The 144,179-nt window shown below is 42.6% G+C and overlaps 6 protein-coding genes across 11 annotated transcripts; 2 read left to right on the forward strand and 4 right to left on the reverse strand.

The window, feature by feature from the left end:
• Positions 1 to 4,886: 4,886 nt before the first annotated feature.
• si:ch211-127m7.2 lies at positions 4,887 to 9,800 on the reverse strand. The gene is made up of 3 exons (XM_042320674.1): positions 9,477 to 9,800; positions 5,996 to 6,101; positions 4,887 to 5,678 (listed from the first exon to the last, which is right to left on the reverse strand). Exons 1-3 carry the CDS (start codon positions 9,596 to 9,598, stop codon positions 5,310 to 5,312), a joined length of 597 nt encoding a protein of 198 aa, XP_042176608.1. The 5' UTR covers positions 9,599 to 9,800; the 3' UTR covers positions 4,887 to 5,309.
• On the forward strand, positions 8,691 to 29,432 carry LOC112248614 (LETM1 domain-containing protein LETM2, mitochondrial). Of its 3 annotated transcripts, XM_024417776.2 has the most exons (11): positions 17,972 to 18,240; positions 18,384 to 18,449; positions 18,750 to 18,824; positions 19,158 to 19,665; positions 21,950 to 22,093; positions 24,000 to 24,143; positions 24,363 to 24,686; positions 24,933 to 25,052; positions 26,610 to 26,702; positions 26,861 to 26,929; positions 27,521 to 29,432. In XM_024417776.2, exons 3-11 carry the CDS (start codon positions 18,778 to 18,780, stop codon positions 27,572 to 27,574), a joined length of 1,503 nt encoding a protein of 500 aa, XP_024273544.1. In that variant the 5' UTR covers positions 17,972 to 18,240; positions 18,384 to 18,449; positions 18,750 to 18,777; the 3' UTR covers positions 27,575 to 29,432. The 3 variants fall into 3 exon arrangements, with proteins under 3 accessions (XP_024273545.1, XP_024273544.1, XP_024273543.1); XM_024417777.2 differs by lacking the exons at positions 17,972 to 18,240; positions 18,384 to 18,449 and adding an exon at positions 8,691 to 8,859; XM_024417775.2 differs by having other exon boundaries at positions 17,972 to 18,449.
• Positions 29,433 to 38,409: 8,977 nt separating this feature from the next.
• Positions 38,410 to 48,617, forward strand: LOC112248615 (prisilkin-39). The gene is made up of 2 exons (XM_024417779.2): positions 38,410 to 38,539; positions 44,964 to 48,617. The coding sequence occupies exon 2, from the start codon at positions 44,971 to 44,973 to the stop codon at positions 46,570 to 46,572; it is 1,602 nt and encodes a 533-aa protein (XP_024273547.1). The 5' UTR covers positions 38,410 to 38,539; positions 44,964 to 44,970; the 3' UTR covers positions 46,573 to 48,617.
• Positions 48,618 to 54,106: 5,489 nt separating this feature from the next.
• LOC112248616 (ras association domain-containing protein 2) lies at positions 54,107 to 77,547 on the reverse strand. Of its 4 annotated transcripts, XM_042320675.1 has the most exons (13): positions 77,181 to 77,546; positions 66,803 to 66,952; positions 64,836 to 64,909; positions 63,148 to 63,223; positions 62,856 to 63,007; positions 61,775 to 61,869; positions 61,445 to 61,587; positions 61,136 to 61,289; positions 60,757 to 60,878; positions 60,168 to 60,265; positions 59,896 to 60,016; positions 57,784 to 59,350; positions 54,107 to 55,730 (listed from the first exon to the last, which is right to left on the reverse strand). In XM_042320675.1, the coding sequence occupies exons 3-11, from the start codon at positions 64,886 to 64,888 to the stop codon at positions 59,947 to 59,949; spliced, it is 963 nt and encodes a 320-aa protein (XP_042176609.1). In that variant the 5' UTR covers positions 64,889 to 64,909; positions 66,803 to 66,952; positions 77,181 to 77,546; the 3' UTR covers positions 54,107 to 55,730; positions 57,784 to 59,350; positions 59,896 to 59,946. The 4 variants fall into 4 exon arrangements, with proteins under 4 accessions (XP_042176609.1, XP_024273549.2, XP_024273548.2 ...); XM_024417781.2 differs by having other exon boundaries at positions 57,784 to 60,016; positions 66,803 to 66,855; XM_024417780.2 differs by having other exon boundaries at positions 57,784 to 60,016.
• LOC112248617 (glycine-rich cell wall structural protein 2) lies at positions 55,104 to 55,727 on the reverse strand. The gene has a single exon (XM_042320169.1). The coding sequence runs from the start codon at positions 55,725 to 55,727 to the stop codon at positions 55,104 to 55,106; it is 624 nt and encodes a 207-aa protein (XP_042176103.1).
• A 7,464-nt stretch (positions 77,548 to 85,011) lies between the features above and the next one.
• On the reverse strand, positions 85,012 to 115,385 carry LOC112249509 (solute carrier family 23 member 2-like). The gene is given in 16 exon segments (XM_042320676.1): positions 85,012 to 86,905; positions 87,116 to 87,211; positions 87,346 to 87,613; positions 87,793 to 87,898; positions 88,046 to 88,061; positions 88,064 to 88,192; positions 88,358 to 88,514; positions 95,494 to 95,614; positions 96,306 to 96,487; positions 96,963 to 97,033; positions 97,613 to 97,701; positions 103,988 to 104,145; positions 108,076 to 108,192; positions 108,907 to 109,005; positions 113,237 to 113,439; positions 115,281 to 115,385. Coding segments are annotated over 16 exon segments (2,133 nt in total). The 5' UTR covers positions 115,330 to 115,385; the 3' UTR covers positions 85,012 to 86,633.
• Between the last annotated feature and the right edge of the window lie 28,794 nt (positions 115,386 to 144,179).

Here is a 144,179-nt window from a genome sequence, read left to right on the forward strand (position 1 = left end):
CTCCTTTATTGGGGGTGTCTTGCTAATTGCCTATAATTTCCACCTGTTGTCTATTCCATTTGCACAACAGCATGTGAAATTTATTGTCAATCAGTGTTGCTTCCTAAGTGGACAGTTTGATTTCACAGAAGTGTGATTGACTTGGAGTTACATTGTGTTGTTTAAGTGTTCCCTTCATTTTTTTGAGCAGTGTATATTTCTGCTTTTTGTGACACCTCTGTTTGGTTGGAAAATGGCTGAATGCTTTCTGTGACTAGTTGCTGACCTAACACATGTTCTGCTTTCGCCGAAAAGCCTTTTTGAAATCGGACACCGGTTGGATTAATGAGAAGTGTATCTTTAAAATGGTGTAAAATACTTGTATGGTTGAGGAATTATAATTATGAGATTTCTGTTTTGAATTTGGCGCCCTGCAATTTCACTGGCTGTTGGCGAGGTGGGACGCTAGCGTCCCGAACGATCCCAGAGAGGTTAACTTCTTGACTGATGTCTTGAGATGTTGCTTCAATATATCCACACAATTTTCCAGCCTCTTGATGCCATCTATATTGTGAAGTGCACCAGTCCCTCCTGCAGCAAAGCACCCCCACAACATGATGCTGCCATCCCCGTGCTTCACGGTTGGGATGGTGTTCTTCGGCTTGCAAGCATCCCCCTTTTTTCCTCCAAACATAACAATGGTCATTATGGGCAAACAGTTCTATTTTTGTTTCATCAGACGAGAGAACAATTCTCCAAAAAGTATGATCTTTGTTCCCATGTGCAGTTGCAAACTGTAGTCTGGCTTTTTATGGCGGTTTTGGAGCGGTTGCTTCTTCCTTGCTGAGCGGCCTTTCAGGTTATATCGATATAGGACACATTTTACTGTGGATATAGATACTTTTGTACCTGTTTCCTCCAGTATTTCCATATGGCCTTTTGCTGCTGTTCTGGGATTTATTTGCACTTTTCGCACCAAAGCGCGTTCATCTATAGGAGACCAAACGCGTCTCCTCCCTGAGCAGTATGCCGGCTGCGTGGTCCCATGGTGTTTATACTTGCGTACTATTGTTTGTACAGATGAACGTGGTACCTTCAGGCATTTGGAAATTTCACCCAAGGATGAACCAGACTTGTGGAGGTCTACAATTTTTTTCTGAGGTCTTGGCTGATTTATTTTTAATTTCCCATGATGTCAAGCAAAGAGGCACTGAGTTTGAAGGTAGGCATTGAAAGACATCCACATGTACACCTCCAATAGGCTAATTGACATCATTTGAGTTAATCAGAAGTTTCTAAAGCCATGACATCATTTTCTGGAATTTTCCAAACTGTTTAAAGGCACAGTCAACTTAGGGTATGTAAACTTCTGACCCACTGGAGTGATGCAGTGAATTATAAGTGAAATAATCTGTCTGTAAACAATTGTTGGAAAAATGACTTGTGTCATGCACATAGTAGATGTCCTAACCGACTTGCCAAAACTATAGTTTGTTAACAAGAAATTTGTAGAGTTGTTGAAAAACGAGTTTTAATGACTCCAACCTAAGTGTATGTAAACTTCCGACTTCAACTGTATATTTGTCATGGCTCCCGAGTGGCGCAGGATCTTGGTGCAAGAGGCTTTACTACAGTCCCTGGTTTGAATTCAGACTGTATCACATCCGAACGTGATTGGGAGTGCCGTAGAGCAGCTCACAATTGGCCCAGCGTCATCCGGGTTTGTCCAGGGTAGGCCGTCATTGTAAATAAGCATTTGTACTTAACTGACTTGCTTAGTTAAATAAAGGTTCAATTTATAAAAACAACTGGTGGCAACTGCAGCACAATCAATAGGAGGGTGAACAGTGGCTGGTGCCTAAAAATACAGATAACTTGCTTTATGCAGGTGTTGCACACCAACAGATGGAGAAAACCTACACCAGTTGAGCATTTCATTTCAACAATTTTAATTTTACTTTACAAACAACAAGAGGGCTTAATTGGAGTCTATTTCTTTGGAGCCTAGACCTATATAAAATAACTTAACTGGCTGAGATAGTCTGAGGCATAACAGCCTAATAGAAGTAGGATTTTTACAATTTGTCCTACTTACAATTGCAACTGGTCAAAAATGTAGCATCCTACATAAAACGATAAGTTAAAGAAAAAAAGTCTGCATGTTCGAACTGAAACAATGTAACTAATAATGAAAGCGCACATTTGTAAATCTCAAACTCTAAAAGTTTGTGTAAACACAATGTGTGTGACATTGTGTTTACAATAAAGAATGTAGCCCATCATGCAAATGTTTCCTATTAGCAGGACAATAGACTTTTTATAGCCCGGCTACTGTTGTGGAAATCTCTCAACTTGCAATGTAATGTATTCGATGCTTAAGTACTCTAAAGTGTTACATATCTAACTCAAAACAACATTTCTTCATCAACATCTTTATGCTTTCGTTAACCTTCTTGATCTTTCCCTTTATTTCTGTAGCAATTTTGAGAAAATTGCTCAAGGGCCACGGTTGATTCGTCTATGAAGATGACATTCTTGAATGTCTCGCAAGTTTTGATCTGGGCCTGCGGGACGCAAAGTTCTTTGTTTGTCAGACAAATCGTAGGGTTGAAACTACAGAACAGTACAAAACAAGCAAACACACAGGGTTAATGTTCTGATTTAAAAAATTAAAAAATATATATATATATATTATTTACAAGGACAGCCTACTCCTTCCTCCTGTTGTACAGCACCATATTTTCCATTCCCATCCTAATGGAAACCCTGATGGTTTCGGTTTTTGTTTTTCTCTGAATAGAAACACCACAATATTAATCAAATTAATTAAGCCAAATTTCTTAAAATCAATCCCATATACTATGTTATTACAAAAAAAGGTCTTAAATTCTCTGGTAATGCCAATACGGAAGACTATCAAATGCTTCTCAAAGATGCCCTCTGGTGGTCAAACTAGCAATAACTTGCGTTAACAGAAAAAATGGCTGACAAATAGATAACGTGCCACGGAATGCTGCAGCAGCCCGCAAGGTGTATAATGCAACTTTTAAAGGAGGAACCACTGTAATAGTGAAGACATCAAAACTATGAAATAACACATGGAATCATGTAGAAACCAAAAAAGTGTGAAACAAATCTAAATATATTGAGATTATTCAAAGTAGCCAGCCTTTGCCTTTGTTGGTCTTTTCAAACGGTTCGTACACTGAGGGCATTATCATCCTAATCGCAGTATTATTCTAACCTCGTAGTGTGGAAAGAGGATAATCACGTTTTTGACTGCACTGGGCCTTTAAGATCTTTGATAGGCTGATGTGTAATTTGTTACAGGAAATCACTGTCAGCTGGTGAGGTTAGCATAGGGCTAACATGTGGCAGGTTATCTGATAGAACACTACATTGTAGCTGGTCCCATCGCATGCAACTACATCGAGGATTGTAATTGGTTGATGCACATTTTGAGACAGAAAAACATTAGGTTTAACTTTTTCTAATGTCCAAGTATAGACCCCTCTATATCTTATTTATTTACTTTCTCCACAGTACCCCAACTCGAGGCAAGAAGAGGTAGTGAAAGTGCATTGACTCCTACAGGCTCCTCGTGATGGTTCTCTCAACCATGGAGCACAGTACCAGAAGACCTCCACGCTGCTGGCCTCCGGTGGCTCTCTTCCTCGTCTTCATCCTCACCCAGCAGCTCTACGCCCTCATCGTGTTACACGGCCAGTTGGTCAGCTCTAGTGAGGCCAACATCAGCCCTTTCAACTTCTGCCTCCAGGGACAAGATGTTGGAGTTACCTGTGATGATCAACACAACAACATGGCTACCACCGCTGGTGTATTAGTGGATATCCTCAGGGTTCTGGTCATTATGAGTCTGTATATTCCACTGGTGCTGGTGCCCTTTGCCCTCATGGCCTTTCTGTTTGCAGTCTGCTGTGATGACAGAGGGGTGTTGTGGTTCAGTGTCAGCTGTCTGGCTGCTTCCAGCCTACTGATGCTTGTGGGTCTCTGTGTGTTTGTGGGGCTCCACTTTAACTATGTGTCATTGGCTGGTATGACAGCAGGGTACTATGTTTGTGTGTTTGTTAATGCTGAGCTGGTTACAGCAGCTGTACTGACCTGGATGACAGGGAGGCGGCAGCTAAGAGAGAAGACGACATCCAATGATAACTAATAACCCAGTGGAGAGGCTTGCTGGTAACCAACAAGGGATTGTCCTCCCTAGTGTTCAAATAAGAGGAAATGTTCAGCAACCCCTAACTGACCTCACAAACATTTGTTTGCTGGTCAGGAAAAACAAGTCAACTTTTGATTTTGTTTATTTCAAGTTTTTCAATGTGTTCAACATGATCAACCAAAAGGGTGTTCATTTTTAAATGACTGTCTATATAATGTTTTTCAAAACATACTATTCATAACTTTATTTTGTCTGTTTTCATGTTTGTGTTCTGTACATAGATGCATATTTTAAATCAAATTAAGTTTCCAATATAAACTCTGATACAGAGATACTTTGACTACTACTACTCTCTGACTACTACTACTACTATAGTCCTACTGTACTGTGGTCGGTAATGTTGATGACAAAAATGCTAGTCATTTTAATAAATCGACCAATCGACATTGCATACCTTTTGGCTAACTGTCATGTTCCAGTAAATGAGTGTGATAACAATGATTATAAGGTAAAGTAGGTTAAGTTAAAACCACCAATTTTGCAAATGTACATGATTTATTCATCAAAATTGTGAAGTGTATGACATGCCTGTTGATCATAAGCCTATGTTGATGGTCAACAAAGATTTCTCTATTTTCTGTGAATTTGGTCAGGTCACCAAAAAAGTGACATATTGCAGCTTTAAAAATAAAATAAATTGAATCAATAAAAGTGCCTTTAGAATATCCCAGTAGTCACATTTTATTCTTCAATCAAAATTATATTTGTTTGTTTCTATTACAAAGTATGTCATGGCCCTTTTACTGCACTTAAAGGCGGAAACTATCTTGAGCAGTTGCGCCCAATATTGTACACATCATTAGTTGCACCTAGTGAGACAGTTTTTAGGCCCAATGCCTTTTCTAAGACGGTGCATAAACACTTCACAGATTGAACCTAATCCTGTATTCATAAATGCTTTCAATGGAGATGTATTTACTAACATTACCAAGAACCCACTATTAGCAGAGAAGGAAATCATTCATGTTATGGGTCCCATTTGCCCCCATTGACTATTTGTAATATACTCTAGTCTACATGACCTCACTGTGTATCCCCCCCCCATCTCAGTTTGTAAGGAAAGCATCTCAAAGTGTTCTGTGGTTTATCATCAGGTGAAGAATATCTCCCTTACAAGCCTGAGGGCATCATCGTCTGCTGTGGGAGACTGTGACCGTGAGTGGTCCTCTGCTCCAACATCCTGAGCCAAATCCCCTGGACTATCAGCATCGTCGTGACTTGGTCCTGAACTCTGACCCTCAGGTCCCTGCTCTGTGTTGTTATTGTGAGTGTTGTTGTTTTGAGCGTACAGTAGAGTGTCCTCCTCGGCTACATCGATGTCCGTTTCTGAGACATACGTCCTCTCCTGTGCATCAGAGTCTGAGGACTCCGCCACCACGTCCAACTCAGACAGCCTCCTCTTCTTCTCCCTGACACAGTTTTTTGCATTCATAGAGCAGCCCGCCACACTCCTTTTGACCTGTAGGAATGAATGCAATATACAGGGTGAATTGGATAACACAGACAGAAATACCTCAGTTATATCCACTAGGAATGATTTAAACCTCCCCACCAGATGTTTCACAATTTTGTTGTAGCCCTGAACTAGCTCACCTGAGCCACCAATTCAAAGGCATGATGATTACCTGATGAGTTGAATCAGGTGTGCTAGCTCTGGATTAGATCAAATAACAGCTGGGGGTCCCCACTAGAGGTCCTTCATACTGTGGTCTAAGCTAGTTAGCTGCAACCCCCCTTACCCCTCAGTGAATCATCGCCCAGTCTATGGAACATCACCTGTTTGTCATCATGACGAGCTCCATCTTCTCCACCTCCAAAATCATTCAAATAACTGACAGCTGCCTCCACCAGCTCCTTTTCATTCATGCAGTAGAAGGCCACTCTGGACAGCAAGAGGGAAAATTAAGTCCTATGTGCAGAAAACAAATACTTTTCATATAGCCATCAGGTTACTTTTAGTTGAAAAATAGAAAAGTTAGTGGTTGAAACCACACTCTACAGAAAACAATTGCCTGCGAGGTGTTTGCCCTGCAAGGTGTGACAGAGAGCCCGTATATACGAAAATTGCATTTACCACTTATTGCTTAGCTAATAAAAAATATATAGCATACAATCGGTGACTCAATGTCATATTTATTCTGATACCAGATTCGAATTGACGCAACCCTAACATTTTGCAAAAAGTCTACAGTAGCCTCAGCAGCACTCTGTAGAGTAGCACCATGGTGTAGCCGGAGGACAGCTAGCTTTCACCTTCCTCTGGGTACATGGACTTCAATACAAAACCTTGGGAGGCTCATGGTTCTCACCCCCTTCCATAGATTTACACCAGCCTTTCTTAAAGTATGGGTCGCAGACCTGTTAATGGTGGGTCGCGACGTGTCAGAGTAAATGTATAATTAATTACAGGAATTGATTTGGCCAAGTCTCTGCTCAGCAGCGGTCTCTGCTCTGTTTGGCAGCTGCACAAGTGTGACAGGGAGATGCCTGTGTGCTTCGTGGTTTACCAGATCTTTTTTCTGTAGTTTTCTTGAAGATCACTCCGTGACACACAATGCAGCGCTGTCGTTCAGCAGCAGATGATGCGCTGTCTGCCACTGACTTGTCATTCCCACTTGCCATCACTCACCGCTGTTATCAAATGGACTCATGCTAGCCACAAGTTCTGACTGAGCTCAATTGTCATGAAACACATATACAGCGATGAGTTTCTCTCTCTTTCATACAAACTTGTAACGAGGAGCGACCACAATGTGTTTTGTGTGGGGAAGTGCTTAGTAATGAGTCTCTCAAAACTAACAAATTAATAAAACGACACTTCCTGACCAAACATCCACAGCATGATGGCAAACCCAGGGAGTTATTTGAGAACAGAGCAGAATGCTTCAGGAAACAGTGATTCGACAATGGAAAAGTAAGTCAGCTAGCAAGGCATTGTTGTCATTTTATAACAGGTGATTGATTATAAGCAGAAAAAAGGGCGTACTAACTATCTCTCATCGTAGTAGTTGTGAGTTTCTCTCTCAAACAATCCCCTGGCCTTGTACAGAGCTAATAGCTAACATTCACCAAAGCAAGCAAGCTACTGTTAGTGCAACCCTAGTAACAGTACAGATTCAAATAAAATTATCAGGCCTACTGTACATCAAAACGGAGCCCAGAATATACATGCTTGTTGAAAACTTCAACCAGCTACACACCTCTCATTAGGACTGTGTGTGTGTGTGTTTTCTGGTCTACATCTGTGTGACGTGATCAATCAGTTTATTCCAGTTTAGAATAAAAAAATATGTATTGTATTTTAACAGCAACAGTTCCAACCTAGACTTTCTTTCAACAATAATTTATACAGTAAGATGTACAGTAGGCCTGATTATTTTTCATCTGTACTGTTACTTAGGGTTGTGTAACCGGTGTGAAATGGCTAGCTAGTTAGCGGGGTGTGCGCTAATAGCGTTTCAATCGGTGACATCACTGGCTCTGAGACCTTGAAGTAGTTGTTCCCTTGCTCTACAAGGGTCGTGGCTTTTGTGGAGCGATAGGTAACAATGCTTCGAAGGTGACTGTTGATGTGTGCAGAGGGTTCGGGGCAAGGGACGGAAGCTATACTGTTACATTGGTGCTGTGACCCAGATCACTGGTTGCTGTAGAAAAAGAGGTCGAAAAGGAGGGTGAGTGTAACCAGTGTGAAATGGCTAGCTGGTTAGCGGGGTGCGTGCTAATATCATTTCAAACCGGTGACATCACTCTCTCTGAGACCTTGAAGTAGTTGTTCCCCTTGCTCAGCAAGGGCCGTGGCTTTTGTGGAGCGATGGGTAACAATGCTTCGAGGATGACTGTTGTCGGTGTGTGCAGAGGGTCCCTGGTTCGAGCCCAGGTAGGGGTGAGGAGAGGGACAGAAGCTATACTGTTACAATTGCACTATCAAAAACTGCCTGTGTGTGTGTTCTGTTGTACATCTGTGTGATGTGATCAATAAGTTTATTCCAGTTCAGAATTAAAAGGATTTATTGTATTTTAACAGCAACCTAGAAAAGCAACCTAGAAAAGTTCTGAGACAGATATGTAAGAGTGTTTTTAATGGTGGAAAATAAACGAATAGATATTTATATGGATATTTAATTTCAATGTTATTTGTTTTTGTCTATATTGCATTTGTTTTAGGCATAAGGGCAATGAAATGTACCAATATTTATTTATAGTTGCATATTTTCCTAAGCGTGAATTTCTCATTTGGGTCCCAGGCTGAAAAAGTTTAAGAACCCCTGATTTACACAGTAATTATGACAATTTCTGGAGGACGTCCTCCAGCCTATCAGAGCTCCTGAAGCATGAACTGACATGTTGTCCACCCAATCAATGGATCAGATATTTAATCTAGTACTGAAAGCATAAACTACAGCTAGCTAGCACTGCAGTGTATAAAATGTGGTGAGTAGTTGACTCAAAGAGAGAAAGACAACAGTTAACAAATACATTTCTTCCAAAATGAAGGAGAAGCAAGAGAAAAATATATAGAGGGGGATTGTCATTTTTTCCACTTTCAGTTTCACTTACTTAGCTAGCAAATGCAGCAAGCTAGTTTAGCTTACCTAAACAACCTGCTTTCATACACAACACTGGAACTCTTCCAAATCAAGGTAAGCTTTTGGTATTATAAATTATTGCCACCAGGGCCCACCGTTGTAACTGCTTACTGACTGTGCCGTTACTCTATGATTGTAGCGGGTTTACTAACGCCTTAGTTCCATTAGCTATGCTGACTATGACGTTACTTTAGCCAATATACTCCAGCTAATATGGTGACAACGATGTAGGCTGTGTATAGGGGTTTGGCTTGTTTTTTTCGCCTGGTCACATACAGCTGATGTGTTGTGCATTGAAGTCCACAAGCGAAGTCCACAATGTGTCACACCTGTGTGCACACTACGTTGTAAACTTTAATTCATAGGCTAGGTTGCAGCAACCTCATGATGGATATAGGGGAAATTCGAGTATCATGTAGTAGCCGAAACCTATCGCTGTAACTAACATTGAACTGGGTGAATGGAATAGGAATGAGTCATCCAATATTCTGTAATAGAAATAAAGCCATGCTCATGAAAAAAAACGTCCTAATCTTAAACGGCACTGTCTGACCGCAACTGATTCTGACTGCAATGTTTTTCGTAAGGGCACTGCCTACCTATAGTATAGGTATTATTTCATATCTCAAGAATGATGTTAATTTGTCCTTTGATGAAACTACACTGCCCACCTTTCAACTCGTTTCCTCGTTCTCTTGCCTGAAGTTATCCTCTTCAGTGTCTCCTTATCTTTCACTCTGTCCTCATCCTTCCTTGCCATCCAAGACGGTAGTTCCCGCCGCTTTCCTGCCATGTCAACGATGTACTGTATGCTCAGTTTAAAGTAGTACAGAAATACGACTAAAATATCGTGTTTAAATCACAACTCCGTGAATTTTCGATGTCATTTCACAACTATTTTTTTCCGGTTTGATACGTCCGCAGCCGTAGGGAAGATATACTTGTGAGGAGATGGGAAACTCCGTTGGTATCGTATTAAGCCCCCTTGTGTGCATTGCCAACACGTCGTCAATGGGCCGCGCGTTGCATTCTGGGTGATTGCGACAATTAGAACTCTCCTTTAAGGAGTCAGTTGAGCGCCAGCTCCAAAAAACATCCATTAGCATGAATTTCGTCAACAAGAAGAACATTGAAAATCTTTTCCGAGATATGAGATAATTAACTTGTATGTAATATCGTGTAGCTTTGGAATCGTGACATTGCGTACTTTCGAGGAAAATAGCCAAGTTAAGGATGGATTGCGTTTAATTTATTTTTTATTTTTATTAAATCAATACATAAAGCACATGAGGGAACAAGCATACATAGATTAAACAATTGACAATCGCACTAGGGGGTACAATATCACATTTCAATTACACAAGGACCTTAATGGACATGCATATACTTACAATTCTAACAGCTTTTTTGTTAGTAGAGCATTTAACCGTCTTAAAATACAGTTCAATTTCTTTTTGTAGGGTACGAAAATGTGGTTCTGTTTGTAAATTTACATTTGTGTATATGAAATTTGTAAGGATGGATTGCGTTACAATTAGTTTAGCAACCGCGTGACGCACCATAGAACGTGAACACGATTGGTCGACATTCTGCTGGTGAGGCGTTATGATGGTCTTCCGGTAATTGCATTAGGATCACTATCTCCTTTCTCTGAAATCTCTGTTTACTTACGCCTCGCGTCCTGTCCTTTCCCCATTGGATACATTTAGAGGGAGTTCTGGCTTTCTCATCCAATGGGTCTTGAGAAGGAGACGAGGAGCGAGGACGCGATAAATGTTTGAGATATTTCCATTTGTATACATATCGAAAGTTCTAACCATAGCCATTCATTGCTTAGCCTAGAGTGCCATGTTGCGGACAAGAAGAGAAACACTACAATGTGCGTAATGCATCTGTAGTTTAGTTTCTATGACGTTATTGTAAAGTCACGACCAAAGAAGATGGTAAAATGTTTATTATATACTGAACACAAATAAACGCAACATGCCATGCATTCATTGATTTTACTGAGTTACAGTTCATATGAGGATATCAGTCAATTTAAATAAATAAATTCGACACTAATCTATCGATTTCACGTCACTGAGAGTACAGATGTGCATCTGTTGGTCACAGATACCTTAAATGGGTCTCAGGATCTCGTCACGGTATTTTTTTGCATTCAAATTGCCATTGATAAAATGCAATTGTGTTCGTTGTCCGTAGCTTATGCCTGCCCATACCATAACCCCACCACCATGGGCCTGGCACTGTTCACGTTGACATCAGCAAACCGCTCGCCCACATGACGCAACAGACGTGGTCTGCGATTGAGGCCGGTTGGACGTACTGCCAAATTCTCTAAAACAAACAGATGGAAGTTTATGTTAGAGAAATAAAACATTAAATTCTTTGGCAACAGCTCTGGTGGACATTCTACAAGTCAGCATGCCAATTGCATGCTCCCTCAACTTGAGACATCTGTGGCATTGTGTTGTGTGACAACTGCACATTTTACAGTGGCCTTTTATTGTCCCCAGCACAGCACAAGGTGCACCTGTGTAATTATCATGCTGTTTAATCAGAAAATTGATATGCCACTCCTGTCAAGTGGATGTATACAGATTTGTGCACAACATTTGAGAGAAATAAACTTTTTGTGCTTATGGAACATTTCTGGGATCTTTTAATTCAGGTCATGGGATAAACACTTTTTTACATACATATTTTTGTTCAGTGTAATTGAACTTTTTACAGCTCCTAGACAGTTGCTTTTATAACAACCATCTGCATGTATATGAAGTATAATTTGGGAATTCTTCAAATCTTCTACACTAGATGGAGCCTTTGAGACCTACAGTGTGGCCATCCATTTTAAAGTGATAGTTCACCCAAATTAGAAAAGTACATTGCTTACAGGGTAATTGGACAAGTCATGACAGCAATCCATACTTTGGTTGTGTTTCTCTGGCACCGTTTCCATGATTTAGCATTTGTGGCACAAATCCCTTTTAAACCATGGGACGGATATGAGCTTTTTTCCCGCATCTTATGCAAAACATCTATACGTGACTTTGCTGAGCTTCACAATCAATTTTAGATAAATGCTAGCATCCATCCCATGACTCGAATGGGATTTGTGCCACAAATGCTAAAACGTTAGCATGTGGAAACCAATTGATTGCTGTCATACCTTGTCCATAGACTGGTTTCTGTACCCTGTAAGCAATGTGTTATTTAGTAATTTGGGTGAACTATCCTTTTAAACCATCTATGGGCCTAGTATATTGAACACAATTAATACATATTACCACTTTTTAAAGCACATTCACACAATAAAAACCCACACAAACATCCCAAAATGAACACTTTACACCACGTCAAGAGTTGGACTGTATTTCAGAATATTTTTCGGTAAATAGGTTTAGCTATTTTTCTTTCACAAAATGTAATATAGCTGTACTGTCGCATTTCATAAAAATAGTTGTTCACTTCGGTTTTTGGAACTACAGTATCAACCATTGGCTGATGCATGCAACGTCTGAGCAGGGGAACGCGACCCATATGATATAGCAATCTGATGCCCAACTGCTCAGACGATGATTTGGCACACAATCAAATGTATTTATAAAGCCGTTTTTACATCAGCAGATGTCAAAGGACTTTACAGAAACCCAGCCTAAAACTCCAGACAGCAAGCAATGCAGATGTAGAAGCACGGTGGCTAGGAAAAACTCCCTAGAAAGGCAGGAACCTAGGAAGAAATCTAGAGAGGAGCCAGGCTCTGAGAGGTGGCCAGTCCTCTTCTGGCTGTGCCTGGTGGAGATTAAGAGTACATGGCCACTAAGGCCAGATTGTTCTTCAAGATGTTCAAATGTTCATAGATGACCAGCAGGGTCAAATAGTAATCAGTGGTTTTAGAGGGTGCAACAGGTCAGTACCTCAGGAGTAAATGTCAGTTGACTTTTCATATCTGAGCATTCAGAAGTCGACAGCAGGTGTGGTAGGGAGAGAGAAACGAAAACAGCATGTCCGAAGAGAGAATCAGGGGACACTGGTCCCGTCCGACGATAAACCCGGACAGGGCCAACCAGGCAGGATATAACCACACCCACTTTTCCAAAGCCCAGCTCCCACACCACAAGAGGCAGATCAAAAGACTTGAGACATGGATTGTGTATGTGTGCAATTCAGAGGGTAGATGGCCAAGACAAAAAATGTAAGTGCCTTCGAACTTGGTATGGTAGTAGGTACCAAAAGCACTGGTTTGTGTCAAGAACTGCAACGCTGCTGAGTTTGTCATGCTCTACAGTTTCCCTTGTGTATCAAGAATGGTCCACCACCCAAAGGACATCCAGCCAACTTGACACAATTGTGGGAAGATTTGGAGTCAACATGTGCCAGCATCCCTGTAGAATGCTTGCGACACCATGTAGAGTCCATGCCCTGACCAATCGAGGCTGTTCTGAGGGCCAAAGGGTTGCAACTCATTATTAGGAAGGTGTTCCTAATGTTTGGTATACTCAGTGTAGTTGCCACTGTGAGAGGGCCCATGGATTGTTTGTGATAAGTTTATTGTTAATTATTCATCGATGGTGCAATTTCATTTTCCAGGTAAGTTGATTGTCAATAAAATGCTATTTTATGCCTGCTACATTAAGTTAATCAAGTGAGTGGTTCTTTCCTTTAAGCGGATTCAATCCCGCTAGAAATGTTTTACTTCATCTATTGGTGCTCAGCCCTGTCAATCAAGCCCATCCTCATCTGATCTAATATGTCAACAATCAAGTCTGTGGGCGTGTTTCAGTGGTAAGGCAAAAGCAACCGACTGTAGATGACAGATTAGTGGAATCTGTGTGGGTAGCTGGACAGGTAGGATGACTGACAGTGAAGGTGAACAGGTGGTCACGTGTCAGGAATGGATGAGACTGAGGCAGGAATTCCTTTAACCATAAAGTGGTATATTTACGGAGTAGTCTGTGCTGCATCACAAAGGAAACAGATAACATGTATCCAATCAAATTCATAATCAAAAATCAAATCATATCATTCATTATTAACATCATTTAGGGAGTTCAACAGTCCAGTTCATTAAGAAGTCAATAGTAATCATTAGTGAGTCATTTAGGCTCGTAACCTTTTATCATAAATCATGAAAGAATACAAACAGTGAATGGTTATTCAACCTATAATCCCCATTATCAAAGTCGATCAGTTAGCAAACAATGACGTTTCACATTTCACTCTTTCAATTGTCTTCATGTGTACATATAATTAATTTCAATACATATGAACCATATCGATTGCATAATTGGCCTATGAGGATCCGTAGGGCCGTGATCATTGACAATATGTTTGAAGCGTGCACTCCAAGCCGCGCTCCGCGGTAATAACTATAAACAATAACTGATGGCCCATCTCCGGATCGCAACAGATAGTGCAGATGAAAGGTAACAGAGTCGGTGGACTTACGTGGATTCATGGACGCACAGAACGTCTGGATCAGATGGAGTTAAGGAAGAGAAAGCAGCGAGATCAGGCGATGGCAATTTCCTCCTTTTATGGAGTTGAGATCTGTCGGACATTGCCACCTGACCTAATTAAAGCGCCCCTGGCCCAGCTGAGTAAATGGCAATGAATTAAAGGATTATTCCACCAACTCCATGGGCCCTTTCTACAGTAGACAAAAGTCGAGTGACATCGGGGGAGGTGCATCTCTGACAGCTGAAAATTGGAGAAGGGTGTAATTGCAGATTGCAATTATGGGTGTTTTCTGATATCAGGCGTTTCTTGATATCAAGTTATTCCTATTGATGCTCGCCATTGGTTGGTGGCCGTTTCTTTCGCATCGAGGGCAACAGTTGTTGACAACTGCAGCATTGTAGCTAAGCCTAACCCTTTTCCTAATCTTTCCTAACCTGCCACACTAATTCACCTAACCTGCCATGTTAATTATCCTAACCTGCCACGTTAGATATCCTATCCTGTTATGTAAACAAACCATCAGTCTCATAACACTGGAACTGACCAATGGCAGGTATCAGTGGGCATTTCCTGATATCAGGGAACACCCACATCAGGAAATGCCCCGAATTGCAGAATGCAATTACACCATTCCAAAGTCGGACACTAATGTGGTTTTCCACAGCAAGGCTCAGATCAACATGGCAGTGTTACCATTGTTTATACAAGTTTTTCTTTATAATGCTGAAATAAACATGGCTCCAACCCCCCATATCACACACTCACAAACTAAAAATACACTGCTCAAAAAAATAAAGGGAACACTTAAACAACACAATGTAACTCCAAGTCAATCACACTTCTGTGAAATCGAACTGTCCACTTAGGAAGCAACACTGATTGACAATACATTTCATATGCTGTTGTGCAAATGGAATAGACAACAGGTGGAAATTATAGGCAATTAGCAAGACACCCCCAATAAAGGAGTGGTTCTGCAGGTGGTGACCACAGATCACTTCTCAGTTCCTATGCTTCCTGGCTGATGTTTTGGTCACTTTTGAATGCTGGCGGTGCTTTCACTCTAGTGGTAGCATGAGACGGAGTCTACAACCCACACAAGTGGCTCAGGTAGTGCAGCTCATCCAGGATGGCACATCAATGCGAGCTGTGGCAAGAAGGTTTGCTGTGTCTGTCAGCGTAGTGTCCAGAGCATGGAGGCGCTACCAGGAGACAGGCCAGTACATCAGGAGACGTGGAGGAAGCCGTGGGAGGGCAACAACCCAGCAGCAGGACTACTACCTCCGCCTTTTTTTCAAGGAGGAACAGGAGGAGCACTGCAAGAGCCCTGCAAAATGACCTCCAGCAGGCCACAAATGTGCATGTGTCTGCTCAAACGGTCAGAAACAGACTCCATGAGGGTGGTATGAGGCCTGACGTCCACAGGTGGGGGTTGTGCTTACAGCCCAACACCGTGCAGGACGTTTGGCATTTGCCAGAGAACACCAAGATTGGCAAATTCGCCACTGGCGCCCTGTGCTCTTCACAGATGAAAGCAGGTTCACACTGAGCACATGTGACAGACGTGACACAGTCTGGAGACGCCGTGGAGAACGTTCTGCTGCCTGCAACATCCTCCAGCATGACCGGTTTGGCGGTGGGTCAGTCATGGTGTGGGGTGGCATTTCTTTGGGGGGCCGCACAGCCCTCTATGTGCTCGCCAGAGGTAGCCTGACTGCCATTAGGTACCGAGATGAGATCCTCAGACCCCTTGTGAGACCATATGCTGGTGCGGTTGGCTCTGGGTTCCTCCTAATGCAAGACAATGCTAGACCTCATGTGGCTGGAGTGTGTCAGCAGTTCCTGCAAGAGGAAGGCATTGATGCTATGGACTGGCCCGCCCGTTCCCCAGACCTGAATCCAATTGAGCACATCTGGGACATCATGTCTCGCTCCATCCACCAACGCCACGTTGCACCACAGACTGTCCAGGAGTTGGCGGATGTTTTAGTCCAGGTCTGGGAGGAGATCCCTCAGGAGACCATCTGCCACCTCATCAGGAGCATGCCCAGGCATTGTAGGGAGGTCATACAGGCACGTGGAGGCCACACACACGACTGAGCCTAATTTTGACTTATTTTAAGGACATTACATCAAAGTTGGATCAGCCTGTAGTGTGGTTTTCCACGTTAATTTTGAGTGTGACTCCAAATCCAGACCTCCATGGGTTGATAAATTTGATTTCCATTTATCATTTTTGTGTGATTTTGTTGTCAGCACATTCAACTATGTAAAGAAAAAAGTATTTAATAAGAATATTTCATTCATTCAGATCTAGGATGTGTTATTTTAGTGTTCCCTTTATTTTTTTGAGCAGTGTATAATGTGGTCATTGTAAAATCAATTACTGAGAGAGAGCTTCAATTATCACATTAATTTGTATATAGGCTATCCACTGTATACATGAAGTTGGTTCCCGTTTTAGTCATGTCTTTGGTCACCTTTGCATGGGTCAAACAAAAACACCCTAATGATTGGTTGACAATAGAGCCTCCCACAATGCAGGCAAGGCTGCAGGAGGAAGTTGGTGATGAACTGCAGAAACTTACAGTCAAGTTCATGACCTTTGATCACATGATTTCTGTAAAGTTCCTGCAGTAGACATGTAGGCTCTAGTATGAACATTTTTATCCTTATAATGCAACAAACTTTTAAAGGCATCTGTCACTGACTTTGGAGATGGCTGCCGGTGTGGCCATGAGGTGGGGGTAAGATGGCGGACTGGAGAAAAGTGGAACATGTTTTGAGTGACTATGGAGTGGTGGATCACACAGAACTTGTGGTAGAGCTACAGAAGAAATTTGAACATGACGAGAGTGAGGATGAATTAACTGCGGTGGCAGGTGCGGTGAAGACAGCAGAGTATGAGCCTCATCCTGATGATGACAAAGATGATTCTGGCCCAGTGGGAATGAGTTTTTTTGTAGAGAATGGTTCCTCGCCTTCTGGCAGATCCGTATGTGGTGTCAGGTTTGGTGGAGGGCAGGTTGTGATATGTTGGGTCAGTGAAAGTGACTCGAAGTGGAATTGTTTAGATTTTTGTGTGTTTCTGCCATCCAGAGGGAGCATACACTCCGTACCATGCAACTGGGGACAAGAACTGTGACTTGCTTTCCTTTCTGGAGCAGGGCGCCGTTGAAATGAGTGATAACTGGAGTGCCATTAAGTGTGGAGGATGATCAACTGAAGTTGAAGATTCCCAGTGTCTCTGAAGCCTGCCGGGGCAGCAGGGTAGCCTAGTGGTTAGAGCGTTGGACTAGTAACCGGAAGGTTGCAAGTTCAAACCCCCGAGCTGACAAGGTACAAATCTGTCGTTCTGCCCCTGAACAGGCAGTTAACCCACTGTTCCCAGGCTGTCATTGAAAATAAGAATTTGTTCTTAACTGACTTGCCTGGTTAAATAAAGGTAAAAAATAAAACAAAATGTTTTGGACAAAGGGGCCCGTCCTCCCTGGCTGCTGGCCTGGAGTAGGATCAGATAGGGCCATAGTTGTGAGGTTTTAATGTGTGCAGGGTTAGGGCAATTTTTTTCACAAAGTGTAATGAATTCATACTACATTCATACTACTACTGCTGATACACAGCCAATACAGTAGGTGGCGGCATGCACTTATATTTTTTGGGTGGTTGCCCGCAATAATACCAAAGAAGTCACCGACTTCACAAAAGTGATCCACTCGAACGCGCCCGGTGTGACTCGCAATAACCTTTTCAGTGAAGTAACAGGGTTTCCACTAGATAACATAGCTACAAAGTCAAAACGGGTCTTAATTTAAGGTTAGGCGTAAGGTTAGGTTTAAAATCAGGTCTTAATAAGATAAATTGTAGAAATGGGCGGGAGTTAGCCATAATTATGACTGTGTTAATTTAACTAGTGACGACCCGGGAGCAGCGTTAGGTCACTGTACCAAATAGGCGAAGTTGGTCAAAAGGGTACACGACGTTTCTCAAAGGAATATTAGTAATAATAAAGTCAGAAATGGGTTTATTATCTCATCAGTCTTGATTTTCGTCGCACATCTTCAATCAGCACACAACTGCGAATGGATTGTAACGTTACTATTTTGCTCTTTTAGACAATCTTTACGACGCCCTGTCGGCAGCCATAACATAGCTCTCTTGAGAACAATTTGACGTTCGAGGTAAGCTAGCAAAGTTCGTCAATCAACTTCCGTTTTCAGTTGTTTGCTCTAGGAACATGCATTATCTCTGTATGTTCCTAGGTTTGCTAAGTCATCAGATATTTTAGATGTTCTATTGTCAAACCAAAGTTTCAATCTCTCAAGACTGCAGATGTTAGCTATTTAGCTAGCTAATGAGCTACAAGTACTGTCTGTAATCCGCATCGTTAACATTACATTTTATCATACTGAATCCATTAAACGACGGTTGGAAATATCTTAATGTAATGTATTTCACTGGTCTTGTTGTTCACCATACAGGAGACCTCGATCTGCCGGTGTAACAACAATGGTAGTGTTTAGTGCACAGGTGCTTCTGGCAGTAACAAGATCAAGGTAGGAGACCAGGTCACCGGCTCTATATTAGAAACTATTTAGGCCTGCACTTACCTCAACCACACAGTGGGGACACACACCACTGTAGGTGTCCACAAGATCCCTGCTAGTTAAATCAGTCATTTAACTCTCCAGGAAGTAATTTGGAAGAGTTGGTTATGTAAACAAGCTGGTCTGGTCTGTAAATGCCATAGGTGGCACCCCACAAACCATTGGTCTAGTTTACATTAGAACAGCAGTGTGCCTGGCTGACTGCTGTAGTGAAAGAAAGGATATGTCAAATATGACCAGGCAGCCACTGTCCATACTGATGTATCTGTGTTCTGTCTCTAGGGGATCTTACCTGCTGTCTAAGAGGCACAGCAGCTGCCCTCTCCCCTCCACAGCCTACGTCCACCACAACCTGGACCCCCCCAGCCGCCTGTCGTTCTTACCCTCCCTCAGCCATTCCAGGTCTGGCTACCCTCACTGTGTTCGGCTCCACGGTTTCAAGAACCACAGCACCACCCTGCTGGCCAGATCTCTGCACAGTTCCTGTGTCTGGCTGCAGGACACCAAGGCCCCTGCCACCCCAGCCCAGGATGACCACCCAGGGACCCCTAAGAATGGCCCCCCTGCACCCCAACCTCCAGTCCCTGCTCCCCCTGCTGCTGCCACTGTTGTGGCTGCAGCTGCCCCTACGGTCCAGGTAGTAAGGAAATCTATTGGCCAGAGGATAGTGGATGAGCTGAAACACTACTACAATGGCTTCAGGCTGCTGGGGATTGATACCAAGATTGCAGGGAGGATGGTGTGGAGACTGCTGCACGGACAACTGCTCTCACGCAGGGAGAGGAGACGGGTAAGTCAGGAAGTGTAGGCTGAGTTCGCTCTGTGTTTAACCTGTTCCTTAAGGAGTAAATAACAGGGTAGAGGGCAGGATTTATAGGAATACTCTTTGATGTGTAGTAAGGAGTACCAGGAACTAATGATCATCTGATCACCTCCAAATCTCAGGATGTTTTGAAAAGAACAAGGTCCTACCTTTTGAACTTATTGAACCAATAACAATTTTGCTCATTTTTGCGTTCCTACCTTTTGAAGTTATTGAACCAATATCACTGTTGCTCATTTTTGCGTTCATGTTTTCTCTCGTTGTGCCTATTGAACACAACTGAAGGAGTAGAACCACGTGTTGTGAGGTATTGTAGTTTAACCCTCAGTCTAAGAACAAAACTCTTAGGTCTGAGTCACCCAATCTGGCCCTTAGATTATAAACATTTCAGAACGCTCCCTGCCACAGTGCCAGTGTTGTGGTTAATCTGCTATCTGAAAAAGGACATTCATGTGGATGGTGTACCGAACGGTCTCTAATAGACTGTCTGGTGAAACATAGGCAAATAAGACGGATTGATGAATGAAACACAGTACATGTCGGGTCGCAGGCATGTAGATACAGTACGCCAAACAAACACACACCCACCCTCAGTTGACTTCAGGCTCCATGTTTATTAGTAAGGCTGATTGAAAGGATGCATCTAGCCTATTGCCTCTGATACAAGATGGGTGCAATAACACATGCACACATCCAAACACACCACCGTGTGACCCTTGCTGTTTGAATGCCATGGTAGAGCTTTACTCAGCACCGGTGCTATTTTAGAAAGGGACTGGCAGTGCTAGTAGTCTGCTAGAGACGGAGGGACAGAATCCTAACATAGTGTTGTTGCCCATGGTGGGTCAAGGGGGATTCCTTTTTGTGTTGTGGCTTAAGACCAGGAGTGAAAGTAAGCCGATCTGGGTTTGGCGTCCCAGCAAAATAAATAGTGGGGGTATGCCGTATCTGTAAAACGTGAGCCTATCACAATAATTAAGAAAACTATAGGCAGCGACAACATTATTTAACATTACCGCAGGTCAGCTACATGAAAATGAGTGAATTTACTTAAACCGGCAATATATAACATTATCCCAAATAGTTTTGTGCTTTGATAAGTGGCCCAGACGAGACACGCAGGCACAGCAGTGGGCGCAGCTATTCAGCCTTAAGTGTTGTATGCCTTATGATCATTGCCAAATTTCATTACACTTTTAGTTGGTTTGTAACTGATGTCTCTTTCTATTCATCAAATTGCTACACTCTCTGGGATCCTTATAAAACATGGCCTAATACATAACCTAGATGAGTACATTACAAGGACAGAACCACATACATTTTAAGTAAGAATACACACTTTCGTGCGTTTATGCCTTTATGGGATTTCATAGACTACTGAATGCAAGTGCAACACACGAAAATGGAAATGTACTAATGAGAAGGTGCGTTGCAAATAGGCTGACACTTCCTTCACTATCCTGATCCGACAAACTTTATCCGTTATCATACGTACAGTTTCACTATCCTGATCTGACAAACTTTATCCGTTATCATACGTACAGTTTCACGATCCTGCTTTTATGAAATAACGAGGTCAGTGTTTCAGATAGAGTTTCACTTATATCATTCACTCTGTTCAGTTCATAGAATGAACAGAACCGTCATCAAATGTGGCTTCACTTAACGTCCTTCACCCCCATTCAGCTCATAAAATGAACTAAACGGTCAGACATACAGACTTCTGTTTGCGTCTTTCACCCTTGCTCATAACAGTGAGCTAAATTCCTTGAGTCTTGAGCCTTGTTACAGGCTATTGCCTGTAAGGGTTAGCTGAGGTATAGTGTAATGTGTTAATCTACTGTTCATGAAGGGTTAGCTGAGGTATTGTGCCAGTCTTTGGACCTTGCTCATAAAAGGAACAAGATCCCGTGAATCAGATGGACTAGAGTATATAAAATGAACAAGAATCAGATGGGAGTTTCACCTAAGATGTGGCCACAGCCATTGGTTTTGTTTGTTCAAAGAAAACATTGTTTTGTCGATCACATTTCAAAATGTTTGGGATTGACTTGAGTGTTGGCATTCTATTTCTATAGGTGTTGGTGCAATCACAGGGCAAAACTCACATTGCATCACTGCAGCTTTCTATAATACCAAAAAACTGTAGCCTACATAAGTAATCTGCCATATTTTTAATCTCTCTCCTCCCCTCCCTTGTTGTGTGAGACCTGTTACTGTTTGCTTTGCTAACCCTCCGTTTTCTCTCCAGCTGATGAGGACATGTGCTGACCTGTTCCGCCTGCTGCCCTTCATGGTCTTCATCATCGTTCCATTCATGGAGTTCCTGCTTCCTGTCTTCCTCAAGCTCTTCCCTGAGATGCTGCCCTCCACTTTCGAGACCGAGACCAAGAAGGCACGTTCTTCACACTGTTGCAATGTTAATGTCCTTGACTTGTTGATGACTGACTGTGTCTCAATGGTCTAAACTTGCTTCCTTGTCTCCTCTCCTTCATCTGCACTGATCTAGTCATGATATGCTAGGTGTCTGTTTTTCTGTTCTTCCATTTTTGTAATATATATATTTATTTTTTAACTAGGCAAGTCATTTAAGAATATATTCTTATTTACAATGACTGCCTACCCCGGTCAAACCCGGACGACGCTGGGCCAATTGAGCGACACCCTATGGGACTCCCAATCATGGCTGGATGTGATACAGCCTGGATTCAAACCAGGGATTTATGCAGATAAAGGAAAGGAGACAAAAGCACACTTGAGATGCACCCAAGCAAGGGATATATTTCCGTTAGACCTGTAGGCCATTAGAATGAGCAGAAGTGTGTCCCAATCTATTTTCTCCTGAAGTGTGTACTTGTTCACCTCCCTTCATAGATTTGACAGGAAATTACTACTCAAAGAAACTCTCTAGCCCATGCCCCCACTAATCCAATGTTTATTTTACATTTGTGGGGAGTAGTGAACAGGTGCACACCCCAGGAAGAAATAGATTATTGGGACACCCCAGGTCTTTGTGTGGGATTAGACCCAATAGGCCTGAGCCTGGTTTCCCAATAGTGATGAAATTCAGACTTACGGTTTTTTTTTTAGTTCATTTTTTGTGAAAGATGCATCTTTCCTACAGCGGCTAACTATGTAACACGCATTTCCCCAAAACCACGCAGAGAGAACAGTCTCCCAGTGCGTTGTTGGAGAAAGTGCCGATACTGATATGATCGGGGGGAAAAGGCAGCGCTGCTCTCGGACCAGCTTTCTCAATGCAAAGCTTACCTTTTAAAATTTGAATTATTTCACAATACTGACGACAGATCAGCTCCTAGAGAGAGCTTAGCAACTACCGCTACAAATGTATTTATTTTTTGGGTGATCAAGAGTTTGTCACCGTTGAGACCGTGGTCTCATTCACAAGAGAGCTCTGTGAACATGAACATACACCATTTATTACACATAATGTAAGGTGATCAAAACAGACACAACTCTCACATATCACCCCATTGAGTATAATTTCTGTAATAACTTGAAGGCTATTTCATGAGGTGGCTTATTCTAATGCTTACCCAATAAAAATGCTCTAAATCGCACATCATGAAATATGTTGAGACAAATGACTCCAAGTAGAAAAATAGAACTCGAATGAACATGAAGTGTATTTCAAGATGATTTGAAGCATATTTTTATACGTCACTTGTTTGTATCAATTGCAAAGACATTGGCAACTTTATTTGTAGTCAATTTTGTTCTGAAGTTATCTGCGGTCAGAGAAGATAAGCTATGTTTAGCGGAGATCTTCTGTGTGTAAGGTGACATGGGAGGGCCATAAACTGTTCTACAAAAGGCGGGCGTTAGATTGCGATCTTTTTCAAGTGCAACGTTAACGGTTTTGGGAAACCGCTCTGAGATTTAACAATGCTCCTACGAAGGTTGTAACGATGAACTTCACCTTGAGATGCTTTTGGGAAACCGGGCCCTGGCTAGTTGTAGGTCACTCTGAATGGCTTTCATGTCCTCGTGCTCCTGTACAACAAGAGGTGCCTGACCTGGCTGCTCACATCATGGCCATTGGGATACCTACAGGAAGCAAGGGTAGTGACCACCATTAGTCAACTGGAGCACTTTGAAAGTTTGTTTTCAAATAGACCCTCTTTAACGTTACCTAGCAACTTCATAGAATGCCATGAGGCTCTTTTTTTACCTACTCTTTTTCTAAAACCAATCGCAAGTAACGAATACTAGTTTATGCATGAGGACCATTTGAGAAATGACTTCTCCCTCTCTCTTTCTGCCCTTTTTCTCTCTTTAAGGAGGAGAAGCAGAAGAAGGGTCTGGCTGCTAAGCTGGAGCTGGCTAAATTCCTCCAGGAGACCATAGCAGAAATGGCCAAGAGGAACAAGACCAAGGCTCTGACAGAGGACGAGACACAGCGCTTCTCCACCTACGTACAGAAGGTAATTTAGCCAGAGGGCAAAGCCTGCATCCACACCTCTGATTCATAATGTCATGAGTGTTTCAAGTTTTCATCCCGTTGTTTGTCTAGTCCTGGACATACAGACGTGATAATGGTCAACGTGTGATAACGTTCACTTGCCCATGTGTCCCTCCCAAGTCTGTCTCCAAAGTCCCCAGACTGCTCTAACTAACCCCTGTCCTCCCTGTGCCATCTCCAGGTGCGTCACACAGGGGAGCAGCCCACCACTAAGGACATCGTTAAGTTCTCCAAGCTGTTTGAAGACGAATTAACGCTGGAGCATCTAGAGCGCCCCCAGCTGGTGGCCCTGTGTAAGCTGCTGGAGCTCCAGCCCATAGGAACCAATAACCTGCTCCGCTTCCAGCTGATGATGCAGCTGAGAACCATCAAAGCAGACGACGAGGTGATCGCCACTGAGGGTGTGCCTGCTCTGAGTGTGTCAGAGCTGCAGGCAGCGTGTCGTAGCAGAGGGATGAGGTCACTGGGTCTGACCACTGACCAGCTACGCCAGCAGATGCAACAGGTCAGACACTCAACTTGTGAACAAGTCATCATCATTAGTTGCATCGTGCTGCCTTAGAATATATTCAAAATCAAAACGTATAGCCCACCTTGTTAAAGATGCGTTATGTCGAGCCACTAAAGGATTTAATATATTTATTTTGTATTATAAGGGATGCGTCCAAAATGGCACCCTGTTGTGCCATTAGGGATGAAAAAGGATTAGCTTCTTCAGTGGCCTCTGACCTGTAACCTCTGTCTGTTCCAGTGGTTGGACCTGCACTTGAAGGAGAACGTCCCTCCCTCTCTGCTGCTGCTCTCCAGAGCTATGTACTTGACTGACGTCAAACCCATTATACCTGTCATACCCCCTGTACCCAAACTAGAGGTAAGACATCATACCCCCTGTACCTAGCGCTTCAAGCACTGATGCTGCATTAGTAGCCTACCAAACGTGCTAATTGCCTGGTACTCAGTACTCTGTCCCTCTAAATGACTCTGACATCATTGCAAATGTAATCAAAAATCTAATCAATCACAAGCTCATGTTGCGCTACATTTTTTAGGCTATGCAATTGCGTGAGAAAACAAGAGTTTTGATGGCCTCTATCAAACAGTACCCCATCAGCTTTCTATAGGCTAGCCCTACTATTTCTCAACTTTCCTAATATTAAACACATTTCTTCTCTTTACAACAGGAGTATAGCCTACCTGGCTGGCATGAAAATGAACCACGGGAAATACGTCGTCCATTCACAATTTAAGTGCATAGATATTGCATAGATATTTATCGAGACAGGTGCATGATAATGGTCCATTCTATATCAAAACAAATTTCATACTTATCTTATTTAGTATATTCAGGGGCGGCAGGGTAGCCTAGTGGTTAGAGCGTTGGACTAGTAACCGAAAGGTTGCAAGTTCAAATCCCCGAGCTGACAAGGTACTAATCTGTCGTTCTGCCCCTGAACAGGCACTGTTCCTAGGCCGTCATTGAAAATAAGAATTTGTTCTTAACTGACTTGCCTAGTTAAATAAAGGTAAAATAAATTAAAATATAAATAAAATAAATTGTGAATAAGAGAATGAGTGTGCAGCCTGCGTAAAAAAACAGCCCATGCCTTTCATGATGCTTTTTTTTCAAATCAGCATTAGTCTCATCATGCAGCCTTAGAATGTATTACAAATCAAAACATATAAACATATTTTATTTCACAACTAAAGTTGCATAAATATCTCTAGATGGAGCACATTGGAGGACCTGTTTCTTTGTTAACCGCACTCCCTCAAATCGTTTGGAGAAAATGTCCTTTGTATTTCATTCAGCTATGTTGAATTGTATTCTTCATACTATAATATAATGCCAAGGAATTCTAAGCAAATCTTGTCTGCCAAATGAACTAGTGTAGCCCACAGCCATATGGCATAGCCAGTTCAGGAGCTAACGTAAGGACACCGCAGAGCGTTCTGTTCTTATGAAATAGACTACATTTTCTTACCCCCTGTAACCATACTAGAGGTAAGACCCCCCCCAACCAGATCAGTTCGTATTTGAGAAGGGTGATCTGATTCTAGGTCTGTGGTCAAGGGCTTCTGCCTCCAGTGATTCTGACAGAAGCACAGGTTTCCCTCCGAACTAAGGCTTGACCATCAGACCATGGAGACCTGGTTTATTCTCCAACTGTTGAGCGTAGTGATATAGAAATGCAGATCAGCCATCTGAAGTATGTTCCTGCTGCCAACTCTCTCTCTGTGGATTTTACACCAGTCTCCGGACACTCTGTGGAAGGCATCACCACTGCTTACATAACTGGCCTGATCATTCCATTTGTGTGTGTTTTTGTTTTCAGGGAGGTCATTGTGTGTGTTTTGTTAAACCGAGAGGTCATAAGAGAACTGTCTAAGTATGTATGTTGATAATGTAACATTGTGTTGTATGTTTCAGAAGGCCACTCCTCTAACTGAGACCCCACAGGGAACAACAGCCTCCTCCTCAGACTTACTAGTGGACCCAGCTCTGGTCATCAAAGACAGGCTGGTTAGTATGCAGACACACACAACCCGGTCACAGAATGCTCAGTAGAGTAGATAAACGGGTTGTGGTCAAAGACCGACCGGTCCAGTATCTTCTCCAGGATGACCTGTGGTGTTGGTAAAGAAAGTCCTAATTTCTGGTGTGTGTTTCTGTTCCTCCAGGTGGAAGAGGTTAGAGACCAGGCTGCCATCGTCTCAGACAAACCTCCCACCCCTGCCCAGATTGTTCAGGTCAGCCACCTTTGACCCTCAGTCATGTATGTGATACCCACAGGGAGCATCATTGTAGTGACTAGATGGCCGTGCTAGAAATGACAGAGTAGCCGTAGTAACTAGATGGCCAGGCTGCTGGCAAGCAAATGACTCTTCACAACTACACTTAACATCTTCATAACTTGTGAAAAATGAAATTAGCTTTTTGGTTTTGATTTATGGTTAGAGATGGTTAAAGGTTAGTGTTAGTGGTAATTACATTAACCCCAATACTGTCTCCCTTTCTCTCACCACATCCTAATCGCTCACACAACAAACTGCCCAACCAACAAAACCATGGACTCTTGGAAGATTAGCACCATTGTGGGCTAAAAGATAAACAAACATGTCCACATGATATCATAGCTATTTAACCATCGATCCACCTACTTGCCACATTCATTAACCATATAGGATTTATGAGTAGTTAAATTACAGTGTGCCCATAACGGGTTTTATTCCATTATTGTTAATGTCCATGTCTGAAATTCACCATTATTCAATGAGTGCCATCTATTTCTTTTTCATAATGTTTGTAAATTAACCTTTGCCCTCTGACCTCTCCTCCAGGCCAAAGAAGCAAAGGCGTCCCAGAAGAGCAAGATAAGTGTCAACGGAGTGTGAGGAGGACTGAAAGGGCTTGACCGGACCCCACAACCCTGTGTCCTCAGGGTTGAGGGGGGCTATCAATCAAGCTTATCTACACCAAGAGGGATCAGTCAACCCAATCACCCCTCTGCCCCCCTTAACACCTTCTCCTTATCCCAAAGACCAGGGGGCGTGAGTCTGTATCCCCCGTCCTCACTGTCTAGCCAATGGGGGCTCGCTGTGTGATGAAAAGGTCATAAGATCATCACATGATAATGTCATTAGACCAGACAACGCTTGGCTAAAATGCCACTTTGCTCAGGATCAGACCTCTGGCTACACCTGGAGTGAGGGCTGCTGGCAGGGGTTTAAAATGGGACACCCACCTCTGCTTTGTCTGATTAGTCTCTGGTTCTTTTCGCCTGCATCTATTTGGTTTACATGTTATGCACTCCATCCATTTGTGTTTCACACTCCATCTCAGCAGGACACTGTTACGTAAACTCTGAAAAGTCCCTCAACTGGGATTACCTTTCGTTTTGTTTTAGGGATCACAGTTACCCAGTGATGTAACAAATATTATGTCCTTGAAGAGTAGACGCATCCTCTCAAGATGTACCGTTTGGCCCAGTGTTCTGGTTGGTTGGTTTTGGTGTAACATTAGTCTGTTTCACTTCCGGTTGCATTGAGACCTAGCCTGGTCTCAGATTCATTAGGTGCTGAAGCTGAATCCTCTTGACTAGAAACACCGCAAAGGTGAAAGCAGGGGGTGGCTGCGGTGTGTTAGGGGTCACCTGCTGGCTTTGAACCATTCGTCAAGGTGTGTTTTCTCTTAGTTGGCCCGCTCATCTCCAGATCTGGATCAGACTAACGTAGACCACCAACTCCCCCCCCACCCCTCATGTATATTTGTAAATACCCTGTAAATGGTTCTCCGTGTCTGGCAGAAAAGGTACACCTGCTCTGTACTTTGGTTATGCCACGCCCTCAAGCTCTCCCAACTAAAGAGTTCTATGAACTTTTACCCTCCTATTATTTTGTCTTGTTTGTTGAATATTTGAATCTAAGACGGGGCAACTCTTTTACATTAACTTGCCTTCATACCATGAAGTTACTCTCGATCTACTCTGGTAACCAGAATGTAATTGTTTAGCTCAAAATGCTCTTTGCAAATAAGGTATATAAGCAATGATTGATGTGTAAAGGAAATTGGGTAAATTGTCTAGCTAGTTACAATGGTAGTTGCATTTTAATTACAACAGAAAATGTAACACGTGGTATCTGTGCAATTTATTGTGAAGATTGACACTATGACTGAGTGGTCCAATGTCATTTAGCAGACACTCTTATCCAGAGCGACTTACAGGAGCAATTAGAGTAAAGTGCCTCTGTCGATGTGCCCTAGTAAGCTCGGGGAATCAAACGAGTGCCCTTAATTGTAAGCTAGCGAGAGAGTTCACTCCTGATACACAGGAGAGGCTGTAGGACCACCTAAATCCTGATATTCAACACAACTGCTAGTCTGGGGACAAATGGACTATACAGTGTATATTTTGTGTTAATGCTCTTCTACTACCCTTGATTTACAAATTTAAAAGCAAATACTTGACTGACAGCTATTGGAAATGATCCATACCCACTGTTAACTCAACTAGAGAAGTGTGTAAAGAGTTTATTTGAGCGAAACAGCATGAAAATGCAGGTTTTGTGAACTCTTAAAGGATTACACAAGAAAGTGTTAAATTTTATTTTGAAATGTGGTTCTCAAAGAACTTGAAAGATGGCCGCTATTTGATGATGAACTGCCTAGTACCTATCCTGCTTATGTATGTTAACACAATTATGTGATCGAGAAGGTTCTTGGAAGGTTTACCACATAAACATATAGTATGTGTACTGTGTGTGTTTCATATTTCAGTGTGCGTGTATGAGAGTTTGTGCGTTTGGTGTTGCCTTAGCCTTGAGGAAAACCTCTTTCAGCATCAAGTTAGGGCACCGTGGGCCACCGCTGGGTGCATGTTTTGGGTTTTTGCCCTACCGCTACACAGCTGATTCAAATAACCAACTCATCAAGCTTTGATTATTTGGACCGAGTTTGGGGAAACCCTGAGTTAGGGGATTAATTTTATGAACCCCTCCAACTAAATTGCATTACTTCACTGATTAGTCAGTGGCCGACCGTTCGCCCTTTCTGAATAGAATGGACTTCATAGTGCATCTTCCTCTCCCACTGATCTGTAGGTGAGTGTATAAGCGAAACCAAGATGTCCACCCTTCTGCTTTGATCAATCCTATCCTCTCAGATCTGTGATTAATTCAAGGGCGGGAAGAGAGGACTATGAGACCGGGGATTCTCCTTTCCATTATTTTTCTACTTGGTTTAAGGATTGTTATGCAAATTGATGTACAGCCAAATCTGTAAAAAGGTGCTTTGTTGGCTCTGCTCTCTGTGGAATGTCTCCTCTGCCTGTTCCCCACTGACTACTGGAAGAGATTTACACTGTCCCAATTCCCCTGCCTTGTGCCTTCCTTTGGCTCCCTTCATGTCGATAGATTGGTGAAAGGAATTCATATTATTGCTTATACTGTTATCTTTTTTTGTGCGGTTATTTTGGATCAGTGATCAAGGAGGCAAGGAGATTAGGAAGTTGGGGGCGAGAATTAGGACACATACTTCAATTCATTTAAACTCCTGCGCCCTTTCACTCACATGCCTAATACCAAATACTAGCTCTTACCCCTAAACCCTTGTTGGTACAAGCAGTATAGTGGAAAGCAGAACCATATTGCTAATGGCATACCTTTCAAATCAACAAGTGGTCTGTGTGGGCTTAGAGTTTGGTGTGGAGTTGAGTAACATGAACTATACTGAACAAAAATATAAACACAACATGTAAAGTGTTGGTTTCATGAGCTGAAATAAAATATCTTAGAAATGTTCCATATGCTCAAAAAGCGTATAAAATTTGGTGTACAATTTTGTTTACATCCCTGTTAGTGAGCATTTCTCCTTTGCCAAGATATGCCAAAGCTGTCAGGTTTGATTAAACAGCAACTGATTAAACAGCATGGTCATTACACAGGTGCGCCTTATGCTGGGGACAAAAGGCCACTCTAAAATGTGCAGTTTTGTTAACAGATGACTCAAGTTTTGAGGGAGTGTGCAATGGGTATGCTGACTGCAGGAATCTCCACCAGAGTTGTTGCCAGAGAATTGTGTTAATGTTAATTTCTCTACTATAAGCCGCCTCTATCATTTTAGAGAATTGGGCAGTACGTCCAACCGGCTTCACAACCGCAGACCATGTGTAACCATGCCATCCCAAGACCTCCACATCCGGCTTATTCATCTGCAGGATCATCTGAAACCAGACAACTGGATAGCTGGTGAGAACTGAGGAGTATTGCTGTCTGTAATAAAGCCCTTTTGTGGTTGGGCCTGGGAGGGCATAGTCATGTGAAATCCATAGGTTAGGGCCTAATCAATTTATTTCAATTGACTGATTTCCTTATATGAACTGTAACTCAGTAAAATTGTTGAAATTGGCGCATGTTGCGTTTATCATTTTGTTCAGTATATATTGCCTCGTCCATTACTGATAAAGAATGGTACTAGGATAGAACTAGAGCATATTCTTCTTTTGGTTTCTTGAGCTAGGTTTACATTTTCCCCCCTTTCCACACACACTGCTTGTCACGGATTTAAAATGATAGGATTGGTGTATGAATTGTCTGGATGTAGTTTCCACCCAAATCCATGGGAGAACTCAACCCTCACACATATGATAGATGTTGAAGCTTTATGTATGTAAACCTCCTAGCTGGTCTGTGGCTGTGCCAGATATCTGTAGACCGTAGTAGCAAATGTTTGTTGCCAGAAATAAAAATACAGGACTCAAGTGTAAAGGGTTTTTATGAATTTAATGCTATAAATTGTGAACTTTATCTCCCAAGCAGTCATTTGACAGTAGAATGATGTATTGTTTTCAATGTTAGTTAAATACTGTACATGTCTGACAGCAATGATGTTGAAAGTGTCTTCTGACCTCCATTAATGAGCTTAGTGGACTGGAGGGTTAAAATGAGAGGAAGAATGTCTGACTCAAGGAAAGCCCCCAAAGGAGGAGACTGAGGTTGTCCATAATGACTGATAGGTCAGACATGTTTTCATCCCCCAAATGGTTATTGTTAGGGGAGGGTATGCTCTTCCTAGAACTGGGGTTCGGGGTAACCTCTACTTCAGCGATGGCCAATCCTTCTCCCGAACAACTACTGGTTATGCAAGCTTTTGTTCTTACATACATCTGATTCTACTCATCGGCTGATCATCAGAACGTTGACTACCTAAATCAGGTATGCTAGAGATGGGCTGGATCAAAAGCCTGTGTACCCAGTAGCTCTTCAGGACGGATGGCCATCCCCGATCTACTTCAATCAGTCACTAATGCACTCATGCATGGTCATAGCATAGCCATAATGTTCAGAGTTAGCGCAGTGCTAGCTAATAGTAGCAACACATACGAGTTGTGCCGAATGAAATAAGTTAGTAAACTATGAAGATAAAAGCCAGTTTGAAGAGGACAGGGGTTCCATTATGACAAAAGTTGCAGACAGTCATTCAGAAAGGACAAACTCCACACAGCCTCACTGTTTTGTAATGTCTATAATGTCATATGAATAATATCAATCCGTGATACAGTGCAACACCTGTGGAAACATTTGCAAAGAGTACATTTGAGAGGAATAAGCTTTTTGTGCATATAGAACATTTCTGGGATCTTTTATTTCAGCTCATGAAACATGGGACCAACACTTTAAATGTGGTACAGTCCCAATTTGCTCCCAATCCCGTCCGCTAGGTCCTAACCCTTTCACGCTTGCAGATCTGTCTGGGTAGGTAAAAGTAGTGTAGTGGAGGATCTTCCACCATATTATTTCCACATGCAAACATTAAAAATGGTTAGGGCCAAGAGAGACAGGTAGGAAGTTAATTGGGACCGGATGATGGTATAAAACAATGCATTTCTGACTAGAGGCAGCAGAGAGCGCCATTACCTCTATTACAAGAGCAACGTGGGGGTTTTGCATTTCTAAATGAGACTTAGTTACACTCCAGCTGCTTACCCCCTCTAGCACCGGGGTCAGTCAGCGCACTCTCAAATGTGTTTTTTTTTTACCATCATTGTAAGCCTGCCACACACACACACACTATACGATACATATATTAAACATAAGAATGAGTGTGAGTTTTTGTCACAACCGGACTCGTGGGAAGTGACAAAGAGCTCTTATACTCGTGGGAAGTGACAAAGAGCTCTTATAGGACAAGGGCACAAATAATAATATAATAATAATCAATCATTTTGCTCTTTATTTAACCATCTTACATATAAAACCTTATCTGTTAATCGAACATTGTGAAGAAAAAAAACCCCACAGGTTAATGAGAAGGGAGTGCTTGAAAGGATGCACATAACTCTGCAAAGTTCTGTTGTACTGGAGAGAGTCTCAGTCTTAAATAATTTTCCACACACAGTTTGTGCATGTATTTAGTTTTCATGCTAGTGAGGGCCGAGAATTCACTCTCACATAGGTACATGGTTGCAAAGGGCATCAGTGTCTTAACAGCAGCGTTTTGCTACCCTCTCTTCAGGAAACAGCAGAGGGAACACCCCCCCATCCACATCGATGGAACAGTAGTGGAGAGGGTAGCAAGTTTTAAGTTCCTCGGCATACACATCTCAGACAAACTGAATTGGTCCACTCACACAGACAGCATCGTGAGGAAGGCGCAGCAGCGCCTCTTCAACCTCAGGAGGCTGAAGAAATTCGGCTTGTCACCAAAAGCACTCACAAACTTCTACAGATGCACAATCGAGAGCATCCTGGCGGGCTGTATCACCGCCTGGTATGGCAACTGCACCGCCCTCAACCGTAAGGCTCTCCAGAGGGTAGTGAGGTCTGCACAACACATCACCGGGGGCAAACTACCTGCCCTCCAGGACACCTACACCACCCGATGCTACAGGAAGGCCATAAAGATCATCAAGGACATCAACCACCCGAGCCACTGCCTGTTCACCCCGCTGTCATCCAGAAGGCGAGGTCAGTACAGGTGCATCAAAGCTGGGACCGAGAGACTGAAAAACAGCTTCTATCTCAAGGCCATCAGACTGTTAAACAGCCACCACTAACATTGAGTGGCTACTGCCAACACACTGTCAATGACACTGACTCTACTCCAGCCACTTTAATAATGGGAATTGATGGGAAATGATGTAAATATATCACTAGCCACTTTAAACAATGCTACCTTATATAATGTTACTTACCCTACATTATTCATCTCATATGCATACGTAGATACTGTACTCTATATCATCGACTGCATCCTTATGTAATACATGTATCACTAGCCACTTTAACTATGCCACTTGGTTTACATACTCATCTCATATGTATATACTGTACTCGATATCATCTACTGTATCTTGCCTATGCTGCTCTGTACCATCACTCATTCATATATCCTTATGTACATATTCTTTATCCCCTTACACTGTGTATAAGACAGTAGTTTTTTGGAATTGTTAGTTAGATTACTTGTTCGTTATTACTGCATTGTCGGAACTAGAAGCACAAGCATTTCGCTACACTCGCATTAACATCTGCTAACCATGTGTATGTGACAAATAAAATTTGATTTGATTTGATTTGATTTTTACCAAGGCAGGATACTCTGAGCGCAGCCCAATCCAGAAATCTGGCAGTGGCTTCTGATTAAATTCAATTTTCACAGAACCGCTTGTTACAATTTCAATGAGGCTCTCTTCTTCAGATATTGATAAGTGGACTCAAATCAAATCAAATCAAATTTATTTATATAGCCCTTCGTACATCAGCTGATATCTCAAAGTGCTGTACAGAAACCCAGCCTAAAACCCCAAACAGCAAGCAATGCAGGTGTAGAAGCACGGTGGCTAGGAAAAATTCCCTAGAAAGGCCAAAACCTAGGAAGAAACCTAGAGAGGAACCAGGCTATGTGGGGTGGCCAGTCCTCTTCTGGCTGTGCCGGGTGGAGATTATAACAGAACATGGCCAAGATGTTAAAATGTTCATAAATGACCAGCATGGTCGAATAATAATAAGGCAGAACAGTTGAAACTGGAGCAGCAGCACGGCCAGGTGGACTGGGGACAGCAAGGAGTCATCATGTCAGGTGGGGACAGCAAGGAGTCATCATGTCAGGTAGTCCTGGGGCATGGTCCTAGGGCTCAGGTCCTCCGAGAGAGAGAGAGAGAGAGAGAGAGAGAGAGAGAGAGAGAGAGAAAGAGAGAATTAGAGAACGCACACTTAGATTCACACAGGACACCGAATAGGACAGGAGAAGTACTCCAGATATAACAAACTGACCCTAGCCCCCGACACATTAACTACTGCAGCATAAATACTGGAGGCTGAGACAGGAGGGGTCAGGAGACACTGTGGCCCCATCCGAGGACACCCCCAGACAGGGCCAAACAGGAAGGATATAACCCCACCCACTTTGCCAAAGCACAGCCCCCACACCACTAGAGGGATATCTTCAACCACCAACTTACCATCCTGAGACAAGGCTGAGTATAGCCCACAAAGAACTCCGCTTGCGGCATTCCCTTGGACTGGAGGCAATGCATGAAAGGGATAACGATGTTTGTGTTATCCAGTTGTTTGTGTTATCTGTTTCGGAAATGTATCTGCGTAATTGCGCACCCAACTCACTCAGGTGCTTCGCTATATCACATTTGACATTGTCCGTAAGCTTGAGTTCATTTGCACACAAAAAATCATATAATGATGGAAAGACCTGTGTGTTGTACTTGTTAATGCAGACAGAGAAGAGCTCCAACTTCTTAATCATAGCCTCAATTTGTCCCACACATTCAATATAGTTGCGGAGAGTCCCTGTAATCCTAGATTCAGATCATTCAGGCGAGAAGAAACCCAGATAGGCCAGTTGTGTGAGAAACTCATCATCATGCAAGCGGTCAGAGAAGTGAAAATGATGGTCAGTAAAGAAACTTTAAACTCGTCTCTCAATTCAAAAAACGTGTGAATACTTTGCCCCTTGACAACCAGCGCACTTGTGTATGTTGTAAAAGCACTACATGGTCGCTGCCCATATCATTGCATAGTGTAGAAAATACACAATTGTTCAGGGGCCTTGCTTTGACAAAGTTAACCATTTTCACTGTAGTGTCCAAAACGTCTTTCAAGCTGTCAGGCATTCCCTTGGCAGCAAGATCCTGTCTGTCGATGCTGCAGTGTATCCAAGTCGCGTTGGGAGCAACTGCTTGCATGCGCGTTACCACTCCACTATGTCTCCCTGTCAAAGCTTTTGCGCCATCAGTACAGATAACAACATGAGCAGCAGTTACATTTGGCTACATACAAACCGTTAGTGGAATTCCCACAAGAGAGTAATGGTTAATGTGATTGGATGTTAATTATTTGACTAGGCAACTTGTATTTGACATTGTGGTGTTATTTAGCTGAACACTAGATGGTTTAATTTAATTTTTTGGCAGTGAAACGAGGCTACTCAGGCGAGGAAAAGAAACTCGCCCAAATGTATAGCTTCGTTGAAATATATAAATGGACTGTTTGAAAATGTGAAGGGAAAAAAAAAGAGTTTCAAAACCATTTATTTAAATTTGTATTGTTATAATAAAAAAAAAAGTGAATTACATTTGTATTTGGCGTACCCCTGTAGGCATTGTGTCCGTACCCCAGTTTGGGAATACCTGGCTTAAGCTACTCAACTGACCCAAGAGAAAGTGGAATGTTCCTACCACCCACCAGATAAATAATCATAAATAATGTTTCTAACCACACAGGTTTGTAGAATTGATCACATTACACCATATGGCAATCACTGGATGAGTGTTACTCACCATGGATGGCACACCATGGATTTTGATAGGGGGACCTTGGCATGACAATGATTGACATGGAGTTGGCATGATAGCATAAACTGATTGGCACTTAGCCTACAGTGAAGTGCAGATATTGCTTAGCCTATCACATTTCCACTTTCCATCCTGTCTCACGATAGCCTCGTACGAACCATCCTGATTTCGCGAGCTTACATTCTTCTCACGAGATCAGAACCAGATAGGACCTGAATAGATTCATGTAGTGAAATAAAGTCAATAAAAAGGAAAGAGATGTTCAATAAAATAGTTTATTATACATTTTATCATACTGTTTTTTATTGTTGGAACATGGGACTTAACAGGAAAAAGATCTTGCAGTTTCCTTTCAATCACCCAGTCTGGATTTATTGATTCAATACAGTCTTAGAGGAGATACATCTAGCACTGATCTCTACTTCATAGAATCAAATCTGCAATGACAATATTGTCTTGACTGACTGGTATGCTGTACAGTATATCTAAAACCTAAAGTGAGGTGAGTCAGTCAGGGAACAATCTTTGGCAGGAAGCAATTGCAGCTCCCCAAGTAGCAAAGGGGTGTGTGTGTGTGTGTGTGTGTGTGTGTGTGTGTGTGTGTGTGTGTGTGTGTGTGTGTGTGTGTGTGTGTGTGTGTGTGTGTGTGTGTGTGTGTGTGTGTGTGTGTGTGTGTGAGAGAGAGAGTGCAGCTAGAGGGAAAGCAGGAATAGAGACAGTGCCAAAAAGGATAGGATAAGGATTCACTGGATAGTTGTAGACAATTGTGTTATAAATACAAAAATGGAAAACTATGATGGCAAGCTGAATATTGGTCTCTTAATAAGGCCAAAGAACAGTCTTACAAAATAAAAAAGTGAAAACTAGTCATTCTGTGGGCTAATTATCCATTTGTCCTTCGTTTGTCATCCCAACATTGACATCACTTGCTGGCTCCAAGTTATATTTGCGTCGATGTTGGTAACTTCTGGTAAGCGTGTCAATGGAAACTCTCCCCCTGCCAGTTATCCCTGGATCATTAAAAGCAGGACACGCTGTCAAATGTACCGTTCTCCTAGCAGCAGGATATTATGATGTCAGGATGATCACATATTTTTTTGCCTAAATTAAGAGTACCCCTGCAAAGACATGCTAAACTTTGGGATTATCGATATTGTTTGCACTCTAGTGCAGTGAAACCGTTTTTCACAGCATGCAACAACCTCTGAAAAAATAAAGGGATAATTTGACATATTTTATTTTTTATATTGTATTATTGATACTAGCATTTATTTTGAAAGATTAAACTGGTATGTTGAACGCTATTGTGTAGGCTATAATTAAAACCAGTTGACCTGACAGCCAGCCTTTTTGCACTGTTTCGCTATGGCTTTCGTCATCAATTTAGCAAGAGGGCAACATTTTATTCAGTGTTGTAGAGTCCACTCTCGGGACCACATGTTGTGTGTCTAGGTCTTGCTCTATAGCACCCATTGCAATATACTGGGTTAGTAGAGACCCTATTGAGAGACCCTATGGAGACCCCACCTCACTTTAGCTGAGAAAGGCAGAGAAGTTCTCTCTACAAGCCAATATGTATCCCGTCTATTACAGTGTGTTGCATTTGGGGCCATGGAGGGAACGGAGTGAAAAGTAAGCAACAGGCCGATATTTTCCACCCCACTTTAGTTTAGATAGGTAGAAAAGTTATATATACTACCCAATATTCTCATCATACCAGTGACAACATTGTATTTTTCGTTATTGGTATAATAATTATTTTTTGAAAGCATATTTTTTATTTGTTTTCATATATTACTCATTGCATTTTCTTGTTGTCACAATAGAGTGGCCATTGATTAAAATGCAATATCTTTTGAATGCAATGTTTTGAAAAGCAAGCTTTTATTTAGAATGTTTCCTCATTACCATACCAACGTGACGTTATCGTTTGTGCTGCTGGCAGAATAATAGTCGCTGTAGGCCTATTCAACTACGGCTATCCAAGAAAGGGCGGCGGCAACCTAACGGACAAAACAAGCGTCACCAACGTCGCATTGGCACATTAATAACGGTAAGTTGCTACATTTTATGCTATTTCTTTTAGAAAATGTGTAGTTTTAAAATATAATGTAATAGGGAACGTTTGGCTTTCGAATTGTGCTTGTCTGATTTGATAGAACGTAGCAGGTGCCGACGTTTCCGAAATAGATGACCGGACTTTTTATAGCCTTTATAGCCTATTAAGGGTAGAAAACACTGACGTTTTAAATATTCTACGCAATGATAAAACTCGGCACCGCGCTGAATTTTGGGGTGAGCTTTAACACGTTCCTTTGCAGAGATAAACATCACCAAATTGTAGGGCGCACGCGCCTTACATAAATGTAGCCAAACAACGTCGTAAACTCCGTTATTTGTAGAATCTGTGGATCGCATACACAAATGCTATGTAAAGATTAGAATAATGTGTGTAGTATGCTAGTATAGGTTATGTGACCAGGTGGCGTGACTGTCACATTGTAGCGCCATTTTGAAACGATTCAAGCGATTAGTGCCTTCAGAAAGTACTCATACCCCTTGACTTTTGCTGTTACAGCCTGCATTCAAAATGGACTCAATTTACTTTTTTTCTCACCCATCTACACACAATATACCACAATGACAAAGTGAAAACGTATTTTTAGAAATGGCTGTAAATTTATTGAAAATTAAATACAGAAAATCTTATTTGCATAAGTATTCTCACCCTTTTGCTATGACACTCCACATTTAGTTCAGTTGCATCCAATTTCCTTTGATCATCCTTGAGATGTCACCACAATTGGATTAGAATCCACCTGTGGACAATTCAATTGTTTGGACATGATTTAGAAAGAAACACACCTGTCCATATCGGGTCCCAAAGTTGACAGCGCATGTCATAGCAGAAACTATACCATTACGTCCAAGGAAATGTCCGTAGGTCTCCAAGATATAATTGTGATGAGGCATATTTTTCCAAATGTTGTTACATTACAGCCCTATTCTAAAATATATAAAGTTGTTCCCCCCCCCATCAATCTACGCACAATATCCTTAATGACAAAGCAAAAACAAAATCATTTTTTTCAAATTTATCAAAAATAAAAAAAGTATTCAGACCCTTTACTCAGTACTTTGTTGAAGCACCTTTGGCAGCGATTACAGCCTCGAGTCTTCTTGGGCATGACGCTACAAGCTTGGCACACCTATATTTGGGGAGTTTCTCCCATTCTTCTCTGCAGATCCTCTTAAACTCTGTCAGGTTGGATGGGGAGCGTTGCTGCACAGCTATTTTCAGGTCTCTCCAGAGATGTTTGATCGAGTTCAAGTCTGGGCTCTGGCTGGGTCACTCAAGGACATTCAGAGACTTGTCTCGAAGCCACTTCTGTGTTGTCTTGGCTTATATGTGTAATGATTCTCGTCCTCCTCTCCTGAGGAGGAGTAGGAAGAAGGATCGGAGGACCAATGCACAGCGTGGTAAGTGTTCATTATATTTATTTCTAACTCAGAACACTAAATAATAAAACAACAAAGAGAACGAAATGAAACCGAAACAGTCCTTTAACGGTGCATACATAAAACACAGAACAGAAAATAATCACCCACAAAACACAATAGAAAACAGGCTACCTAAATATGGTTCTCAATCAGGGACAACAATTGACAGCTGCCTCTGATTGAGAACCATACCAGACCAAACACAGAAATAGCAAATCATAGAAAAACGAACATAGACAACCCACCCAACTCACGCCCTGACCATACTAAAACAAAGACATAATAAAAGAACTAAGGTCAGAACGTGACAATATGCTTAGGGTCATTTTCCTGTTGGAAGGTGAACCTTCGCCCCAGTCTGAGGTCCTGAGCACTCTGGAGCAGGTTTTCATCAAGCATCTCTCTGTACCTTGCTCCGTTCATCTTTCCCTTGATCCTGACTAGTCTCACAGGCCCTGTCGCTGAAAAACAACTCCACAGCATGATGCTGCCACCCCCATGCTTCACCGTAGGGATGGTGCCAGGTTTCCTCCAGACATGACGCTTGGCATTCAGGTCAAAGCGTTCAATCTTGGTTTCATCAGACCAGATAATCTTGTTTCTCGTTATAAGGATGTAACAAAATGTGGAAAAAGTCAAGGGGTCTGAATACTTTCCAAATGTACTGTATATCTGGGGAAGGGTATAAAACAATTTCTAGAGTGTTGAACGTTTCAAAAAGCACAGTGGTCTCCATTGGGCATGAATATGGAACTACCCAGACTCTGCCTAGAGCCAGTGGTGACCCGTCATTGAGACCCACCTGTTTGCATGTTATTTTGGCATTAATTCGTGTCACATATCAGTTTGCAAACAATAAAAAAACAAAAAACAATACTTGAGTTAATAAAGCCGCATACAGACATTGTCTCTTTCTTGAGTAAGGCAGCTCCAAAATGCAGGTGTTTCAGCTTTGCTCAGTGCTTTCTGTGGTGTCAGGACAGCCAGCAAAGGCTCAAGGTCATTGGCCACAGATAAAAGAATTTAAAACATCTTTCTGAAAGGGTCACTTTTCCAAGCTTGAAAGGATAAGCATTCACACTCAACACCATGGGGCAGACAATATTGAATACATTGGCCATGCTGTCGATCCAGCATGACTTCTGCCACGTTCAAAACTTCTTGAAACTCGGAACTGGGAAATAATATAAGATCTCAATACGTTTTGAACGGTCTTCCAACTCGGATTTCCAAGTTGCGAACTCGGGCCTCTTTCTAAAACTCAGACCTGAAGATCTGTGACGTCATGATTAGACCTTTGTTTTTTCCCGAGTTCTCAGTTGTCTTGAAAGAACCATAAATCCAGAGAATGCCAGACTTTGATGACAAAGGTATCCCAGTCTGCTGTCCCCACATGCTTCAAGATGTCCACCATTGTTCCTGTACCCAAGAAAGCAAAGGTAACTGAACTAAATAACTATCGCCTTGTAGCACTCACTTCTGTCATCATGAAGTGCTTTGAGAGACTAGTCAAGGATCATATCACCTCTACCTTCCCGGCCACCCTAGACCCACTTCAATTTGCTTGCCACCCCAATAGATCCACCGACGCTGCAATTGCCATCGCACTGCACACTGCCCTATCCTACCTGGACAAGAGAATGCTATGTAAGAATGCAGTCCATTGACTATAGCTCAGCATTCAACACCATAGTACCCTGCAAGCTCATCATTAAGCTCGGTGCCCTGGGTCTGAACCCCGCCCTGTGCAACTGGGTCCTGGACTTCCTGTCGGCCCGCCCCCAGGTGGTGAAGGTAGGAAACACCTCCACTTCGCTGATCCTCAGCACAGGGGCCCCACAAGCGTGCATGCTCAGCCCCCTCCTGTACTCCCTGTTCACCCATGACTGCGTGGCCACGCACACCTCCAACTCAATCATCAAGTTTGCAGACGACACAACAGTAGTAGGCCTGATCACCAACAATGATGAGACAGCCTACAGGGAGGAGGCGAGGGCCCTGGGAGTGTGGTGCCAACCTCTCACTCAACATCAACAAAACAAAGGAGCTGATCGTGGACTTCAGGAAACAGCAGAGGGAGCATCCACATCGATGGGACCGCAGTGGAGAAGGTGGAAAGCTTCAAGTTCCTCAGCGTACACATCACTGACAAACGGAAATGATTCACCCACACAGACTGTGTGGCGAAGAAGGCGCAACAGCACCTCTTCAACCTCAGGAGGCTGAAGAAAGCCATGACCTGTTCATCCTGCTATCATCCAGAAGGCGAGGTCTGTACAGATGCATCAAAGCTGGGACAGAGAGACTGAAAAACAGATTTATCTCAAGGCCATCAGACTGTTAAATAGCCATCATTAGCACCTTAGAGGCTGCTGCCCTATATACATAGCCATGAAATCACTGGACACTTTAATAATGGAACAGTAGTCACTTTAATAATGTTTACATATTTTGCATTACTCATCTCGTGTATATACTGTTTTCCATTCTACTGTATTTTAGTCTATGCCGCTCCGACATCGCTCATCCAAATATTTATGTGTTCTTAATTCCATTCCTTTACTTTAGATTTGTGTGTATTGTTGTGAAATTCTTAGATATTTCTTGTTAGATATTGCTGCACTGGTGGAGCTAGTAACACAAGCATTTCGCTACACCCAAAATAACATCTGCTAAACATGTGTATTTGACCAATAACATTTGATTTTGATTTGCTATTATAATCTGGTTACCAACGAAATTAGAGCAGTAAAAATAAATGTTTTGTCATAATTGCGGTATACGGTCTGATATACCACGGCTGTCAGACAATCAGCATTCAGGTCTCGAACCACCCAGTTTATAATGCTGAATAAATTATGTAATATGCCAGGGAGATATGTATACTGGAGCTAAGAAAGTAATACTATGTGTATGTTGTGTAGTAAGCTGTTAGCAGCCTATGTGTCACTTGTAGCCTATAGCCTGTTTTAGGGAAATGTCATCATTGAATATTGTAAAAGCTTTCATTGTGTGTTTATTTGCCCCCGTTATTTATGCTACGGTTCTGATTTGGTGTACAAGGAGAATACTGTAAGAACGGCCCATGTTCTGATTTCTGTCGCTGTACATTTCAAGAGTGCTGAACAAATAGTTGTTTCGACTACTCTCTCTAAGACGTTCATCGAAATTACGATTTGCCTCTTATCCGCTCATCTTTCCCTTATGCCATAGTTTGCACATATCAATTGTTATATTGCACATGACAGTGCACCCTTTAGTTTGCAAAAAGGCACGTGAAAGACCGAGAGCATAAGGCAAAAGATTATGTAGTCTGCTAAGACAAAAATTGAACTCTTTGGCTTAAATGCAAAGCTCTATGTCTGGAGAAACCCAGACACAGCTCATCACCCGTCTAACATTCCTACCATGAAGCATGGTGGTGGCAGAATCATGCTATGAGGATGCTTTTCATCATCAAGGACTGGGAGAGTAGTAAGGAAAGAGGGAACAATGAATGGAGCCAAATACAGGCAAATCCTTGAGAACCTGCTTCAGAGTACAAAAGACCTTCGGCTGGGGCGAAGATTTACATTTCAACAGGACAATGACCCCAAGCATACAGCCAAAGCATCGCTGGAATGGCTTCAGAACAAGAATGTGAAAGTCCTTGATTGGCCCAGCCAATGCCCATACTTGAATCCCATTGAAGATCAGTGGAACGACACAAAGATTGCTGTTTACCTACGCTCCCCATGAAACATAGCTTGAGAAAATATATTTCTGTATTTTATTTTCAATACATTTTACAAAGCTGTCTAAAAGCATGTTTTTACTTTGTCATTATGGGGTATTGTGTGTAGATGGGTGACAATCTATTTATTAAATTTTCAGGCTGTAACACAACAAAATGTGCAATATGTCAAGGGTAATGAATACTTTTTGAAAGCACTGTATGTTATTTTTGTTCTCGGTTAGACAGCCAACATTGGCTATCGGGCACTCTGAGTTACTTATGATGAATGCTCAAAAGAATTTCCCAAGACATTACTATTTACGCTACTTTGTCAACTATAGCATACACACCGAAGTGGGCAAATTAAGGCCGTATGAGGCAGCCCGTCTAGATCAGTTTCATAACATCCACATTGATGTGCATGCATGGTACAGAATGAATAGAGAAATAAATCCCTATATTGACCACTGGCTTAAGACTGTACTTTGGGCAAGGCTCCCGTTTTATGTTTTCATGCAGTAGGCCTACACAGAACCATATATTTAAATATATACTGTATATGGCTCTCGGTCTACATGATTATTATGTAATGTAGACGGATCTGAATATTGAGATACAGGCCTAACCCAAGTTTGGCAATGTGTGGGGCAGTACGGAGGGGCTTTGGCTTCTATAGCATTTTGGATGGAAATGGAATTAACTAACGTGTCTTGTGACACAGGTCCCCACAATTCTTCAGTCAGCGCTACTCTTATCATTAACCGAGTAGCTATAGTGACTCATTTAAAATTATTTACACCCAGAGGATACACTGGGAACTCTGGGGATTTTCCACCCTGTTGGCTTGGTGTTTACTGTATCTGGTAGTTCGGTTAATCACCTCAGAGACCGAATGAAGGAACACATTCTCAAACTCTTTAGCTTACTTTTAAAAATTATTTTCTAGTTGTACGTAGAGTCCTATTGTCTATGTAGGTTTATGATTTGTCTTAACATTTTGAGTTGGGCCAGTTCCTCTAACTACTAATCATCACAGATGGAACACTGGTGGAACACACTTGGACTGGTGGAATAAACAGATTACAGTTGTGTAGAGTCTATAGTATTGACCTATATGGTTATCTGAAAAATGTTATACTGTAAGAATTTCTTTTAAAAAGGAACCAGTGAGTGTTATCCACAGAAATTAGATAATGGAAATTCTAACTTTCTTCTTCTCCCCCTTATTGCTCTCTCTCTCTCCTTCTCTCTGTCTCTGCAGTGCAGTAATGATAAAGCTCAGCTCTCCTCTGGCCGTGCTGTGCCTTTCTCTCCTGCTGCTCAATGCCCACCTCTCCCTGGCCAAGAGAGGGGGAGGAGGCTTTGGTGGTAAATCCAGCATAGGCTTTGGGAAGAAACCTTCCTCCACCTCCAACCGTGGAGGCACCAACACCCAACGCAGACCCAACCAAGGGACCAATAACCAGCCAGGGAACTACCCTCGCCAGCCCCAGAGCCCACAGAACCCCCAAGCAGGGTACCCGCAGCAACCAGGAGGTTATCCACAGCAACCAGGGGGGTACCCTCAACAGCCAGGCAGGGCAGGATACCCTAACCAAGGTGGCTACCCTAACCAAGGTGGCTACCCTAACCAAGGGGGCTACCCTAACCAAGGTGGCTACCCTGCTGGAGGATATCCAGCTGGAGGCTACCCAGGGGGCTACCCGGCAGGAGGCTATCCAAACAGATACCCAGCTGGTGGAGGCTATGGTGGAGGCTATGGTGGAGGCTATGGTGGAGGCTATGGTGGAGGCTATGGTGGCGGTTATGGAGGGGGCTACATGAACCAAAACCCCAACAACCGGATCCTTAGCCCTGGCTATGGGGGCAGTTACGGCTATGGGGGGTATGGTGGTGCCGGTGGCTCCCCGTTCTCCCGCTCCGTGCAGGGGATGGGGATGGGACCCTCGCAGCAGTCCAGGGGGTTTGGGCGTAATGCAGCGATGGCGGCCGGGGCTGGAGTTGTGGCTGGGATGGCTCTGGGTTATGGACTGGGCCGGTTTCCCCGGCCTCACTTCGGCTTTCACAACCCCCAGGAGGAGTACTACTATAACCACTACATGTACAGGAGGTACGGCACCAAATCCACTGATGACAATGACTACAGCAGGGACTACCACTTCAGCCCGCCTCCACAGTCCTATGATAACTACATGAAGAACTGTATGAAGAGGACTGACCTGCTGAGAGGTGGGGAGAAGGGTGGATCGGAAACAGGAGCCAGGGAGAACTCACCACCACAGGGAGCTGCAGACAGCCCCAGCACTCAGGTAGTCGTACCCAGTGGAGGAGGCACTGCAGTCGGGGAGAAGAGTGAAGAGCCAGCCCCTGTTCCTGGAGGTTCCACCAATACTACCGACCCCGGTTCCACCCAAGCACCAGGCAGTGGCCCCAGTAACAGCTCTGCCACAGAGGGCAGTTCCAGTGAGAGTAATGTCACAGCTGAGAGTAACGGTACAGCAGCGACTGAGAAGCCTGTGACCCTTGAACCCTTGAACCCAAACCCTCAAACCCCCCCTCCTGCAGCCAAGCCCCTCCCTCCAGCCATAGCTGAGCCTGAGGATGATGATGAGGAAAATATAGTGAGCATCTCTGAGATTGGCTACCCAGCGCTGATAGAGCAGATGAAGGCTCGGAGGTGTGTGGAGCTTTACATGGTGTACGCCGAACACTACCTGGAGAAAAAGAAGGAGGACAAGAAGAACACGCCCCGGGAAAGACCCAGAGGAGGAGTGGAGAGACTGGGAGGAGGAGGATACCAGGGACTGCTAGCTGTTCTCACCTCTACTGCACTACTGCTGCTGAACAGCAACATGCTACTACTGCACTGAGGCAGAGAGAGAGCAAGAAACAGAGAGAGAGGGAAATAGAGGGAAGAAGGAGAAAGGAGACAATGTTTGCTGCCACGCTATGTGAGTTGGAGTCAAGAATGGGGCTGATGGAGGGATGCTGGGACAGTCTGTCTTCTTCTCTCATCCTCCTTTGATCGACGCCTCAGGACTCTCCATAATAAGTGGACTTTTTTGATTGATCAATTCTATGGATTTTTGTTCTGTTTTTGTATTGTTGTTTCTCATGCACTGTTACTTGCATTATATGAATCTGTAATCATGCGCCCGTGTGTTACTAAAATGTTGGCACTTTTTAAATCCAACCCTGCTGTCCCCAAAGCATTGAGTTTGCTCCTGCTGTAGCCAAGTACTACAGCCTCATGCATGCAGCATGACTATTATATACAGCATATTTCATAAATAAGATAAATATTGATTAAGGTTAAGCAGGGACTGGCTGGATCACGCCCAGTTCCCAGCACCAACAGGGATTCCAGGATAATTTAGATGCTGTATTATATGGCAGACAGACTGAAGGGAAATGGCCATTTACTCCATTACATCACATGAACTGGAAATACTGTTTGTTTGTTTGTGTGTGTGTGTGTGTGTGTGTGTGTGTGTGTGTGTGTGTGTGTGTGTGTGTGTGTGTGTGTGTGTGTGTGTGTGTGTGTGTGTGTGTGTGTGTGTGTGTGTGTGTGTGTGTGTGTGTGTGTGTGTGCACGCACGCATGCACGCACGCACGCACGTAAGTAGATAGGATTGTCGTGTAAATATTGATTGAGATAAGATGACATCCATATTAACATCAGCTGGGGAAGGGGAATTGTTGAATATGACAGTCAAGTATGCATGACAATGAATGTGAGCTTTATATTATTGACTATGGCTTGTATTTATTTTAGCTTAATACAATACACATACCTGTACACTTTGAACTGGCTTTTGCTTGTAAGACTACTAATTACACCATTCTAACGTAACCTCTTTCGTACATGGGGGCTGTGATTTTGCATAAGCATGTATACATTTTACTACGGTGGCAAAAGAGAATCCATTTGACAAACATTGTTAGCTTGACTTCACCTTTTTTATGGAAGGGCTAACAGTTTGGTCATATGCTCTGATGAGGCCCGAAGACTGAAATTTTAATGGAGGGGGGGTTAGTACGTAAGCAGTGGGAGCTGCTTCTTTAGAATCTAGAATTGAGATTCTTTAGAAACTAAAGAGACTCTTGATAGATGTGTGCTTGGATCCCTTGTCTTTCACCCAGCTGATATCCTATGTAATGGATGGCTGTCAGGTTATCTGAATCAATCATCCTGTATCGGGGCTTGATGTCATCTTTATATGTTATGTGTCTTTAACGTTGTGGTTAATATGTTTGATACTATTCCGTGGATTGATTTAGTTTGCTTTGTATTGTTATTATATGTCAAGTAAGCTGCATGTGCTCAAAGACACTGATTTCTTTCTTTTGCTCCGACTCCAAGGCCCTTCTCTTTTGTACATTCCCTTCTTCCCGGTGTCTTGCTTTCCTCTCTGGGGTGGTGAAGTGACTGTAGATTGTACTGTAAGGGCTCTTGTTGTCTAGGCCCAACCAGGCTTTGAACCAGGCCACTGTAGCGGCAGCCCGACAAGTCAAGGAATACAGATTCAGACAAACACTGTCCACTTTAAAGTAATGGTCTTAGTCAACTTGGTACCTGGTAATATTAAGGTAAATGATAAGCATATGACAATGATATAAGTTGAACTATAATGTTAGATGTGGGTTCTAGAGAGAAGTAGCTAGATTGAAGTCTAAATTATTATACTGTATGCGTTGGGGTGTAAACAGATTTTTTTTTAATGGAGTTAGAATACCTTTGGAATATATTGGATAGACGATGGGGAGGGGGGGGCGACACCTTGTTTACCATCATGTCATAAACAATTTCTACATTGTCTTGGGCCTTGAATGTATGGGTCTGCATACTCTGTTAATGCAAATACTTCCTCTGTGATAAAAGATAAATGTGTTTGTGTCCATTCATCTTCTATAATCTGTCAGTTTTCATTCTGGCCTCCACTCTATTTAAGGCTCGACAGGACAGCCCTAATTCAAGGCTTTCTTCAGCACTCGTGTTTTTTTTTTTTTTTTTTTTTTTACTTGTCCCCTACCGCTCTGTGCTCGGGGGCGTGTTCAGCGGGATACAATGTTTTTGTAATGTTCAAAAAGTAATATAGAACAAACATGCCTCTGTCATGTAGACTAAGGAATCATTTTGGCTCTATTCATGGAATTTCTATCTGCAACATTCAACAACGTTTGGCTACTGAATGTGGCCCTGGTTTATGTTTCAGTGAGGTTTGGCTTAAGTATCATGTTGTGACTGTTCTGTGGACACAACATTGTTGTGCATCAGAGTGCTGGCATACAGTACCAGTCAAACGTTTGGACACACCTAATCATTCCAGGGTTTTTCTTTATTATTACTATTTTCTACATTGTAGAATAATAGTGAAGACATCAACACTATGAAATAACACATATGGAATCATATAGTAACCAAAAAAGTGTTAAACAAATCCAAATATATTTGAGATTGTTCAAAGTAGCTACCCTTTGCATTGATGACAGCATTGCACACTCCTGGCATTCTCTCAATCAGCTTCATGAGGTAGTCACCTGGAATGCATTTCAATTAACCGGTGTGCCTTGTTAAAAGTTATTTTTTGGAATTTCTTTCCTTCTTCAAGCAAATTTCAATCAAATTTATTTATAAAGCCCTTCTTACATCAGCTGATGTGACAAAGTGCTGTACAGAAACCCAGCCTAAAACCCCAAACAGCAAGCAATGCAGGTGTAGAAGCACGGTGGCTAGGGGAAAAGCTCCCTAGAAAGACCAGAACCTAGGAAGAAACCTAGAGAGGAACCAGGCTATGGGGGGTGGCCAGTCCTCTTCTGGCTGTGCCTGGTGGAGATTATAACAGAACACAGCCAAGATGTTAAAATGTTCATAGATGACCAGCAGGGTCAAATAATAATAATCACAGTGGTTGTCGAGGGTGCAACAGGTCAGCACCTCAGAAGTAAATGTCAGTTGGCTTTTCATAGCCGATCATTCAGAGTATCTCTACCGCTCCTGCTGTCTCTAGAGAGTTGAAAACAGCAGGTCTGGGACAGGTAGCACGTTCGGTGAACAGGTCAGGGCTGCAGGCAGAACAGTTGAAACTGGAGCAGCAGCACGACCAGGTGGACTGGAGACAGCAAGGAGTCATCAGAAATACTCCAGATGTAACAGACTAACCCTAGCCCCCGACACATAAACTACTGCAGCATAAATACTGGAGGCTGAGACAGAAGGGGTCGGGAGACATTGTGGCCCTGTCCGACGATACCCCTGGACAGGGCCAAACAGGCAGGATATAACCCCACCCACTTTGCCAAAGCATAGCCCCCACACCACTAGAGGGATATCTTCAACCACCAACTTACCATCCTGAGACAAGGCCGAGTATAGCCACGGAGAGCTCCCCCACGGCACAACCCAAGGTGGGGCGCTAACCCGGACAGGAAGATCACGTCAGTGACTCAACTCACTCAAGTGACGCACCCCTCCTAGGGACAGCATGGAAGAGCACCAGTTAGCCAGTGACTCAACCCCTGTAATAGGGTTAGAGGCAGAGAATCCGAGTGGAGAGAGGGGAACCGTTGCTCCAGTGCCTTTCCGTTCACCTTCACACTCCTGGGCCAGACTACACTCAATTATAGGACCTTCTGAAGAGATGAGTCTTCAATAAAGACTTAAAGGTTGAGACAGAGTCTGCATCTCCCACATGGATAGGAAGACCATTCCATAAAAATTGAGCTCTATAGGAGAAAGCCCTGCCTCCAGCTGTTTGCTTAAAAATTCTAGGGACAGTAAGGAGTCCTGCGTCTTATGACCGTAGTGTACGTGTAGGTATGTACGGCAGGACCAAATCGGAAAGATAGGTAGGAGCAAGCCCATGTAATGCTTTGTAGGTTAGCAGTAAAATCTTGAAATCAGCCCTTGCCTTAACAGGAAGCCAGTGTAGAGAGGCTAGCACTGGAGTAATATGATCAAATGTTTGGTTCTAGTCAAGATTCTAGCAGCCGTGTTTAGCACTAACTGAAGTTTATTTGGTGCTTTATCCGGGTAGTAGGAAAGTAGTTCTTAATCTGTTTGAGCCAATATGCTGTGTTGTATACAGAAAATAGCACTATTTGGTAAAAGACCAAGTCCATATTATGGCAAGAACAGCTCCAATAAGCAAAGAGAAACAACAGTCCATCATTAATTTAAGCCATGGTCAGTCAGTCCGGAAAATTTCAAGAACTTTGAAAGTTTCTTCAAGTGCAGTCGCAAAAACAATCAAGCACTACGATGAAACTCGCTCTCATGAGGACCACCACAGGAAAGGATGACCCAGAGTTACCTCTGCTGCAGAGGATAAGTTTGTTAGAGTTACCAGGCTCAGAAATTGCAGCCCAAATAAATGCTTCACAGAGTTCAAGTAACAGGCACATCTCAACATCAACTGTGCAGAGGAGACTGCATGAATCAGGCCTTCATGGTCGATTTGCTGCAAAGAAACCACTACAAAAAGACACCAATAAGAAGAGACTTGCTTTTGGTTCCAACCACCGTTGTGAGACGTAGAGTAGTTGAACGGATGATCTCCACATGTGTGGTTCCCACCGTGAAGCATGGAGGAGCAGGTGTGATGGTAAGGGGGTGCTTTGCTGGTGACACTCAGCGATTTATTTAGAATTCAATCCACACTTAAGCATCATGGCTACCACAGCATTCTGCAGCGGTAGAACATCCCATCTGGTTTGCGCTTAGTTGGACAATCATTTGTTTTTCAACAGGACAATGACCCAACACACTTCCAGGATTTGTAAGGGCTATTTGACCAAGAAGGGGAGTGATGGAGTGCTGCACAAGATGACCTGGCCTCCACAAACACCCGACCTCAACCCACTTAAGGTGGTTTGGGATGAGTTGGACAGCAGAGTGAAGGAAAAGCAGCCAACAAGTGCTCAGCATACGTGGGAACTCCTTCAAGACTGTTGGAAAAGCATTCCAGGTGAAGCTGGTTTAGAGAATGCCAAGAGTGTGCAAAGCTGTAATCAAGGCAAAGGGTGGCTACTTTGAAGAATCTAAAATATGTTTACTTTTTTAACACTTTTTTGGTTACCACATGATTCCATATGTGTTATTTCATAGTTTTGATGTCTTTACTATTATTCTACAATGTAGAAAATGGTAAAAAATAAAGAAATACCCTTGAATGAGTAGGTGTGTCCAAACTTTTGACTGGTACTGTATATGTGAGAACATTATGATCAATGCTCACCTGCACTTTACCAATGTCCCTCCTTGTCTTCATTAAATCATTGTGTATCTACCCTCAGATATTGTGTTTTCATTTTCTCTGAATGTAATATTTAACCCATATATTCCATTTGATGTTGGTCTGATAGCAGAAAACCATTCAGATACCATGGCTGTTCCCTTCATTCCTACAGCAATGAGAAACTAACTTAAAGGCAATAATGTAAAGTATTTAAATAGTACTTTAAAATAGTTTTGCGTAAGTAGTTTTTTTGGGGTATCTGTACTTTACTTTACTATTTGTATTTTACTTCACTACATTTCTAAAGAAAATTATATACTTTTTACTCCATACATTTCCCCCTGACACCCAAAAGTCCAATTCACACACTTATCAGGAGAACATCCCTGGTCATCACTACTGCTTCTGATCTGAAGGACTCACTAAACACAACTTCGTTTGTAAATTATGTCTGAGTGATGGTGCTGGCTATCCGTTAATAAAAAGAAAAAATACAATTGTGCCGTCTGGTTTGCTTAATATAAGAATTTGAAATGGTTTATATTTTTTACTTTTGATACGTAAGTACATTTTAGCAATTCCATTTACTTTTGATACTTAAGTATATTTAAAACCAAATACTTTTAGGTTTTTACTCAAGTAGTATTTTACTGGCTGACTCACCTTTACTTGTCATTTTCTATTAAGGTATCTTTACTTTTGCTCAAGTATGACAATTGAGTACTTTTTCCACCACCACTTAAAGGTTAATTGGATTCTATTAATAAACTCTGGGTTAGAACTATTAATGTTCAGAAATGTAACACTTTCTTGCACAGCCTCATTCCAAACCAGAGTCCTTCACATGTGGTTTAAAAGATGGTGAAAGCACACTAGGGTTTTACTTTACAAAATGAATCTTTGGGATTTGTTTCTTTTAAGCCGTCTTTTATAACGTATTTTATGCTGTGTGAAGGCGGCTATATTTGGACAAATCTAACATAGTTTCCAACGATAAACATATCTATTTCTGTACTAAAAGTCTGACCCCAGAGAATCAGGAATGTTATTAGTTTTATCTGTAGGATACGTTGTCAAATCATTTTCTCTTTTTGTTTGATCAATCAGTAGCCTTGGACATAATACAGAAACAGAATGACTATTGTTGCTAGGCCTTCATCTCTTGTAATGGACCATGGGAATATATCCATAACAACCACAGCCTGCACAGTGCATGGTGTTGCTAGGTAGCCTAGAACTTGGTCCTGAAATGAAGCGTGACTATTAAATGTGAAAGGTAGAGAAAGAAGGAGAGGAAACAGTGAATGCCCTTTATCTGCATAGATTAGGATGCCTGAACATTCTGGCTACAAGTCAAGCAGAAGCTATTTATCTTGCTCTCTCGTTCTGAGAAAATACATTTGAGAAAAGTTCTCTCTATATTTATTTTATATGATCATGATCAACATTATTAATACGTCAATACATATGAAGATACTGCTCCTCCAGTTAGCTCAATTAGAGCAGAAGGAAGTCGCAACTTGTAGGTCTACCATACATAATTGCATGAGTAAGACAGAGTTGTTAGGAGGATCATTTCCAGACATTTGGGGTTAATTTAACAGGTAACCAGTATTCTTCCAGTTCTCTTATGTCTCCACCTACTGATGAAGTGACTGTATTACAGCCTGACAGCCAGGAGACCCACAGTAATATAATTGATCTCACAGTGAGGGTGTTTAGTCATAGGACATCCTAGTTATTGAGTGCTGACCAACATACCTGGCGCACGTCAACATGTGTGTCACAACAATAGCATTACAGCCTAATGATCTGGGCTAATACTGAAACCACTTACCATAGCTATGAATAACTCCACTGTGTGTGTCAGGTTCCTAATCTTAAATTTGAATTGAGATCCACTTCAATGAATGACCTATATACAGCCATTCACAAATTCTCCAAAACAGATTTCACATTCTAGAATCCAAAATGTCTACTAGAACTATGCTCGATTGACTGGTGATTGTTGCACAGGTACTGAAGTGACTGCATGTTTTGTCTGGCCTCAAAAGCCTAATTTAAATATGACTACTATCTGAACTGTCACCTTCTCATTTCATGATCTAATGATAGTTATGCTTTTTACACATGATTATGGTCAATATCATGAATGGATACACGCGTCTCTGTCTCCCATGTTTTTATTGGAGTAACACGAAAGGAAAACTACATCAGATTCATCAAATGACACCAATACAGAACATGGAACTAGTTATTGTGTATTATACTTAAGCAACAAGGCACAAAAGGTTACGGTATACGACCAATATACCATGGCTAAGGGCAGTTTTGGAGTGCCTGAATACAGCCCTTTGGTATATTGGCCATATTCCACAAACCCCCCGAGGTGCCTTATTGCTATTATAAACTGGTTACCAACGTAATTAGACCACTAAAATTTTTTGTTTTGTCATACCTGTGGTATGATATACCACGGCTTTCAGCCAATCAGCATTCAGGGCTCGAACCACCTGGTTCATAATGGTGTTAATACACTCCACTCACCCAGAATCACATCCTTTTCAATAAAGTAAGAAAAGTCATGGACACAAAATATAATTAATAGATTAGAACAATATACAGCATTTACAAATCCACATCCAAAAGCTGCCAGTATTCTACCAAGGGTTGAAATCAGTGAAAGATGAGTTATAGCGTGAGTCTTTCAAGTAAACTGTTACTGCAATATGGTAATATTAAACTGTTGATAACAACCATGGTAAAGAGAAGTAAATCATGTACTACTGCTTCATGGAGGTAGTAAGTGCTTGACCGGAAGGTCATCTATCACACACCAGATATTTTATGTTGTGTAATGTCTCATGAAAAGAAAAAGTACATTTTTTTGTGTGCAATCAGTTGACAAAGAATCCACATCAGAGTCTTTCTGCATCAGGGATCTATATAGGAAGTGTATTTGCCCCACGATACCTGTGAGTCAGAACAGATGGAACTGTGATCTCATTGTCAACGAGGTCATGGTTTCCGACTCAATGCCCAAGGTCTTGATCTGGATCTTGGTCAGAGCCTAGTTTTGGTTTGGGTCTCAAGAGCCTTTATATACATATGGTCTTGGTCTGGAGAGCTTTAGTCGTGACTCCATCCAAATCTTCACTCCATCTCTACATCACTCCCACCCAGTGCCCCATCACCAATGACATTAGTGACCCGATGATGACGATGATGCTGTTATAGATGGGCCCACTGGATGCTCCATAGTAGTACCCCATATCCCCAGAGCCCTCTGGACCTTCATAGCCACCAGGCCTGGGGCCATACCCTCCAGCTCTGGGGTACCCCCCATAGCCTCCTCCATAGCCTCCTCCATAGCCACCTCCATAACCACCTCCATAACCTCCTCCATAACCCCCATATCCTCCTCCGTAGCCAGGACGACTCAACGCACTGCCCAGCATTGCTCCCCCCACGGCACCAGCAGCAGCAGCCCCTGCCATCTTCCCCGCACTGGAGCCGCCACTCTGGGCAGGCATTGGTCGGTATGCCTGTCCACTCTGGGCAGGCATTGGTCGGTATGCCTGTCCACTCGAGGATGGCATTGGTCGGTATCCCGTGCCTCCACCTTGACGAGGGTAACCCCCACGGCTACTACCGCCCCACCCCCCACCGAAGCCCCCACTACGACCGAAGCCCCCACCACGGCGAGCCTCTGAGGTGGGGCAGACGGTTGCTAGGAGCAACAGGCAGGTTGCCACAGTGAGAAGTCTCCGTTGGCCAACAATCCTCATTCTCTGTGAAAACAAGATCATGAACAGTTTGTGATTGTTGAGAATATCCCACATTTCCACAGGAGCGCTGGGTCATTATCAAGACAAGAACAAGACATGATCATGACTGTGTGTGAAGTGGGATAACCCTACGAGCTAATCCAGTGTCAGTTAGGAGTTAAACCACCTGTGGGTTAACTGGGTTGATTGACAAGGGAAAGCTGATCCAGATCTGTGTTTAGTGTCAGCTGCAAGCCTTAAGACCCACACAGTGATGTAATGCCTGCATTCATCAGCAAGTCTGGACAGTCTGTCCAGTGATTAGTACAGTGGAACATAACATACACACACACACACACACGTTTGAGTATGGTAGAACACAACGTACACACACACTAACGCACTAAAGTTTTCGTCACTGCAGGCTTTGAGAATGTGCTAAGTAAAGGTTATTTTTACGCTAGAGACAAATTAAGAGCAGGGCAGAGCGAGCTGCGGCTGCTAATCCAGCTTTGACAGAAGAGTGTTACACGAGCTGTGAGAAGTCAACACACAATAGCATAGATAAGATCTAACAACTCAACATAGGATTTAAGTCTTCAGTGGATTGACAAGTCAGTATATAAACTCAGGTTGGTACGAACTCTGGTTCTAGTCTAGTACGAAAAACAACGAGGGGATTGAAGGGAGAGTTTCTGCTGTCAACATTTTTTCTCTTAACTCTTTTTTGATGCGAGATGACAATAGTCCTTGTCAATCCCCTTTTTTTGTGTTTCAAAACCCAAGAGATACATGTTCTACTTGGTCAGGAGATGACCACTAGACCAATGCCATAACAGATTAACTTCACAAGTACCATGTTACTACATCTCAATAATGGTCATATGGTTTTTACCTCCATAATCTCTCATTTCTCTACCTCTCATCTCTCTGTGCATCTCTCTCCTCTGTCTCGGTCTCTCTTACTCAGACCTCTTTACCACTAATCTGTCCTCCCTAAGACTGTTTGTCTGTCCTCCTCTCTCCCCATCATCATCACACAGCATTACAGTGTAATCTGTGTCCTTGGCGCCAAGACTATCCTTATCCCTGAACCTTTTGTCTGTAGATAAATCCAGTAGCGTTCCAGTTTCCAAGATTACCTACATTCATTAGAGATCAGTTGAGGCTGGTGAGAAGGGCTATAGGAGGATGGGCTCATTGTAATGTCTGGGATGGAATTAATGGAACAGTATCAAACATATAGAAACCACATGTTTAAGCCCATCCTCCTATAGCTCCACCCACCAGCCTCCACTGGTAGATATTATTTCAGAAAACAGAGAGTTCTATAACTTCCCTCCTGGTTCATTCAGAAAACAGAGTTCTAGAACGCCCCTCCTGGTTCATACAGAGCACGGAGATCTATAACTTCCCTCCGGGTTCATTCAGAAAACAGAGTTCTAGAACGCCCCTCCTGGTTCATACAGAGCACGGAGATCTATAACTTCCCTCCGGGTTCATTCAGAAAACAAAGTTCTAGAACACCCCTCCTGGTTCATACAGAACACGGAGATCTATAACTTCCCTCCGGGTTCATTCAGAAAACAGAGTTCTTGAAAGTTGTAAATGTAATCCTTTTTCATTCAAAAAAAAGAGAATTATTTTATAAAATATTGCTCATACTTCACACATTGTATGAGTTTGGACAGATGTTAATAGTTTGTCTTTAGCCTCTTAATGATCCAATTCTGATTGTTTACTAACTTGATCTGGGCAGCTCTACATAGGTTTTGGTAACTGTTTAGGCATGGTGTAAATGTCTATGTAAAACTCTTTAGACTAACATTTGACCACTATAGAACTAGTTATACAGGATACAACTGGGTCAAACATTGGCAAATAACACTATTGACACACGTGATGTACCTGCATTAATGCATCTTGGTATTTGTATTTTCCAAATCCCAGATAACAGTTACAGGATGCTACATCATCAATAACACAGATTTAAAAATCTCTAGAAATGACAGAAGGATAACAATAACGTACATTTGACCGCAAAGCTAAAAGCAGTAGTGAGAGTTGAAACTCTTACCTGTAGAAGTTGACAAAGAGCTGAGGAAAATCACAGATGTGTCAAGAGGATGTCCTTTTGGCTCTCTCCTTTGTGTGTGTGATCGTCAGGGATTCTTGTGACTGTCTGGGAGAGAGAGAGTGTGGGACGGGTCTCTTCAACCTCCAAATGGTCTCAGCCAGGTAGAGAGGGGATCTATCTCTGACCTCCTCATTGGCTGAGCAGGATAAACAAATGATGCTCATCCCTGCTAACACTGTAGTGTTACAGTAAGCCCATGCCCCAACAACACAGAAATACCTGCACACTTAGCCAAAGAGAACCTGTGTGTGTGTGTCTCAGCCCCTAACCCACCAACAGAGTAGAAACTCAAAAAACGACCTGTGTGTGTGTGTTTAGCCTGCAGTTACTGTAAGCCTACCAAAACATACAGCAATAACACAGAGTAATATTATACAGCTTTGTATTAAGTAAGTATTATACAACCAGGATAATATGGTTTCTACCCACAGACCCAAAAAGGCTAGACAGTACAGACCAAATAAATAATCATCATTGTAAAAAGCTACATTTCTAAATAGTGGCATGTGCCTTTGAAGAGAGAGTCAGAATGCAACATTACAACAGCTAAAATATTTTATTATGAAATAAATGGTGTCAGTCTTGAAAGAGCCATAGAAATTGAAAGGACAGACATACATGCACACACACTCACACTCGCTCACAGACAATATACAGCAACCTTTTAAAAGCTGAGGGTAGATATAGGTGTAATAGAATTGTTGTACCACATCTCAAAGTACTGTATACAGTCATACACACGCACATTGTCACACAGATCAATATCTACCAGGAAAGTAAGTACTGCTTCAGAAATGTGCGTGCACACACACAACCTAACACACACACACACACACACACACAAAACATTCCCTCGTTTGAGCTATTGTAGTTGATTCATCATGTACATAATTCACAATCTTAAGGAACTCTGGTCCTCTCTATGTTTTGTGCTTCAGTCTCTAGCTATGCTAGTAGAGCAGACACACCGGTCATATCACACTATACTACACTATGTGATTATAACTCTGGCATAACCCTGGTATGGGGTGGCAGGTAGCCTAGTGGTTAGAGCATTGGACTAGTAACTGAAAGGTTGCTGGATCGAATCCCCGAGCTGACAAGGTAAAAATCTGTCGTTTTACCCCTGAACAAGGCAGTTAACCCACTGTTCCCGGTAGGCCGTCATTGTAAATAAGAATTAGTTCTTAACTAACTTGCCTAGTTAAATAAAGGTAAGAAAAAAAATAACACAGGTAGCAGAAATACATGTTTTTTCCATTCCACTAGAATTGGTTAGGAGACAGTTTTAGATTAACTGTTGCAAGAACAGTCATGAAGTTACATTACAGTTCCTGCCTCTGTAGAGCTGATCATGGAGATAGTACTGTACCACACTTGTGTGACAGGCATGTTTCAACACCACATACTGTCACAGGACAGGAGTCATTCAACCCCCCTACCGACTGACTGGGTGGGTGAGTCTCTCATCTAGTGTGGGATGCCACTCTTGAGTCTAAGGCAGGTTCTGGTTTGGAGAGGGAGACAATCAGTTATCTGCAGGTGGCAAAATGGGGCTTTGGCCAAAAATAGAAAATTCAAATATGCAAGGAGAGAGAGGTAGAGAGAATAATGGATGGAAAGAGATAGATATATCTAACTCAGTAGAACTAAGAAAGAGATTTAGATGTGCTTTAGGTTATTTTGCATCTGAGTGGTGTAGGACATGGGACAGTCTAAAATGCCCCATACAGACCCACAAGAGAAAAGTGCCAAACCGTACCTTCATAATTAACCATTATTATTGCTGATATGGATACAGTTAATATGCACATATCACGACAGAGAGGCAGGTGTGTCAGAGAGGGATTGGGACAGCAAGGAGGATATGTACTGTTTGTTCATGGTATGGACGGAAAGAGCAGACATCATGTTTCATAATGACCCCAACTTAGGAAGTTACCACACACAACCCAGCTCACAGAATTAGTACACTGTCCCTATAGAGGTCTTGGAAGAGATTAAAGCGAGGTTAGAATGGATGCCTCTCCCCAGGGTGGTTCAGGGTCACACCTGTTTGAGGCTTGGGACGGCGTCTGGGGTTGGGGGGGGTAGCTAAGGAGGTCACATACAGGCAGTCCCCTCAGGAAGACAACGCAGCTGCTTCTCAATGATACACCGCAGAAATGTATACCTACAGATAGAGAGAGAGAGCGAGAGCAAGTAAGAGAGCGAGAGAGAGAGAGAGAGAGAGGGAGGGAAGAGAATGAGACATAAATACACAGTACATGACACCATAAACACAGCCGTTCAGGGGAGGTAGGTAGATGTTGCCGGCACCTCACCTGCTCCTGAGTTTCTGCACCTCCCGGTCCTCTTCCTCCTTCAGCTTGGTGATGAAACTCTGCAGCACTGGCATCTCAAACTTAATATACTGCGCCACCTGGTGGGGAGGAGGAAGAAATGCAATTACAAACACAGACTTGGCCTGAACCCTCAACTATTGCAAAGTCACAATACTGTAATAATAACAATTATATAAAGGATGTCATACAGTCACAATAGCTTATTTCAGTTTATGGGCAGTGACTTCACACTGTCAAGCCGGTGGCAAGTCATTGTTGAGGACAACTAATTGGCTTGGCTTGCAGACCCCTAAGCTGCTTAACTTACGGTAAGTAAATTATGGTTTTGGTTTGACTCTGGACTGTGTTATGGTAAAAGGTCTATTTAAATTCTAGTCTAGTGCATAAATAGCCCACTGCAGGTTATATTGAACTGAGCCCTTTTGTAATAGATAAGGGGACATACAGAATATTCCATTCTGAGGACGTGATTAAGTTTGTGTGTACTAAGAAGTGGGGAATGATTTAGCAGTTACACAGTGGTATGTAGGCGAGGAATGATTTGGCAGTTATACATTAGCAGTCTTACATCATAGGTGACTTCCTCGCCCAGGTCCTGCTCCATTAGGAAGATTCTGCTGACCTGTTCACACGGACCCTGAAGCACACGCAGCACCAGGGGGTAGTCACTGCGCTTCAGCTTTGCACGCTCTGAAAGAAGAAACATTGTCAAACTTTCACTGCATTACAACGGGTGTGCTTAAGTTACGCTAGTAGATTGCCATGCTTTGCCACAGAGCTGCAGCACTCTCATACCCGCACACACGCCCACAAAAACAGTTAATAATGCATACTCTACTCTAGGATAAACACAGACATTGCTCACATTGACCCTGTGAAAGGGAGAACGTGATTCAGCTTCACACTCTGTGACAGACACAGAACCACATGACACCGCACTCACTCACCCCCGCTGGTGTGTACAAGGTACAGCGCAAAGTCATCTGGGCTGTTCTCAATCTTGAACTTGTTAAGTAGCACTCGTAGCACCTGGGGCGTGGTCATACAACTGTTGATCCGCACGTTAGTAACTGAACCATACGCTGGAGTGAAGACTGCAGTCTAAAGGGGCAATGGGGGGAGCACAATTATGAGAATGGGAGAGGAATGAGAGAGAGAGAGAAAATGAATTTATTTGTCGTATTATGTTGTCGTTATAGTAGTGTGTAGCTGCAGTATTATGGTGTGTGTGTGTGTGTGTGTGCGCGCATGGGTACCTTGTAATTGTAGAAGTGTCCATTGATGGAGAAACGGTGTCGTCGTATCCTCCTCTGGTCGCTAGGCGACCGGCGCTGGGCCTTCCTCAGAAACCCGGCATCGCTCTTCGTCCTCAGCAGCTGGGCGGAGCGCTCATATTCCTCTGTCCAACCAGAGCATAGAGATAGGAGAAAGGGGAGGAGTCAGACAATCACGTTCCTATGAATGTCACAGAATGTTCTAAAAATGTATTGTGTTGAACAGACATGGCTATCTAATGTAGGATAAATAATTGAGTTATCCATAATAACATGCTGAAGGTTTTCGGACTAGTCTTCTATAAGATCCACCTTCTTCCTCATCCGCCTTCACAATACTGTCCTCGGATTGGCTCTCGTGCTCTGTCACTTCTATGTTGGGCAGGGTCTGCTGGGTACCTTCATTGCTATTGACATAGAGAAAACAGGAATATTCCCATATTTAATAGCTTGACATTATTTATGACACATTATCTTCTCTTCAAAGTTGTTTTACATCAAAGTGTAAATGAGACAGGTAGAGGAACAGTGAAATATGGTCTCTATGTAATCATTAGTGCCTGTCACTTATCCAGAATTTATTCACATGACTTGAGTAAAATATTTCAGTTCAAATCCAGTTTTATTTGTCACATACAAGTGTTTAGCAGATGCTATTGCGGGTGTAGCGAAATGCTTGTAGCGAGTTGTTGTGTATATTACATTTGTTTTATTTAATGACTTTATTATTTTATCTCTATAGAGCTGCTGCCTATCCTGTCTGACAAAATCCCGTACTAGTTCCTCAAAGTAAATAATGTATACTTTTACAACTGAATACCAACTATCAATCACTTAGATCACTTAGAGTTTCAGGTACACACCTTGCGAACAACTGCTCTCTATCCCTCGATTGTGCATTCTTCTGTCTCTTATGTACAGTAGCAGGCATAAAAGAAACAGGCATGCAATGGATTGTGGTCATGCTAGTTAATTAGCAGGTTGTCTGTGCTAAACTACTTAGAACTTTGGTCTGTTGGAAACTACAACTCCCTACTACATTGCACAGTTCAGGCTGGATCTGATTTATCTCTAGAGAAACTGCAATGTGCGCATTGAGCTCACAGAAAAAAAACTAACTAAATGGAATTCAAATAACAGAAAGGTTGGTTCATCGCTCAGCACTACTGACCGGAGACAATATGTGTGGTCAAAGTAAACTAAAAACCCTATATCTAGGTCGCCGTAACCCACCCTGGTTACAATAAAGAGATATCAATATGGCCATGGTATCAGGACATACTGTATTAACAAAAAGATACACCCTTGGTAAAAACATAGACCTTTTATACATACAGTACGTAGTACGTTTCTATATGTTGCCTTGGTATGGTAACCAGAGCTCACTCCCTACCTCTGATTATCCAGGGCACAGCCGGAGTGCCAGGATGTAGACGAGGGGGGAGGTCTGATTCGCTCGTGATCGTCCTGCATCTGCAAACTGATAGGCCGACGCAGGCCCCAGGAGATATTCAGCAAGCCCTCCACGATCAGCTCCCCTTCCTCCTGTAGAGATAGAGTTACCATAATCAATAAACACACACACAGACAGTTATTACCCCTTTGGGGCAGGGTGAATTATTGAACAGAGTCAGTTTGTGGTAAATTATACAGCAAAGTAATATGAGAGAGAGAGACGCACACACCTCTCTGTGTCTCAACTGCAGGTTATGTCCTTCATAATAAAGGTTGTAGGTTTTGAGGTGGGACAGGACTGTTGCCCTGAAGACAGAAGTACATTATTCTTGACAACAATTTATTACTTTACATACATTAATATTATACTTTTTGTTATTACTACACACGCCTGAACACACTCTGTGTGTGTGTGTGTGTGTGTGTGTCAAATCAAATTTTATTTGTCACATACACATGGTTAGCAGATGTTAATGCGAGTGTAGCGAAATGCTTGTGCTTCTAGTTCCGACAATGCAGTAATAACCAACTAATAATCTAGCTAACAATTCCAAAACTACTACCTTATACACACAAGTGTAAAGGGATAAAGAATATGTACATAAAGATATATGAATGAGTGATGGTACAGAGCGGCATAGGCAAGATGCAGTAGATGGTATCAAGTACAGTATATACATATGAGATGAGTATGTAAACAAAGTGGCAGAGTTTAAAGTGGCTAGTGATACATGTATTACATAAAGATGCAGTAGATGATATAGAGTACAGTATATACGTATACATATGAGATAAATAATGTAAACATTATATAAACATTATTTTAAGTAGCATTGTTTAAAGTGGCTAGTGATATATTTTACATCAACTCCCATCAATTCCCATTATTAAAGTGGCTGGAGTTGAGTCAGTGTGTTGGCAGCAGCCACTCAATGTTAGTGGTGGCTGTTTAACAGTCTGATGGCCTTGAGATAGAAGCTGTTTTTCAGTCTCTCGGTCCCAGCTTTGATGCACCTGTACTGACCTCGACTTCTGGATGATAGCGGGGTGAACAGGCAGTGGCTCGGGTGGTTGTTGTCCTTGATGATCTTTATGGCCTTCCTGTGACATCGGGTGGAGTGGTGTCCTGGAGGGCAGGTAGTTTGCCCCCGGTGATGCGTTGTGCAGACCTCACTACCCTCTGGAGAGCCTTACGGTTGTGGGCGGAGCAGTTGCCATACCAGGCGGTGATACAGCCCGACAGGATGCTCTCGATTGTGCATCTGTAGAGGTTTGTGAGTGCTTTTGGTGACAAGCCGAATTTCTTCAGCCTCCTGAGGTTGAAGAGGCCTTCTTCACGATGCTGTCTGTGTGGGTGGACCAATTCAGTTTGTCTGTGATGTGTACGCCGAGGAACTTAAAACTTACTACCCTCTCCATTACTGTTCCATCGATGTGGATAGGGGGGTGTTCCCTCTGCTGTTTCCTGAAGTCCACAATCATCTCCTTAGTTGTGTTGACGTTGAGTGTGAGGTTATTTTCCTGACACCACACTCCGAGGGCCCTCACCTCCTCCCTGTAGGCCGTCTCGTCGTTGTTGGTAATCAAGCCTACCACTGTTGTGTCGTCCGCAAACTTGATGATTGTGAGTTGGAGGCGTGCGTGGCCACGCAGTCGTGGGTGAACAGGGAGTACAGGAGAGGGCTCAAAACGCACCCTTGTGGGGCCCCAGTGTTGAGGATCAGCGGGGTGGAGATGTTGTTACCTACCCTCACCACCTGGGGGCGGTCCATCAGGAAGTCCAGTGCCCAGTTGCACAGGGCGGGGTCGAGACCCAGGGTGTCGAGCTTGATGACGAGTTTGGAGGGTACTATGGTGTTAAATGCTGAGCTGTGTGTGTGTGTGAGAGAGAGAGTGTGTGAGTGTGTGTATGGCATACTTGCTGATGAACTTGTTGTCTCCAATCTGAACCCCATCCTGCATGTTATCCATTCTCAGTCAGCATGAGAGGAGCTAGAGAGAGTGTGAGAGAGAGAAAGAGAGAAATTGTGATCAGATGCTTTTAAACATTAATGTGGATAGATACTGAAGACCAATAGATGGAGACTGAAGTTAAAGCTTGGTCGCAAATGGGTCTTCCAAATGGACAATGACCCAAAGCATACCAAAGTTGTGGCAAAATGGCTTAAGGACAACAGAGTCAAGGTATTTGAGTGGCCATCACAACGCCCTGACCTCAACCCTATAGAAAATGTGTGGGCAGAACTGAAAAAGCGTGTGCGAGCAAGGAGGCCTACAAACGTTTGACCCAAGTTAAACCATTTAAAGGGAATGCTACCAAAAACTAATTGAGTGAATGAGTGAGTAAGCCAAGGTAAGTTGCTAGCTCGCATTAAACGTATCTTAGAAAAAACAATCAATCATAATCACTAGTTAACTACACATGGTTGATATGTTACTAGATATTAGATAGTGTCCTGCGTTGCATATAATCTGACTGAGCAAACAAGTATCTAAGTATCTGACTGAGCGGCGGTAGGCAGAAGCAGGCGCGTAAACATTCATTCAAACAGCATTTTCGTGCGTTTTGCCAGCAGCTCTTCGCTGTGCGTCAAGCATTGCACTGTTTATGACTTCAAGCCTATCAACTCCCGAGATGAAGCTGGTGTAACCGATGTGAAATGGCTAGCTAGTTAGCGCGCGCTAATAGCGTTTCAAAAGTCACTTGCTCTGAGCCTTCTAGTAGTTGTTCCCCTTGCTCTGCATGGGTAACGCTGCTACAATGGTGGCTGTTGTCGTTGTGTTGCTGGTTTGAGCCCAGGGAGGAGCGAGGAGAGGGACGAAAGCTATACTGTTACACTGGCAATACTAAAGTGCCTATAAGAACATCTAATAGACAAAAGGTTAATGAAATACAAATGGTATAGAGGGAAATAGTCCTATAATTCCTATAATAACTACAACCTAAAACTTCCTACCTGGGAATATTGAAGACTCATGTTAAAAGGAACCACCAGCTTTCATATGTTCTCATGTTCTGAGCAAGGAACTGAAACGTTAGCTTTCTTATATTGCACCTATTGCATTTTTACTTTCTTCTCCATCACTTTGTTTTTGCATTATTTCAACCAAATTGAACATGTTTCATTATTTACTTGAGGCTAAATAGATTTTATTGGTGTACTATATTAAGTTAAAATAAGTGTTCCTTCAGTATTGTTGTAATTATTACAAATAAATAAAATTAAAAAGTCAGAAAATCGGTATCGGCTTTTTTGGTCCTCCAATAATCGGTATCGCCGTTGACAAATCATAATCGGTTGACCTCTAGCTCAGACCCATGTGATATGGGTCTGTGAGTTTTTATGGCTCCTTTTCCTGGTGTGACTCGACAAACTGTCTCTGTGACACAAGTCTCTGTCAGTGTGAGATGGAGGACACAATCTCTCTCTCTTCCTCTTTGCCTCCTCCTCTCCCATCTGGCTAAAACACACCGCACACAGACAACCACTAGCACACACGGAAGCTTCCATGGTGACCATCACACAAACAGATGTTCATTTAATATGGCATGCTGCCAGCACCCTCACATGTTTCCTTCCTGCCCAGCTGAAATGGTGTGTGTATGTTAGGGGGCAGCACAGAAGCTTCCAGATGGACAAGGACAGGTGCATGAATCATTTCAGTTGCACACAGTGTCTCAGCTTGCTGGTACCTGGGACAAGGCTAAGTTCCTCCTCCTTGAAAGACCTCTTAAATCCCTGCCATTAGCACATACACTCTAACCCACACTGTTATGCTACCCAGTGTATCTTGCTACAACTACTGTGGCAGGCTACCTCACTATTTCATTGCTGAAATAGTGTGTGTTTGTGTGCGTGTGTATAAGGCCGCTGTGTGGCTTACCGTGCTAAGATCTGTATGATGCTGGTAGGCCAGGAAAGAGAGAGATCCGCTAGCTGCACAAACACACAATAAGTTAGTCCTCAGGGTCCAGTCAGAGGAGTTTACCTGAAGACAGGCAGGCAGGAGCCCAATGAAGCTACTGTGTCCTTTCTGTGGAGGAGAGAGAGTTCAGCACTAAGTGTGGCTCTTCAGAGTCTGTCTCAGTGGCTGTGTACCAAGGGTAGATGACCCAGTGCCTCAGTCTAAGGCTTCAGTGTGTTTGTAAGAGAAAGGGGAGAGGCGATGGAGAGAGCACCAGAGAGTGGCGGTTGAAGGGGCTGGTTAAAAGGAAGCGCTCCCCATCCGCTAATCTCTTCCTCCTTCAGAGCCTCAGTCACAGCGGAAACTGACGCTGACGCTCTGACATGAGTGAGACTTCCTCAATTCAAACTACAGACATTAAATATGATATCGCTCTCTCACACACACACACACACACACACACACACACACACGGAGAAAGGCACCAACACACACACAAAAACACACACAGCTTCTCTCTGAAAGGCTCACACGTACCCCCATATACAGACAGAGAGGAATTGAGAGGTACGAAGCAACAAACAACCACACCATACCTCAGGTGTCCCGCCAACACCTCACAACCATAAACACATTTAATGATTGGTATTACATTTTTCATATGGTCACAATCAACCCACACACCATGCAGCATTATCAATATTTCAGCACCTACATTAGGCCCTGTCAGGCACCACTGAACAACACAATAGGAGACATTAGCTTTTAAAGGTCCAATGCTGCTATTTTTATCTCAATATCAAATCATTTATGGGTAATAATTAAGTACCTTACTGTGACTGTTTTAAATAACAAAAAAATAAAAACAAACTAAAATAGCTTCTTAGCAAAGAGCAATTTCTCAAGCAATAATTTAGCTAGGACTGTCTGGAGTGGGAAGGGGAAAATTGAAAACTAGCTGTTATTGGGAGAGACGTTTGGAACTCTCTATTAACAAATTTGGAACTCTCTATTAACCAGGCAAGCCAAAACTCCATCCCACCAAAGCAGGCTGAAATGTCAGGCGTTCTTTTCAAATAGCTCATATACTGAAAGGGCATTTTCGTAGTTTTCACAATATTATTCCAAACTCATAGTATGGAAATATACAATGCCTTCAGAAAATATTCGTACCCTTTGACTTTTTGATGTATTACAGTCTGAATTCAAAATGGATCTGCACACAATACCCCAAAATGACAAAGTGAAAACATGTTTTTATACATTTATGCAAATGCATTCAAAATGAAATACCTCATTTACATAAGTATTCACACCCCTGAGTCAATACATGTTAGAATCACCTTTGGCAGCGATTACAGCTGTGAGTCTTTCTGGGTGAGTCTCTAAGAGCTTTGCACACCTAGATTGTACAGTATTTGCACATTATCCTTTTAAAAATCCTTCAAGCTCTGTCAAATTGTTTGTTGATCATCGCAAAAAAGCCATTTCCAAGTCTTGCCATAGATTTTCAAGCTGATTTAAGTCAAAACTGTAACTATGCCACTCAGGAACAGTCAATGTCATCTTGGGAAGCAACTCCAGTGTATATTTGGCCTTGTATTTTAGGTTATTGTCCTAAAATACATTTTTGACTGCACTGGGCATTTAATACCAAGACCAGGGATGGGTGGCTGTGGCTCAGTCCTTGAGGGCGGAAGTATGTTGGTCCAAGCCTTCTTGTATGTTGGTATGTTAGGAATAGGAATAGGACCCACTACTGGTATGTTGTTTAAGACTGGACTGTGGCCCAAGAAACCTCGAAAAGGCTTTGGAGTTTAAGACTGGACATGTGGGAACCCCTGGTCTAGCCTGGCAGTTCTACATCAATAATGAAACCTAGATCGAAAATCTTGCGTAACTGCATCAGCTACTTTATGTTACGTACATCTGTCCACTAGAGATTAATAATGATGTGTCTACACTGACTACACTACTTCTGATCTGTCTCAATTGAGTCTTTCTGCTGCTTGCAGAAAACGTACCATGCCTGTTGTTTTGGGGGGAAACGACCGTCCGTACCAAAAAACAGACAAATTGACCCAACATTGACCCAGGCTATCTCAGCCCATGGCTCTGTGTTCTGTTCTGCATTCCTGCTGGGATGATGGATTTTGGGATAATGTGAACTGTTCTGTCTGGATGGGGCTCCAAAAATAGCCCCCCCGGTCTTCCCCTCCCTCCGCATTCCCTTGAATCCTTCTCTACAACAACCACAGCAACCAAGCCTGTCTCTCTCTCTCCTCCACCCTTAAACAACCACAGCAGCCAAGTCAGCATACCTCTCCTCCTCCACCCCTTACCAACCACAGCAGCCAAGCCTGTCTCTCTCTAGTCTAAGCATTGCTCTCTCTTCCCCCCTCTTTCCGCACAATTATAGTGCCTTCAGAAAGAATTCACACCCCTTGACTTTTTCCACATTTTGTTATGTTACAGCCTGAATTTAAAATTGATTAAATGTAGATGTTTTGTCACTGGCCTACACACAATAAATCAAATCAAATTGTATTTGTCACATACACATGGTTAGCTGATGTTAATGCGAGTGTAGCGAAATGCTTGTGCTTCTAGTTCCGACAATGCAGTAATAACCAACAAGTAATCTAGCTAACAATTCCAAAACTACTACCTTATAGACACAAGTGTAAGGGGATAAAGAATATGTACATAAAGATATATGAATGAGTGATGGTACAGAGCGGCATAGGCAAGATACAGTTGATGGTATTGAGTACAGTATATACATATGAGATGAGTATGTAAACAAAGTGGCATAGTTAAAGTGGCTAGTGATACATGTATTACATAAAGATGCAGTAGATGATATAGAGTACAGTATATACGTATACATATGAGATGAATAATGTAGGGTATGTAAACATTATATTAGGTAGCATTGTTTAAAGTGGCTAGTGATATATTTTACATCATTTCCCATCAATTCCCATTATTAAAGTGGCTGGAGTTGAGTCAGTGTGTTGGCAGCAGCCACTCAATGTTAGTGGTGGCTGTTTAACAGTCTGATGGCCTTGAGATAGAAGCTGTTTTTCAGTCTCTCGGTCCCAGCTTTGATGCACCTGTACTGACCTCGACTTCTGGATGATAGCGGGGTGAACAGGCAGTGGCTAGGGTGGTTGTTGTCCTTGATGATCTTTATGGCCTTCCTGTAACATCGGGTGGTGTAGGTGTCCTGGAGGGCAGGTAGTTTGCCCCCGGTGATGCGTTGTGCAGACCTCACTACCCTCTGGAGAGCCTTACGGTTGTGGGCGGAGCAGTTGCCGTACCAGGCGGTGATACAGCCCGACAGGATGCTCTCGATTGTGCATCTGTAGAAGTTTGTGAGTGCTTTTGGTGACAAGCCGAATTTCTTCAGCCTCCTGAGGTTGAAGAGGCGCTGCTGCGCCTTCTTCACGAAGGCGCAGCAGGTGGACTGTGTGGGTGGACCAATTCAGTTTGTCTGTGATGTGTACGCCGAGGAACTTAAAACTTACTACCCTCTCCACTACTGTTCCATCGATGTGGATAGGGGGGGTGTTCCCTCTGCTGTTTCCTGAAGTCCACAATCATCTTAGTTTTGTTGACGTTGAGTGTGAGGTTATTTTCCTGACACCACACTCCGAGGGCCCTCACCTCCTCCCTGTAGGCCGTCTCGTCGTTGTTGGTAATCAAGCCTACCACTGTTGTGTCGTCCGCAAACTTGATGATTGAGTTGGAGGCGTGCGTGGCCACGCAGTTGTGGGTGAACAGGGAGTACAGGAGAGGGCTCAGAACGCACCCTTGTGGGGCCCCAGTGTTGAGGATCAGCGGGGTGGAGATGTTGTTGCCTACCCTCACCACCTGGGGGCGGCCCGTCAGGAAGTCCAGTACCCAGTTGTCTCGAGTTGTCTCCAGTACCCAGGGTCTCGAGCTTGATGACGAGCTTGGAGGGCACTATGGTGTTAAATGCCGAGCTGTAGTCGATGAACAGCATTCTCACATAGGTATTCCTCTTGTCCAGATGGGTTAGGGCAGTGTGCAGTGTGGTTGAGATTGCATCGTCTGTGGACCTATTTGGGCGGTAAGCAAATTGGAGTGGGTCTAGGGTGTCAGGTAGGGTGGAGGTGATATGGTCCTTGACTAGTCTCTCAAAGCACTTCATGATGACGGAAGTGAGTGCTACGGGGCGGTACTCGTTTAGCTCAGTTACCTTAGCTTTCTTGGGAACAGGAACAATGGTGGCCCTCTTGAAGCATGTGGGAACAACAGACTGGGATAGGGATTGATTGAATATGTCCGTAAACACACCAGCCAGCTGGTCTGCGCATGCTCTGAGGGCGCGGCTGGGGATGCCGTCTGGGCCTGCAGCCTTGCGAGGATTGACACGTTTAAATGTTTTCCTCACGTCGGCTGCAGTGAAGGAGAGTCCGCATGTTTTGGTTGCGGGCCGTGTCAGTGGCACTGTATTGTCCTCAAAGCGGGCAAAAAAGTTATTTCGTCTGCCTGGGAGCAAGACATCCTGGTCCGTGACGGGGCTGGTTTTCTTTTTGTAATCCGTGATTGACTGTAGACCCTGCCACATACCTCTTGTGTCTGAGCCGTTGAATTGAGATTCTACTTTGTCTCTGTACTGACGCTTAGCTTGTTTGATTGCCTTGCGGAGGGAATAGCTACACTGTTTGTATTTGGTCATGTTTCCGGTCACCTTGCCCTGATTAAAAGCAGTGGTTCGCGCTTTCAGTTTCACACAAATGCTGCCATCAATCCACGGTTTCTGGTTTGGGAATGTTTTAATCATTGCTATGGGAACGACATCTTCAACGCACGTTCTAATGAACTCGCTCACCGAATCAGCGTATTCGTCGATGTTTCGTCGATGTTGTTGTTTGATACCACAATGTCAAAGTGGAATTATATTTTTAAAATTGTTACAAATTAATTAGAAATGAAAAGCTGAAATGTCTTGAGTCAACCCCTTTGTTATGGCAAGCCTTAATAAAGTTAAAACGTTTATGGCTTGGGGGCAGTATTTCAACGTCTGGATGAGAAGCATACCCAAAGTAAACTGCCTGTTACTCAGAAGCCCAGAAGCTAGGATATGCATATAATTGGTAGATTTGGATAGAAAGCACTCTAAAGTTTCCAAAACTGTTAAAATAATGTATGTGAGTATAAGAGAACTGATATGGCAGGCAAAAACCTGAGGAAAATTCATCCAGGATGTGGGATTTTTTGATGCGGGTATTTTCAATTGAATGCCTATAGAGTATCTAATGGGTTAGGACCCAGATTGCCGTTCCTATGGTTTCCACTTGATGTCAGTCTTTAGACATTGTTTCAGGCTTGTTTTCTGAAAAATGAAGAAGAATGAGACCTTTCTGTCAGTGGACTGTAGAATCATGCAGTGCTGGTTTGCGCGTGTGACCGAGTGCACGCCCTTTGTTGTTTTTCCTTTCTATTGAATACGCTATTGTCCGGTTGAAATATAACCGAATATTTAGACAATTGACAACCTGACGATTAATTATAAACATCGTCTGACATGTTTCGACGAACTTTACCGGTACTATTAGGATGTATTCGTCTGCATGTTTTGACCACCTTTGAGCCAGTGGATTACTGAACAAAATGTGCCAACAAAAACTGAGTTTATGGGATATAAAGAGGGACTTTATCGAACAAAACAAACATTTATTGTGTAGCTGGGACTCTTGTGACTGCAACCATATGAAGATCTTCAAAGGTAAGTGATTAATTTTATTGCTATTTCTGACTTTTGTAATTCCTTTACTTGGTTGTAAAATGTTTGTATGCTTTTGTAAGCGGGGCGCAGTCCTCAGATAATCGCATGGTATGCTTTCTCCGTAAAGCCTTTTTGAAATCTGACAAAGTGGCTGGATTAACAAGAAGTTAATCTTTAAACCGATGTATAACACTTGTATTTTTTATGAATGTTTATTATGACTATTTCTGTATTTTGAATTTGGCGCTCTGCAATTTCACCGGATGTTGTCAAGGTGGGTAGCTAGCGGAACGCCTGCACCAGAAAGGTTAAGGAGTAAAAATGTGCACTCACTCTGTGTGCAATAATAGTGTTTAACATGATTTTGGAATGACTACCTCATCTCTGTACCCCACACATACAATTATCTGAAAGCCCCTCAGTTGAGCAGTGAATTTCAAAGACATATTCCACCAAAAAGACCAGGGAGGTTTTCCAATGCCTCGCAAAGAAGGGCACTGAATATCCCTTTGAGCATGGTAAAGTTATTAATTACACTTTGGAAGGTACAGGATAGCAGGCAGGCTCAGGGTCAGGTCTGGCAGAGGGGTCAAAGACGGGAAAAACTAGAAAACAGGAACTAAGACAAGACAGGAGCAAGAGAGAAAATGCTGGTAGGTTCTACGAACAAAACGAACTGGCAACAGACAAACAAGCATAAATACACAGGGGATAACAGGGAAGATAGGTGACACCTGAAGGGGGGTGGAGACAAGCACAAAGACAGGTGACACCTGAGGGGGGTGGAGACAAGCACAAAGACAGGTGAAACAGATCAGGGCGTGACAGTACCCGCCCCTCCTCAAGGGATGCCACATGGCATCTTGGCTTCAGCGGGTGTAGCCGCGGGTCTATAGCGGCATGCCAGCGCATCTGGCTTGACCTTCTTGGATACTGGTCGGTGCTGCGGAGGTCCTGGTACTCCGCAGGGCTGGTGGAGAGGATCGGCGCAATTTCCAAGCCCCCAGGAAGACGTCCCGGGGTAGGCAGAGCTGATTTCAGGCAATGAGTGTGGCAGGACGGGCTCCAGCCCACGATGTCACCAGTAGCCCAGTCAATAGAGGGATTGTGTCGCTGGAGCCAAGAGAATCCCAATACCACAGGAACCTGCGGAGACTCAACTAGCAGGAATTGGATCGTCTCGCTGTGGTTCCCTGACAATCATAGGTTGATGGGTGTGGTATGGTGGGTGACCCAGTCCTACAGAGCACCCGTCCAGCACTCTTAACATCCATGGGAACGGAGAGGGGTTGAGTTGGGATGCCCAGCTCGGACGCCAGGGTAACATCCATAAGCCTCACATGGGCCCTAGAGTCGATGAGTATCAGGAGAGACTTGGACTGGTCGCCCCACAGCAGGGTGGGGTGGAGAGGGGGGCGAGTAAGGAGAGAAGAAAAATTATCTTTAAGACCCAACAGAGTACTCACTCCAACGAATGAGCTAGGTCTCTTGAAGGGACAGGTAGATACAAAAAGTCTGCGTACGAGTTCGGCTGGAGACAGCCTAGCCTTGCCGAGCTGCATCGGCTCGGGAAGTGGGGAATCGGCAGTCGTTGGAAGCTCTTTGTGGAACTCAGGTAAGCTCGGACTCTCTCGGGGACGTAGATGCCGGGGACTTCCGGAGTTCATCAGATACAAGGTGGGGTCCCTGAGTGAGTGATTAGGGGGGCAAAGGTACAGGACGGCAGGCAGGCAGAGGGATCAAAGCCGGGAAAAACTAGAAAACAGGAACTAAGACGAGACAAGAGCAAGGGGGAAATGCTGGTAGGTTCTACGAACAAAACAAACAGAGAGCACAGGTATAAATACGTAGGGGTGAATGGGGAAGATGGGCGACACCTGGAGGGGGGTGGAGAGAAGCACAAAGACAGGTGAAAAAGATCAGGGCGTGACAGTATGAATACACCCAGTCACTACAAAGATACAGACGTCCTTCCTAACTCAGTTGCCAGAGAGGAAGGAAACCACTCAGGGATGTCACCATGAGGCCAATGGTAACTTTAAAACAGTTATAGAGTTTAATGGCTGTGATAGGAGAAAATTGACATGTGTAGTTACTTCACAATCCTAACCTAAATGACAGAGTGAAAAGAAGGAAGCCTGTATAGAATAAACATATTTGAAAACATGCATCCTGTTGCAGCAAGGCACTACAGTAATACTGCAAAAATTAGGCAAAGCAATTCACTTTTTTCCTGAATGTAAAGTGTTATGTTAGGGGAAAATCCAAAACAACACATTACTGAGTACCACTCTCCATATTTTCAAGCATAGTGGTGGCTGCATCATATTATGGGTATGCTTGTAATCGTTAAGGAATGGGGAGTTTGCTTTCCACCAGACACTGGGAGATGAATTCACCTTTCAGCAGGACAATAACCTAAAACACAAGGCCAAATCTACACTGGAGTTGCTTACCAAGAAGACAGTGACTCTTCCTGAGCGGCCAAGTCACAGTTTTGACATAAATCTACTTGAAGATCCCTGAAAACGGTTGTCTAGCAATGATCAACACAGAGATTGAATCCAGGTGTGCAAAGCTCTGAGACTTGCCCAGAATGACTCACAGCTGTAATTGCTGCCACGGGTGCTTCTACAAAGTATTGACTCAGGGGTGTGAGTACTTACGTAAATTAGATATTTCTGTATTTCATTTTCAATACATTTGCTAAAATGTCTAAAAACATGTTTTCACTTTGTCATTATGGGGTATTGTGTGTAGAGGTTTGAAAAATATATATTTAATCAATTTTGAATTCAGTCTGTAACACAACAAAATGTGGAATAAGTCAAGGGGTATGAATACTTTCTCAAGGCACTGTATAAGTTCTGTGGCTCCGAGTGCTATCACCGATAATAAGCCATCATTAAAGTGCTCACCTGCCGTTTATCTAAATGACATTCCAGCAAGGCGGGCAGGCAGGTAATTAAGCAGGCTTCAATAACATAATACAACGCTCACAAATGAATGAACCAGGTGATTCGGCTCAACATAATAGACAAACATAATCTCTAGCTGTCTTTTTTTATGGAGTGCACGTCATAAAAACATTCTATAAAACAGGTTTTCACTTTGTCATTATGAGGTATTGTGTGTAGATGAATTTTTTTTTATACCCATTTTGAATTCAGGCTGTAACACAACAACATGTGGAATAGGTAAAGAGGTATGAATACTTTCTGAAGGAAATAAGCTTTATTGGCATGGAAAGCAGGTATAAATATTGGCAAAGCAGAAGAGTTTAGATTGCTTTCTACTCCCTCTTCTCTTCCCCCTCTCTCTATCCTATCTTTCGCTCTCTTGCGCTGAACTCCTGGTCTATTGCTTCCTTGTTGTAAAATATCTATTCTCATTAGTGCTGTTGTTTCCCTTTGTTTCCTCTTTATCTAACTTGTTTTCCTCCATCCCTTTTACCATTCTCTCTCTGACTCCACCCCCCTCCCCCTCCCTCCACCTCCCACAGACTGGCACTAATCCACTGACATTAAAACTCCTGACCTCAATTTCCTGACTTCTCTTTCTCTCTCTCTCTCACACACACACACACGTTTTGATCTCTTGCCCCGTGCCTCTGTCCTCAACTGCTTTAGCCGAAGGGATGAATGCAGGTCCAAACCTCCAGTTCTGTACTCTTCCTGAATTCCTCCCTCTCAACCCTAACTTTGCTCTCCCACTATTGTTCAAATTGTCATAGCAACCCTAAAAACATCTGATGTCTAACAACCAACTCTATCACACAGTGCCAAAGCTTTTGTGTGTGTGTGTTTGTAAATAGACAAGATGCCCCTTCAATCTGGCTCACACCATTATGGTGTCATTAGACAGGAAAAGGTGCAACACTCACCATAAAACATACTTTGTTTTATTAGACAAGTTTAAAAGATTGACGTTTCGGCCTTCAATGGCCTTCAGAATCACACCACTATTGTGAAATTGTATATGACCTTGGGAAGCACAATAGTCTATTAATCATTTAAGGTACAGGCCGATATTATGAATTCCCTCACAACATAGTGTGGAAAATATGACCACATGCTTGGACATCCTTATCTGAGAGGATCAGTCTCTGGGCACTACCACTGGCTAGTGTGTGTGTGAGTTTGTGTGAGACGAATCTTAAGTAGCCTATCTGATATTGATGTTATGTAATCTGTCCAGACAGACACATAATGTTTTATAGAGTAGCCTACTAAACTGTATAGGCAGAGCCCAGATATGGCTTCTAATCGGTTTCATTTCTGTGCAATGACATAATAAAAACTGGAAAAACATGTGAATTTGTTTCCCAGCAAAAGTATCATTTGGTACTAATTGCTGTTAGTTGAGGGCTAATAGCATTGCATTATCAATGCAAGAACGTTCATCTCCGATTACTTCTAAACTCTGTTTATGGATCTAAATTAGTCGCACACGCATACTTGTTCCAGTCACAATTGCTCTAACTGGCGAAACTATAGCCAATATCTATGCAAATACAAATAACAAAGTGTTTGCCTTGTGAGTTTATCGATCGTTAGAGGCATGGTAGACTAATGTCGCTTTAACATATAGCCTACTTACGGACAGAGTTGCTAGTAGTGATTTTCAGGACCTCTTCGGGCTTTAGTTGTTAATGTTTACAAACGATCAACTGGGCTTGGTTCTTCTCTGCCACGCTGGGTTTCGGGTGGGATAGTCGTTAACCGTGAGTCGCCCAGTCTGTTCGTTCCCTGCTCGGTTCGCCCTACCCGGGCATAGGAAACAATCGGTGCATGCACGCACCGGGGCTTGCATGCGTGGCGTCTGCGCGACGAGAGGAGAACCCCATCTGTTGTAGTGGACCTCTGGCACCGTACCCGGTAACCAATCAGCGCACGATCTGCCGCAGCTTTGTTCGCGCTGACTGCTCACTCTCTGAATAGGTGAATAGAATAGGAGGGTGAATCTTGAAAAGAATGCTACCCCCAATTCACATGCATAGGGACTGATAGATAACTAGACCCACTGCGCATACACAAGGGATAGGCCTACTTATTAAAGTGAGAGTTGCAATTTTCATTTTAAAACTGTAGGTCAAATTCAATATTAAAACCATTAGGCCTATAGGTACTTAACCCTTAATACATGTTCATGTGCTTTGACTGATTTCAGGTGATATGTGGGGTTGTATGGCAGTAACCTAGGCTGTATGTATCACTCTTATTCTAAACATAGTAGTCAATAAAATGTATTTAAAGTAGGCGCCATTAAGTAGCGTTCTCCTCCGCTGCTCTCTTCTCTATGTCCCACTAATCTCTTCAGTAACATCTGCTCTAGCTGCGCCGCTCAGACGTCCTGACGTCAATAAAGAGGATGGTTTAGTGTGTGATGTTACTAGACACAACAATATGCTTAATCTCACTATCACGAACTCTCACTCTCAGGGGTGGAGGGAGTGGACAAGTTGAAAGAGGATCATTTAAACAATAGAACTTGAGACTATATATGATGTGGGTATGTTGTGCAGCAGATCTAGTGTTTATGTTAAGCCTAGGCTGAAATAGTAAGATAGAGGTCTAAACATAATTAATTGATTTCTACTAACAATAAAGACAGTAGACAGCATTAATTCTGTAACATCTTATTAAATAGTTTAAGGAACAAAGAATATAACATTTTGTTGCTACTATTAGTATACACAATGCCTGGTCCAGAAGTTTTCCACACACTGTAGCCTACACAATTCAATATACATTTATATATTTTTACATCTGTTTAAAGTTTGTCAGGTGTTTCTCAATTTGTATGAACACTTTATTAACATGATAACAGGAAGCAATGTTGGAAATATACAATATTAAAAAAATTCTAACTAGCAAAAGTATTCCACCAAACTACAGATTAAAAATAGAAAGAAATGTATTCTTTATTTTAATTAAATAAAAATTTAATAAATGGTGCACATTGCAGCATGACAAAATATTAAAATGCATGATTTATTTTCTTACAAACATCTGTCTGTAATAAACATAACGGTGTATTAAAAAAAAACTTTAAAAAGATAAAACACTTGAGAAAGAGAAATGTATATTCTTCAGGTAGTTTCCCCTTCAAAATAACTGAAAGGGATATATTTCTTTGTGTCATAGACATGGCCATACCTTGACCTGGCTCGTGGGGCATGGTTTTTAACATTGAGAATGAGTTAAAGCTCATACAGAGGTGAGGCATTGGCTTCAAATGAGGTGGTCTATGGGCTGAAGCTGAAATAACACCCTACTCCCCTAGTGGACAACATGCTATTTCAGACATTCTCTCTCTCGAAAACAGGTACACTTAAACAGAGAGGACACGGACACCATATCTGCACTGCAGGTGTGGAGGGGGAGGGGTAGTTGAGCAAATTGAAGGACTGGTCTATTCCATCTATAGTATCCACTGTTCCTAGCTCTACAGAGCAGAGAAGAGGAAGGCAGTACCAAGCATGCTGCCATATCAAACACTGGTACAAAACCATTGGCCATCCTCTTCTCTCCACACCCTGAATATAGTTAGTCTGTTTAGAGCAGAATGTTCAAGGTGTTCTCCTTTTCCCCTCACACCTCCAGGTCTAGTTCGAGGGCCTAACGGAGTCATGTCCAGTTCAACCTGCTGCCTGTGGAGACTAACACTATTATGATCTCTCTGCAACAACGGAAAATCAGAAAATTATTATAGGGCCAGAACAAGTCAATTCTAAACTGATAAATATCTTTCTGACATTGTGCATAAGGCACTCAAATTTCACTAAACAATTACTTTCTTACTAATCATAACTAAATAAAGTAATCAACAAGATAAAACAAAGTAAATCTGAAATGTTACTTAACATTTTAAAAATGTCTGCATTTCTGAACCAGTGACTACTCCCACTCTCATTGTTTTGGTGCAGCAAATAGAAGAGCAAGGGAAATAGTTTGAGAAAGAATGAAGAAAGGATAGGTGCTTCTTTTGCATTTTGGTTCAGTCTGAATCTGTGCATCTTATTCATGTTGTTAAGTCTCATGTAGGCTTATGATAGTCAACCACACTGGCCAGAAGGAGTCCCAATTCAACCCTACCTCAACAGTCAACCATTGGTTTTCTATGGATGATAGCTCACACAGTAACACACAGCACTCCAGTGCAAACACACATAGCAGAGGTTCCAAAAAGCTGCCCCCATGTCAATCACACTAAGTTTGTCCCAAATGACATTCTATCCCTTATGCAGTACAGTGCATAATATAGGGAATAGGGTGCCATTTCTGATGCACCCTCAGTTGTGAATTATTGACATGAACTTGACCCCAGCTTCTGAAACATTCTACCACACATGAGGGATGGAGAGAGGATTTGGGGGAGGGGGGTTACACTGTTCACAAATAAGTGGACAATGCCAACAATATGAACAATGGCTCTAGTAACAATAATAGTAATTAATAGGTGCAGGATAAGATTGTACAGTCTGTGAGCCATTAAAAAATATAATAATAATAATAATAATGCCACAACCCCTCTCCCCCTCTCCTATAAACATTTTAAAATACCCCCTCCATTACACACCCTTAAACCTGAAGATACTGTTATGGTGCCGTGTCTGTAAATCAAAACATGTTCACTTGAACAGAACAGTAGACCACCTGACATCTGTAGCAGAGTAGGACAGAGCAGAGGGCAGGACAGAAATCAGGGATCTGATTGGCACTTTAAAAACCACCTCTCTTTTCTTTCACTATTTCTCACTTTCAGTCAGGCATCTGGGTACATACGTTTTTTTTTCTGGTCATTTGCCTAGCTAAATCTGTGGAGCGTCTCTCCTCTTCCTTCCTCTGCAAACCCTGCACGGGTGTTACTCTGAACATAAGCCTTAATCATAGCATGATCTTTACTCAGGCGGTGGCCTGGGCAGTGGCCAAACCACCTATACCCCCATGCATGTGCTGACAAACACTACCCAAACACTAGTCTAAATGTGCATCCAACATACATTGGCAAAATTAAGGATATCAATGAGTTAGAAAAAATGGCTACATTTTAAAAAACAATTGTGTGATCGCACAACTAGAAATCCAAGTGCATTCTGCTTCGTGCTAAAGCGCTTGTAGCCTATATATATAAACAAAGTATGAATGCTTTTGAAAGTGTGCTTATGAACTGCTTATGAACTGCTTATGAACATTATTACACAGTTGGTTAACCATTAGATTGTATATAGCCTGTTGCTTGTTATTTATGATTATAGATCCTTACAGGTTAATAAATACATGAACAACTTACTTACAGCAATGACTTACAAATAGTTATTACTAGTTAAACTATTCAATAATGTCTTACAAGCAGCTTATAAGTCAACCTTGAAATTCCAGTTGTAATAACAGCAGCTGGATGAGGGAGTACGCGTTCATGAGAGAGCTGGTTTTTGGTGGTGGTAGTTAGATGCGAAAGATAATACTGACACAGTAAGGCCTGCAAGCTGACTGGGTGAACATATCGATTTTGACCCTCATTTCCAGTCCCAAATCAAGCCCTCTTCCCCAGCCCTAGCTCATACCCATGGACTAGAGACTCTTCTTCATGGCCCTTCCTGGATGTGAAAGAAACAGACAGGTGTAATCAAAAGTGGTGGCCTACTAGCTTCAACTAACCCTTCAGGAGGGTTGTTACCATGATATTTCCATACATCCATTCTAGTTCTTTCAGATCTATGAGAGGGCATTTAGATGTGTCCAGGAATAGGGTGCTAGGAGAAGTGTCCAAGACTAGGGGACTAGGAGAAGTGTCCAAAGATTAGGGGACTAGGAGAAGTGTCCAGGACTAGGGGACTAGGAGAAGTGTCCAGGACTAGAGGTTGATTTGGGACCGGGCCCTCTGTCCAGTGGAGGACATTGACAGTTTGTTGGGAGATGTGTTGTGTGCAGGGCAGTGGCAGTCATGAAATGTTGTCAGCCTAACTGCCATGCAAATAATTGCTGGGTTCACGTTAAAATGACCTTTAATTAACATAAACACGTTTAGCATCTCTGGGCTTCCACGCATAGTCTACAAGCCACTGATGTGGACCTTTGGAACATCTATATTTTCAAAAGTTGAATAAATCCATGTAATATAGCCTATTTTAGGCAGGTCTAAAGAAATTATATGAAGATGTAGCCTATTTCAGAAGAACAGAATAGTATATTCTGAGTCATCCTTAAATTCAGCCCTGATCTGGCTATGCCATATGGTTGTGGCACTAGTTCATTTAACACACATTTGCTTAGAATTCTTGTGGAATTATTTAATATTATTTCATAGTATGAAGAATACAACTGAACATAGGTGAATAAAATAGAATGGATATTTCCCCAAACGATGTCCGAGGGAGTGCACACGTGTTGCACTCCCTATTCTGTGTTGAGCGGTTAACAAAGTGATAACTTGAAACAAGTCCTCCTATATGCTTCATTTAGAGTTATTTATGCAACTGTAGTTGTGATACAAACCTTGGAATGTATTAGAAATCCAAACATATAACCAAAGGCTGACAAATGCTGTAATGATGATTTGAAAAAAAGTTGCATGAAAGGCAATGCGCTCTGCTCTGTTTCTTGCACAGGCTGCACCCACTTCATCAGTCTCTCACTCGCAATTTGTCAAGCGCTTGATAATATTCTCACCCATCAGACTATTTTCAATTTCATCTGGTCTTTCACATATGATAAATGTGTGGAATTATTTTGAAATGAATGTCCCCCAAAAGAAATCAACATGTAATACGAAGCCTGCACTCGAATAGCAAACTCTGCTTTCACACACGATGACTGGGCTTATAAGAATACATGTTTCACTATAGTGTCTGTAGGCTATGGGCTCTCCAACCCAGCCCCAGGGATCCAAGGGCTATAGGCTATGCTATAGAGTTATTTGGCCACTTTAGTTGTGAGACAAACCTTCTCAAAACATATTATCTATGGGCTAGGCTACATGATACATGCAACTATGATTTGAAAAAGTTGCAAAATAATGCATGCCTATAGGCCTAGGGGTGCTGAGGGTGTGAAAAAAATCTGATTATTTTATTTTAGAAAATATATACAGTACCAGTCTAAAGTTCGGACACACCCATTCATTCAAGGGTTTTCCTTATATTTACTATTTTTCTACATTGTAGAATAATAGTGAAGACATCAAAACTGTGAAATAACACATATGGAATCATGTAGTAACCAAAAAAGTGTTAAACAAATCAAAATATATTTTATATTTGAGATTCTTCAAAGAAGCCACCCTTTGCCTTTATGACAGCTTTGCACACTTGGCATTCTCCCAGCCAGCTTTATGATGTAGTCACCTGGAATGCAATTAACATGTGTGCCTTGTTAAAAGTTTATTTGTGGAATTTCTTTCCTTCTTAATGCATTTGAGCCAATCAGTTGTGTTGTGACAAGGTAGGGGTGGTATACAGAAGATAGGGCTATTTGGTCTATACCAAGTCTATATCATGGCAAGAAGAGCTCAAATAAGCAAAGAGAAACAACAGTCCATCATTACTTTAAGACATGAAGATCAGTCAGTCTGGAACATTTCAAGAACTTTTAAAGTCTCAGGTATAGTCGCAAAAACCATCAAGCGCTATGATAAACTGGTTGTCATGAGGACCGCCACAGGAAAGGAATACCCAGTAACCTCTGCGGCAGAGGATAAGTTCATTAGAGTTACCAGCCTCAGAAATTGCAGGCCAAATAAATGCTTTAGAGTTCAAGAAACAGACATCTCAACATCAACTATTCAGAGGAGACTGTGTGAATCAGGCCTTCATGGTCAAATTGCTGAAATCACTACTAAAGGACACCAATAAGAAGAGACTTGCTTGGGCCAAGAAACACGAGCAATGGACATTAGACCGGTGGAAATCTGTCCTTTGGTCTGAATTCCAAATTTGAGATTTTTGGTCCAAACGCTGTGTCCTTGATGAGACGCAGAGTAGGTGAACGGATGATCTCCGCATGTGTGGTTCCCACTGTGACGCATGAAGGAAGTGGTGTGATGGTGACACTTGTCGGTGATTTATTTAGAATTCAAGGCACACTTAATCAGCATGGCTACCACAGCATTCTTCAGCGATACACCAACCCATCTGGTTTGCGCTTAGTGGGACTATCATTTGTTTTTCAACAGGACAATGACCCAACACACCTCCAGGCTGTGTAAGTTCTATTTGACCGAGAAGGAGATTGATAGAGTGCTACATCAGATGACCTGGCCTCCACAATCATCCAACCTTAACCCAATTGAGATTGTTTGGGATGAGTTGGACAACAGAGTGAAGGAAAAGCAGCCAACAAGTGCTCAGCATATGTGGGAACTCCTTCAAGACTGTCGGAAAAGCATTCCAGCGGAAGATGGTTGAGAGAATGGTAAGAGTGTGCAAAGCTGTCATCAAGGCAAAGGGTGGCTACTTTGAATAATCTAACATATTTTTATTTGTTTAACACTTTTTTGGTTACTACATGATTCCATGTGTGTCGTTTCATAGTTTTGATGTCTTCACTATTATTCTACAATGTAGAAAATAGTAAAAATAAAGAAAAACCCTTGAATGAGTTGGTATCCAAACTTTTGACTGGTACTGTATATATAACAATCACAAATGTAGTGCACTGGGTCCTTTCCTAGTCTTGTATTAGCGAACCAATATGATATAGCCGAAACGGTATAGCCGTCTGTAGCGGGGGAAAAAAATACAACCCCAGCTATGCAGCATGGTCTCATAGACTAGACTTAACATACACTATATATACAAAAGTATGTGGACACTCCAAAATTAGTGGATTCGGCTAGTTCACCCATTTTCTAAAATCGAGCACACAGCCATGCAAACTCCATAGACAGTCATTGGCAGTAGAATGGCCTTAATGAAGAGCTCAATTACTTTCAACGTGGCACCGTCATAGGATGCCACCTTTCGAACAAGCCAGTTTGTTAAATTTCTGCCCTATTAGAGCTGACACGGTCAACTGTAAGTGCTGTTATTCTGAAGTGGAAACGTCTAGGAGCAACAACGGCTCAGCCCTGAAGTGGTAGGCCACACAAGCTCACAGAACGGGACCACCGAGTGCTGAAGCGCGTAAAAAATGTCTGTCCTCAGTTGCAACACTCACTATCGAGATCCAAACTGGCTCTGGAAGCCACGTCAGCACAATAACTGTTCGTTCTCTGGAGAAATGTCTAGATCAGTGTGGAAGAACTTAACTGGCCTGCACAGAGCCCTGACTTCAACCCCATCGAAAACTTTTGGGATGAATTGGAACGCCGACTGCGAGCCAGGCCTAATCGCCCAACATCAGTGCTCGACCTCACTAATGCTCTTGTTGTTGAATGGAAGCAAGTCCCCGCAGCAATGTTCCAACATCTAGTGGAAAGCCTTCCCAGAAGAGTAGAGGCTGTTATAGCAGCAAAGGGGGGACAAACTCCATAATAATGATTTTGGAATGAGATGTTTGACGAGCAGGTTTCCACATACTTTTGGTCATGTTGTGTAGTAAACGTATATCTGGGACAGTAATTAGTATATGTTACGTTTGGTATGGTTATCACAGCAAATTAATGCATGCCATATGAAATGTAACATGTCATACTAAATGGAGTGTCTCGTATTAACATTTACTATGTTACGTCTACCCTTGAGTTCAGGTTGAGCTATGAGGAGCTGGCTCTATCTAGCTGCACAAAGGTGATCCTATTCCATTCCAACTCTGAATTCCAGGGCTCTCATTAATTGTTTCATTTAATTTTTGATTGCATTTGCATTGATGTCAGAGTGATTAGAGGGACAATACATCGCTGAGTACAAGGCTATTAGTGACTTTTAGCAAATTTGGTTGGCTATTAATGACCATCAAAGCGCAGTTTTGGAGAAGCCTAGTTTCCATGACTCAGCGGTCACGTGGAATTTGACTGCGGTCATGACTTGTGACTGCCGGTGTTGTGATAATGCAGTCACCATAACAGCCCTAATTGTGTGTTTGACTTAAACGGGTAATAGAAGCCAAATAGAGGGGCAGGTTCCAGTAAACAAAAAACTCTAATAATGTAAAACGAACACCACAATCACTTTGCATGGCTAAGGTCTACCACTTGACAAGCCACTTTCATCAACAGTATCTGCATGACCTTGCCTTGCTTGTGTTTGGTAGTGTGCTTGCCTGTGTGTGTGTGTGTGTAAATTTAGTGTGCAGGCCAATTATTAGTCTAATATGAATTTTCATAAAGCCTCAATTCCATCCAATCCCCTTTCAACAGGAGACTACATTTCCCATAACCACCGTGAGAAGTGTAGGTTTGCTAAACAGGGCTGACTGACCAGCTGCGTCTGATTCTCAATGGGTCTGTAAGGTGTCAATCATTCAGCTTTAAACTTTTGCCGTAAACGAGATACTGTCCATCCATCTGTCTGTCTGTCTCTGTCCGGAAACAGGAAATGTGCCAGCGCAAGTGACACACTCAACCCCATCACAATGTCATGGGTGGGCATACACACATGCACGCACACACACAGAGGCCACTGGGAGTGTAATACATCAGAGTATTTTGGTTAAACAGCAGAGAACAAACCTTTTCTTACCATTCCCCTTGGAATGTATGTAGACAGATTGACTGATGTAGACAGGTTAACTGAGAAAATAAGTGTTAACTGAAGATCTAGAAGAAATAGTGCAATGGGAAGAGAGGGACCTCAATAATGGGCTGTCTAAGGCATTCCTATGCTCTTTCACTCACATACTAGGCAGAGACAAGAGCATGTTGCAACTCCATCTGAAACTTTCCCTATAAGGACATCTGTTATTACACGCTCATGACACTGGTAACAACACTGGTATAACATGCTAACAACAGCATGAATAGGCCATAGACAGTGTTATACAGACACACATACATACAAGACAGGGTTGAGCATGTCACACTGCACTGACGCTACCCAAAAACCTCCACCCCTCCCTTCCTTCCATGGTACCAAACTCCATCTCTTCCCTCCAGCCCGGTTCTACCAGTCTGCTATACCCCGCTCTCCCCTGGATCTGTGATTCCCTCCATCTCTGCTGCCTTCCCTGCCCCACCCCGTCCCCCCCTAAGTCTGCAGGCCTTGCGGATCGCGCCCCACTGGTAGCCGCTGAAGGTGGGGCTGATGGGGAAGTACTGGAAGACGGTGTGGCGGCGCAGGAAGTCCATGCCGAACGGGAGGTCGTAGGTTCTCATCCCCTCCAGCTCCGCAGTACTGGGTCCCAACCCACGCTTCAACTTCCTGATCCCTCGCTCCTCCGGCGTACCTGAAAGGAGGAAAGGAGAGAGGAAAGAGAGAGAGAGAGAGAAGAGGAAGACAGAGGATGAGGGGGTGAGCGATTGGAGAAGGCAACAGTTTGTGATAGGACAAGCATTTCTCAAAATGCACTCAAAATGGTTGAGTACAGTAGTAGATTAATAGTAGTAGTGTGATAGACTAAACTAACAGTGATAGTGGGATAGTACAGTCCACTCACCAGGGATAGTGTTGTCCAGCACAAATGCCACTGACCCCCCTACGAACATGGCTGTGGTCAGGAGGACGTTCAACACCTGGTCAATCGACACTATACCTGAGAGACAGAAAAGAGGGATAGAGAGAGAACGAGAGAGAGGGTTCAGAGACCTACCCAGTCCTTTTAGATGTGTAAACACTGAAGGAGTAGGCCAATGAGCTAAATCTGTAGTCCACTTGTCCTCTACTCACCAGTGACCAGAGGGTTCTGTTTGAGGTAGCTGGGCAGCACCAGGCCAAAGAAAATGGAGAAGCCCAGAACAAAAAGGTTCCTGGAGGAGTTGAGGTCTACAAACTGCAGGTTGGACAGTCCCACAGCTGTAATCATCCCAAACAGGGTACAGAACAGCGCCCCCAAGACAGGGTCAGGCAGGGAGGCGAACAATGCGCTGAATTTACCCACCAGCCCTAGCAGTAGCATCATAGCAGCACCGTATTGGATCACACGCCGGCTGCCCACCTGGAGGACCAATCAGAGAGCAGCAGGGAGTAAGAAAGCGAAGAAGCAGGAAGAATAAAATAGTCCCACTCTACAGAGCAAATTAAATCCAAGCAGACTACTAGCTAATTAAAACAAATATTTAATATTTGAATAGAACTTGTAGTAGGACTCTGTGTATTGAAGGGTGTGATGGTTACCTTAGTGATGCCTAGCACGCCTATATTAGGACTGGAGGAAGTAGAGCCGTTTCCTGTCCCCATCAGCCCATCCAACACGCAGGAGAGACCTTCCATAAATATACCCCTACAAAGAGAGAAAAACAGAAAGAAAGAGGGAGAGAGTGAGCGAGAGACGGATGTCAATTCATGATTCAAACCATTGTGTCTGTGTGAGGTAAGCATATTCTATGAGGTGCATTAGGCAAGGAGCTATGCAAGCAAGGTCAAGTACCTGTTGATGGCGTGAATGGGGGTGGGGGGGCACAGGAGAGGCGGGCACAGGCGTAGTAGTCTCCAATTGACTCAATGATGCTGGCGACCACGGCACTGAACATACCAATCACCCCCGCCGCTGTCACCGTAGGAACACCCCACTGAACTATGGGTAAAAAAAAAACACAAACCCAACATCGACACACTGATGTGGAACAAACAACTCCAAAACATTCTAGATTTGAGGAACCTACGAAGCTATTGGATGCTCTCATTCAGAATTTGGGCTTAGCTAGGGGTGGGTTGAACACCATAAGGAGTGGTAACTCACAAGGGTAGGGGATCTTGAACCAGGGTGCGGCTGCCAGTATCCCCTGGCGTGCGTCGGTGCGGGCGTAGTAACCGTACTTGTCTTTCTCCGGTGGGAAAACATTGGTTACGGTAAAGATAAAACAAATCAGCCATGACACCAGGATGGCCATGATGATCTGAGGAAGGCAGAAACACTAAGGGTCAAACATGACCCTCAAAACACACAGAGAATTACAGTATGTCCTGTTGAGTTACAGTGAAGAACACCACAATAAAACTGCAGAACTTCTATAGAATGCCCTTTAAACAGAGAGTGATGATTACTTTTTTTCAATATGGGAGTTGTGAGGTCACCAGTTCAAACTGTAAAGAGCAGATTGATAAAGAGCGGAACTTTTAATCAGACAGGGAGAGAGAGTGATGAAGAGAACTTTATTAGAGTGGAGTCACCAATACAAGCGTCTGTCTACTGGAGCAGCAGATATATGAGCTATCATGACATCAAATGACCAGCAGGGGGCACAGAGCAAATAAAATAAAATGTATTAGTCACATGGACCGCATAGAGCAGGTGTGTAGACCGTACAGGGAAATGCTTACTTACGAGCCCCGAACCAACAATGCAGTTAAAAATAAATAAAAACTGGATAAGAATAAGAAATAAAGTAACAAGTAATTAAAGAGCAGCAGTAAAATAACAATATGAGACTATATACAGGGGGGTGCCGGTATAGAGTCAATGTGCGGGGGCACCATTAAGTTGAGGTAATATTTAAATGTAGGTAGAGTTATTATAGTGACTATGCTATAGATGAAAACAACAGAGAGTAGCAGCGGTGTAAAAAGAGAGAGGGGGGGGGGGGTGCAAATAGTCTGGGTAGCCATTTGATTAGGTGTTCAGGAGTCTTACGGCTTGGGGATAGAAACTGTTTAGAAGCCTCTTGGACCTCGACCTGGCGCTCCGGTACTGCTTGCCGTGCGGTCGCAGAGAGAACAGTATGACAAGGGTGGCTGGAGTCTTAACATTTTTTTGGCCTTCCTCTGACACTGCCTGGTATAGAGGTCCTGGATGGCAGGAAGCTTGGCCCCAGTGATGCACTGGACCTACACACTACACTCTGAAGTGCCTTGCGGTCGGAGACCGAGCAGTTGCAACCAGTGCAACCAGTCAGGATGCTCTCAATGGTGCAGCTGTAGAACCTTTTGAGGATCTGAGGACCCATGCCAAATCTTTTCAGCTGAGGACCCATGCCAAATATTTTTCAGGTGTTGTCGTGCCCTCTTCATGACTGTGTTGGTGTGGTTGGACCATGACAGCTCCTTAATGATGTGGACACTGAGGAACTTGAAGCTCTCGATCTGCTCCACTATAGCCCCGTCGATGGGGATGGGGGCGTGCTTGGCCCTCCGTTTCATGTAGTCCATGATCAGCTCCTTTGTCTTGCTCACATTGAGGGAGAGGTTGTTGTCCTGACACCACACTGGCAGGTCTCTGAACTCCTCCCTATAGGCTGTCTCATTGTCGTCCAACTTAATGATGGTGTTGGAGTCTTGCGTGGCTGAACAGGGAGTTCAGTAGGGGACTATCATGCACCCCCGAAGGACCCGCGTGTTGAGCGTCAGCTTGGCGGATGTGTTATTTCCTACTTCCACCACCTGGGGGCGACTGTCAGGAAGTCCAGGATCCAGTTGCAGAGGGAGGTGTTCAGTCCCAGGGTCCTTAGCTTAGTGATGAGCTTGGAGGGCACTATGGTGTTGAACGCTGAGCTGTAGTCAATGAATAGCATTTTCACATAGGTGTTCCTTTTGTCCAGGTGGAAAAGGGTAGTGTGGAATGCAATAAAGATGGTGTCATCTGTGGATCTGTTGGGGTGTTATGCAAATTGGAGTGGGTCCAAGGTGTCTGGAAAGATGGTGTTGATGTGAACCATGACCAGCCTTTCAAAGCATTTCAGGATGGTAACCATTTAGAGAGGTTACTTTTGTGTCCTTGGGCACATGATCTGCTTGAAACAAGTAGGTACAGTGCATTCGGAAATTATTAAGACCCCTTGACTTTTTCCACATTACAGTCTTTTTCTAAAAAGGATGAAATCATATTTTTTTGTGTGCTGACTTTTGGAAAAGCATTCAAGGTGAAGCTGGTTGAGAGAATGCCAAGAGTGTGCAAAAGCTGTCATCGTGGCAAAGGGTGGCAATGGGTGGCTTCTTTGAAGAATATAAAATATATTTTGATTTGCTTAAAACCTTTTTGGTTACTACATGATTCCACATGTGTTATTTCATAGTTTATGTATTCAATATTATTCTACAACGTAGAAAATAGTAAAAATAAAGAAAATCCCTTGAATAAGTACAGTGGGGAGAACAAGTATTTGATACACTGCCGATTTTGCAGGTTTTCCTTCTTACAAAGCATGTAGAGGTCTGTAATTTTTATCATAGGTACACTTCAACTGTGAGAGACGGAATCTAAAACAAAATCCAGAAAATCACATTGTATGATTTTTAAGTAATTAATTTGCATTTTATTGCATGACATAAGACATGACATTTGATCACCTACCAACCAGTAAGAATTCCGGCTCTCACAGACCTGTTAGTTTTTCTTTTAGAAGCCCTCCTGTTCTCCACTCATTACCTCTATTAACTGCACCTGTTTGAACTCGTTACCTGTATAAAAGACACCTGTCCACACACTCAATCAAACAGACTCCAACCTCTCCACAATAGCCAAGAACAGAGAGCTGTGTAAGGACATCAGGGATAAAATTGTAGACCTGCACAAGGCTGGGATGGGCTACAGGACAATAGACAAGCAGCTTGGTGAGAAGGCAACAACTGTTGGCGCAATTATTAGAAAATGGAAGAAGTTCAAGATGACGGAAAATCACCCTCGGTCTGGGGCTCCATGCAAGATCTCACCTCGTGGGGCATCAATGATCATGAGGAAAGTGAGAGATCAGCCCAGACCTACACAGCAGGACCTGGTCAATGACCTGAAGAGAGCTGGGACCACAGTCTCAAAGAAAATCATTAGTAACACACTACGCCGTCATGGATTAAAATCCTGCAGAGCACGCAACGTCCCCCTGCTCAAGCCAGCGCATGTCCAGGCCCGTCTGAGGTTTGCCAATGACCATCTGGATCATCCAGAGGAGGAATGGGAGAAGGTCATGTGGTCTGTTGAGACAAAAATAGAGCTTTTTGGTCTAAACTCCACTCGCCGTGTTTGGAGGAAGAAGAAGGATGAGTACAACCCCAAGAACACCATCCCAACTGTGAAGCATGGAGGTGGAAACATCATTCTTTGGGGATGCTTTTCTGCAAAGGGGACAGGACGACTGCACCGTATTGAGGGGAGGATGGATGGGGCCATGTATCGCGAGATCTTGGCCAACAACCTCCTTCCCTCAGTAAGAGCATTGAAGATGGGTCATGCTGGAAGACCCACCCACAACAACGACCCAAAACACACAGCCAGGGCAACTAAGGAGTGGCTCCGTAAGAAGCATCTCAAGGTCCTGGAGTGGCCTAGCCAGTCTCCAGACCTGAACCCAATAGAAAATCTCTGGAGGGAGCTGAAAGTCCGTATTGCCCAGCGACAGCCCCGAAACCTGAAGGATCTGGAGAAGGTCTGTATGGAGGAGTGGGCCAAAATCCCTGCTGCAGTGTGTGCAAACCTGGTCAAGAACTACAGGAAACGTATGATCTCTGTAATTGTAAACAAAGGTTTCTGTACCAAATATTAAGTTCTGCTTTTCTGATGTATCAAATACTTATGTCATGCAATAAAATGCAAATTAATTACTTAAAAATCATACAATGTGATTTTCTGGATTTTTGTTTCTCACAGTTGAAGTGTACCTATGATAAAAATTACAGACCTCTACATGCTTTGTAAGTAGGAAAACCTGCAGTGTATCAAATACTTGTTCTCCCACTGTAGGTGTGTCCAATGTTTTGACTGGTACTGTAAGTATTCTGACCCTTTGCTATGAGACTCGGATTTTAGCTTGGGTGCATCCTGTTTCCATCGATCATCCTTGAGATGTTTCTACAACTTGATTGGAGACCACCTGTGGTGAAATAAATTGATTGCACATGATTTGCAAAGGCAGTTGACAGTGCATGTCAGAGAAAAAAACCAAGCCATGAGGTTGAAGGGATTTTCTATAGAGATCCGAGACAGGATTGTGTCAAGGCACAGATCTGAGGAAGGGTACGAAAAAATGTCTGCAGCATTGAAGGTCACCAAGAACACAGTGGCCTCCATCATTCTTAAATGGAAGAAGTTTGGAACCACCCAGACTCTTCCTAGAGCTGGTCTCCCGGCCAAACTGAGCAATCGGGGAAAAGGGCCTTGGTCAGGGAGGTGAGCAAGAACCCGATGGTCACTCTGACAGAGCTCCAGAGTGCCTCTGTGGAGATGAGAGAACCTTCCAGAAAGACAACCATCTCTGCAGAATCCCACCAATCAGGCCTTTATGGTTGAGTGGCCAGACGGAAGCCATTCCTCAGTAAAAGGCACATACAGCCCTCTTGGAGTTTGCCAAAAGGCACCTAAAGACTCTCAGACCATGAGAAAGAAGATTCTCTGGTCTGATGAAACCAAGATGAAACTATTTGGCCTGGTGCAGCATGGTAGTAGCAGCATCATGCTGTGGAGTTGTTTTTCAGCAGCATGGACTGCGAGACTAGTCAGGATAGAGGGAAAGAAGCACAGAGCAAGCGATTCTTGATGAAAACCTGCTCCAAAGTGCTCAGGACCTCAGACTAGGGTTAAGATTCACCTTCCAACAGGACAACAACCCTAAGCACACAACCAAGACAATGCAGGAGTGGCTTCGGGACAAGTCTCTGAATGTCCTTGAGTGGCCCAGCCAGAGCACGGACTTGAACACAATCGAACATCTCTGGAGAGACCTGAAAATAGCTGTGCGGCAATGCTCCCCATCCAACCTGACATAGCTTGAGAGGATCTGTAGAGAAGAATGGGAGAAACTCCAAATATAGGTGTGCCAAGCTTGTAGTATCATATCATACCCAAGAAGAACCGAGGCTGTAATCATTGCCAAAGGTGCTTCAACAAAGTACTGAGTAAAGTGTCTGAATAATTATGTAAATGTGATAGTTCTGTGTTTTATTTTTAATATACTTTTGTTAATTTATAGAAACCTGTTTTTGCTTCATCATTATTGGGTATTGTGTGTAGATTGATAAGGGGGATCAACAATTTAATTATTTTTTAGAATAAGGCTGTAACGTAGCAAAATGTGGAAAGAGTTAAGGGGTTGAATACCTTCGGAATGCACTGTATTACAGACAGGGTCAGGGAGAGGTTGAAAATGTCAGTGAAGACAATTGCCAGCTGGTCAGCACATGCTCTGAGTAAGCGTCCTGATAATCCATCTGGCCCTGAGGCCTCGCGAATGTTAACCTTTTTAAAGGGCTCACTCACAGCGGCTACGGAGAGAGTTATCACATAGTCATCCAGAACAGCTGGTGCTCTTACACATTGTTCTGTTTTGCTTGCCTTGAAGTTAGCATATAAATATTTAGCCTGTCTGGTAGGCTTGCATTGCTGGGCTGCCCACTCCTTGAAAGCGTCAACTCTAGTCTTTGGCTCAGTGCGGATGTTGCCTATAATCCAAGGCTTCTGGTTGGGATATGCACGTACGTATGGTCACTGTGGGGACAACGTAATCGATGCACTTATTTATGAAGCTAGTGACTGATGTGTTAAACTCCTCAATAGCGAAAGTCCTGTAGCTTAGCATCCGCTTCATCAGACCACTTGCGTATTGAGTGAGTCATTGATTCCTCCTTTTTGAGTTTTTGCTTGTAAGCAGGAATCAAGAGGATAGAGTTATGGTCAGACATCAAATGTAGGGAGAGCTTTGTATTCGCCTCTGTGTGTGGAGTATAGCTGATCTAGAATTGTTTTCCCTCTAGTTGCACAGGTGACATGCTGGTAGAAATGAGATAAAACTGATTTGAGTTTTCCTGCATTGAAATCCCCGGCCACTAGGAACGCCGCCTCTGTATGAGCATTTTCTTGTTTGTTTATGGCCCTATACAGCTAGTTGAGTGCGGTCTTAGTGTCAGCATCGGTTTGTGGTGGTAAATAAACTACGAAAGATATAGATGAAAACTTGTGTTAAATAGTTGTCTACAGTTTATCATGAGATATTCTAACAAGCGAGCAGAACCTTGAGCCTTCCTTAATATAAGACATTGCGCACCAGCTGTTGTTAACAAAGAGACACACCCCTCCCCCGGAGCTTACTGGACACTACCATTCTCTCCTGCCAATGCACAGAAAACCCAGCTAACCGTATATTATCCATGTACTTGTTCAGCCATGACTCCGAGAAGCATAGGATATTATTTTTCTTCATGTTTTGTTGATGTAATAGTCTCAAACTGAGCTCGTCCAGCTTATTCTCCAGTGATTGCACATTTGCCAACAGAATGGAGGGTACAGGCGGTCTACAACACACAGGCCACGTCCGAATACCCGTACATGCATACTAAATAGTAGGCCGTTTGGGTATGCAAAAACAGAAAGTTACGAATGGTAAGGAACAAGCACGATTGCGCATTAGATGACACATTCTCAGTATGGATGAGTAGTATGTTGATATTTGTTGCTTACTGCATACGTTTTTACCAAACAGTATGTTATAAATAGTATGTAGTATGATTAGTACACAGAATGCAGTTTTAGTAAGTAGTAGGCTAAACAAATTTCACATACGGCCACAGACAGACAGGCACACGGGAGATATATATATACAGCTCAGAACAGGGAAAAACAAAGTCAAAGGGTCACCACAGAGGGCTGAATCATTTCAGATCTTATTAAGAGGAACGGGGGAGGAGGAGACAGGGGAGGGTGAATAAGATTTGAACAGCAGGACCTGACAGGTAATGGGAGGATGGAAAGAGGTATCTAAAAGACGGAGAGAGATGGAGGAGTGTGTGCCCATTTATCTTACCTCACATGGCACTGTGATGGACTGGATCAATAAGCACACTCCAGGAAAGGGGATGTGTATTTAGGTGTGTATGCTCCTACCAGTGTATTTCTCTGTGCATGCACATCTCTCTCTCTCTCTGTGTGTGTGTGTGTGTGTGTGTCAGGGTACTCACAGGGAACATCTTGAAGAGCTGTAATCTATAAGAGGTCCAACCTTTCTTAGCCTTGTAGATGGGCAGAGGAAGCTGTACGTTCCTCGCATACTGAGAGAACAACAACACCAGGAATATAGTGCTAGAGAGAGGGAGAGAGAGGACGAGCAAGAAATACAGAAGTCAGGGGTCAAGGAAAAGCACTAAGCACACTTGCAAACATCCTCTATCTGCTTTGATATGTAGAACAGTTGTCAAGAGAACCAATAACCCGTTGTTGAAGACTGCAAAAAAAAAGACAGCCGAATCCAAAGGTGTAATTCTCAAAAAACACAATGAAATCAATTCATTGATAACTCAAAGAAGTTTACATAGCAAAGAAACACAGATGTTATGTTGTTTGAGATGAGTCGCAAGACAGATTTTCCTGAAATAGACTAAATAAATAAATAACAATGTAGCAGACACAAACAATTACCAACAGTCCTTCTGAACCTAGGCCTAGAGGACTCTGTCTGGAGCACTAAGGGTTCCCACCTCCATTCCGCAGGGGCGACTGCGTCTGCCGGTAATTCAATCTGATTGGCTATTTAATGGGCTGCTATGATAATTGATTGGCTAAGGATGCCTCTGTGGGGCGGGAGTCAGTCTTATAGCAAAAGATCGATAAGATAGAAAGTAAAATGATTTCTTGTTTTCACCTAAATTTGCCATGCATCATAACAAGACAAAGACAACAGACACTATAGGAAAACATATAGAGGGCTGGGAATGTATAGGGGACTATACAAGTAGTCAGTCAGCAGAGATTAGAGCCACAGTATACTACTCACAGCATGGCGATGCCCCAGTGTTTCCCTGCTCTCTCCCCTGCAGCCTGGAAGCCAGACAGGCCGATGAGAGCCACAGTCGGGGTGATAGTTAGGGGCCCGATGTATTTCAACAAGAGCCCAGGGAGCCCCAGGAAGCCAATACACACCTCTATCAGAGATGACACAATGATAGCCCCCTGGATCTGGAGGGCAAAGAGACAGACTTTGGTACAGCCTTGATAGTCTATCGATGTCCTCGTCTCTAATTCTATTCATTGTGACATCGTGATTGAGTTACCGCCTCACACACGCATCAAAACAGGGTTACCAAACCCGCTTACACAAGCCTTATAAAAGGTTAATGCGAGTTAAAGGCCTCTGTCACACTCTCACACACAAACACACACGCACGCAAACGCACAAGGCCAAAGGCTGAGTCACAGCAACAGGTTTAAACAAACATCATCATTTAGAACTCTATCTACTCTACGTTTCAGTGTAGGCCCAGAGGGTATCACTGGGATGTGCTATCTAACATGGGCTTTGAACAATACTGACACAGAACACAGGAGTAGACCTCTCGCTGTACACTATGCAGTGTAAAGATTGGATACTATAAAATATCCCCAACGTCTCCTGCTCTGTCCCCTTCCGTCTCGCATTTAACTTCTCTCTCACCTCTTGTATCCGGGGATGCCAGATGTGTTCAGTGTTGAGCAGCTCAGTCTCGTTGAACATGGAAGGAACCACTGACAGAGGGACGGAGAAGGTAACAGAGAGAAAGATGGAGTGAGAAAAAAGAAAAGAAAAGAAAACAGAAAGAACATAAAAGAAAGCTTAAAACCCATATTTATCATTCTGTTATCGTCTGCGTCCTGGAAAAATAAAAAAAGTTAAAAGTCACGGTTTGTTTTCTGATCTATCACCATGGAGGATCACAAGTACTCTGGCTGACACCAGTTCTCAAATAGCCAGGCTAGTTCACAAGGCGTTTTGTATGACTTTTATTAGTTCTACTTCCAGAGTAATGCAACTTTCATGGAACATGGAGGGGCATGACTACTATCGATTTACATTTAATAAAATCTAAATCTACAAAAAGTGAGATACAAGGTTTTTCCAGGACACCGACGTTATAGATTAGCACACTGGCACCGAACCTGGAAACCTCATCTGATGCCAACCTGAAAACCTCATCTGATGCCAACTGAGGTGCCAGTCAGCACTACTGATGCCAGCTCACGTGGACAGGAGAGTGAGGGTGAGACCAGGTCATAATGAAGGCACTCGTGGGGTGTGTGTATGTGTATACGCGTGTTTGTGTTTACCTGTAGCGTTGCACTTCCACTTGTCTAGTGACAGGATTGCTCTGGCGGGAGCCAGGAAGGCAAAGGCACTTGCCTGGAACAGAGGAAGTCTGGAACGACAACCACACACCAATACACACACACTAAGCATCTTTTATCTTTTTAGCTAAGTGACAACACACACACACACACACACACACCCACCCCAGCAACTCACTCAATTAGAACACGCACACACACACACATTCCTCTAATACACACACTAAGCATATTTGTTTAAGTGATAGATGTGCTTTAGAATCAAAATAATAAATATGTAGTTTCCTTGAATGCAGTTTATGGACAAGGAGTGACTGCAACCCACATGTAAAATTGCTGAAAACTGTAAAGTCAGTTATCATAGTGTGTGTGATAACAGCTGTCATATGATGGTTATATGATGAATATGCCAGTGTTACGTAGCCCTTATGGCTGTGGATTCAAGTCATGTAACCAACAGTTCTCCTGTCTGTCCAATAGGTGTCACTAGTGAACACAGAAGCAGGGTCTACCCTGGCTAGGTAACAGCAACAGCATGGAAACTTACAGAGCTGTGGCGCTGGAATGGAGCAGGTGGTGGCTGATAATTAGCATTCATTTGAATGCTGGCCAGTCAGTGTGCAGGTGGACATCATTATTAACTCTAATCAACAACCAGATTGATGAGATCAATAAATAATGAATAAGCATGGAACTGATATCCATGGAAATGTACAAGGCAGGTGAAATTAGCTATGTCAACAATTAATAAAAATAGGAGGACAACTAGTAACCAGTCATGACACAAAGACATTTGCCTGTTAAGTACCTTTAAAAGCTGCTCTGTATTTGAATGTTTGATATACATCAAATTAACTATCACTTTACTAACATTATTGTTATTACACTGAACAAAAATATAAAAACGCAACATGTAAAGTGTTGGTCCCATGTGTTCATGAGCTGAAATAAAAGACTCCAGAAATGTTCCATATGCACAAAAAGCTTTTTTTTCCCCTCAAATTCTATGAACAAATTTGGTTACATCCCTGTTAGTAACCATTTGTCCTTTGCCAAAATAATCCATCCACCAGACAGGTGTGGCATATCAAGAAGCTGATTAAAACAGCATGATCATTACACAGGTGCACCGTGTGCTGGGGACAATAAAGGGCCACTTTAAAATGTGAAGTTTTGTCACACAACACAATACCACAGATGTCAAAAGTTTTGTGGGAGCGTCCAACTGGCATGACGACTGCAGGAATGCCCACCAGAGCGGTTGCCAGAGAATTGAATGTTAATTTCTCTACCATAAGCTGCCTCCAATGTCGTTTTAGAGTATGGCGTCATGTGAGCGAGCAGCTTGCTGACGTCAACATTGTGAGGGCAGGCATAAGCTACGGACAACAAACACATTTGCATTTTATTGATGTTAATTTGAATGCATGGAGACACCGTGATGAGATCCTAAGCCCCATTGTTGTGTCATTCATCTGCTGCCATCGTCTCACGTTTAAGCATGATAACGCACGTCCCCATGATCTGCACACAATTCCTAGAAGCTGAAAATGTCCCAGTTCTTCCATGGCCTGCATACTCATAGACATGTTGACCACTGAGCATGTTTGGGAAGCTTTGTATCGACATGTACAACAGTGTTTTCCAGTTCTTGTCAATATCCAGCAACTTTGCACAGCCATTGAAGAGGAGTGGGACAACATTCCTCAGGCCACAATCAATAGTCTGATAAACTCTATGCGAAGGAGATGTGTCATGCTGCATGAGGCAAATGGTGATCACACCCAGTACGGACTGCTTTACTGATTCACACCCCTACCTTTATTTTTTTTAAAGGTATCTGTGACCAACAGATGATTATCTGTATTCTCAGTCATGTGACATCCATATATTAGGAACCAATACATTTATTTCAATTGACTGATTTCCTTATATGAACTTATATGAAATATTTGCCTGTTCCGTTTATATTTTTGCTCAGTATATAGTAGATTAGACTGAAAGTAGGCCATTTGAGTGTCATCGTCACTGACGTGTGTGTGTGTGTGTGTGTGTGTGGGGGGAGTGAGACAGATGGAGAGAGAGAGAGAACAAGAGAGAAAGGGGGAGAGATCGTGACAAACACAGACACCAATTTACCCAGCAGCACTCATCTACTTCAGAGGGTCACATGTTGTCCCCAGGTGGGACCAGCTGTGCACACACTGACACGCAAACACACACACATCAGCGCTACACTCAGACAGAAACACTTTAGAAATACACTGGTAGGGGCACATGTCAGCACACACACAAACAAGTCACCTTTCCTAGAACAGTGTGTGTGCTCACTGATCTGACCTCACTGGATACTGTGACTCAAACACAGCCACTAGCACTCCTCACCACTCACTCTCCATTTCTCTTTGCCTCCCTTCCGCCCTGCCTTTGTCGCCTCTTATCCATCTCTTCAGCCCTCAACCTCAGCCCCCCTCCCTCCCTCCCCTCCACTCCCGCCCTCTCCATGTTGCAGAGTTGACACAGATAGCTGTGATTTGTGACACAGAAATGACAGTCATTAGTGAAAAGATGGACGTCATATTGACGTTTGATCAGTTGGCTACAGATTGTGTTGTGAGAGATATACAATGAAGCAGAGAACAGCTCTCACTAACAACTTCTCAAATGCTTCTTTGAGTTCTCGCAGCCTGTGATAATGTTCATTACATGGCACAGAAGTTGTTTTTTTAAAACTGATCGGGGCATTAGAGGTCTGCGCGGGACGGATTTATTTATACCGCTCCCGCAGCTTTCATACCGCACCCGCCGACTCTCACTACAACAAGAATTGGTCGCGAAACCAAAAGCAGTACCGCAATTTTAGGCGCATAGGCAATATCAAAATGGGCAAATATAACCTAAGAAATACATAAATTAACACTGAATCTCACGTGAACCATTATATTAGACTATCGGTATTACCCAGATATAATCAGCCAATAGGCTAGACGTAGTTTTAATATAGCAGAGTTGGAGATACTTGCATATTCTCTTGAGCTTTGTTTTATAGGAGTGGGATGATGTTCAGACGGAGACAATACGGGTGATCAATATTTATGTCTAGGTATTTATCAATATTAATGTCAATGTAGTAAACTATAGCCTAATCATATGTATTTAGTACATTTCCTTGGAAAGATAATTGCCCAGTTCTTCTCCACCTATGCATAGGCTATAGAGCCCACTCTATGAATATAATAATAACAATAAAATAAATGGCATTTAGGAGACGCTTTTATCCAAAGCAACTTATAGGCTATACATGGTCACTCCAACGTCTGCTGTGGCCATACAGCATTTACTGTGAGGCGGACTCTGCAGAAGTCAGAGTAAACATACTTTTTTCGCTTCGCTGATCTGTGGTGAAGGAAGTTTATTTGAATTTTTTATTAGCCCTTTTTCTCCCCAATTGGTAGTTACAGTCTTGTCCCTATCGCTGCAACTGCCGTATGGACTCGGGAGAGGGGAAGGTCGAGAGCCAAGCCGCACTGCTTCTTGACACAATGCCCGCTTAACCCGGAAGCCAGTCGCACCAACGAGTCGGAGGAAACACCTGGCGACCGTGTCAGCGTGCATTGCGCCCGGCCCGCCACAGGAGTCGCTAGTGCGCGATGGGACAAGAATATCCATGCCAGCCAAACCCTCCATAACCCGGACGACACTGGGACAATTATGCGCTGCCTCATGCGTCTCCCGGTCGCGACCGGCTGCGACAGAGCCTGGACTCGAACCAGAATTTCTAGTGGCACAGCTAGAGCCCTGCACATTGTTACATGTAGAAAAACATCTTGATTGCTGGCGCTGAATATGTCTATATCGGTCTGCTAATACAGGATTAGTAAAGGCCCAGGGCATAAATGTAAACAAAATATATTTGAGTGTTTACCAGCATTTGTAACTTGAGTCTGATAATTATCTGTACAAAACAGTTACTCTGATAATACTTGTGAAACATAAAAATACTTGCTTGATATGTTTTCCAGTTTCTTGAAATACTTTGCAAACACAACTTTATTTCTATGTTGTTACAGTTTTTGTTTTAGGTTGGACTTTAGCACATGTAGCTCGTTAGTGCATGGGGCACACCGATTGGTGTCACCTCCTTAGTCTGTATGTGTTACACCTGTGCTGGTTGCCATCTCGTTAGTGGGAAGGTCTTTCACCTTTGCTTGCCCACGTGCTATTTAAGAGTGGCTGGCCAAGTTCTCCAATTGTCTTGGTAGATGGTTAACACTTTTAGTTGGTGTTCCCTACTCTGATTTCTAGACAGGCAACTTAACTAGAAGCAGCAAATTCGGATTGTGTGAATGCAGCAGCAAATGTGCTTTTATTACAATAGGTAGGCTAACACGTATGAAGCAGAAAGACAACTTTTTCCAAACAATCTGCAGGACAACAAAAAATATTTATCCCTAAGTTATCTGTCGGAAATCGCAGCCCTCTATGGTGCACAATCGCTATGTATAGGTTAATCCTCTGTGTATGCAAGTGCTGTGTAATCAGTCCTAACTGCAGGACTAAAGACAGGAGAGTCAGGTCCATAATTATTGATACCCTTGATAAAGATGAGCAAAAAAGACTAAAGTAAATACTGTGCTATATTGCATGCTCAAAATGTAAATTATATTTTACCATAAGTATGAGGTAGTTTTCTGCATATTATTTTTTTTCAACGCCAAACCCACCACTGGTGTGCATGGCCTTATAGCTATGTTTTAATGTTATCTGACCGTAGAACCGGTTCCAATCCAAGTGCCAATGGCGTTTATCAAACTCCAGGCGGTGCTATGGTCAGATGACATGAAAATAGAGCTCTTTGGCCCACATTTATGGTTCTTCGGTTGAAGGGTTCAGTTGGACACAGCTTAAATTACATCAACCCATTTTTCACAGCAGTCCTATGTGGCTGAACGCCTGGTTTCTCCTTGAGCTGAGAGGAGTGTGTGAGAGCCAGGCAGACAGAGGTCTGCCATACCACTGGTCTGTGAGTGTATGTCCAGTTCTTTTCAGGGCTGTAGCCTGACTATTAGACACTGTAGCCGCTGAAACAGTAAAATACTGCTTAATTCTCTCGTTTCACACAGGAATCACTCAAGGCCATGAGACTAGCGGAGTACTTTCTGTGTGTCCAGCGTGTGTGTCCAGTGTGTGTGTGCAGTGATTTTCTGTCAGTGCTGCTGTGTCTTGGCCATGAGACTGAGACGTGCAAACACAATTAGAAACAGATTACCATGACGTGACATGGCATCTAGCAACACATTCACGTGTGGTAGCGATAATAACCATGGCAACAATGATGAAACCTGGCTGTGGTATTTCTAAAGGATATCATATTTCTAGAGTGAGCGAGAGAGTGGGCAAGGGGAGGGAGAGACAGAGAGGAGAGAACAGAAGGGCATCTCAGGTCACACTGACTCACGGAGTCAAATTTGAACCTCTAACCACAGTGAGGAGAGGAAGAACTGAAAAAGAAAGAGGGAACGAAAAGGAGAGAAAAAGAAAAGGATTGAGTGTTTCCTGTAGAGGGAGAGGTGGAAGAGAGAGAGAAGAAAAAAAAATGGAGTGCTTGTTTGTCCATTCAGTCAATGCTCCTCACCATGTAGCCCTAAACATACCCCTAACGCTAACCACATTGTGTAGAATGTAAAGCTAAGGATATCTTCTCCCACAGTTTGGTTTACTGTTGACACCAAACATTCATGACATACTCAGGCTGACAACCCAAATGGCTCCCTATATCATAGTGCACTACGTTTGACCAGAGCCGGCAGAATATGGTGCCAGTTTGGAGGAACCCCCCGGACACACATTTTGCTACACCCGCAATAACACCTGCTAAATGTGTATGTGATCAATAACATTTGACACACACACACACACGATAGAGGGATAAAGAGGAACAGAGGAAGAGAAAGGATGGAGGAGTGACTTTTCACAGTCTCTTCACTGTCTATTATGCCAACATGGTACTTGGAGGGAGAGCGAGGACAGAGGAGAGAGTAGGGGGTGAGAGGCAGAGGGTATAAGGAGAGAGAGGAGATGGAGAGAACACTAGAGAAAGAGAGAGGGGTGTAAAATATTTTACAAGCAGTAAAGGGGAAAGTGCAGGAGAGAAGACCAATAGCAGAGTATTCTAGAGTATTATGGACATAGGCCTGTAGCCACAACACTGGCCTACAGTTTCCCTTGGTGCCTGCATATGCCCTAAACCCATCACTGTGTGTGTGTGTGTGTGTGTGTGTGTGTGAGTGTGTGTGTGTGTGTGTGTGTGTGTGTGTGTGTGTGTGTGTGTGTGTGTGTGTGTGTGTGTGTGTGTACCTGCAGCCCAGTGTCGTCTGTAGCAGGGTGGTGATTCCCACACAGAAGAAGATAGTTCCTATGAGCTGACTGGTAGCCCACTGGTCAAACCCTACACACATGGCTTCAGCTAGCAGGAATGGCACCGCAATGGTACCACTGAAACATGTCAGGTAGTGCTAGAGTGAGAGAAGAGAGGGTTAAATTGTGAAAGTGTGTGTGTGTGCGTGCGACAGTGAAGCAGAGCATCAACTTTCATAAGAGTATGTTTTATAAGCATCAGTGTGAAGGGGAGGGGCTTAGTTACATCAGAAGTGGGGAGACTATGTTACATCATATGGGTTATAGAAGGGGAAATAGGAGGACACTTGAATAAGCAGTGAGATGGCATTTTTTGATCTGGGCATGGCTGCATCTGAACATTGTCTGAAGTGGCTTCCACTTTTTGTCTCCTCTTGTTCATCTGCACTGGTAACAAAGGACAGGTTAAAGCAATAGGGAGGATCCCAATCAGGCATTACCTTTCACCTCTCCAAGTATTTCACATCAGTGCAGATAAAGGAGAGGAGACAAGGAGAGGAAGCCATGTTATGCAGTTGCAGCCTAGGTAATAGAATATCTCTGAGGACACAAGGCAGTTGTCATTATTTGCATATTACACATATAATCAGACAGTCAACTGCATAAAAACCAGTGGCGACACGTCATTCAGGGCAGGTGGGGCAAGCAATAGGCTAACTAAATTCATGATTATCTCAGTGTCTTTGTGGTCCAGTGTGTACAGCTGCTGACAATGGCACACACACGCCAGAGTAGGCATGGATTCGAATCCGGCCCACTACTGCCCATGATATATTTTGAGGAACTAGTACTTTTCTAGTGACTCTCTGTGGGCTGTAGTTGTACTCTTACTCAAGCAATTTCTGAAGGAAATAACTTGCTTTTTTACTACATTACATTTGACCAAATCACTTTGTTACATAGATTTATATTATTATATAATAATAACCAAATTAAATTAAATGTACATTGAATCAAACTATTGGTTCCCTTTTACATGCATGAACATTTCATAACCCCTTGACCAAGGAAATGTATTCAAAATAGCTTGTCATCAAAACTCTTTTAGTCCATTGACTCTCAAAGTCGTCCGTCAAACCCAGTTCAATCTCGACCACAGCTCTTCATATTTTTGTTATTGGGTTCTTATCCAGATGCGAGGTAAATTGCACTTTAATTACCTTCTGCGTTTCCAATATTATATATTTCTGGAGTAAGATAAGTACTTCTAAAATATAATTCTGCTGCTGAAATTGAGTTGAGGACAAGTGCAAATGAAATGCCTAGGTAGCTAACTAGCTGGTTTTGGCTAACCCAGAATTTGACAGAAAAAGATGAATCTCCTGTTTTAAGCTCCTCATACGATCTCCGTCTCCCAACTAGTCACTTTGTTATTGGCAAAAAGAGTGAGGAGTAATCAGATGTTTGTGGCAATAGCTAACTAGCTATCACATTAGGTTGAAACTAGATACGCTGTCTAAACTAGCTAACTGTAGTGTCAACCATGTAACTAGCTAACGTTAGCTAGATCAACGGTTCAGTCTACTGCAGCATCCATGCATTGCCCTCTCTCTCTCTCTCTCTCTCTCGGTCTAAATGTCATTCAGTTTTTGTGACAGGGCCTATAAGCACCTCTGTCATACTGTCAGTGTATCATCTCAGTAAGCTTTTTGTGCCAGACTAGAAATCACTTTTTTTTTGTGTCTTTTTATTTACAGCTTGTAGCGGCACAACCGAGGGTGAGGAGAATGGGCCAGCCAAGAAAAGAAGAGATACAGCTAATCAAAAATTGACTTTTCGAAGCAGGTTAGGAGAATTAACGTAGCAGGTTAGAGTAGATTAAGGTTAGGAAAAGGGTTAGGATTAGCTAAAATCTATCTTTTTTTTTTTACGTCAATTTAAATCCATGGTGAAATGTGTCTGATTTGCATACTAGTAACATGATTGATAGTGACATTTCGGTACTGATTGTTTGACTGTTGTAACACTAACCTGTTCATTCTAAGTGAAAAATTAAACATCACACTTGCTGTAAATATTTTTAGTATGCATTTACCATCACATACACTTGAAATGATATTGTGAAATATATGTTCAGTAATGGTATTGAAATTGTAAAATAATTCCAATGTCTCGAGTACCATATAGCTTTATGAAATTGTGCACATTGAAAGATATTAAGTCAACATTGAATGACCACAATTGAAACTGTACAGCCTACGGACTTTGTTTAATGTCAGTTTTCATTGGAGAATATCTGTGCTGGGGGACATCTGCAAGATGGTGCTGTCAGGCTTTAATAATAAATAAATTGCACTAAGTTGTTATCCTTTTGTTTTGCTTTCACAGTTTAACCAACAGGTGTAAAAAATTACCAAACAAAATTTGTAACTAGTACTTAAGTAGTTTTCTGACCGGATACTATTTTTACTCTTACTTCAGTAGTTTCTTAAGGCTGAAATTAACGGTACTTTTACTTAAGTACTCTACCCACCTCTGCAAATTATACATAGCCTAACTATAAAACATGGGCGAGCATCCACGCTGGAGGAAAGTTCATCGTTCTACAGTACTGTAGGCATACATCTGTCAATCATCAATTTAGCCAGGGAAACACAAACAGTAGATTATCTGTTTTCAAACCTTTCATTATGTGACTATGAATAAGCTAACGGGTAGCCTATAGGAATATAATAAAATAACAAGGGGCTTATTGCAACCATCGATGGCACTAAATTATTGCCAACTGAGGTCTCGTTAAACCATCAATATGCGCTAAATTCTCCCACACAGCTGATCTCAATTGCAAGCATTATTGGTCACCTCTACCGCTTCCAAATAGATGATGTCAGTATTACCTTAGTCAGAGATCTGTAGATAATGACGAGATGCTCATATCTTTGCCCAATGGGGGTCGCCCCAAAGGCAGGCAACAAGCTTAGATCTGCATATTAAGCCCATAGAAACGCATTGGGCTTATTTTGCCGAGAGTGAGCCTTTTCACTTTGCCTCTTCCTCTCTGCCTTGGGCCTGCTTGCAGCCAAAGTCTTTCAAGATATGTTCGCCCTCTGGTTGGTATTGTCATCGAAACAATTTGGTCCATTTTTAACAGACTAAGGGCGATTGATCTATTTTACAAGCATTCTGTACAATAGAAATAAAGAATTTCCTCGTTTAGACACTTGTATATCGTAGCCTAGTAGAGACCAATAACTACAATGTGTTATTAAGCTATGTAAAATGATGGTTGTTGATGTGTATGGCTGCATCTCAGATACATTCTTGCACATTTAAGTGTTGCAGTAATACAACCTAAGCCTATAGCATGAGCGAGCGAGAACATTATTTTAAGATAGCGAGCCCTGATCCCAATGACTCGACTGCCCCCGAATGGAGAAAGAGAACTGCTAAAATTTAGCCAATCACAAGACTCATTTTAATTTCCTGAACCTTCAGGAAAATTCTCTGCAACAAAAGACTGATCAAGTTAAGATCAGACATCTGTAAGACGTTTTTCTACAGACCCAGAGTCAAATAAACTTGTGGATACCATGTTTATGTCTCTGCGTGTAGTAGCAGTGCTAGAGGCTTCACTAAAGACCCGGATTCGATCCCAGGCTGTATCACAACCGGCAGTGATCGGGAGTCCCATAAGGAGGTGCACATTTGGCCCAGCATAGGCCGGGTTAGGGGAGGGTTTGGCCGAGGTAGGCCGTCATTGTAAATAAGAATGTTTTCTTAACTGACTAGTTGGAGGTAGTTAGAGATAGCTTTGCGAGCCAATGCTAATTAGCGCAATGACTGGAAGTCTACAGGTACGCTATATAGACTTCCTGTCATTGCCCTAATACTAGCTCGCATTGGCTCGCGAAACTACCTCTAACTTCCTTCATACTGTACACCGAGACATACAAATGGTATCAACAAGTTCATCTGACATTCAAAAACGGCTTCATTGCCAGAATCTCACAATACCCCTTTAAAAAGGTAACCCAGAGGTACCAAGGGGGATGTGTTTGTGTGTGTGTGTGTGCTTGCATGCGTCTCACCTGTAATCCCAGGAATATACACAGGTACCAGGGAGGAGTGTCTTCAATGGTATAGATCATGTCCATTCTCCTGGCGTCCATACTGTCTGCACTGTCCAAAGTCTCCGACATGGAACTCTATACACAAACAAAATGGTGAGAACTATAGATGTACAACCTCAAAAACACCACAGGCTATATGGTCTCTGGAGTAAAGGGTTAAGACTAAGTGTTTGTCTAAGTGTAGTTTAGTGTTACAGGTAGCAATCTCTTTGTAAGTGTGTGTGCCCGAGGGAGGTAAAAACCTGAACCCAACCACTCTAGGGACTGTCATTAAAGCATTAGTTACTGACATGAGTCACATGTGGTAGGATGAATTATAGGCCCAAATGGCCTATTCAGTTCACTACTTTCGACCAGGGCCCATAGTCACAGGCTGATGAGGTCACAGCCACATGTCCAGACAGAGACAGAGGGGGAGGAGTGGGGAGCGGGGAATTCAGAATGAAAGAAGAGAAACTAAAAGATTCAGCAAGAGAGTTTGGTAATGAAGAAAGACTAGGGAGGGAGGGATTTAGAAACATAGAGGGAGAGAGAATAAGAAAGAGATTCAAAACAGACAGCGATGAGAACTTCTTCCTGCCTCTGTGACCTCTCTCTCAGTCTCTTTCATGTCTTGTTCTCACGCGAGGGGAAAAGTGCAGAGTCACAGTGACAGGGAGAGGAGGGGATGATCAAAAGAGCAAGCTAGGGGAGAGAGGGGGAGGAAGGTAAGGATAAACAGAGGATGTAGGGCGATTAGTGAGATGAGAAGGGAGAGTTAGGAGTTTGAAGTGTGCGTGCGCCTTGTACTTTCTCTCCTCCCTGGTTCTCTTCAGTGTAGACGGCCATCAGCTCAGTGTCTTCAGTGTCCTGCTCTCCAGCGGCCTGTCCCACTCCGTTAACCACCACCTACAGTACAGCACAGACAGATACATGGCAATACTCTATCCATCTACAGGACAGTACATACACAAACAATGTAATTACCAAGAACTGACAATGTAATTATCACAGTCTTACTCCCAACAACATGTATTTCAGGCCCTTCAACAGCAGGTCTACAACATGTCAATGAAGGAGGAGTGGTAGAGATCGTATCATGCAGAATGTATAATGCATGTTTACAATACATATAATAGAAAGTGCTATGGTGGGTTTGTTGCATTCCAAACTTTTGAATTAAGTGTTATGCTCATACACTGTGCATTTGCAGTGATGCCGTTTGTTTTGGCAGAGCAAAAACGCCCCCTTAAGTGTTTTGCAAACAGTTCACACACACACACACACACACACACACACACACACACACACACACACACACACACACAACATTTTCTTTTTTAAATTTAACCTTTATTTAACCAGGAAGGGTTAAAAGTAACACAACTAACACACTTGCGTACGCACAAGTGTGTGTGTGTGTGTGTGTGTGTGTGTGTGTGTGTGTGTGTGTATCTGCAAGACAGAGTACATTTCATTTCAAGGAAAGCAAAGCAAGGATGCTTGCTTGGGTAAGGTTAACAAAACTATTGGACCTAACACACAAGGACAGCCTCTGTGTTGCTTTGGGGGCCTTTGCAGCTCAGCTTAATAAAAAGGAACCAGGGGAAAAAGAGGGCCATAAGTAAATTAGTTCCTTCACTAGTACATGCACTGGTCTATTCTTCACACTGTCAGACACACATATGCTCTAGGGATCCAGGGTGTGTGTTGTATCCTGTTTGATGGTTGTGTTCTCTGTCTGTCACTTGGTTAGCAAATTATAGATGAAGGTCACGAACACACACACACACACACACACACTTTGAGGATGCGTCTTTGCATCTCGTCTGTCAGGCATGAAAAATAACAAATGACTTTCGTTCTGACTCAAATGTCATCGGCATTAAACTGTGTGTGTGTTTGTGTGTGTGTGTGAGAGAGAGATAGAGAACCTTGCCTGGGGACACATTACATTTGATCCTACTGCCCATTTTTCACTAGCTTGTAAAGATCACTTCTGGCAGAACAGACAACAGATGAGAGACCTTAGAATAAACTGAATATTAGGTTCTAGACAATGGATCCTAAATGAAAGATTATACATTACACGGTCTGTTTTTGTTTGGTTTTTCTGTCTGTCTGTCATTTGTATTAATGGACATTAACTAATGTCCCAGAACATCACAAAACTAGTAACCTCGGATGGGGAAGGCATGCAGGGAGAGCTATGGAGGGAGAGGACCTGAGAGGTGAGCTCCAGGATTAAGATGAAGTCCACCTGGCCATGCTGCTGTTCCAAAAAGAATGACATAATGATGGGAGTCCACCTGGAGGTGGGACTATTGCTGTACAGGTCATTGAGAATAGCCACTGTGTCCCTTTATCCACCTCTGTCCCATTCAGCCATTCAGTAACAGCAGAGAGGAGCATGTGAATTGGATACTTATAATGCATTCAGACAGTATTCACACCCTTTGACTTTTCCCACATTTTGTTGTGTTACAGCCTGAATTTAAAATGGATTCAATTGAGATTTTGTGTCACTGACCGACACACAATACCCCATCATTATGTCAAAGTGGAATTGTGTTTTTAGAAATGTTAACAAACGAATTAAAAATTAAAAGCTGAAATGTCTTGAGTTAATAAACATTCAACCCCTTTGTTATGGCAAGCCAAAATAAGTTCAGGGGTGAAAATGTTGCTTAATAAGTCACATAAAAAGTTGCATGGACTCTGTGTGCATAGTGTTAGTGTTTAACATGGTTTTTGAATGACTACCTCATTTCTGTACCCCACACATACAATTATCTGTAAAGTCCCTCAGTCGAGCAGTGAATTTCAAACACAGATTCAACCCCAAATCCAACACAACATCACTGAGTACCACTCATCATATTTTCAAGCATGGTGGTGGCTGCATCATGTTATAGGTATGCTTGTCATTGGCATGCACTAGGGAGTTCTTTTAGGATAAAAAGATACGGAGTAGACCTAAGCACAGGCAAAATCCCAGAGGAAAACCTTGTTCAGTCTGCTTTCCAATAGGCACTGAGACAAATGCACCTTTCAGCAGGACAATAGCCTAAAATACAAGGCCAAATATACACTGGAGTTGCTTACCAAGATGACATTGAATGTTCCGGAGTTGCATAGTTACAGTTTTGACTTAAATCTATGGCAAGACTTGAAAATGTCAGTCTAGTATTGAACAACAACAAACTTGACAGAGCTTGAATCATTTTAAAAAGAATAATGTGCAAATACAGTGCATTGGGAAAGTATTCAGACCCCTTGACTTTTTCCACAATTTGTTACGTTACAGCCTTATTTTAAAATTGATAAATAAAACAAAATCCTCAATCTACACACAATACCCATATCGACAAAGCGAAAACATTTATTATTTATATAAATATGCAAAAAATTTACAGAAATACCTTATTTACATAAGTATTCAGACCCTTTCTGTGAGACTCAAAATTGATCTCAGGTGCATCTTGTAGAAACATCTCAAGGATGATGAATGGAAACAACTTGGAGTCCACCTGTAGTAAATTACATTTATTGGGCATGATTTGGTCCCACAGTTGACAGAGCACGTCCAAGCAAAAACCAAGCCATGAGATCGAAGGAATTGTCCGTAGAGCTCCAAGATAGGATTGTGTCGAGGCACAGATCTGGGGAAGGGTACCAAAGAATGTCTGCAGCATTGAAGGTCCCCAAGAACAATGTGACTTGCATCCTTCTTAAATGGAAAAAGATTAAAACCACCAAGACTCTTCCTAGAGCTGGCTGCCCGACCAAACTGAGCAATCGGGTGAGAAGGGCACTGTCAGAGCTCCAGAGTTCCTCTGTGGAGATGGGAGAACCTTCCAGAAGGACAACCATCTCTGCAGCACTCCACCAATCAGAACCTTACGGTAGAGTGGCCAGACAAAAGCCAGTCATCAAGTAAAAGGCACATGACAGGTCACTTGTAGGCACCTAAAGGACTCTCAGACCATGAGAAACAAGATTCTCTGGTCTGATGAAACCAAGATTGAACTCTTTGGCCTGAATGCCAAGCGTCACGTCACGTCTGGAGGAAACCTGGCACCATCCCTACGGTAAAGCATGGTGGTGGCAGCATCATACTGTGGGGATTTTTTCAGCGGCAGGGACTTGGAAACTAGTCAGGATCGATTGAAAGATGAACAGAGCGAAGTACAGAGAGATCGTTGATGAAAACCTGCTCCAGAGCACTCAGGACCTCAGATTTGGGTAAAGGTGTACCTTCCAACAAGACAACGACACTAAGCACACATTGCCAAAGGTGCTTCAACAAGGCACTGAGTAAAGTTTTTTTTATTTGCATACATTTGCAAACATTTCTAAAAACCTGTTTTTGCTTTGTCGTTATAGGGTCTTTTGTGTAGATTGATTAGAAGAAGAAAATGATTTCATCAATTTGAGAATAAGGCTGTAACGTAACAAAATGTGGAAAAAGTCAAGGAGTCTGAATACCTTCAGAATGCACTGTATTGTACAATCCAGGTGTGCAAACCTCTTCGAGACTTACAACTATAATTGCTGCCAAAGGTGATTCCAACATATATTGACTCAAGTGTGTGAATATTTAATAAATTAGCAAATTTACATTTATAAAAACACATTCTCTTCATGGGATAGATGGGTGAGAATTGTTTTTTAAAATTTTGAAATCCATTTTTAATTCAGGCTGTAACACAAGAAAATGTGAATACGTTAAGGCACTATGGTTGTAAATCTCTGATGGAATCAAAAACAGGACAGGCTTTGTGTTCGAGTTTCTCAGTATCACATGCGTCCGTCCATCTGTTTGTGGCTCGGGAAACCCTCGTTCTAGCTGACTTGTGTGATGCCCATGAGGGGACTGTGCTGCAACCAAGAGGGAATGGCCAGAACAAAAAAAACTATCACAACATGTGTGTGACCTTGAAGAGTGTTAAGTGATCCTAATGACAGGTCTGTATGTATGGTGGCCTAACCCTGTCATTACAAATCAATCCTCTGTCAGTGTGTCAGCTTGATGACCCTTAACTGCCTAAATCCCCCTGTGCAAGCAGACACGCACACAGATGCATGCATACAGACAGAAATACATACACACGCACTCGCGCACACAAGTATACTGTACCGGAATGGGGTAGAAGTCTGCTCTCTGTTTGTTCTCCTCCTCATACTTCGCTCCTTCTCCCTCCATCGACTTAGAGGTGATATTCTTCCCCATGCCCATTCCTCGCTCCTCCTCTTCCCTCACTCTCCCCGTCGCTCTCTCCGGTAGAAACACTGCAGATTGCCCCTTCAGCTCCCTTACATGTTCCAGGACTGTGTCATCTACTGAGAGAGAGAGAAAGAGGGTGAGAAAGAGGGGAGGGAGAGATTGATTATTTACTATGACTTTCCTGAGTGTGGCCATGAGGCCATCTAGACTAGAGTAGTACAGAAGGCACTGTACTATGTAGAGTATTTTAGAACCTGGGCCCTTTGCCCACTGAATCAAAAGCTCCACGGGGGTCACTGAGGCTGTGGCTGGGGCTAGGAAGCAGGGTTGGACCTAAAGCTGAGTTTACAGAGAGACAGTGGTCTGGTCCTGGTTCCAGAGCCCAAGACTTGACCTGAGGCAACAGTATCTGCACAGTCACCTTCTCTTTACCCTAGACTGGATCATCAAAATGTCAGAGGGGATCCAGGACTGTGGAAAGACCTGATACTGGTATGGGCCTGGAAGACCCAGAATGAGTTCAAAATGGCACCCTATTCCCTCTATAGTGCAATACTTTTGATCAGAGCTCTATAGGCCCTGGTCAAAAGTACTGCACTAAAAGGTGAATATGGTGCAATTCGAGACACAAACCCAGATGTATGTACTAATACAGTACATGCTGTCGATTACAAACAGAGAAGGGGGTAGGGGACGAGGGAGGAGACCAAGGATAAAGGATAAAGACAGGGCATTGGGAAGGATAAAGACAGGGCATTGAGAAGGGTAAAGACAGGGCATTGAGAAGGGTAAAGACAGGGCATTGAGAAGGGTAAAGACAGGGCATTGAGAAGGGTAAAGACAGGGCATTGAGAAGGGTAAAGACAGGGCATTGAGAAGGGTAAAGACAGGGCATTGAGAAGGGTAAAGACAGGGCATTGAGAAGGACAGGGCATTGAGAAGGGTAAGGACAGGGCATTGAGATGGGTAAAGACAGGGCATTGAGATGGGTAAAGACAGGGCATTGAGAAGGGTAAAGACAGGGCATTGAGAAGGGTAAAGACAGGACATTGAGAAGGGTAAAGACAGGGCATTGAGAAGGGTAAAGACAGGGCATTGGGGAGGGGCAGATAGGGTCAAAAGTAAAGCAGAGTAGACAGGGAAAATGAGGAGGAGAGTGAGGGATAGACAAAGGAGGAGAGAAAGAAGGTAGAGGGATAAAAGGTCAGAGATGGGAAGGAGGAGAAGAAAGCGTGAGGAGAGAGAAGGAGAGCAGGATAGAAGCAGGGAGTTAAGTTTGTTAGTCAGGAGGTGGTGTTATTTCTTGCATCATGTCAACTCCACTCACTCCTCATGTCATCTTTCACTGTCTCGCCCCCACCCACTGTCTCGCCCCCACCCACTGTCTCGCCCCCAACCACTGTCTCGCCCCCACCCACTGTCTCGCCCCCACCCACTGTCTCGCCCCCACCCACTGTCTCGCCCCCACCCACTGTCTCGCCCCCACCCACTGTCTCGCCCCCACCCACTGTCTCGCCCCCATGAGACACAAGGCCTTCTTGTCAGACTAATACCTTTCCATCAACACCCTCACCCCATCCCTCGGCTTTAAAAATGACAGACTAAGCCTCCTCTCCAGTCTCCAGAGAAAGCTTTTTAGTCCAGGAGTAGCTTTAATCTAGTTCCGGGAAACTAGCCCTGAGCTTCCTTCTGTCCTTAGCCTTTCCTTACCCTTATTCTACCTCCTCTGCACCAACCCTCTTCTCCCATCCTCCATTCTTCTACCTCCCCCTTCTCTCTTGTGTCTGCCAGCAGTGTTGACTGCGCCCCTCTTCTCCACCTTGCCTTCTCATCCATCTTCAGGTTTTGGATTGGTCAATGTGTGAAGTACCTAGTTGACATCATGCCCCCCCCCCCTCCCTAAGCCGCTCACCCCTTCCTTCCCCCAGTTAGTGTTTAATGTTGGCAAGTAAAGTACCTAGTTGACACATCCCATCGCTCCTGTCGAGCTGGGCGGCGGGGTGCATCTGTGTGGGAGGGCTGAAAGAGGGGGGAAAGCGATAGAGAGGGGAGGGGGAGAAAGAGGCTGAGAGACAGAGGAGAGAGGTGGACAGTTGAGGGGTAAGGGGAGAGGGTGAGATAGTAGTTAAAAATGACAGCCAACATTCATTAACTGTTCATCAGTCAGGTAATTAGTGAGATTGATTAATTGAGCCCTCTCTCTATACACACACACACACAAGCTTGTTACAAAGCCATAGGCCTATCACACACACACCTTTTCGTGACATGTACGTAATAATAAAACACATGAGTTGGTGCCCTAACAGGCTGTCCTACAGTGGCAGTCTGTCCCATAGTAGACTACAGTGGTGTGTGTGTGTATGGTCTGTCCCAAAGGCTACAGTGTTATGTGTGACAGAGACTACCACAGCTCTGTTTCTCCCGGCTCAATTCGTTCTGATGAGCCCAGTTTTAACATGAGGAGACACTAGCATGTGAGTCGAGCGGAACGAGAGAGAGAGACAGAGACAGAGACTTTGTGTCTGTGCGACTGACTGACTTGCACACCATTACTACCCCGGGGGCATGGAAACCATGAACATCAACAACATCAAAGGGCTCATCACATTTGTCAGAGAGAGCGTCCACCCTGAGACACAGAGAGAAACCCAGAGTTACAGAGAGATCCATGGAGCTGATATCTTAGTGTTGACAACAATCCATTACCCTCTCTTCAAACCCTGGATTCTGAAAGGTACACATTTCAGTGTGGGTGTGCGAGTGTGTTTTCAGTCAGTTGTGACTCCTTGCAGTTCAAATCCAATTTTATTTGTCACATCCCCTGAACACAACAGGTGTTACCGTGAAATGCTTACTTACAAGCCCTTAACCAACAATGCAGTTCAAGAAATAGTTCAAAAAAATATTTTCTAAATAAACTAAAGTTAAAAATAAAATGTAACACAATAAAATACCAAGGCTATATACAGGGCGTACCGGTACCTAGTCAATGTTCAGGGGTACAGGTTAGTTGCAGAGAAACAGATCAGAACTTTACAGAAGCACCTAGAATAACTTCATGTTCAATCTGTTTATTGTCCACCCAGAGGGATATAGTCCTATGAACACAGTCCTATAACAATTATAAACTGGGTGGTTCAAGCCCTGAATGCTGATTGGCTGACAGCTGTAGTATATCAGACCATATACCACAGGTATAACAAAATATTTATTTTTACTGCTCTAATTACGTTGGTAACCAGTTTATAATAGCAATAAGGCACCTCGGGGGTTTGTGGTATATGGCCAATATAACACGACAAAGGGCTGTATCCAGGCACTCTGCGTTGTGCATAAGAACAGCCCTTAGCCGTGGTATATTGGCCATATACCACACCCCCATAGTGCCTTATTGCTTAAATAGACAACTTCTTTATCAGAAGCACATACTCTGTGGACTAGAATGTGTGGAGATACAGGGAAGGTAAAAAGAGAAACAGAGAGCATGAGAGAGACAGAAATAGAAAAAGACAGAGACGGAGAGAAAAGGGGAACAGAGAAAGAGGAGAAAGACACATGCAACGCTAACTTTAACCCTACCCAGTATACCCATGGTTGACAGTGCTGGCTACATCACCATGGTAACCTGAGCTCTGTTCCACTGTGATGTAAGATTCCACTTGAGGAGGAACACAATCCCTGCCCACCAGATGTGTGTGTGTGTGTGTGTGTGTGTGTGTGTGTGTGTGTGTGTGTGTGTGCGTGTGCGTGTGTATCCCTGTCTTACCAGATAATTGTCCACAGCTAAGCATGGCCAGGTCTTTGCAAGAACGATAAATTGTTATGCTTAGTCTAGCCAACAATCTACAACAAATGTCAGAGAGCTAAGCAACCTAGGCATTGGGGCCTATTCACGAGAGGCTTCTGCTGTTACTTTTCTATTCAGAAACCAAATAGACAACCTATGATCTTCTCTGTATTTGATCTGCCCTTGAATAATTTCGTACTAGGGATGTGAAAGGGACATAACAGCCAAACAAAGTGCATTTTCACACAGTTCCGAGCCAGGGGTTTCCAACATCTTCTAGCATGAGAGCTACTTAAAAAGAATGAAAGGTTGCGAGCTACTCATTCATTAAAGCGTTCAAACAGGCACATTCCTCTCTTCTGTCAATTTACCTGTGAAAATAATGGTTAGCAACCCGTATTTGGAATGACTGGCCCCTCAAAATGATATTTGGCATTTTCCCCAAATTCGGTTTTCTCAGTTTTATTTTTCCTGGTTTGGGATTTTTTTCTACATTTTTTTTTTACTCTCAATATTACAATTATTCATAGAGACACAACAAAAATGTATGTTCTGAGTTCATGTCAATTCTTAAATCCCACCAGAAGACCATTTTTCAGGTCTGGGGATAAAAAACAAACAGTTTGGGATTTTTGTGTAGTTCCCCTTTAAATTGTGCAACTGGAAAGTGAGGAATGTGTTGGTCTAGCGATGTTTCTGCTGTTTGGCCTACTGCTGCAGCACATGTCATGGCACAGTTTGTTAAACAATGGCCACCAAATTGATACAAATAATCATAATATAGTCACAGTGGGGCAAAAAAGTATTTAGTCAGCCACCAATTGTGCAAGTTCTCCCACTTAAAAAGATGAGAGAAGCCTATAATTTTCATCATAGGTACACTTCAACTATGACAGACAAAAATGAGAAAAAACAATCCAGAAAAACACATTGTAGGATTTTTTATGAATTTATTTGCAAATTATGGTAGAAAATAAGTATTTGGTCAATAACAAAAGTTTCTCAATACTTTGTTATATACCCTTTGTTGGCAATGACAGAGGTCAAACGTTTTCTGTAAGTCTTCACAAGGTTTTCACACACTGCTGCTGGTATTTTGGCCGATTCTTCCATGCAGATCTCCTCTAGAGCAGTCATGTTTTGGGGCTGTTGCTGGGCAACACGGACTTTCAACTCCCTCCAAAGATTTTCTATGGGGTTGAGATCTGGAGACTGACTAGGCCACTCCAGGACCTTGAAATGCTTCTTACGAAGCCACTCCTTCGTTGCCCGGGCGGTGTGTTTGGGATCATTGTCATGCTGAAATACACAGCCACGTTTCATCTTCAATGCCCTTGCTGATGGAAGGAGGTTTTCACTCAAAATCTCACGATACATGGCCCCATTTATTATTTCCTTTACACGGATCGGTTGTCCTGGTCCCTTTTCAGAAAAACAGCCCCAAAGCATGATGTTTCCATGCTTCACAGTAGGTATGGTGTTCTTTGGATGCAACTCAGCATTCTTTGTCCTCCAAACATGACGAATTGAGTTTTTACCAAAAAGTTATATTTTGGTTTCATCTGAACATATGACATTCTCCCAATCTTCTTCTGGATCATCCAAATGCTCTCTAGCAAACTTCAGACGGGCCTGGACATGTACTGGCTTAAGCAGGGGGACACGTCTGGCACTGCAGGATTTGAGTCCCTGGCGGCGTAGTGTGTTACTGATGGTAGTCTTTGTTACTTTGGTCCCAGCTCTCTGCAGGTCATTCACTAGGTCCCCCCGTGTGGTTCTGGGATTTTTGCTTAACGTTCTTGTGATCATTTTGACCCCACGGGGTGAGATCTTGCGTGGAGCCCCAGTTCGAGGGAGATTATCAGTGGTCTTGTATGTCTTCCATTTCCTAATAATTGCTCCCACAGTTGATTTCTTCAAACCAAGCTGCGTACCTATTGCAGATTCAGTTTTCCCGGCCTGGTGCAGGTCTACAATTTTGTTTCTGGTGTCCTTTGACAGCTCTTTGGTCTTGGCCATAGTGGAGTTTGGAGTGTGACTGTTTGAGGTTGTGGACAGGTGTCTTTTATACTGATAACAAGTTCAAACAGGTGCCATTAATACAGGTAACGAGTGGAGGACAGAGGAGCCTCTTAAAGAAGAAGTTACAGGTCTGTGAGAGCCAGAAATCTTGCTTGTTTGTTGGTGACCAAATACTTATTTTCCACCATAATTTGCAAATAAATTCATTAAAAATCCTACAATGTGATTTTCTGGATTTGTTTTACTAATTTTTCCTGTCATAGTTGAAGTGTACCTATGATGAAAATTACAGGCCTCTCTCATCTTTTTAAGTGGGAGAACTTGCACAATTGGTGGCTGACTAAATACTTTTTTGCCCCACTGTATGTCAGGTATGCCTACTTTACAGTTAACATTTAATTGAGATTGTTTTAGGAGAAATTCTTTCTCTACGCACAAGACGGTTATCATTAGCATCGCTAACTGGCTACATACGGAGTGATAAACGCACGCTCCAGACAGACGGGGGATATATTGCTGGAAATTAATTGTGAATAATTGTGTTACGTTAAGCCAATAGTGTCTAAAAACGGCTGGGATAATGTCAAATGTGGCTTTGATTGGATAGTAGCCAGGAGCTGTATATTTATGACAGTTTGCGATGAAAAAAAGGCATGTACTTTCAGAATTGCTTGGCGAGCTACTCACGGGTGCTCGTGATCTACCAGTTGGAGACCCCTGTTTTGAGCTATAGTTTGAATCAGAGTTAGATTATTTGTTAGATTGTATTTTTTATTTTTTTTGGTTCGGTTGGTTTTACATTTAAAAATGTCAAACTTACTAAAATGCCTAAACAAAACCGTGTTCATGCAAGTATTTTTTATTTTTTTTTAAATGTTCACATTAAAATCTATCTATGTTGTGTCACAAACGTCATATTACTTCCGCTTGGGTCTTCCAACAACATGCAGGAGGAACTGCGCTCTAACTGCGACATGAGTACACTATAATCACGGGTATAGCCCCAGCCCAGTCTCCCCTAATCTGCATCGGATGTGATCATATATGCGCTGCTTGCTACTCACAGAACGCTTCATAGATATGAAATGATGGTACTGTGTGCATTTCATCAAATACTCGCAGTCAAACAACCAATAATAATAATTCCCCGCTTCTGGTTCTTATCCTGTGTTTGGTACGGACTGTGTTCTCACCTGCAGCGATATGTATTTGGTACGAATGGAATTGGACCGAGGTCACTATTTTTGAGCGAACCACAGTGCGTTGTTTATTGCGCTCCCAAGTGCAGATAGTTCAGTGTTCACACCAGTCCAAATGAACTAAGGGGGAAACACGCCAGAGTTTGGTCTAAAAAGGCTCCAAACCAATTTGGTATGAAAGCCAACCTAACTCTGCATAATAGTATTGCTCATGAGAGACAGTGTCTCTGGGAAGGTTTTGTAACTATACAGCTCTGCTGCTTATCAGTTTCCTCTCCAGCTCTCTTCCATCACTCCTGCATCTCTATCTCCTTTCACTCTGACAACAATAAAAGGTCAAGAGAGCATTGGCCTGGAAAGGTCAGAGGCCACAGAACTATGCTGGGGTGTGTGTGTTGTTGGTGTGTGGCAGGGGAGCGTGGGGTCGCTGTTGAGATGACAGCTTTGGACCAACACGGCCAACTCTTTGTTGAAAATTCAAACAAAAGTAGCTGTAGAGAAGAGTGACAGAGTGGCATTGTGAAGTTTCCCTCCTGAGAGGGGATAAGAGCTATTGGCTGTAAATCTCTCTGGTCCTGAGGATGAAAGAATGCCGACACCCCAGGAAGGCCTATTAAACCATGTTAATGCTCCACCGCTATACAGCCCACCACAAAGAGCTTAGATACTAATCAAACATGGTTATGTTTAAACCATCTATACAGTACACCTACAACACAAAACGGCTTAAATAGTAAAGAGTGTGTGTGTGTGTGTGTGTGTGTGTGTGTGTGTGTGTGTGTGTGTGTGTGTGTGTGTGTGTGTGTATGTATGTATGTATGTATGTATGTATTGCAACTTATCAGTTTCCTCTCCAGCAAGCTTCCATCACTCCTGCATCTCTATCTCCTCTCACTCGGACAACAATAAAGGTCAAGAGAGCATTGGTCTGGAAAGGTCAGAGGCCACAGAACTATGCTGGGTGTGTGTGTGTTGTTGGTGTGTGGCGGGGGAGGGTGGGATCGCTGTTGAGATGACAGCTTTGGACCAAGGTTTGTGTGATGGTGGATTGTCATGGGATGTGGTGGTGCAGATTGGATGGGGACCGTCCTTTCTTGTTTGGATGGGGGGCGTCCTCCCCCCCAGCAATAAGAGACAGACAGACGCACGCACACAAACTTCAAGTCCTCTTCCTACAGTTCTCTGTGCAAAATATATCCGAAGACAAAGCCACTTGCTCCAGAAAAGCATGGGCACTCTTCTCCTCAATAAATAATATGTAACAGTCACTAGTTTAAGCAACAGAAACAGACTGTTTGAATTAGAGATTGGACGATTGATTTATTAGGGCCGATTTCAAGTTTTCATAACAAATCGGTAATCTGCCTTTTTGGATGCCGATTACATTGCAATCCACGAGGAGACTGCGTGGCAGGCTGACCACCTGTTACGCGAGTGCAGCATCAAAAGGACCTTGTGGCTGCAAGGAGCCAAGGTATGTTGCTAGCTAGCATTAAACGTATCTTGTAAAAAACAATAAAATCTTCACATAATCACTAGTTAACTACACACGATTGATGATATTACTTCGTTAACTAGCTTGTTCTGCGTTGCATATAATCAATGTGGTGCCTGTTAAATTTATCATCGAATCACAGCCTACTTTAACTTCGCCAAACGGGTGATGATTTAACAAAAGCGCATTAGCGGGAAAAAAAACACAATCGTTGCACAAATGTACCTAACCATAAACATCAATGACTTTCTTAAAATCAATACACAAGTATATATTTTTTAAACCTGCATATATAGTTCAAATAAATTCATGTTAGCAGGCAATATTAACTAGGGAAATGTGTCACTTCTCTTGCGTTCAGCGCAAGCAGGGTCAGGGTATATGCAGCAGTTTGGGCAGCCTGGCTCGTTGCGAACTGTGTGAAGACAATTTCCTTCCTAACAAAGACCATAATTCATTTGCCAGAAATTTACATAATTATGACATAACATTGAAGTTTGTGCAATGTAACAGCAATATTTAGACTTAGGGTTGCCACTCGTTCGATAAAAATAGGGAACGGTTCCGTATTTCACTGAAAGAATAAACGTTTTGTTTTTCGAAATTATCATTTCTGGATTAGACCGTATTAATGACCAAAGGCTCGTATTTCTGTGTGTTTATTATAATTAAGTATATGATTTGATATTTGATAGAGCAGTCTGACTGAGCGGTGGTAGAGAGCAGCAGGCTCATAAGCATTCATTCAAACAGCACTTTACTGCGTTTGCCAGCAGCTCTTAGCAATGCTTGAAGCACAGCGCTGTTTATGACTTCAAGCCTATCAACTCCCGAGATTAGGCTGGCAATACTAAAGTGCCTATAAGAACATCCAATAGTCAAAGGTATATGAAATACAAATGGTATAGAGAGAAAGAGTCCTATAATTCCTTTAATAACTTAAACCTAAAACTTCTTAACTGGGAATATTGAAGACTCATGTTAAAAGGAACCACCAGCTTTCATATGATCTCTTGTTCTGAGCAAGGAACTTAAACGTTAGCTTTTATACAATTGCACATGTCGCACTTTTACTTTCTTCTCCAACACTGTGTTTTTGCATTATTTAAACCAAATTGAACACGTTTCATTATTTATTTGAAACTAAATTGATTTTCTTTATGTATTAAGTTAAAATAAAAAGTTTTCATTGTTCATTCAGTATTGTTGTAATTTTCATTATTACAAATATAAAAAATTTAAAGAAAGAAAGAAAGAAAGAAAGAAAGAAAGAAAGAAAGAAAGAAAGAAAGATCGGCCGATTAATCGGTATCTACTTTTTTTTGGTCCTCCAATAAATTGGTATCGGCGTTGAAAAATCATAAAATCAGTCAACCTCTAGTTTGAATTGAACAAGAGTCAAGACTACAGCACTTATTTTATGTACGGTTGGTGGAGACAGATCTGTTAAAACACTAAATACTTGTAACCTATGAGATACAGAACAGAGGCAACACGGCCAACCCTTCTTTGTTGAATATTCTAACAAAAGTAGCTGAAGAGAAGAGTAAGAGTGGCATTGTGACATTTCCCTCAGAGGGGATAAGAGCTATTGGCTGTAAATCTCTCTAGTCCTTTTCATTACAGCAGCTGTGGCTGGTGTTGCTGTTGCAATTCATTAGTTGACTCTGTGGGGGGGTGGGGGGCACTATTTAACCACAATAGACCCCGACTGTCACTGACTGAGTGTGAGGATGAAAGAATGCCGACACCCCAGGAAGGTCTATTAAACCATGTTAATGCTCCACCGCTATACAGCCCATCACAAAGAGCTTAAATACTAATCAAACATGGTTATGTTTAAACCATCTATACAGTACACCTACAACACAAAAGAGCATAAATACTAAAGCAAGACAGAAGGCAGAAAGGGTGTGTGTGTGTGTGTGTATTGCAACTATGCAGCTTTGCTGCTTATCCGTTTCCTCTCCATCTCTCTTCCATCACTCCTGCATCTCCATCTCCTCTCAATCGGACAACAATAAAGGTCAAGAGAGCATTGGCCTGGAAAGTTCAGAGGCCACGGAACTATGCTGGGGTGTGTGTTGTTGGTGCGTGGCAGGGGAGATTGGGGTCACTGTTGAGATGACAGCTATACCACCTATAGAGTACACCTACAACACAAAAGGGCTTAAATACTAATGAAAGACAGCAGGCAGAAAGGGTGTGTGTAGTGTATTGCAACAGAGAAGCTGTCTATGGATGCCAAACCTATATTGTACAGTACACACAGACTAAGCACTGCTCACTCCAAACACTAACACAGTGGAGTTGACTAAACAGTATATTCACATGGTTCTATCAATGTAAAGAATCCAAACCTGGATATGAATTCCCCCTGTGTAAATTGGTGTAAATGTACAGTTGAAGTCAGAAGTTTACATACACCTTAGCCAAATACATTTAAAAACTCAGTTTTTCACAATTCCTGACTTTTAATCCTAGTAATAATTCCCTGTATTAGGTCAGTTAGGATAACCACTTTATTTTAAGAATGTGAAATGTCAGAATAATAGTAGAGAGAACGATTTATTTCAGCTTTTACTTCTTTCATCACATTCCCAGTGGGTCAGAAGATTACATACACTCAATTAGTATTTGGTAGCATTGCCTTGAACTTGTTTAACCTGGGTCAAATGTTTCAGGTAGTATTACACAAGCTTCCCACAATAAGTTGGGTGAATTTTGGCCCATTCCTCCTGACAGAGCTGGTGTAACGGAGTCAGGTTTGTAGGCCTCCCTGCTTGCACACACTTTTTCAGTTCTGCCCACACATTTTCTATAGGATTGAGGTCAGGGCTTTGTGATGGTCAGTCAAATACCTTGACTTTGTTGTCCTTAAGCCATTTTGCCACAACTTTGGAAGTATGCTTGGGGTCATTGTCCATTTGGAAGACCCAATTGCGACCAAGCTTTAACTTCCTGATTGATGTCTGGAGATGTTTCAATATATCCACATAATTTCCCACCTCATGATGCCATCGATTTTGTGAAGTGCACTAGTCCCTCCTGCAGCAAAGCACCCCCACAACATGATGCTGACACCCCCATGCGTCATGATTGGGATGGTATTCTTCAGTTTGCAAGCCTCACCCTTTTTCATTCAAACATAACGATGGTCATTATGGCCAAACAGTTCTATTTTTGTTTCCTCAGACCAGAGGACATTTCTACAAAAAGTATGATCTTTGTCCCCATGTGCAGTTGCAAACTGTAGTCTGGCTTTTTTATGGCTTCTTCCTTGCTGAGCGGCCTTTTCAGTTTATGTCGATATAGGACTTTGTTTACTGTGGGTATAGATATTTGTGTACCGGTTTCCTCCAGCATCTTCAAAAGGTCCTTTGCTGTTGTTCTGGGATTGATTGGCACTTTTCGCACCAAAGTACGTTCATCTCTAGGAGACAGAACGTGTCTCCTTCCTGAGCGGTATAACGGCTGCGTGGTCCCCTGGTGTTTATAATAGCGTACTATTGTTTGTACAGATGAACGTGGTACCTTCAGGCGTTTGGAAATTGCTCCCAAGGATCAACCAGACTTATGGAGGTCTACAATATTTCTTCTGAGGTCTTGGCTGTTTTCTTTTGATTTTCCCATGATGTCAAGCAAACAGGCACTGAGTTTGAAGGTAGGCTTGAAATACATCCACAGGTACACCTCCAATTGACTCAAATGATGTCAATTAGCCTATCAGAAGCTTCTAAAGCCATGACATAATTTTCTGGAATTTTCCAAGCTGTTTAAAGACACAGTCAACGTAGTGTATGTAAACTTCTGACCCACTGGAATTGCAATGCAGTGAATTATAAGTGAAATAATCTGTCTGTAAACAATTGTTGGAAAAATGATGTGTCATGCACAAAGTAGATGTCCTAACCGACTTGCCAAAACTATAGTTTGTTAACAAGAAATTTGTGGAGTGGTTGAAAAACTAGTTTTAATGACTCCAACCTAAGTGTATGTAAACTTCCGACTTCAACTGTAGTTAAATGTATTATATTCTACTGTACGGCCCTGAATATTACAGAGCAAGGCTATTATAGTAAATGAAAATTCCTTTCAGTTATGTTCAATTATTTTCAGCTTTTTTTCTCTGATGGGGTTTAAGATTCTTAATCTGGCAGGTCACATTGAGATTAAATGTATAAAAGTCAAAAGGTAGACTCAGCAAGACGGCGATGCCATGAGCAGCACCACAGATATTAGGTGTGATTGAGTGGTAAGGCTAAAGCAACTGACTGTAGAAGTAAGTTGAGGAGTGAAGTCGGGGGAAGTGCATCTGCGACAGCTTTCAAACAGCAAGGCTCAGATGAACAAGGCAGTGTTCCCATTGTTAATTTTGACATTTATAAAAAGAAATGTATGAACATGTATCTAACCCTCAAATCACACAATCACAAACTGACGTCATAATATAATACTATATGTTAACACATTGTACAATCAATTAGTGAGAGAGAGAGCCTCAAATATCACATTATTTGTTGGAAGTTTACATTCAAGTTTACGTACACTTAAATTGGAGTCATTAAAACTTGTTTTTCAACCTCTACAAATTTCTTGTTAACAAACTATAGGTTTGGCAAGTCGGTTAGGACATCTACTTTGTGCATGACACAAGTAATTTTTCAACAATTGTTTACAGACAGATTATTTCACTTATAATTCACTGTATCACAATTCCAGTGGGTCAAAGGTTTACATACACTAAATTGACTGTGTCTTTAAACAGCTTAGAATTTTTTTTTTTAAATGATGTCATGGCTTTAGAAGCTTCTGATAGGATAATTGACATCATTTGAACCAATTAGATGTGTACCTGAACTCAGTGCCTCCTTGCTTGGCATCATGGGAAAAATCAAAAGAAACCAGCCAAGACCTCAGAAAATAAATTGTAGACCTCCACAAGTCTGGTTGATCCTTGGGAGCAATTTCCAAACGACTGAAGGTACCACGTTCATCTGTACAAACAATAGTACACAAGTATAAACACCACGGGAACACGCAGCCATTATACCGCTCAGGAAGGACACGCATTCTGTCTCCTAGAGAATGAACGTACTTTGGTGCGAAAAGTGCAAATTAATCCCAGAACAACAGCAAAGGACCTTGCGAAGATGCTGGAGGAAACAGGTACAAAATTATCTATATCCACAGTAAAACAAATCCTATATCGATATAACCTGAAAGGCCGCTCAGCAAGGAAGAAGCCACTGCTCCAAAACCGCCATAAAAAAGCCAGACTACTGTTTGCAACTGCACATGGGGACAAAGAGAGTACTTTTGGAGAAATGTCCTCTGGTCTGATGAAACAAATATAGAACTGTTTGGCCATAATGACCATCGTTATGTTTGGAGGAAAAAGGGGGACGCTTGCAAGCCGAAGAACATCATCCCAACCGTGAAGCATGAGGGTGGCAGCATCATGTTGTGGGGGTGCTTTGCTGCAGGAGGCACTGGTGCACTTCACAAAATAGATGGCATCACGAGTGAGGAAAATTATGTGGATATATTGAAGCAACATCTCAAGACATCAGTCAGGTTAAAGCTTGGTCGAAAATGGGTCTTCCAAATGGACAATGACACCAAGCATACTTCCAAAGTTGTGGCAAAATGGCTTAAGGACAAAAAGTCAAGGTATTGGAGTGGCAATCAAAGCCCTGACCTCAATCCCATAGAAAATGTGTGGGCAGAACAGAAAAAGCGTGTGCGAGCAAAGAGGCCTACAAACCTGACTCAGTTACACCAGCTCTGTCAGGAGGAATGGGCCAAAATTCACCCAACTTATTGTGGGAAGCTTGTGGAAGGCTACCTGAAACATTTGACCCAAGTTAAACAATTTAAAGGCAATGCTACCAAATACTAATTGAGTGTATGTAAACTTCTGACCCACTGGGAATGTGATGAAAGAATTAAAAGCTGAAATAATTCATTCCCTCTACTATTATTCGGACATTTCACATTCTTAAGATAAAGTGGAGATCCTAACTTACCTAAGACAGGGAATTTTTACTAGGATTAAATGTCAGGAATTGTGAAAAACTGAGTTTAAATGTATTTGGCTAAGGTGTATATGTAAACTTCCGACTTCAACTGTATATCCAAGTTTGTTTGCATAACAATTCCACAAACAGACTCAGGTTTATCTGTCTATGCCATATGTTGTAGTATTAAGGTTGAACATTGCGGAATGTAACTTCCCATGGAATTTGTTTGTTTATATGTAACCCTGAATTGTCTTTTTCTTAGATTGACTGGACAGCAGCAGATCGAAAGACGAGAGGCTTGTTGAAGTTGGAGGTGTTTGGCTGTGTTAGTCAGGCTTTGAAACGATTGGGCTGGAGAGTTTGATGGAATCACCAGGAAGTTCTTTTATTTATTTTTGTACCGACAAACTATATTAAGTGGCCCTCTGTAAAAAAAAAAAAATAATATATATTTTTTAAAGTGAAATGTTTTTATTTTTTGGGGGTGGGGAACACATCTTTCCAAATAGTTTCGCAGATAACCAGGCGTAAGGTATGTTTATGTTGCACAGTATAATAGTGAGTCATGCTGTCTTGATGAATTCTGTGTCAGTTTGTTTCACATATAATGGGTCTACCCTGTATCAGAGATCTGGATCCGAGTCACGTGACTTAAACTCGAGTAAAACTCAAGTCGCAAAATTTGAGATTTGAGACAAAAAATGTAAACACTTGACAGTCGATTTGGACTAGAGCATGTATGACTCAGGACTTAATTTGAACTCTAACACTCAAGATGCTCGAGATACTTGAATTAACCTCTCTCAAAAGAGCAGAACCACCTTCCTCTCCTGTTAAATTCTGCTATTACACCGTGAACATACATTCATGGCAATTCTATTGCTCAAAGCGCATTGGGTTATATGGGAAATTAACGTAAAAATTCTGTTCTGCCTAGTGCTGCTGAGCCGGCAGATGCGGAAAGGCAAAGGGGGGGAAAAAAATTGTGCACCGTCTTATTTTCAAGCGACACGCGGTGAAAATATATTTCCATGAATGTTGAATGTTGATTCTCAGCCAACCACAGACCTCTCAACCTCCAATGTCGTGGGCGGGGGGGAAACACTTGATTCTAATTAGAGATTTCACAATGTCAGTCAAACTGTAGCTGTACTATCAACACTAGCTAGAAATCATCATTTGGGTGGCCTTTCTATTAGTAATGAGGATTCAAACAACATTAATTTCATTATATGTGAAGTTTATTACGTAGGCCTATGTACTGTAACAGAAAATATATCCTAAATGAAAAAATTGCATTGAAATTGGTATAAAACACTCGGGGCGCTGGAATTCCATAACTAATAGACTGGCCATGACAGTCATTCAGACTGTTGATATTTCAAATTGTGTAATTGCTAAATCAAAGCATTTAATAAGATAAATTAGATCATAAGAAACCTCAGGACACCAAATGTAAATTGTAATTGTTAAGAAAATGTATTGATTGATTGATCCAGAAGCGAATAGAGTGTAAATACTAAAATAAGTTACCTGCCCAGCTGGCCCGTTCAAACTACACCTAAGCTATACTGAAACAAATTTCACACATATAATAATATATGTGGCCTAAAAATAAGATTAAATTGACAGTAGTCTGACGTGTAACAATATTATCAAATTGAGAATGATTAGACTGATGACCAGTGCAGCATGCACTGACAAAGAGAACAGAGCTTACAAAATAGCACTTCCTCAATAGCATTCTATAGAAGTCCATGCAGGCCAGACGTTTTGATTTCTACACCCTACTGGAAAGAGTAGATTGCAAGGTTTCTAAATGAACCTATTTTCCCCAAACAACTCTACAAATTGAACTGATGTATTTTTCACAAAAATACCAACTTTTTCCTAGAATAACCGAAGCTCCACGCACGCGTTCCTCATGTGAGTATTGGCGACAATCACCAATTGCTATTTGGGAAGAAATATTCTCTCTATACTGAAAAAAATATAAATGCAACCTGTAAAGTATTGGTCCCATGTTTCATGAGCTGAAATCAAATTTCCCAGAAATGTTCCACATCCGGCATCCTCACATACGGGATCGTTTGAGACAAGCCATCCGAACAGCTGATGAAACTGAGGAGTATTTCTGTCTGTAATAAAGCCCTTTGTGGGGAAAAAACTCATTCTGATTGGCTGGCCCTGGCTCTCCAGTGGGTGGGCCTATGCCCCCCAAGGCCCACCCACAGTAGCGCCCCTGCCCAATCATGTGAAATCCATAGATTAGGGTCGAATTTATTTATTTCAATTGACTGATTTCCTTATATGACCTGTAACTCAGTAAAATCTTTGAAATTGTTGCACGTTCCGTTTATATTTTGGTTCAGTATATTTTCTTCTGTTATATTCTTAATGTAAAAAACAGTGCCTTGCGAAAGTATTCGGCCCCCTTGAACTTTGCGACCTTTTGCCACATTTCAGGCTTCAAACATAAAGATATAAAACTGTATTTTTTTGTGAAGAATCAACAACAAGTGGGACACAATCATGAAGTGGAACGACATTTATTGGATATTTCAAACTTTTTTAACAAATCAAAAACAGAAAAATTGGGCGTGCAAAATTATTCAGCCCCCTTAAGTTAATACTTTGTAGCACCACCTTTTGCTGCGATTACAGCTGTAAGTCGCTTGGGGTATGTCGCTATCAGTTTTGCACATCGAGAGACTGACATTTTTTCCCATTCCTCCTTGCAAAACAGCTTGAGCTCAGTGAGGTTGGATGGAGAGCATTTGTGAACAGCAGTTTTCAGTTCTTTCCACAGATTCTCGATTGGATGCAGGTCTGGACTTTGACTTGGCCATTCTAACACCTGGATATGTTTATTTTTGAACCATTCCATTGTAGATTTTGCTTTATGTTTTGGATCATTGTCTTGTTGGAAGACAAATCTCCGTCCCAGTCTCAGGTCTTTTGCAGACTCCATCAGGTTTTCTTCCAGAATGGTCCTGTATTTGGCTCCATCCATCTTCCCATCAATTTTAACCATCTTCCCTGTCCCTGCTGAAGAAAAGCAGGCCCAAACCATGATGCTGCCACCACCATGTTTGACAGTGGGGATGATGTGTTCAGGGTGATGAGCTGTGTTGCTTTTACGCCAAACATAACGTTTTGCATTGTTGCCAAAAAGTTCAATTTTGGTTTCATCTGACCAGAGCACCTTCTTCCACATGTTTGGTGTGTCTCCCAGGTGGCTTGTGGCAAACTTTAAACAACACTTTTTATGGATATCTTTAAGAAATGGCTTTCTTCTTGCCACTCTTCCATAAAGGCCAGATTTGTGCAATATACGACTGATTGTTGTCCTATGAACAGAGTCTCCCACCTCAGCTGTATATCTCTGCAGTTCATCCAGAGTGATCATGGGCCTCTTGGCTGCATCTCTGATCAGTCTTCTCCTTGTAGGTTGACGTCATTTCCGGTCACAACTTGCAGACTTGTTTTCGAGTTGCTGTGCGTTTCGTTGCCAACCTATTTTGCTACCTGACAACTTTACGGTTTTTACTTTTTAATTACCGTTATATATATATATATATATATATATATATTTTTTCCTCAACTTTTTCACTCCGGACGCTTTATCTGGACACGATTCGTCAGGACCTCCAACAGCCGAAGCTAAGTAGTAACATTAACATGATGCCTTCTAATTGCAGTCGCTGTACTCGCCTTACGGCGAGGATAGCTGTGCTACAAGCCCAGCTTCAGACGCAATCGTTAGGCAAGGGTAATTTCAGTGTAGGAAAGGATGAAACAGCGTTTGTGCCACCAGTAAGTACAGATCGTAGTATAAATCCCCTGGCACAGTCCCCGCAGCCGGACAACTTTCTCACGGTTTCTGGAAGGAAATGCTGTAGGAACGCTCAACCGGTGTCGCTCATTCAGCCGACAGAAACTTTCAACCGGTTTTCCCCATTAAGCAGCGAGTCGGAGTCAGAGGCCGAGTCTTCTCTGGTCTCTACTCCTCTCGTTACGGGGTCTGAGACGCCGAAGCTTCCCACCATTAGCTCTGACAAATTGAAAACTCTAGTCAATGGCGACTCCATTACCCGCAGTATTAGACTTAAAACGAATCATCCAGCGATCATACACTGTTTACCAGGGGGCAGGGCTACCGACGTTGAGGCTAATCTGAAGATGGGTGCTGGCTAAAGCTAAAACTGGCGAGTGTAGAGAGTATAGAGATATTGTTATCCACGTTGGCACCAACGATGTTAGGATGAAACAGTCAGAGATCACCAAGCGCAACATAGCTTCTGCGTGTAAATCAGCTAGAAAGATGTGTCGGCATCGAGTAATTGTCTCTGGCCCCCTCCCAGTTAGGGGGAGTGATGAGCTCTACAGCAGAGTCTCACAACTCAATCGCTGGTTGAAAACTGTTTTCTGCCCCTCCCAAAAGTTAGAATTTGTAGATAATTGGCCCTCTTTCTGGGACTCACCCACAAACAGGACCAAGCCTGACCTGCTGAGGAGTGACGGACTCCATCCTAGCTGGAGGGGTGCTCTCATCTTATCTACCAACATAGACAGGGCTCTAACTCCTCTAGCTCCACAATGAAATAGGGTGCAGGCCAGGCAGCAGGCTGTTAGCCAGCCTGCCAGCATAGTGGAGTCTGCCACTAGCACAGTCAGTGTAGTCAGCTCAGCTATCACCATTGAGACCGTGTCTGTGCCTCGACCTAGGTTGGGCAAAACTAAACATGGTGGTGTTCGCCTTAGCAATCTCACTGGGATAAAGACCACCTCCATTCCTGTCATTATTGAAAGAGATCATGATACCTCACATCTCAAAATAGGGCTACTTAATGTTAGATCCCTTACTTCAAAGGCAATTATAGTCAATGAACTAATCACTGACCATAATCTTGATGTGATTGGCCTGACTGAAACATGGCTTAAGCCTGATGAATTTACTGTGTTAAATGAGGCCTCACCTCCTGGCTACACTAGTGAACATATCCCCCGTGCATCCCGCAAAGGTGGAGGTGTTGCTAACATTTACGATAGCAAATTTCAATTTACAAAAAAAGAAATGACGTTTTCGTCTTTTGAGCTTCTAGTCATGAAATCTATGCAGCCTACTCAATCACTTTTTATAGCTACTATTTACAGGCCTCCTGGGCCATATACAGCGTTCCTCACTGAGTTCCCTGAATTCCTATCGGACCTTGTAGTCATAGCAGATAATATTCTAATCTATGGTGACTTTAATATTCACATGGAAAAGTCCACAGACCCACTCCAAAAGGCTTTCGGAGCGATCATCGACTCAGTGGGTTTTGTCCAACATGTCTCTGGACCCACTCACTGTCACAGTCATACGCTGGACCTAGTTTTGTCCCATGGAATAAATGTTGTGGATCTTAATGTCATAATCCTGGACTATCGGACCACTATTTTATTACGTTTGCAATTGCAACAAATAATCTGCTCAGACCCCAACCAAGGAACATCAAAAGTCGTGCTATAAATTCACAGACAACACAAAGATTCCTTGATGTCCTTCCAGATTCCCTCTGTCTACCCAAGGACGCCAGAGGACAAAAATCAGTTAACCACCTAACTGAGGAACTCAATTTTACCTTGCGCAATACCCTAGATGCAGTTGCACCCCTAAAAACTAAAAACATTTCTCATAAGAAACTAGCTCCCTGGTACACAGAAAATACCCGAGCTCTGAAGCAAGCTTCCAGAAAATTGGAATGGAAATGGCGCCACACCAAACTGGAAGTCTTCCGACTAGCTTGGAAAGACAGTACCGTGCAGTACCGTAGAGCCCTTACTGCTGCTCGATCATCCTATTTTTCTAACTTAATTGAGGAAAATAAGAACAATCCGAAATTCCTTTTTGATACTGTCGCAAAGCTAACTAAAAAGCAGCATTCCCCAAGAGAGGATGACTTTCACTTCAGCAGTGATAAATTCATGAACTTCTTTGAGGAAAAGATTATGATTATTAGAAAGCAAATTACGGACTCCTCTTTAAATCTGCGTATTCCTTCAAAGCTGTTGTCCTGAGTCTGCACAACACTGCCAGGACCTAGGATCAAGAGAGACGCTCAAGTGTTTTAGTACTATATCTCTTGACACAATGATGAAAATAATCATGGCCTCTAAACCTTCAAGCTGCATACTGGACCCTATTCCAACTAAACTACTGAAAGAGCTGCTTCCTGTGCTTGGCCCTCCTATGTTGAACATAATAAACGGCTCTCTATCCACCGGATGTGTACCAAACTCACTAAAAGTGGCAGTAATAAAGCCTCTCTTGAAAAAGCCAAACCTTGACCCAGAAAATATAAAAAACTATCGGCCTATATCGAATCTTCCATTCCTCTCAAAAATTTAGAAAAGGCTGTTGCGCAGCAACTTACTGCCTTCCTGAAGACAAACAATGTATACGAAATGCTTCAGTCTGGTTTTAGACCCCATCATAGCACTGAGACGGCACTTGTGAAGGTGGTAAATGACATTTTAATGGCATCGGACCGAGGCTCTGCATCTGTCCTCGTGCTCCTAGACCTTAGTGCTGCTTTTGATACCATCGATCACCACATTCTTTTGGAGAGATTGGAAACCCAAATTGGTCTACACGGACAAGTTCTGGCCTGGTTTAGATCTTATCTGTCGGAAAGATATCAGTTTGTCTCTGTGAATGGTTTGTCCTCTGACAAATCAACTGTAAATTTCGGTGTTCCTCAAGGTTCCGTTTTGGGACCACTATTGTTTTCACTATATATTTTACCTCTTGGGGATGTTATTCGAAAACATAATGTTAACTTTCACTGCTATGCGGATGACACACAGCTGTACATTTCAATGAAACATGGTGAAGCCCCAAAATTGCCCTTGCTAGAAGCATGTGTTTCAGACATAAGGAAGTGGACGGCTGCAAACGTTCTACTTTTAAACTCGGACAAAACAGAGATGCTTGTTCTAGGTCCCAAGAAACAAAGAGATCTTCTGTTGAATCTGACAATTAATCTTAATGGTTGTACAGTCACCTCAAATAAAACTGTGAAGGACCTCGGCGTTACTCTGGACCCTGATCTCTCTTTCGAAGAACATATCAGGACCATTTCAAGGACAGCTTTTTTCCATCTACGTAACATTGCAAAAATCAGAAACTTTCTGTCCAAAAATGATGCAGAAACTTATCCATGCTTTTGTTACTTCTAGGTTAGACTACTGCAATGCTCTACTTTCCGGCTACCCGGATAAAGCACTAAATAAACTTCAGTTGGTGCTAAATACGGCTGCTAGAATCCTGACTAGAACCAAAAATTTGTATCATATTACTCCAGTGCTAGCCTCTCTACACTGGCTTCCTGTCAAAGCAAGGGCTGATTTCAAGGTTTTACTGCTAACCTACAAAGCATTACATGGGCTTGCTCCTACCTATCTCTCTGATTTGGTCCTGCCGTACATACCTACACGTACGCTACGGTCACAAGACGCAGGCCTCCTAATTGTCCCTAGAATTTCTAAGCAAACAGCTGGAGGCAGGGCTTTCTCCAATAGAGCTCCATTTTTATGGAACGGTCTGCCTACCCATGTCAGAGACGCAAACTCGGTCTCAACCTTTAAGTCTTTACTGAAGACTCATCTCTTCAGTGGGTCATATGATTGAGTGTAGTCTGGCCCAGGAGTGGGAAGGTGAACGGAAAGGCTCTGGAGCAACGAACCGCCCTTGCCGTCTCTGCCTGGCCGGTTCCCCTCTTTCCACTGGGATTCTCTGCCTCTAACCCTATTACAGGGGCTGAGTCACTGGCTTACTGGGGCTCTCTCATGCCGTCCCTGGAAGGGGTGCGTCACCTGAGTGGGTTGATTCACTGATGTGGTCACCCTGTCTGGGTTGGCGCCCCCTTGGGTTGTGCTGTGGCGGAGATCTTTGTGGGCTATACTCAGCCTTGTCTCAGGATGGTAAGTTGGTGGTTGAAGATATCCCTCTAGTGGTGTGGGGGCTGTGCTTTGGCAAAGTGGGTGGGGTTATATCCTTCCTGTTTGGCCCTGTCCGGGGTGTCCTCGGATGGGGCCACAGTGTCTCCTGACCCCTCCTGTCTCAGCCTCCAGTATTTATGCTGCAGTAGTTTTGTGTCGGGGGCTAGGGTCAGTTTGTTATATCTGGAGTACCTCTCCTGTCCTATTCGGTGTCCTGTGTGAATCTAAGTGTGCGTTCTCTAATTCTCTCTTTCTCTCTCTCTCTCTCGGAGGACCTGAGCCCTAGGACCATGCCCCAGGACTACCTGACATGATGACTCCTTGCTGTCCCCAGTCCACCTGGCCGTGCTGCTGCTCCAGTTTCAACTGACCTGAGCCCTTGGACCATGCCCCAGGACTACCTGGCATGATGACTCCTTGCTGTCCCCAGTCCACCTGACCGTGCTGCTGCTCCAGTTTCAACTGTTCTGCCTTATTATTATACGACCATGCTGGTCATTTATGAACATTTGAACATCTTGGCCATGTTCTGTTATAATCTCCACCCGGCACAGCCAGAAGAGGACTGGCCACCCCACATAGCCTGGTTCCTCTCTAGGTTTTGGCCTTTCTAGGGAGTTTTTCCTAGCCACCGTGCTTCTACACCTGCATTGCTTGCTGTTTGGGGTTTTAGGCTGGGTTTCTGTACAGCACTTTGAGATATCAGCTGATGTACGAAGGGCTATATAAATACATTTGATTTGTATGAGCTGAAAGTGTAGAGGGACGGCCAGGTCTTGGTAGATTTGCAGTGGTCTGATACTCCTTCCATTTCAATATTATCGCTTGCACAGTGCTCCTTGGGATGTTTAAAGCTTGGGAAATCTTTTTGTATCCAAATCCGGCTTTAAACTTCTTCACAACAGTATCTCAGACCTGCCTGGTGTGTTCCTTGTTCTTCATGATGCCCTCTGCGCTTTTAACGGACCTCTGAGACTATCACAGTGCAGGTGCATTTATACGGAGACTTGATTACACACAGGTGGATTGTATTTATCATCATTAGTCATTTAGGTCAACATTGGATCATTCAGAGATCCTCACTGAACTTCTGGAGAGAGTTTGCTGCACTGAAAGTAAGGGTCTGAATAATTTTGCACGCCCAATTTTTCAGTTTTTGATTTGTTAAAAAATATCCAATAAATGTCGTTCCACTTCATGATTGTGTCCCACTTGTTGTTGATTCTTCACAAAAAAATACAGTTTTGTATCTTTATGTTTGAAGCCTGAAATGTGGCAAAAGGTCGCAAAGTTCAAGGGGGCCGAATACTTTCGCAAGGAACTGTATGTGTTGACTGTGGTAGGGCAGCAGAATATAAGCCTATGATGTCTGCTAAATGAACAAGCTGATTTCATTGGCATGGCACAGCCATATAGCCTCAGCTACTAAGCAGATAAAACTCAAGAACATGCTATTCCGTTCTTATGAAATAAATAGTTTTGTATCATGTTTTTACTGACCTTTCAAAAATAAATCCATGAATATTTCAATTAGGTTGTGTATATTAATATATATATGTATATTAAATATGCATAGGGTCATTTTGACTGCCATGGCACTTTGAGGATGAAATGCTCAGAAAGTTTGACATCTACCTAAAAGTACTGATAGTGTAAAACATACATATTTAGGAAAGGTCAGGGACAGTTGGTTTCAAGGTTTTTATTGAAATTAACTTAATGAAATGACAATATTGAAAACGGTCAGATTGACCGCCTTGGTGGTTCTAGTGTTAACCACTGACTTGAGGACTCAAAACCCAAAATTAGGGACTTGTGACTTGACCTCAGCTCTGGAACTTGGGACTTGACACTTGCCCATTATTACTTGGGACTTGACTCGAGACTCAAAGGTTAAGACTTGAGAATTGCTAAATTGTGACTTGGTCCCATCTCTGCCTTGATCTATGAAATACTGATCCACACAAACACAGTAAAATGTTTTAGAGGCAGTGCCTTACATAATCATTTGGTTTTTACTGTATTGTGCAGGGCAAGGATATCTTTGTGACAAGTCTGTATGTGACACCTGGGTGCCTTCCATTGGAGCAGACCCTTTCACCACTTTGCCTGTAAGTAAAAGCATAAAATATGGTTGCCATTTAAATGATTTAAATACAATTTGACTCACATCTGCCAGTTGACGTCCAATACACTTCCAGAAGTTCTAACCGACTAGGTATCAAATGAGTAATGTGGTTTCAAATGAATGATGGACATTCTGTACTTAATTTCAGTCTGATGATCATGTGAAAGAATCTGTCATCAAGCTATGTGTAGGTGGTTTGAATATCATTACAGTATATATATTTTTTTATTCAAATCATTTTATTAAAACAAAATTTATTTTCATTGTATGTCATTATACCCAACTAACTGATAAGCTTCTGAATTGTATAAAACATTATAATTGTACTGTAGGTCTTGAAGCCACTGCAGAGGGTCATCTACCTTCTTGACTCTGTATGCTTGGAGAACAGATTGCTTGGATACGGTGACATATCATATGTTGCTGTGTGCAGCTTTAGTTGAGTTATATTTGTGTTGCGCAGTTGGCCAGATAAAGATGTGCTTTTGTTAGAACACAAGGTCCTGTTCTGCAGACCGTTGGTATATAGTGTTAATTTCACACAATTCCAGTCATGTTCTAGAACCTTTCATTTTGTGTGTGTGTGTTAATGTTGTATTCTCCTTAAGTGACAATGCCCTCGAAGCCGGCGTTTGGAGGATATATTGGAACGGGTGTTGTTAGGCCCGAGACAAAGTCGAGGGCTGGCAAAACGTGCCAATATATCCTCCAAAACACCAGCTTCGAGGGCATTATCACTTTTATACAACGGGTTAGCAACATATTCAAATAATGATTGACATATTTTCAGTAAAAAAAATATTTTTATTAATTTATTCATACTATTTTATCCTTCCACAAGATATACTCCAGATACAAATCTTGGATTGGTACCCAAGCTGGCTGGGTGTTTGTTCTATCGGTTCGGTTGCCAGAGACGCGACCTAGTCGTTCAGTCTTTTTGTTTTGTCTCTATAGACGCGACCCAGTTGTTCGTTCTAAATGTTCTATTGCCATACGGACTGGCAACGTTCGTATCACTTGCTTGCTAGCCAGCCAACTTAGTCACGTCAAACAGCGCAGACTAATTAACAACAAAGTAGCTGCATTTGCATAAGCTGTTTTCTAGTGACACTTATTTGGATACATCCATAAAAATAAGCGAATGATGTGCGATTTCATCTGGCATAGAAAAATGTGCTCTCTCGTCAGGTCACTGTTGTTCAAGTTTATAAGTTGCCTGGCTGTGCTGATAAGACAGTGGATTGCACAGTCAGATGGAACAGTAAATAGGCATTTTAACATCATAGATTCAGCCAGTGGTAACTTGTGAAATAGACACAGCTGGAATGAGGTTTTAACCAGTCAGCATTCAGAATTAGACCCACCAGTTGTATAATGCATCATAGTAACTATGTCCCTTTCAGGGACATTGCACAGCGTATATCACTGGGTCAGTGGACTCAGATAGGTGGAACAGACATTTTTTACCAGCCTTCACATTATTTCAAACATTGCTGCATATCAACTCCTGCTGTCCACAAAGTGTTGATGTTTCTTTGTGTTAAAAATGTATGTAAACGTTTTCCCTCTTTAAATTGGGGCTTTTCCTTGACAGGAGAACCACGGGGACTGTGGGATATTTATGCTGATGGTAAGACCAATAGTTTTAGTGTCCATATTTTGATGTAACACAATTGTTTAGTATTATACATTCTTGTTTTTACAGTACGCACTTGTACATGGCACTGGATGCCCGTTTTACTTCTCCCAGGTCAGCTGAAATAACAGTCACCTTGAAATTACATGTCTACAGATCGCAATAATACTGTAAAATGTACATTTTGTTGCGCTTGTCAATGGCAATCCACCCTCCCCCCCTCGTTTACACTGACATACCAGCATTGAGAAAGTGGTGTGCCATGTTGCTCGAGAACGCCAACACCAAAGGATAAGTCAACAAAATATCTGTACAAATTAGATTCCCCACAAAATAGTCCTGTCAGAACTGTTGTGCGGAAGTAAGTTCTCATCAGTTCAACTGTATGGTAACTATGTACCGACAGCATAGTACACTGCCTATCTGATAACAGAAGTCTAAACGGCTGGTGTATGTCGAAACATTTAGGAAACACAGTGACTGGGATATACAGATGTAGGATCTTTATGCAATACAAGACATTTAAAGAGTGACCGCAAGCACAGATTCAGCATGTGTTTCTCTGTTGCTCATTAGGAAAAAACGAGATTTCAGTCTTTGGTGTGTGGTTCGATGTGGCAGTTATTCATGTTTGTCCCCATGATAAACCATAGGAACAAAGACAGTATCACTTACTCAAAATAGTCCAAATGAATTGAAGATAACTCAAGAAATCTGTCATTTAAAAAAAAAAGTCCAATGCAGCCATTTTATCTTAATACAAAATTATTTCTCAGGTAACAATTAAGCACCTTACTATGATTATTTTAAGTTAAAAAAATATATATATTTTTTAAAAACGGTCACAAATAAACAAAAATAGCTTCTTAGAAAAGGACAATTTCTCAAGCAAGAATTTGCTAGGACTGTCTGAGACTGATCTGAGTGGGGAGGAAAAAACTGAAAATGTGCTGCTATTGACAGAGTGGTTTGGAACTCTTATTGGTGTATTAACCCATTTACCACATGATGATGTCAACATGGAAGGGCAAAACTCCATCCCACCAAAACAGGCTGAAATTTCCAAACAGCTCTTACATTGAAAGGACATCCTAATTTTTCACAATTTCACAGTATTATTTCAAACTCAGAGGAAATATACAGTATATCAAATACAAAAAGATATTTGACTGCACTGGGCATTTCATTTTGACATTTTTGCCAAGGAGGTTTTAGTCACACAATTTTACACCTAGCTATGGTGTTTGGTGCAGTATTTCTCAAGTTAAAGAAAAGTGACATATTGTCTTATGTAAACCATGTCCGATCCACTGTGCTGCTGGGCAGTCGGTCTCACCTTCAAGTTCTGTGATAGGATTGGATATAGCACAATTACCGCAGATGTGTGTCCCGTGTTAGTGGGCAAGTGAGCGTTGTCGAAATCAAAAACGAACCCTCAAGTAAGTCATGAACTCACAAAACTCAGTTGACTGGCTATGACCAACATTATCCTATATTTTATTTAAGCAGGGTCCCTTTCACAAGGGAGACCTGCATATACAATATACAAAGACAAAATCTAAATCAAATACAAACAATACAAAAATACAGCATAACACACATACTCAAAAAATAAATTACATTCCTCAATAAGAGATGGTCCCTAATCAATATTTTTTTGTGCCCGAGCAGCACCAGAACATCCAATTGTAATGTATTTTGTAAGTTGCTTCCAGCAATGAGGTGCTTGAAAACTACACTGAACAAAAACATAAATGCAACATGTAAAGTGTTTGGTCCCATGTTTCTTTTTCCATACGCACAAAAAGCTCAGAAATGTGTTCACATCCCTTTTAGTGAGCATTTCTCCATCCACCTGACAGGTGTGGCATATCAAGAAACTGATTAAACAGCATGATCATTACACAGGTGCATCTTGTGCTGGGGACAATAAAAATGGCACACTAAAATATGCAGTTGTGTCACAAAACACAATGCCACAGATGCCTGAAGTTTTGAGAGAGTGTGCAATTGGCATGCTGACTGCAGGAATGTCCACCAGAGCTGTTGCCAAAGAATTATGTTCATTTTTAATCCAACGCTTAAGAGAATTTGGTAGTACGTCCAACCGGCCTCACCCGCAGACCACGTGTAACCACGCCAACCCAGGACCTCCTCATCCGGCTTCTTCACCTGTGGGATCGTCTGAGACCAGCCACCTGGACAGCTGAAGAAAATTTCTGCACAAACTGTATCAGGGAACTCATCTGCGTGCTATTCGTCCTCACCAGGGTCTTGACCTGACTGCAGTTCGGCGTCGTAACCTACTTCAAATGCTCACCTTCGTTGCCCACTGGCATGCTGGAGAAGTGCATTCTTCACGGAGAATCACGGTAGACGGCAAATGGTAGACGTGGATGGCGTCATGTGGGAAAGTGGTTTGCTGACGTCAACGTTGTGAACAGAGTGCCCCATGCTGGCGGTGGGGTTATGGTATGGACAGGCATAAGCTACGGACAATGAACACAATTGCATTTTATCGATGGCAATTTGAATGCAGAGATACCATGATGAGATCCTGAGGACCATTGTCGTGCCATTCATATGCCGCCATCACCTCATGTTTCAGCATGATAATGCACGGCCCCATGTAGCAAGGATCTGTTCACAATTTCTGGAAGCTGAAAATGTCCCAGTTCTTCCATAGCCTGCATACTCACCAGACATGTTCACCTGCTGAGCATGTTTGGGATGCTCTGGATCGACGTGTACACCAGCGTGTTCCAGTTCCCGCCAATATCCAGCAACTTTGCACAGCCATTGAAGAGTGGGACAACATTCCACAGGCCACAATCAACAGCCTGACCAACTCTATGCAAAGGAGATGTGGCACATTGCATGAGGCAAATGGTGGTCACACCAGATACCGACTGGTTTTCTGATCCACGCCCCAACCTTTTTTGAAGGTATCTGTGTCCAACAGATGCATATCTGCATTCCCAGTCATGTGAAATCCATAGATTTGGGCCTAATGAATTGTTTTAAAATTGACTGATTTCCTTATATGAACTGTTATATTTTTATTCAGTGTAAAAGCGGATATACCTAGTTCGGTGGAGACCCGAGGAACGTCAAGAGTTTAAAAAAACCTTGTGAAGGGGTTTGGTATTTTTATATTTTAACAGTGAAGTTGGAAGCTTGTTTAGTACAGCTTTGTTAACAAAAAGGGAATAATGAAGTGAGCTTTGGAAATGTTATGAGGACCAGACAACGTTTTGATACAGGATGCAGTAGAGTATTAAAACTGTCACCTGTGATAAAGCGAAGGGTGCTCTATGGTAGACTGCATCCAAAGTTTTAAAGTGGCTGCTGCAATCTGGTAAATGGTGTCACCATAGTCAAGATCTGGCAGGAAAGATGACTATACAATCTGCTTCCTGCTATTTAGGGAGAGGCTAATCCCATTTCTAAAAAAGAAGCCCACTTTAAATCTCAGCTTTTTAACTAGCTCACCCGTATGTTTTTAAACATTACATTTTTGTTCATCCAAATGGCCAGATATTTATAGGCGGGAACCCGATCGATGGGAGAACCATCCAATTAATAAATATGTAGTCCATCTGAATTTTTTTTGCGAGAATTAGAAAAAAAACATATCTAGTCTTTCCCGGATTAAGTACAAATTAAACCAACCAGAGCTCTCTGTAAGGCAACAAAATCAGATTGCAACTCTAACATAGCCTGGGCAACAGTTGGGGCAATGGCATACATAGGTGTCACCTGCATACATAAGAATATTACAACTCAACAGATAACTATTTATATAAATAATATTGGTCTATGAGAACAGGTCCCAATACAGACCCCTGCTATACACATCCATCTTTTACACGTCTACCATTCCAGTGTTTATTTGCCATATTGTTATTACTTCGCCACCATGGCCTATTTTTGCCTTAACTCCCTTATTTGACCTTATTTGCACTCACTGTATATAGACTTTGTTTTTTTCTACTGTATTATTGACTGTATGTTTTGTTCATTCCATGTGTAACTCTGTGTTGTTGTATGTGTCGAACTGCTATGCTTTATCGTAGCCAGGTCGCAGTTGCAAATGAGAACTTGTTCTCAACTAGCTTACCTGGTTAAATAAAGGTTAAATAAAAATAAATAAAATACACCTTTAATATCCAGGAAACTACACTTGAGGCCTTCAGAAATCACACTTTGCCTCTTATCTGACAGATCATTCTCAAACCACTTGCAAGAAGCCTGATCCAGGCCTATTTCAGTCTTTGCATTATAATTTTATGGTCAACAGTGTCAAAGTCCTTGGAAAGGTCTATAAATAAGGCAGCACAATGGCTTTTATGATCTAAGACATGTAACACATCTAGAACAAGTGTAGCAACTGAAACGGTGCCATGTCCAGGTCTAAAATCAGACTGGTGCACATTTAGAATATAATGAGAAGAAGTTTAAAAGGTTATTAGTTGAGAGTAGGCCAAGGATTCCAAAACTTTGGAAAGGCAAGATAACTACCGTCCAATTTCCAAGTTCTCCTCCTTTAGGTAGGGGGAGGACATGTGCCACTT

This window comes from Oncorhynchus tshawytscha, linkage group LG04 (genome assembly GCF_018296145.1).
Source record: "Oncorhynchus tshawytscha isolate Ot180627B linkage group LG04, Otsh_v2.0, whole genome shotgun sequence".
Taxonomy (NCBI): domain Eukaryota; kingdom Metazoa; phylum Chordata; class Actinopteri; order Salmoniformes; family Salmonidae; genus Oncorhynchus; species Oncorhynchus tshawytscha.

Coding starts and splice junctions, on each gene's coding strand:
- LOC112248617 (XM_042320169.1), bottom strand. CDS start 55,727: ATGAGGATTGTTGGCCAACGGAGACTTCTCACTGTGGCAACCTGCCTG.
- LOC112248615 (XM_024417779.2), top strand. CDS start 44,971: ATGATAAAGCTCAGCTCTCCTCTGGCCGTGCTGTGCCTTTCTCTCCTG.
- si:ch211-127m7.2 (XM_042320674.1), bottom strand. CDS start 9,598: ATGGCAGGAAAGCGGCGGGAACTACCGTCTTGGATGGCAAGGAAGGAT. Junction 6,102..9,476: donor ACGAGGAAACGAGTTGAAAG/GTGGGCAGTGTA, acceptor CTTGCTGTCCAG/AGTGGCCTTCTACTGCATGA. Junction 5,679..5,995: donor CTCGTCATGATGACAAACAG/GTGATGTTCCAT, acceptor TCATTCCTACAG/GTCAAAAGGAGTGTGGCGGG.
- LOC112248616 (XM_024417783.2), bottom strand. CDS start 64,888: ATGGATAACATGCAGGATGGGGTTCAGATTGGAGACAACAAGTTCATC. Junction 61,588..61,774: donor GAAGGCGGATGAGGAAGAAG/GTGGATCTTATA, acceptor CTGGTTGGACAG/AGGAATATGAGCGCTCCGCC. Junction 60,266..60,756: donor GCGAGGAAGTCACCTATGAT/GTAAGACTGCTA, acceptor CCTCCCCACCAG/GTGGCGCAGTATATTAAGTT.
- LOC112248614 (XM_024417777.2), top strand. CDS start 18,778: ATGGTAGTGTTTAGTGCACAGGTGCTTCTGGCAGTAACAAGATCAAG. Junction 22,094..23,999: donor TCGAGACCGAGACCAAGAAG/GCACGTTCTTCA, acceptor TCTCTCTTTAAG/GAGGAGAAGCAGAAGAAGGG. Junction 24,687..24,932: donor TACGCCAGCAGATGCAACAG/GTCAGACACTCA, acceptor TGTCTGTTCCAG/TGGTTGGACCTGCACTTGAA.